At 43.4% G+C, this 108,821-nt stretch overlaps 3 protein-coding genes across 6 annotated transcripts; 1 reads left to right on the top strand and 2 right to left on the bottom strand.

The window, feature by feature from the left end:
* Positions 1 to 19,381: 19,381 nt before the first annotated feature.
* RIBC2 (RIB43A domain with coiled-coils 2) lies at positions 19,382 to 35,674 on the bottom strand. Of its 3 annotated transcripts, none has more exons than XM_088669960.1 (8): positions 35,495 to 35,674; positions 35,081 to 35,248; positions 32,506 to 32,587; positions 29,163 to 29,507; positions 28,499 to 28,617; positions 24,140 to 24,367; positions 22,088 to 22,254; positions 19,382 to 21,150 (listed from the first exon to the last, which is right to left on the bottom strand). In XM_088669960.1, exons 2-8 carry the CDS (start codon positions 35,195 to 35,197, stop codon positions 21,069 to 21,071), a joined length of 1,140 nt encoding a protein of 379 aa, XP_088526086.1. In that variant the 5' UTR covers positions 35,198 to 35,248; positions 35,495 to 35,674; the 3' UTR covers positions 19,382 to 21,068. The 3 variants fall into 3 exon arrangements, with proteins under 3 accessions (XP_088526086.1, XP_088526087.1, XP_060131146.1); XM_088669961.1 differs by adding an exon at positions 33,653 to 33,742 and having other exon boundaries at positions 35,081 to 35,536; XM_060275163.2 differs by having other exon boundaries at positions 35,081 to 35,540.
* SMC1B (structural maintenance of chromosomes 1B) lies at positions 35,667 to 84,023 on the top strand. Of its 2 annotated transcripts, XM_088669958.1 has the most exons (27): positions 35,667 to 35,824; positions 36,410 to 36,766; positions 37,861 to 37,969; positions 41,062 to 41,250; positions 49,972 to 50,084; positions 51,425 to 51,628; positions 53,114 to 53,352; positions 55,226 to 55,484; positions 55,926 to 56,066; positions 57,314 to 57,396; positions 61,106 to 61,313; positions 65,865 to 66,050; positions 66,490 to 66,669; positions 68,032 to 68,178; positions 68,682 to 68,819; positions 69,737 to 69,853; positions 71,175 to 71,281; positions 72,135 to 72,276; positions 73,145 to 73,290; positions 74,025 to 74,178; positions 74,718 to 74,816; positions 76,323 to 76,479; positions 78,734 to 78,888; positions 79,730 to 79,881; positions 81,282 to 81,351; positions 82,737 to 82,847; positions 83,067 to 84,023. In XM_088669958.1, the coding sequence occupies exons 1-27, from the start codon at positions 35,810 to 35,812 to the stop codon at positions 83,190 to 83,192; spliced, it is 4,104 nt and encodes a 1,367-aa protein (XP_088526084.1). In that variant the 5' UTR covers positions 35,667 to 35,809; the 3' UTR covers positions 83,193 to 84,023. The 2 variants fall into 2 exon arrangements, with proteins under 2 accessions (XP_088526084.1, XP_088526085.1); XM_088669959.1 differs by lacking the exon at positions 55,926 to 56,066.
* A 1,491-nt stretch (positions 84,024 to 85,514) lies between these two features.
* SIRAL2 (SIR2 antiphage like 2) lies at positions 85,515 to 104,597 on the bottom strand. Its single transcript, XM_035138385.3, has 9 exons — positions 104,485 to 104,597; positions 99,456 to 99,513; positions 96,521 to 96,773; positions 94,952 to 95,173; positions 91,652 to 91,780; positions 90,334 to 90,619; positions 89,083 to 89,115; positions 87,011 to 87,094; positions 85,515 to 86,131 (listed from the first exon to the last, which is right to left on the bottom strand). The coding sequence occupies exons 2-9, from the start codon at positions 99,500 to 99,502 to the stop codon at positions 86,085 to 86,087; spliced, it is 1,101 nt and encodes a 366-aa protein (XP_034994276.1). The 5' UTR covers positions 99,503 to 99,513; positions 104,485 to 104,597; the 3' UTR covers positions 85,515 to 86,084.
* Positions 104,598 to 108,821: the final 4,224 nt, after the last annotated feature.

Genomic DNA, 108,821 nt, shown 5'->3' with positions numbered 1-108,821 from the left:
CATTGGAAGCGGAACTCTCTCTGCTTTCCCCTGTGCTCGGGGATGGGCTTGAACTCAGGAGGGGAGGGACTTCGCGATATCCCCTGTCCCTCACATCCACCCCCCTCCCAAGCTCTCCTTCACCCCTCCCCAGGTCCCCCCCAGGTGTCGGTGACGACTGGAAGCCTAAGAACTCAGTGCTTTCCGAGCCCGTTGGTGTGAACACCTCCCCCCAGTCCTGCGAGCCCCCCCCCTTCCGCCTGGGAGGACGGGAATCCCAAAAAGTCCGTGGCGTCAGAGCTGGTAGGGGTAAAAATGTTCTGCCAATCTGCTCCTTCCTCTGACTGGGTGGATCTCGGTGACACCCATACCTCATCCTCTGGTTCCTCAAACTCCGCTTCCCAGCGCCATGGTGAACTGCTCTCCCGTGCTTCCTCCCCCTCCCCCTCCCTTTCCATGTGCCAGGGCTTGGGTCTATGGGGAAAGAGGGCGTGAAATTCTTCTACCAGGAATTCCTCTTGTATCTGAGTGGCTGGGACCCATTCATTCTGGGACGGTGGAGCATCCTCCCATGCCATGAGGTACTCCAGGCCCCCCACCCCCCTCCTTGAGTCCAGGATGGTCGTGGCCTCATTGAGTTGCTCCCTGCCTTCTCTCTCCCCCCCTCCCTCAGGGGTTTGTTCGCTGCCTCGGAGCCTGCTGCTTTCCCTGTACGGCGACAGCAGCGATCTATGAAACACTGGGTGCACCCTCATGTCCTCTGGCAGTGCCAGCCTGTATGCCACCGGGTTGACCTGTTGCGTGACCGTGAAGGGGCCCAACCTTCTGGGCGCCAGCTTTTTGCACCTCCCTCTGATGGGAAGGCCCTCCGAGGACAACCAAACTTTGTCCCCCACCCTAATGACCTCCCCCGGTCGCCTGTGGCGATCTGCCCCCTTCTTGTACGCTTCCTTGGCTCTCTCCAAGTGTTCTCTGAGCTGCTGGTGCACCGTCTCCAGTTCCTCTGCCCAATCCTCAGCCTGTGGGCCCTCCTCCTCCTCCTCCCCCTCCCTCTCTGGGAAAGATCTGAGGTCGCGCCCGTAATTGGCCTTAAAGGGCGACACCCCTGTGGAGACGTGCACCGCATTGTTGTAGGCAAATTCTGCCAGTGGCAGGCGATCCACCCAGTCCGTTTGCCGCTGGCTGACGTAGCATCTCAGGTACTGCTGCAGAATGGCGTTGACCCTCTCCGCCTGTCCATTGGTCTGCGGGTGTCTAGCCGTCGACAAGCTGACCTCCACCTGCAGGAGGTTCATGAGCCGCCGCCAGAACCTGGAAACAAATTGGCGGCCACGATCCGAAATAACCCTTAAAGGTAATCCATGCAGTCTGAATACGTGATCCACAAACAGTTTGGCTGTCTCTTCTGCAGAGACCGCCCTGGCACACGGTATAAAGTGGCACATTTTGGACATGAGGTCCACCACCACCAACACTGCGGTCTTGCCCCTGGAAGAAGGCAGATCTGTGATGAAGTCCATGGACACCACTTCCCACGGCCTGTGTGGCGTGGCTAAGGGCTCCAGCAATCCCGGTGGCGCTGCTCTGACCACCTTTGCCCGCTGGCAGGTGTCACAGCCCCGTACATAGTCTCGAACATCTTCCCGCACCCCTGGCCACCAGAAGTGTCTCATGACTAGGTGAGCGGTTTTGTCCCTCCCAAAATGACCCGCCGTTGGGTTGTCGTGCAGCTGCTTGAGGACCGTACGTCTAAGCTGGGTGGTGGGCAGGTACAGTGCACCCTTGTAGAAAAGCAGCCCCCTGCGTTCTGCAAAGTCTTTTGCCTGCTCCCCCCCCTCTCAGTTCTCTGAAGATGCGGTTGGCAAAATCATCCGCTGCCGTCAGTGCTGTGAGTTCTGCCTCGCTCACCACTGCTGCTCCGCAGGACCATGCTGACGGGGGGAAAATGTGCCTGGGTGCCGGTGGCGCCTCCTCCTCCATGTACTCTGGCTTGCGGGAGAGGGCATCCGCCCTGACATTCTGCTCTCCCGGGATGTAGTGCATGGAGAAGTTGAAGTTCGAGAAGAACTCTGCCCACCGTATCTGCCGCTGGTTGAGCACCCTGGCAGTTCTCCAGAACTCCAGGTTCTTGTGGTCTGTGCACACCTGGATGGGGTGCTTGGCGCCCACCAGGAAGTGTCTCCAGTGCTGGAACGCAGCGTGGATCGCAAGAAGTTCCCGATCAAACACCGTGTAGTTTCGCTCTGGCTGGGTCAACTTCCTGGAGAAGAAGGCACAGGGTCTCCACTCTCTGTTGGCGTCCAGTTGCAACAAAATGGCGCCCACAACTTTATCAGAAGCATCTGTCTCCACGCGTAGGGGCGCGTCCTGAACCACGTGGAACAGGTTCTGGTCTGAGGCGAACACCCTCTTGAGGCTTTCGAACGCTGCTTGCGCCTCTGGTGTCCACCTGAACTTCTGCTTGCCTCTCAGGCAGTCAGTGATGGGAGCCGTAACGCGAGAGAAGTTCTTGATGAACTTCCTGTAGAAGTTGGCGAAGCCTAGTAGGCGTTGGGCATCTTTGCGCGTCCTGGGGCTGTGCCAGTCCAGGATGGCCTGCACCTTGTCCTTGTCCATCGCCAGCCCCTTGTCTGACAGCTTGTAGCCCAGGAAGTCCACCTCCTTGGTGTGAAACTTGCACTTCTCCAGCTTCACATACAGGTGGTTCTCCTTCAGGCGCTGCAACACCTCCCTGACATCTTTCACATGCTGCACTGGGTCATCGGAATAGATAAGGATGTCATCCAGGAAGACCAAGCATTTCCTGAAGAGGAGGGACCCCAGGACGTGGTGCATGAAGGCCTGGAAGCATGCTGAGCCCCCTTGCAACCCGAAGGGCATCACCAGATATTCAAAAGAGCCCAGAGGCATGAACATCGTGGTTTTCCATTCATCGCCTTCCCGGATCCTGATCAAGTTGTACGCCCCCCTCAGGTCTAGCTTGGTGAAAATCTTGCCCCTGCGTGCCGCTGTCAGGAGATCATCCACTCTGGGCATGGGGAAAGCCACTGGCTCTGTCACTGAATTCAGCCGTCTAAAATCCACCACAAGACGGCGCTGTTGCGTGTCTTTCTTGTCCACCCAGAAGACCGGGCTGCCCCCTGCTGCCTTGCTTTCTCTGATGAACCCCCGCTTGAGGTTCTTGTCGATGAAAGCGCGCAGATCCTCCAGTTCCTGGTCTGACATGGCGTACAGCTTGGCTGGGGGTATAGTTGCCCCTGGCACCAGGTTGATCTGGCAGTCAAAAGGCCTGTGTGGGGGTAGGTGGTCGGACTCCGCTTCGCTGAAGACCTCCTGCAGGTCCCAGTACGGCTTGGGTATCGCCTCACCCCCTTTGACGTGCATGGTGGCCACCGTGGCTATGGGAGGCCCCTCCCCTGGTTGGTGCTGCATGCAATGTTCCAGGCAAAAGTCCGATCCAAAAGTGATGCATCTCTGGTGCCAACTGATGGAGGGGTCGTGGCGCGCCAGCCAGCTCATGCCCAAGACGATGGGGGGGTCTGAGATGGTGGTGACGTTGAATGCCAGTGTCTCTGAGTGCCTTCCCACCGTCATTTTCATGGGGGGGGGTTTGATGAGTGATGGCCCCTCCCAGCAGCTCTCTGCCGTCAATGGTCGCCACGTGCAGAGGAAAATCCAGCTGCAGAAGCTGGATCTGGTGCTCTTCTGCAAAGTTTCTCGAGAAGAAGTTCGCTGACGCCCCACTGTCAATTAGGGCGAGGACCGTCAGGGGATAGCCATTTGGGAGCGTGAGCGTCACTTCTAGAACCACTCCTGCTCTGGGAGGGGTGGGCTGGCTCTGCTCCTCTCTGTGCGGGTGGGTGGGCTGGGGCTGTTGTCTGCTGACTGTGCCTGGCTGCTGCCCCTTGTCTCCTGCAGCCAGGCTTTCCCGTTTCCCTGCTGTGGTGCTGCGTCAGTGGGGGAGGGCACAACCGTTCCCGCCTTTCCTTGCCACTCCCTGCGATGTGGGCAGTCTCTGACGAGATGCTGGGGGGAGTTGCAGAGAAAGCAATTCCCACCCCTTCCCTCCTTGCGTCTTGGCGCCGCTGGGGTTTGAAAAGCCCCCGCGCGCGCGCTATCAATCTGCATGGGTTCCTGGTCCTGGCTGGCCCCAGGCGTGGCTTGAAAGGGTTGTTGGGGGAGTGGCTTCTCCTGCGACCGTGGGAACCAAGCCCGCTTTGCGCGCGTTGCTTGCTTGTCGCTCCACCGGGATTCCTGTCTCACCCCCACCGCCAGAGCCGCTTTGCTCAGCTGATCCATATTACTGGGCTTTGGACCTCTCGAGAGCTCATCCTTCACCTCCTCATGCAACCCCAAGTAGAACGCCGCTTGCATTGGGGGTGACTCTAGTTCCCACCCCAATCTGTGCACCAGCATGGTGAATTTCGCCCAATACGCGCGAACTGTCATATTTCCTTGGCGTAAATTATGAAGTTCCTCCTTAGTCTGGTCCATATGACTATCGGACGAATACATCGTTTTCAAACCTTCTAGAAATAGTTTGACATTCTTCATGCAAGGATTCTTTGTTGCGATTAACGGTCTTAGCCACTCCCTGGCTGCCCCGGTAAGGTGCTCCACAATAAACGCTACCCTGTGCTCATCATCAGGGAACTCATCGTGGTGCAGCTCAAGAGCATACACAATCTCAGTCTCAAAGCCCTGATATTCCCTCGGGTCTCCATTGAACTTGCTTACTAGGGTCCCGGCTCTCCTTCCTGGCAGCACTTGGACTTGGGGTGCCCCTCCCGCCTTGTTTTTCTCTGCATCCAGCTTGTTTTGGAGGTCTACCGCCACCGCCCTTAATTCCTGCTCTCTTTCCTGTAGCGCTCTCACCTGTTCCGCAAGTTGTAGCCGGTCGTCCTGGACCTTCTTAGTCTCTTCTTTAGCTGCCTTCAATTCCCCCTGCGCCTGCAGCGACAGCTGCTGCAGTTCTTGCTGGGCTGTCTCCGCGATCTGCCGCCATCTCTCCGCCTCTGACACGCTCATCCCGGCAACTCCAAAGTAGCCCAAAAAAGGATTCGGAGGTTGCTGTCACAGTGGCCGGAGTGGGCTACTTCAGAGTAACGACTCTACGCAGCTCTGCATTTTATTCTTTTATTGGTGCTGCGTATTTACAGTGCTGAAGTCATTGCTATTTACACGGAATGATGTGGTCAGTCGGTTCCAGAACCTCCGAATGGCTTTTGGCGCGTCTTTCTCCAACACAAAAGCTTTGGCAGACCCATCCTCTTTCCCCTCCTCTTTCTGCGTAATTCCGGAGTTGGGGGGATGGGTCTCCCCCCCTTATTCGCCCCTTCCTGTCCCACCTGGGACCCTGGCTCCTCTACCTTGCCTGAGCCTCGGACACGACTTCCTGCTTCCCCATTGGAATCGGAACTCTCTCTGCTTTCCCCTGTGCTCGAGGATGGGCTTGAACTCAGGAGGGGAGGGACTTCGCGATATCCCCTGTCCCTCACAAGAACTAATGCTTGATTTGTATGCAAATTTATGTAGAATTGCAGGGCACTTCAAAGAGGTGGAACTACCAAATCCAAGGTTATGCCAAGCTGGGTAGAAGGCTGGGAAGGGCAGGATCTCCTTAGGCTCATCCTCCTGTTTCTGGGTGCAAGGAAATCTGAGCGTTCATTCTGAGAGTGTGCCAAGGCAATGGGGTAGCTCCCCAATCTCCCTCTATTTAAAGGACATATGATCCTTGAAATAAGAATATTGATGTCATTTTGTATACACCCACAATTTAATAATTTGCTTTGAAAACTGAATTTTTAAAAATAGGCTTGAGTTCAATCACCCTATAAATAGGCTTTTAAAATACTTCACATTGAGAAAAGAGCTGCTTTTCAGCTCTTACACTATGAATTATTGACACCAGCATAAAACCTAATATAGCAGTTGGATTTATTCTGTTAATACATTTCCCATAAGGTTTTTTTTTGGGGGGGGAGACTTAATAAATGCTGCTGTAAATATATGAAAAGCAGAACAGCCTATAATGGCGAACACATGAGGAGAGAGGCTTAAAAGAAGAAGTCTGATGTTAAAATATGTACCGTAATTTAGGATATGATAAGCTGAGCAGGTCGTGGGCTGAGGCGCTCAGCCCAAAGTGGACCGAGGTTGACTACTAGTGCTCTCTGGCCCTCCATTTGAGCCAGTCAAGTTGGCTGTTTCCGGGGAAATTGTATCACAACTTCGGCAGGAAGTCTCCTGATAAATTGTGCTTGTGTTGCAGACCCACACATGCATCTTTCCTCTTCTTCGTCGTTTTCTTCTTTGCTTCCCCTGAAGTCCCTCAGCTCCTCTTCCTGAAACCTGGAATTTCTGGCCCACCACTCACGCCTCCCTCTCCACACACATCACTTTTCCTCAAGCTGGAAACCATTTCCTTTCCACATAAGCGTAACATCAACAAGGAAATTCTTAATAATCACATTAAACATGTTGCATGTGAGCCTGTATCGGTCTGAAAGCTGGGGTACAAATGTAGTAAAAAAACAATTACACAAATGAACATAGTCTCTCAGACAGGCCATTTAGCCTTGAACCTCCTTTCCCCGCAGACCAAGACATAGGGAACCAGTAATTATTCAAATCATTGTTTGGGGTTGCCTCTCCAGCACTGTCTGCAGAGATTAAAGAGGCAAGTACATGCAAGGGCTGCTACATTTTGAAACAATTTAAATTATGCCTTGTACATTTGCTTTTCAAAGGAGTGGGTGGATGATTGTCATTTCCAGTCACTTCCACAGACAACATTTGGTTCTTATTATCAAAAGATAACCACATAAGCTGGGGGCAAAAAACAAAAAAGGCTATCCAGAGGGCCATAAGAATTCCTCAGACATGCACCATTCTGAAAGCATTTGTTCCTGAGGCTTTCGGAAACGTCTGTTATTTTTTATTTTGCATGTCCAAGTAAATTTTATGTCTTGTTTCCTTTGTATTATCAGGATTGACAAAACATCAATGTTTGATTTAGCTGAAAAGAATATATATAAAGAACACCTTGTGTACTTTGGATCAAGAAGTGAATTAAATACATACAAATGACATTAAGGAAGGATAACCTAACCAAGGAAAAATAACAAAGAATACCAAATTCCTGTGCACTTTTTCTGTAGTCTCTCAGAACCACACCATTCATCCAACCCTGGCAATAAGATTAGGCCATTCTGTATGTTGGCTTGCAAGCCATTTTGAAGTACTCTACATAAGTGAATAAATAAATATATGGAAATTAATTTTAGCCTTTTAAATTAATGCATTTATAGCACTTGAGAGTATGGAAGCACTTTTACAGTCAATATCGCATTAATTTACACAACACAACTTTACCATAGATACATAAATATCAAATGGAAGACTGCATTCTGTCAAAGGTCCTTGCTTGTTACACATATACAATGATGGTTAGGTAATTTTAGACTCTGAACTTAATGGTCTTATGGTATTATCCATCATCCAACTTCAAAATGTGTTAATTCAGTGCTGCTGTGCTATGGGACCTTCCTGCTCATTCTGTCTTGTCTCCCTGCCCCTTGGGCTCAGGCAGGGAGAACCCAATGTATTTATGTAATCATGACTAGTGCAAATATAGGATAGAGAGACATGAGCATGACCAGGGCGGGGGGACGGCTTAACACAGTAGGCTGTCTTTATGAGTGGGCTTGCATGTTCCTATGACCCTTGTGAGCGAAGCTGTCGGGAATCTCGTACTCCCAGCAGGGTCACCCAAGGCGGTAAGGTCAAAGGGAAGGAGCTAGACAAAGAATGATCCAAGAAGTCCTCAACGGCAGAACAGGCGGGTGATAACAAGCGGTATGTTACAACGGCTGTGAAGGTGGATGAAGGCTGGAGCAGACAGGAATCTACCAGTTTGTAGTGACTACTTCATGCCATCAGAAGAGAGCCCTACTGTGAAGACTGTGTGTTGGTCAACGTGCACTGATCTATACACATAAAGCAAATTCACGCACAGAAGTCTTCCAAAAACTATTATAAGCACTTATGCACCAACACTGGATGCTGATGAAGACATTAAAGAAAAAATTTACTCTCAGCTGGATACCGTCCTATCAGAGACGCCTAAAGGAAGATAAAATTATCCTCCTGGGTGATTTTAATGCAAGAGTTGGGCGAGATTTCTGTGGCCTGGGACTATTGGGAAAGAAGGAGTTGGCAACAGCAACCACAATGGAATCTTACTTTTGACGATATGTGCAGCGCACAACCTTGTTATTACCAACACACTCTTTCGACAGAAAAATAAATTTAAAGCTTCATGGAGGCATCCTCGATCAAACCACTGGCATCTGTTAGACTATGTTATTGTCCGTGCTAAAGATCACCCTGATGTGCTCCTTACCAGAGCTATGACGAGCACCGACGACTGCTGGACAGATCACCAACTAATACGCTCCACGGTGGCTACCAAGATTATACCTCAACGCAGGCTTCAAGGAAGGAAACCAAGGCGCAAAATGAACACTCAAGCCTTTCAAGATCCCATTAAGCGGGATTGCTTCCAAACGACTCTTAAGGACCATCTGCTTTCAGAATTCCCTGATAACATTGAGGAACACTGGACCAAGCTAAAAGCATCCATTATTGCAGCCTGTGAACAAACTATTGGATACCAAATCAAGAAACACCAGGATTGGTCTGATGAGAATGACAGTGAGATTGAACGCATGATTGACAAGAAAAGGAAGGCCTTTCAGATCTGGCAAAGAGATAGAAACTGTGCCACTAAGAAAAAAAACCTATGCCAACGCTAAGGCTGAGGTTCAAAGAAGAACCAGAGAACAAAAAAACACCTGGTGGATAAAAAAAGCTCAAGAGATCCAGCACTTAGCCGACACTCATGATGCACAGTGTTTCTTTAAAGCCACATTGACCATCTATGGACCAATAAATCATGGCATATGCCCCCTACGCTCAGCAGATAGTATCACACTTCTAAAAGATAAAGAAGCTATTACACTACAAAACCAACCCCTGTATATGGCGTTTACTGACCTGACTAAGGCTTTCGACACTGTAAATCGTAATGCCCTGTGGACTATCCTTCTGAAAATTGGCTGCCTAGATAAATTTGTAAACATCATTCGGCTCCTCCATGACAATATGACAGCAACAATGGCTCTCAAAGTGAACCATTCACAGTGGGATCAGATGTTAAACAGGGTTGCGTTATTGTCCCAACTCTATTCATTATTTTCATTGCCATGATCCTACACTTTGTCGAAGGGAAACTCCGCACCGGAGTAGAAATCATATATTGAACAGATGGAAAGCTCTTCAATCTGAGCAGGCTGAAAGCAAAAAGTAAGGTTACCGTAACTTCCATCATAGAGCTTCAGTATGCTGATGACAATGTAGTGTGCGCACGCTCAGAGGATGACCTCCAAATCATCCTAAATATCTTTGCAGAAGCTTACGAAAAGCTTGGCCTATTACTCAACATCCAAAAAACCAAAGTTTCCGAACTTAAAAATGGAAAGCGTAATGCTGGTGGCCAACAAAAGAGGTTTAAGGACTGTCTCAAGGCAAATCTTTAAAAATGTAGTATAAACACTGACAACTGGGAAACCCTGGCCTGTGAGCGCTCCAGCTGGAGAACAGTTTTTACAAAAGGTGCCATGGGCTTTGAAGACACTCAATCTCAGGACGCAAGGGGAAAATGTGCTAAGAGGAAGACACGTTTGGCAAATCCACACCGTGATCAACTCCCGCCCAGAAACCAATGTCCCCACTGTGGAAGGATGTGCGGATCCAGAATTGGCCTTCACAGTCACTTAAAGACTCATTATTAAAACCGTGTTTATGGAAGACAATCTTACTCGGCTACGAGTGATCGCCAAAGAAGACATATAAAGGTAAAGGGACCCCTAACCATTAGGTCCAGTTGTGACCGACTCTGGAGTTGCGGCGCTCATCTCGCGTTTTTGGCCAAGGGAGCCGGCATACAGCTTTCAGGTCATGTGGCCAGTATGACTAAGCTGCTTCTGGCGAACCAGAGCAGCGCGCAGAAACGCTGTTTACCTTCCCGCTGTAGTGGTACCTATTTATCTACTTGCACCTTGAGGTGCTTTCGAACTGCTAGGTTGGCAGGAGCTGGGACCGAGCAATGGGAGCTCACCCCGTCACAGGGATTCAAACCGCCAACCTTCTGATCGGCAAGCCCTAGGCGCCACCCGCGTCCCAATACATATACCCAGCTATAAATGAAAGACTTCTAATCCCGCTCCCTTCAGCCTTAGGACTGCATTTCATATCTGCATTTGGAAATGGCAACTAAGGAAGTCAGACCGTTTTTAAACTCCATGGCCTGAACAAGGAGATATGCCCAAGAGTTTTAGGAGTATTCACATGCCCCCCCCCGATGCACTTATAAGTGACCAGAAGATGACGAAGGTAGAGTACCCAGCAGAATGGAGTCCAGGAGGGAAAGTTGCTAAATGTGCAGCCATCTCTGAAAAAGATCCAAATAATGCAATCCAGCTGAGAGTTTCTTTATGTCTATTAAAAAGAATAAGGAGTCTTGCAACACCTTAAAAACTAACCATTTTATTACGGCATAAGCCTTCATGGACGAACTCCACTTCATCAGAGGCATGAATACTAGGTATACATTAGTTGGCAGGTCTGTTGTAAAAGAGCCAGATTTCAGGCAGCGTGGAAGTGTGGAAAACCATATGGTATCCTTCACAAAGGCTTTTGAAACACTGCTGCAAAAATTACTCCAGGCAATGAGGGAGCATGTGTTGCAATCACAGCATCCTCACCATATGTTTTGTTAGTCAGGATATGGGTTGAAAAGCATGGCAATAAGAAGCTACAATAATGTGCTGGGGAGGTGCACGCTGCTTTGGAGGACTAGTTTAAGATTATTCAGGGAGAACTTAAAGTCCTCTTCCCTTTAAATAATATGCCAAAATGATATAAATCCAGATACACGTTATAAACTAAACACAATGGCATAACTCAGCTAAAGGTGAGATTATAGAAAAACAGCCCTGACCTGCTTCAAGGATGCTGGCTCACTTGGGCCTACTTCTTACTGAGGAACAGGGCCGGTGTGTCCATTTAGGCAAGCTAGGCAGTTGCCTAGGGCGCCAAAATGGAGGGGGCGCTGACCAGCCTGCCCCCCCAAACCCCCGTGCCATGCCATCGCCTGGCGCCGCCCTCCCGCCTTTTTTATTTTTTTCTTCTCCCGACATTGCCGGGCGAGGGGCGGGCTAGCGAGGCACCACGCTAGTGGCTGACTGGCGTGACGCCCCTCCTTGCTGGCCCTCCCCTCACACGGCAACGTCGGGAGAAGAAAAATTTAAAAAGCAAGCACCGGCCGAGCGAGGAGCCCCGCCCAGCAGCCCTCCGGGCACAGAGCCTATGCATGAGCCAGTGGGCACCGAGTGGCAGCCTTGCCTGCCAGGGCGTGCTGCCAAGTGCCAGGTCCAGGGACGGCTGGGCAAGCCAGCAAGCCTTGGGTGCCTGGTTCCTCAGCGGAGTCTCCTGGGTGCGTCGCCGCTGGGACAGGGAGAACTTAGCTGAGGAAAGAGAAGGTGTGTGTGTGTGAGTGAGTGAGTGAGAGAGAGAGTGAGAGAGTGAGTGAGAGAGAGAGAGACAAACTGTGAGGGAGAGGGGGGAGCCTTGCCCCCTTCTCTGTTTCTTCCCCTCCCTGTGTTAAATTCCTGTGACTGTCATTCATTTTAACTGTTTTAAATACAGAGTTTTAAATTACTCTCACCTGCCCTGGGGCCTTGGGATGAAAGATGGGTAAAATTTTAAATAAATAAATACTACCTCTTGCTGAAAGAGAAAGAACTACCGTAAGTTGTACTGATGTAGAATTCTATATGTGCTGCATCCCTATCCCAGATGATCATCTTCATTTTTAACCAGTGTTTTACATCTCTTAATCCCTTTCTACTAGTGATGCCATTTCCTTAATAAGCATTGGTTCTTGCATCTACGCTTTGTGTGTGTTTTCCTCCTCATTAAGTTCTAGGAAGCTTAAACAGGGAACATCTACAGTTCACTACACCACACAATAGGATAGCATTATTTTCAACACAAGGCAGCACAGAGCAAGGTACAGTTCTAGAAACATAAAAACATAGGTTTGGAAAATATGTGAAACTGTTGGAGTGGAAACATTTCGTTCAGCAAAACCACAGACACCCTCTTTATATACACTTAACAGTTAGTTTTAGCATCAACTGCAGAAATAAAAAATGGCTGAATCGAGATATGCTGGTCCCAATCCAGAAAATTAGATCCATCCACTTAACTGATGCAATGCACTGCAATTATATCTGGTTCTCACTGAATTCTGAGGCCACTAATTGCTTAATGCAGCAAAGTTTAACTAGAATGGAGCCACTGCTTTAGTTCCTTGGACTTCTCAGGCAAAAAAACCCCAACAGCATGGTTCTCCCATCAGTGGGGATAATCAGGATTTAATCTGATGGGATACCTGACAGCAGAGCATATTCAAATCATTAGAGTGGCTCCATTTCAGGGATAAATAGCACCTCCTAGACACAACATCGTAATCCTGTTTTTCTAAGCCCCAATTCGTCTGAATCCAAGCAGTTTATGGAAACCAAACAGTATTTCATTAAACTTGCCAAGAATGAGAGCACCGTTTGGGATTGCAAACTATGTTGCGTCAGTGCAAATGCATTAAATGATTTTACCATTTACTTTAAAAATGTGAATGCTATATGATGACTAGGTTTCACTGACTGGAAGCTGGGGGCAGACAATACAGTTGTCTGCTTTTAGGCAGGCATTGAATAAAGTTTTAGTTTGCCTCTCTTTATATTATATTGTCTCTATTAATTTTGCTTTCATCCTCCTGCTGCTGCTTTGTATTCTTTATCTAATTTGTGTCCTCTCTACTGAAATGGTAAGCCATTTGGTAAAAAGAAGAAGAAGAAGGAATTTGATTGCAGAAATAAATAAGCAAAGGACTGAAGGTAGCATGATGGAAGCATCATTGTGGATTTCTTTTCCTATATTCCACTACCACCATTTCCGGCCACAGAGTTGACAGGTTGTTATAGTGCTATGGAAACTCTGCAAGAGCAAGACTATGATGCTCATTTTAGCTCCTCCGAGAGCACTTTGTCCTATAAAGTGATCCTAAAATGCTACAGAGAAATCTAACTCCTGATCTGCTCTCCCACAGTGGGTTAGAATGAGGCAGAAGTGACCCTCTCTCAGCTCTGCTGGTGGTGATGGAGAGGGGCTCCAGCACTCTGGGCTTCCCCATTGCATCCATTGCAATTGGCAATGCTAGCCAATGATCCAATGATATAGATAGATCACTCATGTGAGGTAATCAATCAATTACTTAATTGGCAGGATCCCTAGATCCAAAACATGGGGATAAACATACACTCTAGCAAGAGAGAGACCATATCAGTTAAAAATCACAGACTCATGCAGCACAGTGAAGCACAAGAGTAACGGGCTGTTAAAAAGGTAAAGGTAAAGGGACCCCTGACCATTAGGTCCAGTCGTGACAGACTCTGGGGTTGCGCACTCATCTCGCATTATTGGCCGAGGGAGCCGGCGTATAGCTTCCAGGTCATGTGGCCAGCATGACAAAGTCGCTTCTGGCAAACCAGAGCAGCGCATGGAAACGCCGTTTACTTTCCCGCTGTAGCGGTTCCTATTTATCTACTTGCATTTTGATGTGCTTTCGAACTGCTAGGTTGGCAGGAGCTGGGACCAAGCAACGGGAGCTCACCCCGTCACAGGGATTCGAACCGCCGACCTTCTGATCAACAAGCCCTAGGCTGTTAACGGGCTGTTAGACCTTTTAAATATCATGTTCTAGCCACTTTCATTGCTTCCCGTCTCTTCCCCTCTTGCAATGAACAGACCACACCATTTAATAAGCTCATCTCAAAACTTCTCTTTTGGCCCTATGTTCATGCATAAAGCAAGGGTGGGGATGGAACCTCTAGCCCCCAGGCCAAATGTGGCCCTCCAGGTCTTTTTGGCCCTTGGCACACTTCCCAGGCCACACTACCTGCTCCGCAGGTCACATCCTTCACCAGGCCAGACTCCCGGCTCTTCTCAAGTACCTCTTTCTGGCTGGATGGCGGAGAAAGGTGTGTTGAAACTTCTGGCTTTTATGTTTCTGGAATGTGGCCTACAATGGAAAAGTAAGCCGCATCTGCTTTTGGCTGTAACCCTGTTCTCTCAAAGTTGCCTATTAGGAAATGCGGCCAAACTGAAAAAGGTCCCCCCCCCAGCTGATTAAAACATGTTTAATCCTCTTTTGCATTTTCATATCCCTGAAGAAAGGGGTAATCAAATTAGACCTTGCTTTGTTACTGCAACAGAGCTACTTGTAATCATTCTTTTCCTGTTTGAGCGCAGATAAAACTAGGAAAAAAGGGCAGTGAATCAGCCCAGAATTTTGTGATATGCCATTTTTTAAAGGGTTACAAACTTACAATGTAAGACAATGCTTATTTTCTTGTGGTTTTTTATATGGAAGGATTTTTGCGGTGCCTTCTGTGAAAAGGCTAGATTACTAATAAGGCACAGGAAATAGATTTCTCAAGCCTATTATTCACTTGCATTATTTCATGCTAGTGTTGTCTAGATCACAATGTGCAGATTCCTACACTTAAGAGTGGTTGACTTTTTTTTCTTTAACAGAGTTTCAAGCCATGATGTTTCAAACCTCTGGATTTTTTGTGGTTACTTGTTAGATACTGTATATGTGTCTCTGGGGTCTATGGGGGTGTTAAGGGAGGGGTAGCATTCCTGGTGGGGGACACGTGGTGTTTCTTCTGGGGTAGTTTGTCCACCTTTGGTCCCCACCCTGCAGTTGGCTCTCACCCACCTGTGGCTCCTAGAAGGTGTCAGCGTGTGATGTGACAGTGGTCACAGCCCACAAATGGCTTTGGCTGGCCAACTAAACCAGGTGAGGGTAGCCGATGGGTCTCAAACCCTCGGTGAGTTAGGGACTTCCCCTGCATGTGAAGACAGCTCCAGTGGATTGAGCAGATGAGACCAAGAGTGGGTCCAAGAGTCAAGAAGGCAGTTTCTGCATGTGCTGTGGAGGGAAGTGAGAGGCAGATGGCACTCACCCACCTTTCTAGAAAGAAAACTATCACCCTAAATCTCTGCTGCCTTGAGGGATATCTTCAGAAGAAAAGGCTAAGGATTAAACTTTACACAAATCTGGAGTCGAGTCCTCAAGATGGTTGGATGGTGCCTTGTACGCCTCCTTCCGGCAGCCCAGCTGGTGCCAAACATATTGCTCTGTTTTCCTTTTAACCACATCAGCAAGGCGCTGTGTGCGTGTGTGTGTTGTCGTTTGGGCAGCCCAGGACCTCCATACACACTGCCCAGACTTGCGGCCCAGGGAGGGCACTTCAGTGTTGCTAACACAACAGCTTGACTTCACCCCCCGAGGCACACCCCATTGTCTCTCGTGACTGACAGATGCCAACAATGTGTGCCACTCCATTAGGAAAGCATGGATTTCAGCTTCTGACATTTTTCAGTGCTTCCAAAGTTGGAGTAGAGAACCTGTGGCTCTCCTGTTGTTGTTGTTGTTGTTGTTGTTGTTGTTGTTGTTGTTTGTGTCCACCTCCCAGAAGTCCCAGCCAGCCCAATGGTCAGGGATAGAATCATAGAGTTGGAAGAGACCACAAGGGCCATCCAGTCCAACCCCCTGCCAAGCAGGAAACACCATCAAAACATTCTTGACATATGCCTGTCAAGCCTCTGCTTAAAGACCTCCAAAGAAGGAGACTCCACCACACTCCTTGGCAGCAAATTCCACTGTTGAATAGCTCTTACTGTCAGGAAGTTCTTCCTAATGTTCAGGTGGAATCTTCTTTCTTGAAGTTTGAATCTATTGCTCCGTGTCCGCTTCTCTGGAGCAGCAGAAAACAACCTTTCTCCCTCCTCTATATGACATCCTTTTATATATTTGAACATGGCTATCATATCACCCCTTAACCTTCTCTTCTCCAGGCTAAACATACCCAGCTCCCTAAGCCGTTCCTCATAAGGCATCGTTTCCAGGCCTTTGACCATTTTGTTTGCCCTCCTCTGGAAACATTCCAACTTGTCAGTATCCTTCTTGAACTGTGGTGCCCAGAACTGGACACAGTACTCCAGGTGAGGTCTGACCAGAGCAGAATACAGTGGTACTATTACTTCCCTAGATCTAGATGCTATCCTATTGATGCAGCCCAGAATTGCATTGGCTTTTTTAGCTGCTGCATCACACTGCTGGAGTTGTAGCCCAATGACAATCTGGAGAGGCGCAGGTTACACACCCCTGTTCCAAACAACTGTACAGTGGTACCTCAGGTTACAGTCCCTTCAGGTTACAGTCGCTTCAGGTAACAGACTCCGCTAACCCAGAAATACCGGTAGTACCTCAGGATGCTTCAGGATGAGAACAGAAATCGTGTGGCGGCAGCGGGAGGCCCCATTATGCATGGAGGAGACATCAATGAATGAAAGAATAATGGACGTCTGTAAAAATTAACGGCAAGCGGTTCATCTGGTTTGCCTCCTTTTCAAAGTTAGGAAGAACTTCCTGACAGTAAGAGCTGTTCGGCAGTGGAATTTGCTGCCAAGGAGTGTGGTGGAGTCTCCTTCTTTGGAGGTCTTTAAGCAGAGGCTTGACAGCCATCTGTCAGGAATGCTTTGATGGTGTTTCCTGCTTGGCAGGGGGTTGGACTGGATGGCCCTTGTGGTCTCTTCCAACTCTATGATTCTATGATTCTAAAGTGTTAATACAAAAGGAGGATTCTGAACCGAGTCACTAATCTTATTTTCTCTTGATAAATGAGGCTCCTAAGCATGAAAGGGATGTGAAATAGTGAGGCTTATACATCTGTCACTGATTCCAGCTTCATCTGTTTGTTTAGCTATAGAAGAAAAAGAGATTGTAGGGTCTACCAGCTACAGGCTGATCTGAAAGAAAATCATAGGTGATTACGGATTTTTTCCAGTGAACAGCATAAGGTAAGTCACAATGCTGAGGCACTGATAAAATGGCCAATTACTATAACAAACCTCACATGCAAAATATGTCAGATTTGATTCCAAGCATCTCCTGTTCAAAAGATTATTTCGGGTAGCAGAGCTAGGAAAGACCTTGGGAGAACTGCAGCCAAATGGCTTCACCCATTATAAGGCAGATTCAGAAGTTCTATATTTCAGGTGATTCCACATTTTAATTTATCACTTGTAGTTCAGGAGTAGAGAGTATTTTCTATTACTCCTGTGAAAATATGCTCAAATAGGTGTTCTAGCTTTTAAAAGAAGCCAAATATGCATACAATTGTGCCACAAATTATAGAATAAGTGTACGTTTTATTTCTGGAACCAGTTTTTTTAATTGAAAGGAAATCTACTAACATACATGAAGAAATACCAACTATTTACTAAAAAGTAGAGCATGAAACTCTTAATCTAAGGGTTGTGAGATCGAGCTCCACATTGGGCAAGATTCCTGCATTGCAGGGGGTTGGACTAGATGACCCTCATGATCCTGTCCAGCTCTACCATTCTATGATTCTATGTATAACAGGAAAACTATCATTTGTTAGGGAATGAGGAAAAGGATGAAAATGTTTTTGCTTTTGAATAAATGAATTTGGTAAGCGTAATACCATATATTTAAATGAAAAACTTTTGTGATGTGAGGTTATTGTACATTTGCTCTGACTTCTGTTGTGAGTGAGAAGTTCAGGATTGCCACACTTGCCTGTGCTTGATTTTGTTGAGAAAATCACTCCTGGTATTTTGTAATCTGAATTTATTTACAAATATACAGGTTGAGTTTTGATAGAGGCACTCAGTTTAGAAACTGCAACAGAAAGCTCTACTACTTCATATTTGATCCCCAGAGAGAGGCAGACACCCCCACAAAATTGCTGCTAGCTTAGACTACAAAACTCAACTTTCCATTTTTGTCCTCCGAACTCAAACTTCTCTTTGTTCCTTTTCCACAAGATTAATAAATGCATTTGTTTTGTTTTGTTTTGTAGAGTGAAGACACCAGTAACATTATCTAAGTATTGTGCCCTACAAAGTGTACGATGCCACCACGGGACATTGTCATTGTAAATTGCTTATATATTCTGCTGATAACATACCTGCTCCTTTTTGCTATATTTGTTTGCCTCTTTGTTCTTATCTATGCATCCAACCTTCTCTTTGTCAGCAAGAACACTGACTGAAGAACCCCAAAATACAAATGCAAACCAAAATTTGATGAGTCATATTTGCCGACTTCCTTCCCACAGCATTGAAATGTATCTCTGAATCTTGTGCAACGCCATCATATAGCTTTGAGAGACTGTGACTTGGTGTATACATGGAGCAGAATGGGGTAATAAAGATGAAAATACTGATGCATACTGAAGGTAAAGGTAAAGGTAAAGGGACCCCTGACCATTAGGTCCAGTCATGACCGACTCTGGGGTTGCGCGCTCATCTCGCATTATTGGCCGAGGGAGCCGGTGTACAGCTTCCGGGTCATGTGGCCAGCATGACAAAGCTGCTTCTGGCAAACCAGAGCATCACACAGAAACGCCGTTTACCTTCCCACTGTTTACCTTCCCATTTATCTACCTGCACTTTGACGTGCTTTCGAACTGCTAGGTTGGCAGGAGCTGGGACCGAGCAACGGGAGCTCACCCCGTCGCAGGGATTCGAACCGCCGACCTTCTGATCAGCAAGCCCTAGGCTCAGTGGTTTAACCCACAGCGCCACCTGCATACTGAAGGTAGGAAATGTCATTTCTGAATGCTTCCCCACATAAAAAGCTCCCTGCAAACAAAACTTTTCACATCTCAAGAGACAAGTTCTAAGCAAGCCACCCCCCGCCCTGTCAGTTTCTTGGTTTCAGGGAGATGTTTGAGTTCTTTGGTTGTTTTCCGTGTAGAGGAGCAGCATTCAGAACTGTGATTCCCACTTCACCTGCCATCTGAAGTGGTGCAGGACACTCCAAGAAAAATGCCCCCCCCCGTTCCTCTGTATTTGTAGACCAGGCATGTCCACTTACTGCTCTGTTGGTGCAGATGAGGGAGACGCTCTCTACTAGCTACCTTGTCTCATTCCCCCAAATGGTATTCAAGCTGGGGGTAAGCTTATCGAGCATTTTTTTGCTTTAGTAGAGGAACTGTTGATAGAAAAAAAGAAAATAATAACTCAAGTACCGTATGTCTTTTGGCTGTGGGTAAATTCTCCCCAAATTTAAGGGACAGAGACATATATAAAAGATGCAAGACTAGTGAAGACTGAATTGGGTTGGATTTCTGAGTAACTGCCAAAGTTCTCCCGCTGATGGTTAAATTCTCAGTGCTTCTCAGAACTCATTCATTTATTTTTAAATTCTACAAAATGACTCAAAAGTAAAAATGGTTCAAGAAGACACAAACACACAAAAACACATTCAACCCAAATAAGCAATAGGGCACAGTACTTCCCCAAGACATATATAAAATAGTATCTAAGTCAAACTGAGCATGACAGAGTTCGGTAAGTTTCCAGAAAGCTTATGGATGTTTATGCAGAAAATTCCATGTGAAAGTCTGAAAAGAGATCATGAAGACAAATTTTGGACAAACGTTTCCTAGTTGAGATGGATATTCTGGATAACATCTAATGTCAAGTGAGCTGACTTCTTCCTCTTCCTCTCCAACCCTGATGGACCCCTCTGTCCACATCTGCTCCAGAAGATCACCAAATCTCCAGAGCAGATTTTTGGGTTATTGGGGATGGAGGCAATAGGGAGAGGGAAAATCTGTTACACCCACTATGTGTTTCCTTCTAGTGGAGTTTTCTGGTCATTCAATGAATCTTTATGCACAGGGTTGGATGTCACAAATGAGATGGGAATGCCTATGTTCACGTTTTCCTCCATAACATATTGCTTATCCACTCCTGCCAGTGGAAACCAGTGGTTTGGAATGGAGGTGGAGAAATGCACAAGTGATGGTGTCATTATATGGGGTAAGTGATACCATATGATACAGTGCAGAATGCAACATAGGAATATCTAGAAACATTCTTATACGGATATGTTTGTGCACAGAACAATTGTTATGCAATTCATTTTATTTACTGTTTCCAAAATTTTTGCTCAATTTGTATTTGATTTTATGAATTGTGCAGCATTAGATTGAATGAAACTGACATTGGAATCATTCGATGAAAGGTGGGGCTACAAAATTCTCCTATAAATTCTTCTAGTAGATAGATAGATAGATACAGTGGAACCTCGGTTTATGAACACCTCGGTTTATGAATTTTCGGTTTATGAACGCCGCGGACCCATCTGGAACGGATTAATTCACTTTCCATTACTTTTAATGGGAAAGTTCGCTTCAGTTTATGAACGCTTCAGTTTATGAACAGACTTCCAGAACTAATTACACCCATGTTTCAGTTTATGAACGCTTCAGTTTAAGTACTCCGCGGACCCGTCTGGAACGGATTAATCCACTTTCCATTACTTTCAATGGGAAAGTTCGCTTCAGGTTATGAACGGTTACTCCGCAGACCGTCTGGAACGGATTAATCCACTTTCCATTACTTTCAATGGGAAAGTTCGCTTCAGTTTATGAACGCTTCAGTTTATGAACAGACTTCTGGAACCAATTGTGTTCATAAACCGAGGTACCACTGTAGATAGATAGATAGATAGATAGACAGATACTTTATTGTCATTGTACATAGTACAATGAAATTGAATGTCATTTCATAAAAACAAAACAAAAGCATTATAGCAGTATCAACAACTTTTACTAAGAACTTCAAATGTTCTATTATAATGTCTATTACTTCACTGTACATTTTTTATTTCTGCATTAATATTTCCTTTTAGAATCCACCATCCTCTTGCTCATTATAAAGGTTTGGTTTCATAATATCCGTATGTCAGGTAAAAAACATATGAATGTTGTTTTCTTTATTACAGTTTTGAAGTTGAAACAAATACTTCTGCAAACATTTTGGATATATCCGACTTGATAATATTGATCCAAACATCACCGGCTAGTGGTGTTAAATTGTGTGTAATACTGGCCAGAAGGAAAATTTGAACACACCTCTTCATCAATATATGCTTGCCTGGAAATAAATATATTCAATTAATAAAAGTTCTCATAAAAATGTAAAGTTCATTCTTAATGTGTGCTGATTACACTTCAGATAACTGCTATGCAAAGTAAGAAGGTAAAGGGACCCCTGACCATTAGGTCCAGTCATGACCAATGCTGTAGCAGTACCTATTTATCTACTTGCACTTTGAGGTGCTTTCGAACTGCTAGGTTGGCAGGAGCTGGGACCGAGCAACGGGAGCTCTCACCCCGTCACGGGGATTCAAACTGCCGACCTCCAGATCAGCAAGCCCTAGGCTCAGTGGTTTAACCCACAGCGCCACCCGCAAAGTAAAGTAGTCACCAAAAGCATCAATAGTATCATAGAATGATAACAGGTATTTAAGTCTGACATTTAAAAAAAACTTAGGATGCTTATTTTTAAAGATTATGACAGATCAGTGAATGTAGAAAATAGCAAGTTCTCTGCAGAATTTCAGTAGGATGAGCATTTTGGACCAAGTGAGTGCAACCAGTTTGATCAAAACAGAATAACTCTGCCAAACTCTTGAAGATGCCTTGCACACTGTCAGATCATAACTCCACCGACCTCAGTGGTGTCTAGAACGACTGGCAGTCACTCTCCAGGAGACATACCCAACCCTACCTGAAGATGTTTGGGATTGAACCTAGGACCTTCTACAGGTGGACCTTTCCCCAGAAGGGCCTGTCTCCAGATCAGGGTTTTAAACTGGAAAGACTAGAAACCTGAGCTTAAAGAACAATGAGCAGAAGACACTACTCTATTGATCAGATAAAAACAAAAACCAGACTACTAGCCTTTATACCAGGCCTGATCAATGCCTGCTATTTTCTGGTGAGACTGAAGACGGTCATATATGTATGCATGATAGCTCACCAGACTAGGCTCCAGGCACATGAGCTATGGTGGTATAGACACTTCTTACCTTGTCTTCTGTTCCTGGGAGAGCTGTGCATTAAGATTATCTAATGTTCTCCGAAGCTCTCGATTCTGACGCTGTTGATGCCGTTCGAAAAGCACTTCAGCCCTAGCTTCCTGAATGCGCTTTCTGTCCCACTCCGCATTTCTTTGACGTTCTTCTTCATCCAACCTCTATATCAAAAAGGAAATGCTCGTTATTTCTTCATAGCCAGCAACAATTCACAAACACCCAAATCCTAACTAGGGCAATCCTCATACAACCGAACTGATGTACGTACAGTATGCATGTATGTACATGTGCAAATGGTGCTGTGCATGCCTTCTACCTGTGTGTTTAAACAAACCACGTGCCGGTGGCAGAGTTGGCATACCTAAGGCGGCGGCACAGGAGATTTCAAGCCCACAGCTCAGAACTTTGATCAAACTGCTTCCTCAGTCCTCATTGTAGGCAGGAAGTCTACCCACCCACCGAATGTGCTGGTCCCTCAGTCTTACTTATGCTGGATCTGATGTAGGTACGGGGCACGGCTGGTGAGTTTGCTTTCAACTATATGAAATCTACATATAGTTATGCTGAGAGTTGCAAGCTGCCTGCCTCTGGCATAAAGGCACAATTATACAGAGCCCAGAATGTGGAAATCCACGCAACTGACATTATCATATTTACATAAAACATTTGCCAAGTAGCATATGCCCCCATATAAACATATATACCCTAATATACTTCTTAATTATTTCTTCCTTCTGTAATTATCAAGGATTAGACATACTGCATGTTTGGTGGGAATGTGCAATGAAATAGGAGGCTTAGTTACAGTTAAGGACAAGTGTTAAAAAGACAGCTCTATTAGTTCCCGTAATTATTATCTTAGGATATTTGGAAGAGGTAGGATCAGTACAGTAACAGGAAAGAGAACTATGTTATTTATAAAACAGCTGTACATATTTTAATAGCACAATATAGGGGGAAAGGAAAGACACATTTATGGAATAGGAAATTAAGAGTTGGTCAAATTAAATGCATTAGCTTTCTGTCCATCTGGGCACAGTTTGGGCCTTCCCACCATCTTTGGTGACCGAGGCTAAGAGAATGCACTTTAATACAGAAAACCTATGGAGGTACAGGAGTTTGGGAATCTGTTTTCTGTGCCTTGCTGGATCAATGCAGCCAGGATGAGAGGTGTGGGCAGCCCTTTCCCTTCTCCTCCTTGGAACAATATACAGTGGTACCTCTACTTACGAATTTAATGCGTTCCGAACGGACATTTGGAAGTCGAAAAAAATTGTAAGTCGAATCCCATAGGAATGCATTGGGAGAAAAAATTCGTAAGTCGAAGCAATCCTATCTAAAAATTCGTAAGTAGAAAAAATCCTATCTAAACCGCATCCAAGATGGCGGACGGAGCTCCGTTCTTAAGTAGAAACATTCGTAAGTAGAGTTATTCGTAAGTAGAGGTACCACTGTATACAATTTCAAGTTTCCCACCCATTCACATCAATCATCTTCTCCAGTTTCAGGGCTTATAGAGTTCTTGGTGCTTTGGGGGAACATGTCAGAGGAACAAGGGGATTCAACGCCAAAGCTGTCTGTGGCACACCCAGTCTTCACATGCATTGACACAGACACAGACACACACATGTGTATCAGGGGCTCGCACAGTGATGTATATGAATCACTCTGCAGTACAAATTGCACACATTCCAAAGGCCTTTCAGCCAGACTCTGGCCAGCTACAGGACTGCAGCCTGAATTGGGCTGAGCTGATGAAGCATAATTTCATTTTTAAGGTTGTTAAGAAAATAATGCAGTCATCGGGTTGATGTGGATAGATTACCTGTATGTAATTGTTTTGTAGTTTTAATCATTATGGAGTAGTGTTCCCAAAATAATTGTGTGGTCAGGGTGGCAATTATGTTAAGTGTGAATTAGTTCTTACAATGAGTTCTGGAAGACTGGTGAAAAATAATTAAGTATTTGTGTTTTTTTAAACATCCTATTTCAAAAGAGGATTCATCAGTTTCTACTGCAGCACAACAGCAATATGAAAGTGAATACCAGCTTCTCCAGAACTTGTTGCAGCTGAACATCACGTATTTCTTTCAGCTGATCTTGGTTCATTCCTTTCCATCGGTTAGGAATCACTCGACCTTTACCAAAGGAACTGGCAGCTTGCTGTGGGTTTTCAGAGAGCAGGTCTCCTCTAAGCAGATTTGAAATCTCAGCCATGTTATCTTTGTCTTCTTGCTCCTTTTCAAGTTGTTTTCTTGATGCAACGTCAGCAGCCTTAAAAAAGACATTGTTGTAGGAAAAACTCAGAAAAACAGCAAACCCTTATTGGTTCTTCCAAAAGATTTACCTTGTTAAACCGGGCACAATTCTTAATGAGTACACAGTGGCATAGTAATGGGGGGGGCGTGCCGCCCCGGACGGCAGGCTGGGCGGGGGGCAGCAGGCTGGACAGGGGTGACCACCTCCGATGGCTGCCGCTGCAAGCGCCCCTCGCCGCCCATGTGGAGGCGAGGCCGGGGTGCGTTGCGGAAAGAGCTCCGGCGGCTTCCAAGCCTGGCTCCTCCACGGCATCTCCTCCCTGCCGGAGGAGCTGCCCTCCGCCAGCAGCACAGCCCTCGCCCGCCTCCATGATGGCCCTGAAGAAAGCCAGGCGGCGGGTGAGCAGGACCAGCCCCTGCAGAGCCTGCGCAAACTGGCTGTGAGGAGAACCATCTCGAGCACAGTAAGGATGGGCGGAGGGAGGGCCAAAGGGAAAGGGGGAGGCCTGCCGGACGCCGCCCGCCACTGCCTGCTGTGTCGCCGCGTCATATCCCTCCTGTGTGCACATGCGTTGTGCGTCATGACACATGTGTCACGACACGCGGCGCATGCGTGCGACGGACCGGCGGGGTGCCTTCGGGTTTGCCGTCCCGGGCGGCCAGGTGGCTAGCTACACTGCTGTGAGTACAGCATGATATTGTTATGTTATCTAATACACTTTACTACAATCCCTTCTCTTCAGCTCACAGGAGAATCAAGATAGAAAGATAAATAAGGAAGACCTAAGAATGGAAACATCAGCAACTGAATTAGACTAAATCAGGCACCCCCAAACTGCGGCCCTCCAGATGTTTTGGCCTACAACTCCCATGATCCCTAGCTAAGAGGACCAGTGGTCAGGGATGATGGGAATTGTAGTCCAAAACATCTGGAGGGCTGCAGTTTGGGGGGTGCCTGGACTAAATGAACTGAAGAAAAGGGAGCCAACATAGAACAGAGAGACACAAGAGGATGAGAATCAGAGGAAAGCATCCTGCAGCTGACTGGTCTTACTCAACTGGAAAAATGAATCTTGCTGTTTTATTGATTTCAATTATTGTGTTTCTGAAGTGCACTGTCAACTGCTTTCTAAAGTTGTGAAAAGTGGTATGCAAATACTATCCTATATAATAATGTCCATGTTGTCCCTGCGTCCAGATGTCCCGTGTGTCCCTGGGTCACTGCGCATGTGCCCCAGGGATACAGGGATTGGACAGCAGAGACTGCGCGCGCGCACTCTCCCCCCACTCTGCCTCCTCCAACCGCCGCTCCCGCCGGGGTGGAGGCCGGCGAAGGCCTCCTCACAACCCTCCCTGGCCGTGAGGAGCGGCGGTTGGAGGAGGCGGGGGGGGGGAGAGTGCGCGCGTCCTTCCTGTCGGCGGCTGGGGGAGAGGAAGGAAGGAGGAGAAAGCGCCGCTTTCTCCTCCTCCGTTCCTGTCCCCCTGCCGCCGACAGTAAGGACGGGTCCCAGGGTTCGGAGAAGCGCTGCGCAAGCGCTTCTCCGAACCCCGGGATGTCTGCTTCCTGTCGGCGGCTGGGAGAGAGGAACGGAGGAGGAGAAAGCAGCGCTTTCTCCTCCTCCGTTCCTGTCCCCCTGCCGCCGACAGTAAGGACGGGTCCCAGGGTTCGGAGAAGCGCTGCGCAAGCGCTTCTCCGAACCCCGGGATGTCTGCTTCCTGTCGGCGGCTGGGAGAGAGGAACGGAGGAGGAGAAAGCAGCGCTTTCTCCTCCTCCGTTCCTGTCCCCCTGCCGCCGACAGTAAGGACAGGTCCCAGGGTTCGGAGAAGCGCTGCGCAAGCGCTTCTCCAAACCCCAGGATGTCTCCTTGCTGTCGGCGGCTGGGAGAGAGGAACGGAGGAGGAGAAAGCAGCGCTTTCTCCTCCTCCGTTCCTGTCCCCCTGCCGCCGACAGCAAGGACAGGTCCCAGGGTTCGGAGAAGCGCTGCACAAGCGCTTCTCCAAACCCCAGGATGTCTCCTTGCTGTCGGCGGCTGGGAGAGAGGAACGGAGGAGGAGAAAGCAGCGCTTTCTCCTCCTCCGTTCCTGTCCCCCTGCCGCCGACAGTAAGGACAGGTCCCAGGGTTCGGAGAAGCGCTGCGCAAGCGCTTCTCCAAACCCCAGGATGTCTCCTTGCTGTCGGCGGCTGGGAGAGAGGAACGGAGGAGGAGAAAGCAGCGCTTTCTCCTCCTCCGTTCCTGTCCCCCTGCCGCCGACAGCAAGGACAGGTCCCAGGGTTCGGAGAAGCGCTGCGCAAGCGCTTCTCCGAACCCCGGGATGTCTGCTTCCTGTCGGCGGCTGGGAGAGAGGAACGGAGGAGGAGAAAGCAGCGCTTTCTCCTCCTCCGTTCCTGTCCCCCTGCCGCCGACAGTAAGGACAGGTCCCAGGGTTCGGAGAAGCGCTGCGCAAGCGCTTCTCCAAACCCCAGGATGTCTCCTTGCTGTCGGCGGCTGGGAGAGAGGAACGGAGGAGGAGAAAGCAGCGCTTTCTCCTCCTCCGTTCCTGTCCCCCTGCCGCCGACAGCAAGGACAGGTCCCAGGGTTCGGAGAAGCGCTGCACAAGCGCTTCTCCAAACCCCAGGATGTCTCCTTGCTGTCGGCGGCTGGGAGAGAGGAACGGAGGAGGAGAAAGCAGCGCTTTCTCCTCCTCCGTTCCTGTCCCCCTGCCGCCGACAGTAAGGACAGGTCCCAGGGTTCGGAGAAGCGCTGCGCAAGCGCTTCTCCAAACCCCAGGATGTCTCCTTGCTGTCGGCGGCTGGGAGAGAGGAACGGAGGAGGAGAAAGCAGCGCTTTCTCCTCCTCCGTTCCTGTCCCCCTGCCGCCGACAGCAAGGACAGGTCCCAGGGTTCGGAGAAGCGCTGCACAAGCGCTTCTCCAAACCCCAGGATGTCTCCTTGCTGTCGGCGGCTGGGAGAGAGGAACGGAGGAGGAGAAAGCAGCGCTTTCTCCTCCTCCGTTCCTGTCCCCCTGCCGCCGACAGTAAGGACAGGTCCCAGGGTTCGGAGAAGCGCTGCGCAAGCGCTTCTCCAAACCCCAGGATGTTCTAGCGCCCGTTATTGAACGGGCTGAAATACACTAGTAAAGAAATAAGAAGAAAGAGGAACAAGATGGGAAAGCGGCTAATCAATAAGTAGGAATAAAGGAAGAGCACAAAGTAAAACTCTCAAAGATTAGAATGAGCCAAAACAGACAAGATTCACTAACTGATAAGTGACAAGAGTTAGCAGTAGTCTAACAAGTGGAATAACAGAAAGAGAAGAATCAAAACTCACCCACAGCTTAAAAACAAGATAGGAAAGAACCAGATGAAATAAATAAATAAGATGCAGGAGGGCCAACTAAAAGTTCAAGAGACTAAAGTTAAAAAAAAATTAAAATCTGCTCATAATTCACTAAACCCCACTTTATTTTGGAGGGAACATCCTAAGCTGAGCCAGAATAAACCAATGATTTAAACGTCAAAAGGTCAAGCAAACCAAATGTCAGATATCACTGTTGTTGGTTCCTTCTCTTACTGGAATCATTCATCATAAAATACGAGCCAATTCTTAAGTCATGCAGGATTCACTTGGAATGGGAGTTTTCCCACAGGCCTGCGGAGGACTTGTCCCTACCCCTTAGAAGTCCTGAGTTTTATTCCAGGAACAAAAGGATGACCACTTCCAAGGGTGGGGGGGGGAGGAAAAAAGACAGTGAGTTGTACATTTGAAGGAAATCTTTTTGCGGAAACTGAACAACTAGTTATAATGGGGTTGTTTGGTCCTGAAATGGCCCTAAAAACATTCCATAAGAATAGACTATTCCATCGGAAATGTTGGATGGCCATTTGTCTTGGATGCTTTAGTTGAGATTCCTGCATTGCACAGGGTTGGACGATGACCGTTGGGTCTCTTCCAACTATACAATTCTATGAAACTGTTTTTATATATGTTTTATTGTTAAATTGCTTTGAGATGTTTTATGGGAACAGATTCATAAATAAAATAAAGTATGTCTCTAGAGGATGTCTAAATATTCTGAAATGTTTTTTCAGTGTCTTACTTGTTACACTATATTACACTGAACTTGGAAAATAATAGTTGATCTTGTTTTTCCTTTTAATACTGATTTACCAGAGCTTTATTAAATTCTGTAGTAGTGATGCAAATGGCCCGTCTTGTTTCTTCATCTATTCTTTGAAGGTTCAGAGCCTTTTGATCAAGTTCCATTCTGTGTTGGTCATGGAGATCATCTAAATTAGTGAAACAGAATTGGACACATGTACCGTAAATCAGTATAACTGGGGTGGGGTGGGGAGGAACCTATTGCCGCATTCTGTTGCTTCTGCCTGTTCCTTGGACTCAAGTTTCCATGTCCACCTTACACAACCCAATTCATTTGCCCTGCTCTCCTGACAAACCAGTAACTTCTCTAATCCCTAGATCCGGCTTTCTCCCTCCAATTAATACGCATCACATGCATATGACTGTGCAATCCAATGAATGTCTACTCTTAGGTAAATCCCACTCATTTCAATGGGACTTATACCCAGTAATTAGGTACTGAACTGCTTCACTGCTCCAGACTGTGGATTAGGGCTGACAAAACTGAAATGTATTCCAAGCCCAAAAACAAACAAAAAGGCAACAACACTAGTATGTCAGGGAGAAGTGTTCTAATAAAAATATGTAGGAATTCTTTTGTCTGGCGTGCAGCTGAATAACTTGACAACTGTTTGGCCAACTACCTGAGATATAACTTTCAAAACAAATTCAAAAATCTAGGTTAATTTATTACCTGCATATTTTTTAGCTGCCAGTGCGTTCTCCCAATCTTTTTGTTGTTGCAAAAGCCATTCCCTTGTTTGTTCCTTCTGGAATTTCCACCTATTCTCACTGTTCAAATCTTCTCCCATAAACTTCTGCAGGCCAGATATGGTACATCGAGGGTCACTGTCTGCGAGACGGGCTGGAGTATCTTTCTTTAGGGCTTGCGGGTCCGACAAATCAAATTCACGCCGTGTTTCTGGCCGCTGATAATTTTGGCGAAATTCATTGACGGCTTTGTTTAGAATTTGAGAGTCTCTTTTCTGTCGTTCGTCTAAGATGCAGAGGATTTTGTCATTTTGTTTCATTTCAGCAGCTGGATTAAAAAAGAAAAAGAAAAAAGTCTCATTCACAACCCAGATGAAACATATACTCTTTTTAACTATTTATCAATAAAAGAATTACAAATTTATTGACCAGCATCCAAAGACTTGCATGGGCACATTTCTGATGGTTCCATGGTTCCTAACACCAGCTGTTAGGAAGGTGAGACAGCCTGCTTCAGACAGTCAATTTCAGACTGCAAATGCTCTTAACATTTTTACCACCATGCAGATAAGTGAGAAATGCCTTTTGGCACCAAATGTCTTTGAGCTGCCCCCAATTTTTTTCTTTGTTAAATATATGTCTCACCCTCCTCCCAAAGGAGCCAGGGTGCCTGTTGTATGCATGCAGCATGGCTTCCAGCTACCATTCTTCACACTTCTGTACCATAGGCTGCTGCTCTGAAGCACACACACACACACACACACACCAGTTGTGGGAGCTTCTTTTTCAGTGACACTAAAGAAGCCTCAGAATCCTCAGTATTTTTGAGTTCCCCATGTGGTCATTTGGACCATTCCTTATTTTAAAAAATGCTAAAGAGCCATTCTTTTTATTGAACCAACTTGTTTTGGTATAGAAATATGCAAATGTTTGAGCAACAGAGAAAAGTGGCAGCATGAAAAGAGTAAGGATGCAATTCTAATCATGTCTACTCAGGTAAGTGGAGTTATCAGGTAATCTGCCATCTTTCTACTCCCAAATGCCTTGCTGCCTTGGCTGATTTTCAACTTGTGAGGTTCCAAATGCACACATGGATATGTAAATACCGGTACCTGGTCCACAAGAGGGGGGTGGGGGTGGGGCCCAGGTAGGATTGGGGAAACAGCAGACTAAGTATCCCTTCTGAGGCTCCTCTCCTTTTCTTTTTCAAATGGTCACTAGAGTTCTATTACACATATTTGTAGTATTTTGAGTTAGAATCATAGAGTTGGAAGAGACCACAAGGGCCATCCAGTCCAACCCCCTGCCAAGCAGGAAACACCATCAAAGCATTCTTGACATATGTCTGTCAAGCCTCTGCTTAAAGACCTCCAAAGAAGGAGACTCCACCACACTCCTTGGTAGCAAATTCCACTGCCGAACAGCTCTTACTGTCAGGAAGTTCTTCCTGATGTTTAGGTGGAATCTTCTTTCTTGTAGTTTGAATCCATTGCTCCGTGTCTGCTTCTCTGGAGCAGCAGAAAACAATCTTTCTCCCTCCTCCATATGACATCCTTTCATATATTTGAACATGGCTATCATATCACCCCTTAACCTTCTCTTCTCCGGGCTAAACATACCCAGCTCCCTAAGCCGTTCCCCCGAGTTGGGGGGAATCTTCTAATCCCTGGACCCAGCAAATGTTTAAATATAACAATTTATAGGCACTGTAACAGAAATATAGTGTCCAGATCAAGGAAAGTCATAATACAGCCCTATTCTGCCTTGGTCAGACCACACCTGGAATATTGTGTCCAGTTCTGGGAACCACAATTTAAGAAGGATGTTGACAAGCTGGAACGTGTGCAGAGGAGGGTGACCAAGTTGATCAAGGAACTGGAAACCAAGTCTTATGAAGAATAGTTGAATGTATGTTTAGCCTGGAAAAGAGGAGATATGCTAGCCATCCTCAAATATCTCAAGGGCTTTCACATGGAAGAGGGAACAAGCTTGTTTTCTCCTGCTCCGGAGGGTAGGACTCAAACCAATGGCTTCAAGTTACAAGAAAGGAGATTGTGACTAAACATCAGGAAGAAAACCTTTCTGACAGTAAGAGCTGTTCAACAGTGGAACGGACTCCCTCAGAAGGTGGTGGACTCTCCTTCATTGGTGGTTTTGAAGCAGAGGTTGGGTGGCCATCTGTTGCAGATACTTTAGCTGAGATTCCTGCATTGCAGGGGGTTGGACTAGATGACCTTAGGGTAACTTTCAACTTTACAATTCTATTATTCTATGATAAGCAATGATTCAAATTCCTGGTGAAGTGATAGCCTAGGCCATAAGGTGAACAAACAAAGTGGATCTGTGCCAGATAACAAATGGGTGGGCCACCATCCCTAAACTGGCTGTTAGTTAGAAAGACTAATGGCCAGATGGAAGTGATCTGAGCCAGAAGCTGGAAGTGGGAAGCAACAGGCTCGGAAACCAGAGAGTCAGAGTGGTGTTTCTGTTTGAATCCAAGGCTGCAGCTACGAGGTGTCAATGCTGTGAGGCCCTCAATCGTAGGCTCAGGTTGTATATATGTGGAAAGAAACCATATATCGTAAAGACACCTCAGCCTTGTCCAAAGGAAACACCGCCCCTGCACCACTCGGATATTGCGGTGGCATGCAACAGTAAGCAGGATCTAGTTTGCATTGGTGCTATATTGAGTATATCTCTACTACAAATTTATAACAGATTTACGCCACTGTAATTTCGATGGTTTCCCAAAGAATCATGGAATGGGAGTTTGGTGAGTATTGTCAATAAGAACTCACACAACTACAGTTCCCATAATTCCCTGGGGAAAGAAATAACAATTAGACTTGTTTAAGTTTGCGGTGAACATATGTCTTTCTGTTGCAACTCCTACTGGCTGGAAACTAGGTGTGTTTGAATCCGAAGAGGAGTACCTCCAGATTCCAGCACACCTAGTTTCCAGCCAGTAGGAGTTGCAACAGAAAGACTTATGCACCTCTTCCGTGTACCTGGGGTTAAGTCCCACTTAATGGCACTTGCTTCCAAGTAGACATAGAACCATAGAATTGTAGAGTTGGAAGGGACACCAAGGGTCATCATCTAGTGCAACCCCATCCAATGCATGAATCCTGCCCACAGCTAGCCCTGGGGGGAGGTGTATAGGATTTTGCTGTTAATCTTATATAATGTTGGCAATTCATGAATTCCATCTTCACAGCAGAAGATTCATAGAAAATGTAAGGTGTTATTTAAGAAGAAAATAGTAAGAGAACAAATTTTGATAGTTGTTTGATAAATTACTGTTTTAAAACTATTAACAAATATACCAATGGTGTCCTCATATGCCCTCTGAGTTGCTTCTCGGATCTTTCTGTCCTTGATTTGAGCGTCCAAAGCTTCTGTGTCAACCTGTAGTTAAAAAACCCCACCACAAAACTGTTTGAAATGTATAAATTATAAAGAAATTACTGTATTACCAAAACTATGCAGGGCTAACTTCAACATAGAAACTGCTATTCAAGATGCAGCATTTAGAAATGAACCAGTGATCAGATTATCCATGAACTGCTCCAAGTCTAATCCTTTCCTAGTATAGGATGTCATTATAAGTTCTCTATACAGGAGTAAAAAGGGTATTAACATATTTTGCAAACTCAAGACACTAGCTGGAAAATGAAGACTTGTGTTCATCTATTATGTGTCCAACATATTTGCTTTAAGCACACATTCTGGAAAACAAGGGGCAGATTCAGGTACATTTCCAGTGAGAACCAGTGTGTCACAGAATGCTGGAATGGGATGAGGGAGACCTGTGCTCAAATCCCCTACTGAGTGGCTTGGGTTCATACAGAGAGTACAACTGTCTTCACTGTGAGCACCCTACATCAGCGTTTCTCAACCGCTGTTCCGCGGCACACTAGTGTGCCGCGAGACGCTGGCTGGTGTGCCACGACGTGCGGCGACGAGAAGGGCGATTTGCATTGTCACGTGCCTGGCGGCCGCCAATACACAACTCTGACCTACCGGAAAGGAAGCCGGCCGGGTCACGACGCGGGGCGAGCGCAGCTCTCAACAGCCACCACCACGGGAGAGTGGTTTTAGACAAACTTAAAGAAGCTGGCTGGATGAGCTCAACCTGAAACTTGCTGAGCAAGGGATTGTGCTGGCAGAGAAATCAGCGGCTTGTGAAACCTTATTACAGGAGATTGCAACCAACACAGCAATTGGCAAGTGTTTCATAATTATATAGTCAATATAGGGCGGCACAGAGTTAAATTTTTAAACTTTTTTAATGGTGGTGTGCCTCGTGATTTTTTTCATGGAACAAGTGTGCCTTGGCCCAAAAAAGGTTGAGAAACACTGCCCTACATAACAAACAAACAATACAATATAGTGGTGCCTCGGATTACAGACGCTTCAGGTTACAAACGCTTCAGGTTTAGGTTACAAACTCTGCTAACCCAAAAATAGTACCTCAGGTTAAGAACTTTGCTTCAGTATGAGAACAGAAATCGTGCTCCGGCGGTGTGGCGGCAGCAGGAGGCCCCATTAGCTAAAGTGGTGCTTCAAGTTAAGAACAGTTTCAGGTTAAGAACGGACCTCCGGAATGAATTAAGTTTTTAACCAGAGATACCACTGTATATTAGTAAGAGATTCCTGTCCTTAAACACATTATTTACTTGCCTTTAGGAGCGTCTATCAAAGAATTGCTCTCAAATGTCTAAACATGACTCTACTAACACTTGGCATACTTGCTGTGGGAACTACAGTATTACTCCGTTATCAGAATAATTACAGCTAGTGATAAAGCATGGCATTTTTTTAAATCATGAAGTTCACTGAGAGGACTTTTGTCTAATCACCATCGCTCAGGTAGTGACCAAGCTTTTGTAAATTCAATGTCTTCAATGCATTTGTAGATATCATAAATGAGCAGTAATTAACAAAAGATTACATAAATAAAGGTAAATATAAATAAAACTGGGAGAGATAAATAGCAGTCTTAGTAGTAGTTGGTACTATGAGTTATACAATTTCAGAAAGAAAATAGCCTAATAATTCAAGGAATGGCTATGTTTATAAATTATTTTCCAAAGTGTTTTCCAAATATTTCTGTGGTTTATTCATAATATTTGCAATAGGGAGTTTGCAAGAAAAGTTGCAAGTCATCTGAAAAAGTTTTATGCTGCTCATTGGGACATTGCGGTACCGTTTATTTGATGATTGTATTGATCAGGCTACAAGAACCAACATGCTCAGTAAAATCAATTTTGACATTCCAATTTCAGAAATTTAAATCAACACTTTGGTCTACCGTAAAGCAGGGGTAGGCAAACTAAGGCCCAATCGCCTTCTGTGGACGGTCCAGGAATCAGCGTGTTTTTACATGAGTAGAATGTGTCCTTTTGTTTAAATTGCAACTCTGGGTTATTTGTGGGGCCTGCCTGGTGTTTTTACATGAGTAGAATGTGTGTTTTTATTTAAAATGCATCTCCGGGTTATTTGTGGGGCATAGAAATTTGTTCTTTCTCCCCCTTCAAAATATAGTCGACTCAGCCCACCATATGGTCTGAGGGAAGGTAGACCGGCCCATGGCTGAAAAAGGTTGCTGACCCCTGCTCTAAAGGTCCTAAAAGGAAGCATTGCCCCTTTCCAGGATACAGGTAGGTAGCCGTGTTGGTCTGGATCAAAGTAAAATAAAAAAATTTCCTTCAGTAGCACCTTAAAGACCAACTAAGTTTTTATTTTGGTATGAGCTTTCGTGTGCATGCACACTTCTTCAGATACCCTTTCCAGGAGTCACTCTGCCCATTGTTAGAGGCACTCTACCTACAGTACCAGAATTATTATTATTATTATTTATTCCCCCACAAACTCCACATCCCTCTCCTGCACGCTTACCCCGATGGTCCTGACCCTGGCGTCGAACACCCGGCTTTGCCTCTGCAGCTCCCTGTAGCGCCTTCGCTGGAGGGCAGCATCCTCGGCGAGGTCTCCGCGTTGGTCCAGTTTATGCATGGCGGATGGCTGGGAGCAAGTTGCTCTCTCGGGGGGGGGGCGTCTAAAAACCTGCAAATGGCAAAGCAACTATTTCCACTTACAGTATATGTTTGTGCGCGTGAATGTTTGTGCGTGTGTATAATAAATAATATATATACAAAAAATAAATAATTGTTATATATTTATTTATAATCCTTCTTTCCTCCTGACAGATAAAATAGCAAAAGTTAAAAACATAGGGGGTGGGAAACACTCGTTAAAAAGTATTAAACATTAATCGAATTAAAGCTATCTATATCTATAGCTTCCCCCCACCTAGCCTTCTCTCCTCCTCTTCCTCCTCGGGATGCTAAGGAGGATGTCAACAACGCGCGGTTGCCAAGGGAAACAGGCCGCGCCCCCCAGCCTGGTTCTCTTCCGCTCCAAGGACCGCCTTGCCCCATAAGCCACGCCTTCCTCCTGGCTCCGCCCACCCAGTCTCACCATCGCGCTTCCTCTTGCGCCTTCACCCTGTGAAGAACACACCGCCCTTTTCCTTACTGGTACTTCCGGTGAATGCCCCCCAACAAAGCACGGGGCGGGATTTCACCATCGACGCGAGAAGGCTAGAGCTACGCTGTGCTGCTCCAGATGTCGGAGTCGAAGGTGCTTCTAGTTTCTTCCGTGACTTCTTAAATCTTTGCTTTACTCCCGAGAAACTGGGTGCAGGGTCAGTTATCAAGCGGCGCTCCTCCTGCCCACGGGGGCCGCTCAGGGCATGGGGCCCAAGGCCTCGCCTTCTCCTCCCTGGAGGGGCCAGAGAGGCTGGACTGCTGCGGCCAAAGCCGGAAAAGTGAACGTGAAAGTAATGAAATACTGTTTCAACGCACTAGAAGTGTGTTTAAAAAAAAAAACAAAAAACCCTGCACCTCCGTACTTTATACCACAGTAGACAAGGTATTTTTTTTTTAAAAAAAGTAAAATTAAAGGTTACTCTAGATACAACCTAATTTTTAGTCAGGGATAGAATTCCAGGGTTCACTTAATATATTTAGTACATGTATTATAGTGCATAACTGATTTATATTTCTAGCATATATTGATATACTGCTTGTAATAACAAGAAGATTGTTCGTAACTGATTTATGTACTTTATTATTTGCGCCATCAATAAAAGCTAAATAATTTCGCAACTAAATCGAAAATTTCTTTGCGGCTGTGGCGGTAAAGTGATTCCCTCGTTTTGCCCAGGAAAATCCTCCCGCTTCCGGGATTCCCACAAGAGCGGGCGTCTCGCCAGCCGCTCTCCGGAGTCCAGCATCGGCTGCACCCAGCGCGGCTCTCTCGACGTCCCTCGGGCAGCGCAACTTCAGCGCACGCGCTACTCGGAAGCGGAAACACTGCCCCCGGCGTCTCCTCGCGTTCGCCGGAGCCTTTAAAATTGGGGCGGGGCTTGCATTCCGATTCCGGCGAAGCTCCTCGAACTGCCCCGCCCCTCTCTTCGGACTCTCGCGAGATCTTGTTCCCTTACGGGGGGGGGGGAGAGAGAGAGACGCTCGAGGAAGAGACGATAGAGACGCGTCTGTGAGGCCGAATCCGGGCGAGAAGGTGGTCGTCTTCTCCCCGCTCCTCCCGTTCAAAAACCTTTGGGCGAGGTGACCCTCGGGGCTCCCCTCAGCTCTGTGCTTGTTTGCCTTGTATGACTTTTATCGTGGTTTTTCTTTTAAAAAATAAGGAGACTAATTTTCTTTTTGAAATCCTCGTTTGAATGTGTTTAGCGCCACCTGGATTTTATATTAAATTATTACACCTATATTTTGAATATGAGGGTGTGGAGAAAGCAGGTTACGTTATATCCACCTGTATTAAAAAAGCACACACGCATCACGAAACATATGTGTGTGTGTGCGTGTTCCTATCTATACACACACACACACACAGTCTTGAGATTCCTGCAGTGCAGTGGTTGGGCCAAAAGACCCTCAGGGTCCTGTCCAACTCTACAATTTTACTTACTTTTACTTATATATAGTAGTGTTATATGGCACCTATTTTATTAACTGTTGATAATTTAAATACTGGGTGCTGAATACTGTATTGTCACTGACTTGTTAAAAATATTACTTAGGCTCACCTGGGTTCAAAGGATTTAACTTCTGGGTAGGCATGGTTAGGATGGTGCTGCAAGAAACGTTTTAAAGCGGGAATTAGACAAATTAATGGAGGATACATATCAATGGCAGCTACAGTGGGATTTGTGGAGGGCTGTGTTGAGTGCCAGTTTAGTAGGGTCAGATGGGTTGGAGAGGGCAGTTCCCTTCATTATTATTATCTATTAAATTCATGCCTAGCTACTGGCCTGCCTGTTCCAGCAATGTTCTTATATGTTACGACTATTATGTGTTATGCAGTGGAAGGTCTCCATTTAATGGGATTAATGATTTATGGTATGATCCTAACTATGTCTCTTCAGAAATTTATCCTGTTGAATTCAGTGGTGTGTACAGTACTCCCAAGTGAGCAGTGTTAGTTTGCAGCCCTGGTAGTTATCCATATCATTTCTACTGAGCAACTCTCATATTCCAAGGGTTGCAGTGTTTGATTGTTACTTAAAGTGTTTATTAACTACTGAGGGGGAATTGTCTATATATTCTTCTTTCAAAAATGATTTTCTCTTTCTCTCCTCTCCCTGTAATCCATAGATGGGATACTTGCAGCTTTTGATAGTGGAAAATTTCAAATCATGGCAAGGGAAACAATGCATAGGACCATTCAAGAAATTCACATGTGTTGTCGGTCCCAATGGTTCAGGTAACATGTGAACAATTCAGACAGGCTTCTGCCTGTTATCTCCACACGGTTGCTAGAGTTTTTCTTTATCCTGTGTATTATTTGTTGTCTTTGATGTACCAAGCAAGATTTATTGTGTGCTACTTTGAATGCTAAAAGGTGGCTCACAAATGGTTATAATGAAATACATTTTTTAAAAATCGATTGGGTGGAATGTAGTTCTACCTACCCAAATTGATTAATCTGTATTAAAATAACACATTGTAAACTAAACTGAATAAACTAGCCCTCTGGGGAAAGTTTGCTGAAGATTTCTCAGTTTGTGAGACAATGGCCATTACTCAAATATCAAGCTTTTAAAAGCCTTTAGCCCCACCAATGATGCCTTTGAGGATCTTTTCATTCTTATCCCAATATAGAATTGTTCATATAGGATGATATACCTGCTAAGTCTGTAGGTGGCATATGCATTGCTGAGGTTGCAATGTTTAATCTTCTGAGTTCTTCCAAGGTACCCTGTGTGCTTTTCTCCCTTATTTCACTGGAACTACCATGTGGCCCTTACTTTCCTCCTCATATGCTATGCTTAAATTCTGTTTTAAGCATAAACAAGCTGTCTTAAATTCATATTAAAACTAGAAAGTAAAATACAAGCTTATTCAACCTTAATTGCTGAGGTAATACTTCATTTTCGGTTGGAAGCCGCCCAGAGTGGCTGGGGAAATCCAGCCAGATGGGCGGGGTATAAATAATAAATTATTATTATTATTGTTTTATTTTATATTGTAGAGGGGGAAAGTAGGGCGCAATAAGAGGAATTAACTTACAGCTGAGTAAGGTTATAGGTGGCTTTCATTTCAAAATATTTTAGAAGAGATAGTTCCTGTCTCTTCTAAGATGGTACCTGGTATGGCAGGTTTGTATATGTTACAGAAAAATAATACATTTTCCCCTTAAGAATTATTATTAAAATCAATTTATGATTAATTTTTATAATAGTTCTGAAGGAAAAAAACTATTATATAATATAATTACCCTATAAATTACCAAACCAAGACTTGGGGGTATAGGGTAATGATTTCAATGTTTTCTACAGTGACGTCTTTGCTGTTTGTGCTTAGGGTTATCGGAAACTATTAAAATCCTTTGTTGTATTCTTAATCTTCAAGACTAACTTAGGGGACAGAAAAGAGTCTATAATTTAATATTAAAATATGGCAGCACCTCTTAAGTGAAGCGAGGCATCTATCAGTGTCATATCAGTGAAGCAGTTTTGGGGCATACTTTTTTTTGTGTCAGTAGCATAGCTGCCAAGTTTTCCCTTTTCTCGCGAGGAAGCCTATTCAGCATAAGGGAATTTCCCTTAAAAAAAGGGAGAACTTGGCAGCTATGAGTCAGTAAGCACATTTGGAATTTAAGAGGGCTCCAATCACAAAATGGCTGCTGTGGGGTATGCTGTGTGGCATAACATAAAATGGCTGCCACATCTAAAAGAGCAGAAAGAGTACAGCAAAATGGTACAAGCATGCCCCTGCTACCCCTATCAGTGGGGGAAAAGTAACTCTAGCAGCCACAACTGTGCTTGCTCACAAAAAAGGCGCTTTTTGCCTACGTCGTCCATTCAGAACGGAAGGAAAGTGTGTCTCCAGCTCTGAAATTTAATGAAATGTGAGTGTTATTAAGAGAGCAAGCTCAGCACAGGAGAGGTTAGAGATGTTGAAGGAAAACAAATAGCAAAATGGTCAGGGGGGGCCCTCCATTTTTTCTGAAAAAAATGGGGGACGCCACATTTTCCATTTTTTTAATGGACCGTCACATCTTTACAGTACAGGAACTGGACAGAAAGACCCCCACACACACATTAAACATTGCCACACCCACACCCCACACTCTTCCCTTATCTACCGCTCTCCCCCTTTTCCTCCCCAATGTCTCAACAATTGAAACTGATCTGTAAAAATGTTATGAGAGACATTGTACACGTCTCTGTAAACTGAGAAAACCGTTAATAAAAATATTTATTAAAAAAAAAAAAGAGTGAGCAGACTCGTATGCATTGTGGGATTTTGAAGGGATGTTTAATGAGAACTTTTGTGGGTGGTTTACTGTAGGAGGTACTGGCACACAGATTCCAGCAGGTGTCATGTTGGTGATCTCAGGCATACTTTGTGCTCTTGATGCACCTGTATGGTGCCCCACACTCTGTGGGAATTGCTGTGTGAGGCACTATTTCAGAAATTGCCTCCTTATTTGTGTATCTAGAGGTATAAAAATTATTATAAAGAAGAAAGCTCAGTTATATAGTCTCCTATTACCTGTGCTAGTGGTTTTTAGTCATAAAAGTACAGTGCAAAACTGTTTCAACCTGTATCTATGACTGATAGCGAATCTTATTAAAGTTCAATATGGCGTAGTCAGTAAAATGTGCATAGAAGTGTGTTCTAAATTGTGGAATTACACTGGCCCTGTTTATAATCTAACATAAAAATAATGTCTCTGAGTTCATAGCTGTGGTGATACACGAGTCATGATTCTTTGCTGGTATGAATCAAACATGAGTCAGTGAGAAGTTTATCACACCACACCATATTTTAAGCTTTTTTTCTTATGATGGTTCATGTAGTATTGTTAATGGTTTTGACATGCCCTCAAGCTTTCATATCATCATGTATACAGCAAGCCTTTGTTGTTATTTTTGAACTTTGGCTAGGCAAATGAAATACAAGTCATCAAATCAGCCTTTCAGCTCTTCAAAAAGTTGGGTTACCCACTATGGAGTGTGTGATGAAAATTAACTTTCAAGCTTGGCTAACGTCATTAAAATATGCCCTTTAAAAAGAGGATAGAAAGGAATCTGAGAATAACTTCATTTCCCCCTAAATTATGAGGCTTGGGTAGTTGATACCCAACCCATAGAATCAGGAAAATCTGTTGGATATGATTAGACGTACATACAGTCAAGGCCGTGCCAATGGATAAAAATATCTTAGTTTAAAGGGAAGTTTCTGAATTAAGAGTCTCTTACATCTGATCTGAAATGAAAATAAAGAGTCTTGTGATTATCTAAATTATATTTGAAAAGGGTAATATTTTTATGTTTTATACAACTGAAGGGAAATCAAATGTAATGGATGCACTTAGCTTTGTAATGGGTGAGAAGGCATCTAATTTGAGAGTGAGGCACATCCAAGAACTGATATATGGAGCACATATCGGGAAGCCGGTTTCATCTACTGGAAGTGTAAAAATGGTGTACATGGAGGAAAATGGGGAAGAGAAAACATTTGCAAGAATTATTCGAGGTGAGTGGGGTTTTTCTAAATAGTGGGTATGAGGTTTATATGGAAAAAATACATAGAAGCTTTTCAATATATACGTTTTTATTTTAAGTAATAAGTATAGAAAAAATTAATACATTAGCATAATCAGCAACATACATAGAAGCTTTTATGATCATTTGTATAATTACTTTAAATTTTAAAATAGCCTGCTTTATAACTGCTGTTGATTTTGCTTGTTCTTATTTTTAGGTTGCATTTTGCATTTTTAGGGTGCATGTTTATCTTATGTTGTACTGTGTCAGTTGTGTGTAAGCCACCTTGTGTACTTCTGTAGAAAGGTGGGCTATAAATTCATATTAGTACAGTGGTACCTCGCAAGACGAAGCCGCCCAACAGCTGATACAGAAGGCAAAGGAAGATCAGCAAAGGAAGATGCCGCTGCGCTTCGGCTCCGGCAGAGACGAGCAGAACACAAAGGGGAACCAGCTGTAGCGTGGGAAGAAGGCAAAGGAAGATCAGCTGTCAGCTTCCCACGCTGACAGCTGATCTTCCTTTGCCTTCTTCCCGAGCAAGCGCTGCTGCCGCTGCCGCCGCCAGTCCTCCGAGCCAAGCGCTGCGCTTCAGCTTGGGGCACTGGCGGCGGCAGCAGCGCTTGCTCAGGGAAGGCAAGCGCCGCCACCAGTCCCCCAAACCAAAGTGCAGTAGGGGGCTTGGCTTGGGGGACTGGCAGCGGCAGCGGCGCTTGCTCTCTTGGCTCGGGGAAGGCAGGCAGGCAAGAGAGCAAGCGTCTCTCTTTGCCTGCTTGTCCTCCCTTTGATAAAAAGGGAGATTGGTGTGATGGGGGCTTGGGGGTGGGCTTGTGTGTCATAATAGGGGGGAATAGAGAGGGGAAGAGTTAACACTGACTGCCTTATGCTGAAATGAGAGATTATGGTAGGTAGTTGAGTCATCAAAATTTCCAAGGTGTTAATCACTGTGATACGTCTGCTTTCTACTGTCAAATTCCTTTGGCTCCAGAAGTCATTAACAGCTAATCACTGAGATATTCACACTTAGGCATACCAGACAGAAGTATAGTACAGTGGTACCTCGCAAGACGAATTTAATTCGTTCCACGAGTAAATTCGTCCTACGAAAAATTTGTCTTGCGAGTCACGGTTTCCCATAGGAATGCATTGAAACTTAATCAATGCGTCCCTATGGGCTTCGGGGGACTGCCCAGCCTCAGATGGGCATTAAAGGCACACGTAGAAGGGGAGAAAAGAGGAAGAGTCTTAACAGGACAATTTTGTGCTATCAAAATTCTCGCCGCTGTAGTAGCATACATGAATAGGGTCCTCCTCTTCTTCGGTAGATCTTGGCCTAAAATACCTAGCAAGAAAGCTTCTGGTTGTTTAGCAAATGTTATTTTCAACATTTTCTTCAATTCATTTTATATCATTTCCCAGTACATTTTTACCTTTTTGCAATCCCACCACATATGATAAAACGTACCTTCTGCCTCATATATCCAACACTCTTTTCATTTTTATACATTTTTGCCAATTTAACCGGTGATATATACCATCTATACATCATTTTCATATAATTCTCAATAATATACAATCCATTATTTTCAAATTTACTTTCCACAGTTTTATCCAATCTTCAAATTGTATATTGTGACCTATGTCTTGCGCCCATTTAATCATTACCGATTTTACTTCTTCGTCTTTAGTTTCCCATTCCAAAAGGATATTATATGCCTTTTTTCCTTTTGGAATTTGGAAACCAAATATAAAAAGCCTTTCTTATTGTCCTCTTTGAAAATATCCTTTACCTGTCTATGGTGCAACCAAACATTGGAGATGTTCTTTTATTTCTTCATATTCTTTCAGTTTTAGTTTCCCCTCTTGTTCAACCAGAAATTCTCTATATGTTGGTGTGACGACCCAGGTCCCACTCTACCTTACTATCACTGCGACACAGGAATCCAGAGGGGAAAACACCCACCCTCTTCTCCTGACGCCTCAAAAATATAAACCCCTTTTACTACTGGGTTTCTTAGTAAGGAGAGCCTTCCAGCTTGCGTGGCCTGGTACCTTAAGAAACTCTAGGCTGTCCCCCAGGAATAACCTCTTGCCTCCAGTAAAGGGTCTCCCTCAGTTGGATTCCCCCACTGTAGAAGTTTGCCCTATGCACTCTGGCAACTTCTTGGCACCTCAGGTTACCCTTCTAAGCCTCCTCCGTGTAACTTCAGGACACAAATCACCACTTCCCTGCCTGAGGTGAGTTTTGCCCTCTCTTGAGTCACCACGGCTGTGAGTCCTGGTACCTTGCTGGAAAAAATACAGACGGACCTCTTGTTGGCAAAAACAGAGATGAAGTTTTATTGTGTTAAAAACATAAGTGATTCTTTAACGTGTCATTTATTAATTAGCTTTGTTCCAGTTGTACAAAATAAACTCAGTCAAACATTTAACTTTAAGTTTTCCTAGCCTCTTAACTGTCTTCATACAAGCCACCACATAACATCACACCACACCTTCCTCCCTCTCCCTCCTAACTGACCAAACCGACACTCCCTCCTTTCAAACCGGGCACAGTCCCGCCCCCATCAGAGTTCTATGTCAGTCAGGCTAAAGGTGGGTTAACTCTTTGCCAGCCGGACAGAAATAAACATTTCAAAAGTGCTTCAATTTGTCACATATCTCCCCCACCACAAAGACATTGCGTCGGCTTGCTCTTAACTAACTAGAGCAATGCCAAAGCAATGGGCTTGGGGTTATAAATCCTTCAATGCATTCTATAACACTCATATTACAAAGTCAACTAAATTAACATCTCATAAACTTGTACACAAATAAACCATGTTTGACATGTGTTAAATTATAACGCCTAAGCACAAATGTTTTGCTAGGGTTACCACCGTTTCATATAATACTTTGCACCATTCTATACCTCTCAAAAATATACCTAGACAAAGCGTCCGCTATGATGTTTTCCTTCCCACTTATGTGCTTACCCTGTGTCTATTTTATAAGTTGCTAGGCTGGTCCTCCCTGGGATGTTTGAGAAGATCTGAGCAAACTGAGCAAGGACTAATTTTAACTGCTCCTTTTGCTCTGGGGTCAGACTTTCATCGAATGACACCTCTGCTAGAGTTGTGCCCTTACTTAGCTCTCCCCACCCAGTTAAATGAATCCCTTGGGTCACCTTCCCCTTTACTTGTAACACCAACTTATTTCTGTCAAAATAAGGCTTAAGTAAATTTACATGAAAGTTTTTACATCGGTTCCCTTCCCCATCTAACTCTACCAAATAGTTCACCGCAGATATCCTCTCGACCACTTTGAAGGGACCGTCCCACGACATCTCCAACTTCTTTCGACGTCTTGTTCTTAACACGAGCACACTGTCACCAGGCTGGAAAGTTCTGTCTCTTGCGTGTGCATCATACCACTGCTTCTGTCGACGCTGTGCCTGCTGCAAGTTGTGAGCAGCTTGCTCCCGTAGCTCTTGAAGGTCGCTCTGCAGCTCCTGTAGATACGTCACAACATCAGGGCTGTCGATCTGCTCCTCCCCTGACCACGCTGCTTTCATCAAGTCTAGGGGTCCTCGTGGCTGTCGACCAAATAGGAGTTCAAAAGGACTGAACCCTGTGCTCTCCTGCGGCACTTCGCGATAACCAAATAGGAAGTGTTGCAGCCTCTCATCCCAGTCGTTAGGATGATTGATGGAATAGGTTTTTAGCATCCGGCTCAGGGTCGAATTAAATTTCTCCGTCAAGCCATTCGACTGTGGATGATAAGCCGTAGTTTTAACATGCTTAATTCCACAAAGAGTTAAAAGCTCTTCCATGGTCTTGGACGTGAAGGATGTCCCTAAATCTGTTATAATTTCCTTGGGGAATCCCAGCCTTAAGAACACCGACATGAGGGCTTTTGCTACAGTCTTTGAGTCAATGTCCTTTAGAGGTATTGCTTCTGGATAGCGCGTAGCATAATCCACTAGGCATAAAATAAACTTATTCCCCCTTTTTGTAACTCTGGAGATAGGCCCGAGGATGTCCACTCCTACTCTGGAAAAGGGCTCAGTAATTACAGGAATAGACTGTAACAAGCCTCGCGTTTTGTCCACTCTTTTGCCTGCTTTTTGGCAGATCACACAGGACTTGCAATACTCTTTGATGTCCTTGCCCATCCCAGGCCAGTAAAATCTTGCTTGGATTCTATCACTAGTCTTTCTAATGCCTAGATGCGCTGCTGAGGGTGCGTCGTGTGCCATTTGTAGCACTTGCAACCGGTAAGCTCTTGGCAACACTAACTGTTTCTTCCTTTCCCAAACAGCAGCAGTTTTCCTCCTCCTAGAAATTCTATACAGTCTTCCCTCAATGGTGGTAAATAAGCAGGGGTTCTCCACAGTTACTTCGGCATTAGGACTTTGTGCTTTACCCCACAGCTCTTTTATAGTTTCATCCTCTTTTTGATCACTCAAGAATTGGGCACCGTGCTCCTGGACCACTGGCACGCTAATCAGCCCTTCATCCTCACCAGGCTCTATGGGTGACTCTATAACTGCAGGAGGATTACTCTCAGTGACTTGAGACTGTGACCTAGTTATCACTTGAATACGGTGTTTCTGACTAGCTAGGTCAGGGGTGTCAAACTCAAATTCATCGGGGGCCGCATCAGCAGTTTGGTCACCCTCAAAGGGCCGGTTGTATCTGTAGGACTATGTGTCCACTCTTTATTATCATAAATTATTGTCACTGCATTCAATTATTACTGTTTTTTTGTAATAATGTAAGTAATAACTAGCTCTGAAAGCAGAAACATAGTCAGAATAATGGCAAGTAGATATTCAAATGTACAATTATTGTACAATTTATTGAAAAATGATTTTTGGTAACTGCACTGGGTGGTGGAGGCTCGCTAGGGTTTCATGCAGGACCTTTGCAGAGCTACTAGTACCTGGAGGTGCTGGGGTCCTTCTGCATGCAGGACAGATGTTCTGCCAGTGAGCCACCACCCTTCACCAAAGGGACTGGCTGAGGTTGACTCACTGGAGCTGCTCTCCTGGTTCCAGGGTTTAAGGGCCAGAAGTATAAAGCAGCATCCTATGTTTCTGAGGAGAGGGAGAGGGAGAGGGAGGGAGTGAGGAAGGAAGGAAGGAAGGAAGGAAAGAGGGGAGAGAAAGAAGAGTAGGAAATAAGGAAGAGAATAAAGAAGGAAAGAAAAAGAAAGAGGGAGAGAAGACGGAAAGGGAGAAAGAAGGAAGGAAGTAGAGGGAAAGAAAGAATAAGAATGAGGGAGAGGAAGAAAGTTGGGAAGGACGGAAGGAAGGAAGGAAGGAAGGAAGGAAGGAAGGAAGGAAGGAAGGAAGAAAAGAGGGAGCAGGAGGGAGAGAGGAAGGAAAGAGGTGAGAGAAAGAAGAGTAGGAAAGAAGGAATAAAGAAGGAAAGAAAAAGAAAGAGGGAGAGAAGACAGAGATAAAGAAGGAAGGAAGGAGAGGGAAAGAAAGAATAAGAACGAGAGAGAGGAAGGAAGAAAGGGAAGGGGGGGTCGCCGCCTTGATTCAGCGCCAGAAAAGAGCGCGAAGGGACCCAGGGGCAAAAAGCATTTCCCCGGCCCCAGCTGTTCGTCGGCGCTTTGTTGGCGCGGCGCTTAAGCAGCAAGGTCCCACTGCTGGGTCCCGCTCGGCGGGCCACATGACGAGGTCTGGCGGGCCGGATTTGGCCCCCGGGCCTTGTGTTTGACACCCGTGAGCTAGGTCATTCCCTATTAAAAAGGGCACCTCCAATTCATTTAGGATTCCTACTCTCCATTTGCCACAAAATCCTTTGTAGGTAATATCAACTTCAGCTAATGGTACTTCAAAATGTGGGCCCCATATGCCTTTTAAACTATAGGACTGACCCTTGAGGTACTGCTCCTTTGGAACAAATTGTGATTTGACAAGTGAGACTTCTGCTCCTGTGTCCCTCAAACCTAAACAAGACTGACCATTTAATTCAATTGGCTCCATGTAATCTTGGTTGCACTCCTGCTCAGCCCTCCAGACCTGTAAGACCTTAGAAGTAGTCTCAGCTGGACTGTCCGCTTTCTCTGAGCCTTCTGTCTGAGGCGAGCTATTTTCCTGAGACTGCATTACCAGTTTTACTTGTTTAGCTGCAGAAGGTGTAGTTTGCGACTTAACCAGCAGGGGGCACCTGGCACGTACATGGCCCTCACGATTACAGAAAAAACAAGTGATTTTCTTAGAACCTGTCTTGTCAGAAACTGATTCCCTGACAGGAAAATTTTCTTGCCTGTCTTTATTTTCTCTGTTTCTCCATGGATTACCCTTCTGTGAGTGTTTTGGGAATGCTATTTCATTGAAATCTCCTTGTAGTTCGTCTAAGACCTCAGCAACCTGTGCCACAGTTTTCAGTTTTTTATCCCTCAAGAACCAACGTAAATTGCTAGGGATTTGCTTAAAAAATTGTTCTAAACAAATTAATTGTTTTAACTCATCAAAGTCCTTCACTCCACTCCCTTGAATCCATCTGTCAAGTAATTTATCTAAGCGGCTAGCTAGTTGGGCATAAGTCTCTTTATGTTCCTTTTTTGCCTCACGAAAAGCCTTTCTGCTTTGTTCAGCCGTGAGTCCACATCGAACCCTGACCCTTTGCTTAAATACTTGGTAACTTGACAGCTCTTCTTCCCTCAGGTCAGCATAAATTTCACTTAGTATCCCACAAATTTGAGGTCTTAAATAAAGCATCCAGTTCTCCTCAGGTATTTGAAATTCCACACAAACACGTTCGAAGGTAAATAGAAACGATTCGACATTATCGTCTTTTCCAAATTTGGGGAACCTTTTTAAATTAATTGCGATACTATCATTATTAACTGGGCTACTAGTTAATTCTGATCGCAAACGTATCTCTTCAAGCTTCATTCTGTCCTGTTCTAATTGAACCCTTAACCTCTCGGACTGCATTCTCTCCTCAGCTTCAATTCTAGCTTTTTCCCTCTCACTTTCAGATGCTATCTTTTCCCTCTCAGCTTCAATTCTGGCTTTTTCTCTCTCACTTTCAATTCTGGCTTTTTCCCTCTCACTTTCAGCTGCTATCTTTTCCCTCTCAGCTTCAATTCGGGCCATCTCAATTCGTAGTTTCATCAGTTCTACCTCAGAACCTGGGCTTCCCTCAGCCCCTTCCGTTCTTTCATCTCCTTTTGCCTCTCTGGGTTTTCTTACGTGAGTCATTTTCCTCACAGGAAAATCCTGACAGACTCAAACCAAACTAGGCGCGTGAGCTTTTAATTTCGATCACGACGCTGCCACCAAAAATGTGACGACCCAGGTCCCACTCTACCTTACTATCACTGCGACACAGGAATCCAGAGGGGAAAACACCCACCCTCTTCTCCTGACGCCTCAAAAATATAAACCCCTTTTACTACTGGGTTTCTTAGTAAGGAGAGCCTTCCAGCTTGCGTGGCCTGGTACCTTAAGAAACTCTAGGCTGTCCCCCAGGAATAACCTCTTGCCTCCAGTAAAGGGTCTCCCTCAGTTGGATTCCCCCACTGTAGAAGTTTGCCCTATGCACTCTGGCAACTTCTTGGCACCTCAGGTTACCCTTCTAAGCCTCCTCCGTGTAACTTCAGGACACAAATCACCACCTCCCTGCCTGAGGTGAGTTTTGCCCTCTCTTGAGTCACCACGGCTGTGAGTCCTGGTACCTTGCTGGAAAAAATACAGACGGACCTCTTGTTGGCAAAAACAGAGATGAAGTTTTATTGTGTTAAAAACATAAGTGATTCTTTAACGTGTCATTTATTAATTAGCTTTGTTCCAGTTGTACAAAATAAACTCAGTCAAACATTTAACTTTAAGTTTTCCTAGCCTCTTAACTGTCTTCATACAAGCCACCACATAACATCACACCACACCTTCCTCCCTCTCCCTCCTAACTGACCAAACCGACACTCCCTCCTTTCAAACCGGGCACAGTCCCGCCCCCATCAGAGTTCTATGTCAGTCAGGCTAAAGGTGGGTTAACTCTTTGCCAGCCGGACAGAAATAAACATTTCAAAAGTGCTTCAATTTGTCACAGTTGGCCATTCTCCCCTTTCCCCAATGTTTTAAGTGTCAGTGCTTCAATAGGTGATAACCACCAGGGTGTCTTGGGTTCTAGTAAGTCTTTATATTTTTCCCACAATTTGAACAATGATCTCCTTATTATGTGATTGTGGAATACTTTGTGTATTTTTGCTTTTCCATACCATAGGTAAACATGCCATCCAAACCTGTTATCATGTCCTTCCTGTTCTGTTATTTCCTCCCTTTCTAACTTGATCCAATCATGGATCCATATTAGGGATGCAGCTTCATAGTACAATTTTAAGTCTGGGAGTGAGAAACCGCCTCTTTCTTTCACATCTGTTAGTATCTTATTTTTTATCCTTGGCTTTTCCCCATTCCAGACAAATCTTGAGATCTCTCTCTGCCATTCTTTGAAGCATGCATTCCCCGTTATTACTAGAATAGATTGGAAGAGAAATAACATCCTTGGAAGTAAATTCCTTTTTATAGTTGCAATTCTTCTAAGTTTTTTGCCATCTGTGTGTAACACAGCACTAGTGCAAGAGCAGATCTGGTAACAGTTCAGAACTAAAAACCACGTCAGAAAGTGATGAACGGTTTTCTTGGCTTGAGTAGTCATTATCCCTTTCAAAATGGATGGATTGTATAATCTGCTCTTTCTTCCAAAACTAGGCAGCGGATCTGAATTCCTTGTTAATGACAAGATTGTCAGCAGATCTGTTTATACAAAGGAACTTGAAGAAATTGGTATAATTGCTAGAGCAAGGAATTGTCTAGTTTTTCAGGTAAATATTTGTGTTGTAATCTAATGTATCAGGAAACTAGAGCATAACTGTGACAGGTGTTTCTGCAGCTTCAGAGGCATGGAAGAATCTGGGGAGTAGAATGTGTGACATCCTGTGACCTGCAGCCCTCACACCCATTGATAGATTGAAGCAGGTACTGTATTAGCCTTGTATTTTAGCACCAGCTTAGCAGCCATGCAACAAATTGTGTGCAGAGGAAGGAGAGAGTGTTCTGCCTTTGCCTGTGCCTGGCATAGAAACCAAGCAGGGCTGCCAGAGGACGGAAGCCGTCTCCTCGTTCAGCATAGAAATCTGGTAAGCTGTTTTCAGCTCCCAGCAGGCTAGTAAACATTTTTTTTTGCAGGCTAGTAATTTAGGCTTATTTACAGAATAAGATCAGAAGCTTTTGTTTCTTCTTAACAGTTTCTGCTTAACTGCACTAGAATTGTGGTTAACATTGACTGTGGTTAGTTGCATCACAAGCCATAGTTTGAATGGATAATAATAGCACGTAAAATGACAATGTGAAGAAACTCAGTGTGGGAAAAGCAGAAACAAAAGCTTCTGAATTTACCCTGGTCATGGAGGAGGAAATGGGGGATGCAGAAGACCAAAGCTAGTTGTGGTTTGTTTTTCCTTGTGCATGTTATGCTAAACCATAGTTCTACTTACAGGCAGGTAGCTGTGTTGGTCTGACGTAGTCGAAAAAAAATTAAAAATTTCCTTCCAGTAGCACCTTAGAGACCAACTAAGTTTGTCATTGGTATGAGCTTTCGTGTGCATGCACACTTACAGAAGTCACTGGACCCTTGTATATAGTGGGAGGGTGGTGAGGGGTATTACTCAGAAGGGTGGTGGGAATGGGTGTTTGTTTGACTGACTGATAGCTGTTAATGGCTGCAATTGGTTTTACAGGAAAAAGCAAGGGGTCAGATGGCTAACGATAGTGTTATGTATAATGAGATAAGAAACCAATGTCTTTATTCAGACCATAGTTTAATGTAGGAGTGAGAAACTTCCACCTCACTAAGTCCACCAGGCTTCACAGATTGGACAGGCTATTTCGGACAAACTAGCTACCTTTCCTGTGTCTGATGTTAAAAACTACAGTTCCCAGGATTCTTTGTGTGGTCGGCAAAAGTGCTTTGAATGTACTTTACATGTACTGTGTGTATGTGACCGAAGTTTGCTCCCAATTCTTTAAATCAGATGGTGGATTCATATGACATGCAAACATGGCCTTTGTTTTTAATCCCTTTCTCATTTTTGTTGCTGGTGACAAGGTTTTGCTTTAGTTTTAACGCATTGTAATTCTGTAGTTTGGTCCTACTTCATTTTAGGGTGAAGTTGAAACAATTGCTATGAAGAAACCCAAGGAAAGAACTATACTTTTTGAACAAATTAGTCATTCAGGAGAACTTGCTGCTGAATACGCAGAAAAGAAGAAGAATATGCAACAGTCGGAGGAAGAGGCACAGTTTAGTTATAACAAGAAGAAAAACGTTGCAGCTGAGCGCAAACGTGCCAAGTTGGAGAAAGAAGAGGTAATTCAAAGAACAGCACAAAACATTTGACTCTTAAAGTTTTTGTGCGAAGTTCAGCAATACTGTTTTTGGTTCTTAGGTGGTGTTTTTCTTGTTTTCAAGACACTTGTGATTTAAACCAGTGTTTTCTAAGTAATTTCCCATTATAGAGATTTTGCTCATAAGCACCAGCATTATTATGCCAAAATATGCTTCCTCTGAATTTACTTTTAACTATTTGTGCAGAAATCTTACGAATCGGGTTTCATTTGACATCTTTCTCTGCTTCCCCTGGTTCAGAGCTGAGAATGATGTGTCTGGTTCTTGTTCAACAGTAGAAATAATAATCAACTAAAATAATAAATGGCTCTGCAATGTAAGCAGTGGTGTAGCATCTAAGGCAAATGGAAAAGAACTACCTGCTGCTTCCCTCCCTCTTCCCCCATGGATCCAGCTTCTCCTTTTTTCAGTCCTTCCCTGGCAGCTGCTTTTCTTACTTCCCAGGCCCACCTTTTCTTTTTCAGCCAGCATACTTACTCTGTCTCCACTTCTTCTTCTGACCCTACCAACCAAATACCTGGTAATAGAATCTGTCCAATCAGAAGGGAAATAAGTGCAAAGAGTGAAAGCTAAGTAAAGAAGAGCTGGACCTTGAGCATGCAGCAGGACATGAACAGGTCAGCTGAGGAGTGTGCATGACAGGGTGTGGATTGGCCATACCCACAGCAGGCATACAGTTTCCAGATGTTTGGCCAAAACCTGGCCCTTGGACCAAAAAAGGTTAGCCATACCCGTTTTAAGGAGCAAAAGAGACTTTCTGGCCCACCATGGTGCAGATTGAAACCGTGGCACTTGTGGCCTGGACCTGGCCAGTGTGCTATGGATCTGGCCCTATTCCTCCAACACCTACGGTATAACCTGTTGTGACAAACTACAGAATCATATAATTAAACAATTATCAAATCACGTTGCTATGGGGAAGGCAAAACCTATGAATGGAGTACGTTTCCTTTCCAGCTCTGTTAACCAGTGGCTCACATTTTGTCCATAGCAAGGTGGTGAGTGTCGTAAGACAAGAGAGGCTGGGAGAAAGAGTTGACAACAGTGCCTAGGCCATGCCCCTGATAGATAGCCGAGGCAGAGATCAGGGTAGGAGATCTTCTTTCTCTGATTCACACAGAGACCCAGCCTGCAGGAAACCAGCACATGGGCACATGGTGGTACTCATCTGCTCTTCATCCACCCCTCCCCCCATAAAAACCACTGAAACCCTTGGCATAGCGATGTATATTAAGAAATTTCTAATATTTACAAATACTGTTTTAGATATTTAAATGTATAGGCTGCATCTATAAATCACAAATTATTACTCATATACTGTATATTGCATGTATATATTATATAACTGAAATAAATGCTTGTTTGGTGCTTTGCTTTCAACTTTTAACTACCAATATCCATTGCTGTTGAATATCAGTTAGCTGTTAATAATTTGGTTGTTTACAGGCAGAGCATTACCAGATGATGTTTGACAAGTTAAGGGAATGTAGAGAGAGGCTGCAAATGTTCAAGCTGTATCACAATGAACAAAAAATTAACTTTCTGAACAATAGATTGGCTGCAAAAAACAAGGATATTGATTCTAACAAAATGGCTGTTTCGGATGCTGAAGATGCAGTGGGAGCCAAGAAAAAAGTGCTTGGAGCATTAAATAGAAAACAGCAGCAGATCGAAAAAGAAATAAAGTAAGTGCACAAGTTAACACTGTTGGGAAATGTTTGTTTCTACCCATCTCTGTCAGAATGCTGTGCTACACCTAGAAGAAGAAGAAGAGTTTGGATTTGATATCCTGCTTTATCACTACCCGAAGGAGTCTCAAAGCAGCTATCATTCTCCTTTCCCCTCCTCCCCCACAACAGACACCCTGTGAGGTGGGTGGGGCTGAGAGACTTCAGAGAAGTGTGACTAGCCCAAGGTCACCCAGCAGCTGCATGTGGAGGAGCGGGGATGCAAACCCGGTTCCCCAGATTACGAGTCTACCGCTCTTAACCACTACACCACACTGGCTCCTAGTGGGTGTTGCTGGTATGTGAGGATTCTGTTTCCCAATTTTCAGGAGGCAATATAATGTTGTGAAATGCTTTGAGTGGGAATGCTTCCGTTTATTCTCTTTCAGCTCTCCAGAGCCAGCCTGCCGAATCTGGAGATTATGCAAAGCCTCAGTTTCTATTTACTGACCAATATTGCCAAGAAGCTAAAATCCCACAGGAGTTCAAAATATTTTTTTTAAATCTGATTTCACCCCTTCCCTTGCCAATCCCAGCTTCTTAGCATAACAGAAGAGTGAACAAAGCCTCCAAACCCAACCTTAAAGGTAAATAAAATAAAAAAATTCCTTCAGTAGCACCTTAAAGACCAACTAAGTTTTTATTTTGGTATGAGCTTTCGTGTGCATGCACACTTCTTCAGATACACTTGCTATATACACTTGCATGCACACGAAAGCTCATACCAAAATAAAAACTTAGTTGGTCTTTATGGTGCTACTGAAGGAATTTTTTTATTTTGCTTCGACTCAGACCAACACGGCTACCTACCTGTAACTTAAAGGTAAAGGTAAAGGACCCCTGACAGTTAAGTCCAGTCGCGAATGACTCTGGGGTTGTGGCGCTCATCTCGCTCTATAGGCCGAGGGAGCCAGCGTTTGTCCGCAGACAGCTTCCAGGTCATGTGGAAAGCATGACTAAGCCGCTTCTGGCGAAACCAGAGCAGCACACGGAAACGCCGTTTACCTTCCCGCCAGAGGGGGACCTATTTGTCTACTTGCACTTTGACGTGGTTTTGAACTGCTAGGTTGGCAGGAGCTGGGATCGAACAACGGGAGCTCACCCTGTCATGGGGATTCAAACCTTATGCCATCACAAAACAGGACTGTCCAGCGCCACTTTACTGACGTTTCAGAATATGAATTCCCATATTCCCCTCACTCTAGTTAAGGGCAAACCTATCAGCTCTCTACCTAGGGACCTGGGTAGAAGTGAAACATTTCTTCCTGAGACTCAAGAGCCTCTCAGGAGACACCTCGTGACTTGGATAAGGAGAGAGGCTAGGGGAATGATTTGTCCAATGAAGTTAAGGGAGCCAAATTATTTAAAGCCTTGGATTATTGTCCAAGCCATTTCCAATGTGGTTATGTGCTCTGCTTAACCAGTTCCAGCAAAGGCACTATCCAGGGCAGCTTCAGTCTCTGCATCTGTCAGAGTATCTCGGAAGGCAGCCTCTTTCCCTGCAGTATTAAAAGATGTAGCAGAATCAGAGTGAGCCTCCCCCTTGAGTACTATATTGAGCCCCCCCCCCCAATATATTAGATTAACCAGACATGGGCTTTTTTATATTGGCATTGGGCAGAATTTCCTGGTAGATCTCTGGGTGATTTGAATAAAGTAACCCACTAAATGGATGTCTCCTTATGCCAACCTTAAAGTCACATTCAAAGTAAGTGGACCATTGGTCATGCTGTGGGAAAAGGTTGATTACTTTAATGGAGCCTTTCAAAATTCTTTCTTGAATTCCTTTGAAAAGTACTTTGTTCAAAGATCAAAATATATCCATTTTTAGGTCTCTGGAAATTTTGCTGAATCAAAAACGACCTCAGTATATTAAAGCAAAAGAAAGAACCTCTTACCAAATAAAAAAAGTAGATACAGCTAAGAAAGATTTAAGAGATCATATGAAAGAACAGGCTAAGATAGAAGAAAACAAAAAAGAGCTAGAGACAGAACTGATGGATATTGATAAAGCTTGGAAAGCATATGAAAAAAAGGTTGAAGAGGAGGCACTGCACCAAGGGAGAGATGTTTTGCTGGAAGAAAGTCAGGTAAATTTCAAAACAAGCATAAAAATGCTCAAGCTTTAACTTTAGGTAGCTTTAGACATATACTTAACACATCAAGAGCTCATTGTTTTCACCATTTCATTTTATTTTATTTTTTCATTTTTGGAGTGATTATTATTTATTAGCAACATAAATTAGGAAGTTGTTGCAGTAGATATTCATTATCTTTTGTTTGTATAATATTAAATGTTGTTTTTTGTTTCTAGTGTCCCATATAGTCCTACATGTTATTTTTTAAAGTTAATTAAAACCAGAAACAAAATAAGTTTTTTAATACCTTAAATGGACAATGATTTGGAAAATTCAAGCTATAAAATTAATACATGGTGGATGTTTTTTAAAAGAATAATATTTTACTGATTGCTTGGTAAATGACTTTTATGTCATTACAACTTGGTAATGTATGTCCGATCTCGTGTCCAGATATGTAAATATAAGGAGCTGAAAGAACTAGTTAGGAAAAAAGTAGCTGTATTGACTCAGCAACTGAAAAAACTGCACTTGGAGCAAAAGGCAGATGAAGACAAGATGGCATTTGAGCAGCGGAAACAGAGAGAGATCGAGGTACTAGTAAATACAGTGGTACCTCGGTTTAAGTACACAATTGGTTCCAGAAGTCCGTACTTAACCTGAAGCGTACTTAACCTGAAGTGAACTTTCCCATTGAAAGTAATGGAAAGTGGATTAATCCGTTCCAGACGGTCCATGGAGTACTTAAACTGAAGCGTGCTTAACCTGAAGGTATGAGTGTAATTGGTTCCGGAAGTCCGTACTTAACCTGAAGCGTACTTAACCTGAAGTGAACTTTCCCATTGAAAGTAATGGGAAGTGGATTAATCCATTCCAGACAGGTCCGCGGAGTACTTAACCTGAAGCTTACTTAACCTGAAGCGAACTTTCCCATTGAAAGTAATGGAAAGTGGATTAATCCGTTCCAGAGGCAGTGTATGACAGTGGTTCTACTTGTATCTTGTCCAGTAGTGTGTTAATAATTAGATAGATAGATAGATAGATAGATAGATAGATAGATAGATAGATAGATAAGTGGGAGAGAAACAGAGATCCTTGCAAGCCTTTAGACACAGCTCTGGAACAGGAAAGTTGGCAGGGAAAGGAGGAAGCTGCTTTGTGAACCTCACAGGGGGAGAAACTTGCCTGTTGTGAAAGATGCTAACCTGAAGAGCCTTTGGGTACCAGGGACCCATCAGGCAGACTCTCAGGTAAATGAATGCTTTGGGGCTCTGAGAGCTCCCTCTAGCAAACTCACAATGTTTCCTCTAATAGACTTTTCAAAGTGAGATCCTTCATTCTAAAGCCACTAGCATTTTAGAGGTAGAAGAGAGACAGTTTGCTACTGTTCATGGCATTGATTCTCTCAAGTCCAGAAGACCTGAGGATGTGTTTCTAGTACAAATGGGCAGTGTTATGTAGATTGTCCTCTGCATCATTGGCTCTATTTGGGGGAAGGGTTAATACGGCCATCTGTCAGGGATGCTTTAGCTGAGATTCCTGCATTGCAGGGGGGGTTGGACTAGATGACCCTTGGGGTCTCTTCCAACTCTAAAATTCCATGTTAATGGTTGATTGGATGCCAAATTATGCCCAAAATGGTTTATTCAGCAGCATTGCATCCTGAAGTTCTTCCAATTGGTGGGAGGGTTAAATACAGAGTGCTTTGTTTTGCTCTGTCTCTGAAGTAAGTCAGAGGAGCAGTCCACCCCTGTAGAACCTCCATCCACTAGGGAGAGAACAAGGGTGAGCCCCACATTCCTTTTTGATAAAGTATCTTTTGACATTCTGTTTTTGTTCAGGCAAGTATGAAGCAAGTTATGGAACAGATAGAAGATCATGAAAAGCGGATAGAGAAGTTGACAGAGTATAGCAGCACATGTGTGTATGTATTTATAAAATCTGATTAAATCTAAATTCATCACTTTTTGCACAAACATGAGCTATGATATTAAAATCATTTTATAATTCTTTGGTTTCCCCCACAAACCTGCTATCAAAATAGTATATTAAAGGGAGAGCATTGCATGCAATTCTACAGGTGTATTCTGTATATACCCAGGCAAACCCACAGAGCTCTGGAGTGGGCTGAGTTTCATAAGTTGACTGGGGATATTATTTTTAATATATATTAAATTTATATCCTACGTTTTCTCCCAGATGAATCCAGGGTGACTGTCAGGACGCTGTCAGAGGCTCCCAGCTGGTTGTCCTCTTTCAGCAGGTCTGGGAAGGCTCCCTCACAGAGGGCAGCACTCATCACCCTGCGGAGCCCATTGCCCAGCCCTTCCTGGCTCACTTTTATGAGCCAGAATGGGCAAGGATCAAGGAGACAGGTGGTCGGTTTCACTCGTCCAAGCAGCCTGTCCACACCTATACTGTCTTCCATCTTCCTCCTCCCTGAAGGGTCAGGATGGGGAGGTAGTCTCCACCATTCCTCCTCTGCCCAGTTCCTGACAGTGACAGACAATGCAGTAGTAAGAACAATACTCTCTCCCAGTAAATCACTATGAGCAAGGTTGTTTTGGTGCTAATACCACTTGAGGTGAAAAGGATAATGAAGAATCATCTCCACCCCTATTGTTCAGCCCGGATACTGAGATCCAGCTCCGAGGGCCTTCTGGCAGTTCCCTCACTGTGAGAAGTGAGGTTACAGGGAACCAGACAGAGGGCCTTCTCGGTAGTGGCACCTGCTCTGTGGAATGCCCTCCCATCAGATGTCAAGGAAATAAACAACTATCTGACTTGTAGAAGACATCTGAAGGCAGCCCTGTTTAGGGAAGTTTTCTAATGTTTGATGTTTTATCGTGTTTTTAATATTCTGTTGGGAGTCACCCAGAGTGGCTGGGGAAACCCAGCCAGATGGGCAGGGTATAAATTAATAATAATAATAATAATAACAATAATAGTAATAATAATAATAATAATAATTGTTATTATTACTGATCTTACGTGTGTACATTTTTGTAATGGATAGAAAGTGTCCTACCCAGCCAGGAAGGTTACTGTGCAAGGGGTGGGGGTGGGATGGGGAGATTCTTGTCTTAAGAATTTAGTTTAATGAGTTTTGCATTTGGGGATGCATACTGTTTTTCATTGTGGACACTTTGGATGATCAGGAATTTTCTCCTATGGTAGCTTTTTCCAGAGAGTTGTACTTTTATTTGCAGATCAAGATCCTATAACTAGGTGTCCCCACCTAAGATCATTTACCTAGGGGTCAGGTAAAAACACTGTTGTTTAAGAACAACCAAGAGCCTTAAAGTGCAATCCTGGTTGTTCCTTGGCAAGCAGGGTTTCTATTTGACACTAAATGCAAGGCCTGCTAGGACTGGCTTTTCTCAGCAGCTCCCAAATAGAGCCCATCCCTGCTGAAAGTGATGACAATCTGTTGATTGGCAGGTACTTCAAGCCCTCCTTGAGTTAACCAGGGCTATTGACTGTCTGGCTCCGAAGTGCCCTCTCCGATTGCATGGAGCCCGGACAGCCCCATGGTTTCCCCCGGAGCTGAGGGCGATGAAACAGTCGCTGAGACGGCTAGAGCGCCGGTGGCGGAAAACTCATTCTGAATCAGACCGAACATGGGCTAGAGCTCAACTTTGAGCCTACCAAGTGGCAATGGCAACGGCGAAGAGGACCTTCTTCACCGCTTCTATCGCATCTGCAGAAAACAGCAGCAGGAGACTCTTCCAGGTGGTTCGCAATCTATCTGAACCACCTTCGTCATTGGGGCCTGGTAGGGACCCCAATATCTGCTGCAATGCTTTTGCAAAGTTTTTTTTGCAGATAAAGTCACTCAGATTTGGAAGTAGGTAGACTCCACCGTGGGAGCAGGGCCGGGGCGGGAGAGGGCTGGAGCCCTGTCTAGTCATGTTTCATGGGATCAATTTCAATCTGTTACCTCCGAGGATGTGGACAGGCTGCTTGGACGAGTGAAACCGACCACCTGTCTCCTTGACCCTTGCCCATCCTGGCTAATAAAAGTGAGCTGGGAAGGGCTGGGCGATGGGCTCCGCGGGGTGGTAAATGCTTCCCTCTATGAGGCAGTATTCCCAGACCCGCTGAAAGAGGCGGTCATTAAACCACTTCTTAAAAAAACATCTTTAGACCCGGCAAATATGGCCAATTATCGCCCAGTCTCAAATCTACCATTCTTCGGCAAGGTGATTGAGTGAGTGGTTGCTGAACAACTCCAAGCACGCCTGGAGGATGCGGACCATTTGGATCCCTTCCAATCGGGATTCAGGCCTCATCATGGGACTGAAATTGCCTTGGTCGTGCTGGTTGATGATCTCCAGCGGGCTAGGGACAAAGGTGAGAGCTGTTTCCTAGTTCTGCTGGATCTCTCAGTGGCCTTCGATACAATAGACCATAACATCCTTCTGGATGGGAGCTGGAGGGGTTGGGAGCTGGGGGGGGCTGTCATATGGTGGTTCTGCTCCTTCCTCCTGGGCCGTGTTCAGAAAGTGGTGGTGGGGGATGAGTGTTCAGACCTCTGGGCTCTCACTTGTGGGGTGCCTCAGGGTTCTGTCCTCTCCCCCATGCTTTTACCATCTATATGAAGCCGCTGGGAGAGATCATCAGGGGGTTTGGGCTGGGTGTTCATCAGTATGCGGATGACACCCAACTCTATCTCTCTTCTAAATCAGAACCAGTGAAGGCAGTGAAGGTCCTGTGTGAGTGTCTGGAGGTGGTTGGAGGATGGATGGTGGCTAACAGATTGAGGTTGAATCCTGACAAGACAGAAGTACTGTTTTGGGGGGACAGGGGGCGGGCGGGTGGGGGGGACTCCCTGGTCCTGAATGGGGTCACTGTGCCCCTGAAGGACCAGGTGCGCAGCCTGGGAGTCATTTTGGACTCACAGCTGTCCATGGAGCCGCAGGTTAATTCTGTGTCCAGGGCAGCTGTCTATCAGCTCCATCTGGTACGCAGGCTGAGACCCTACCTGCCCACAGACTGTCTCACCAGACTGGTGCATGCTCTAGTTATCTCCCGCTTGGACTACTGCAATGCGCTCTACGTGGGGCTACCTTTGACCTGCAATTAATCCAGAATGCAGCAGCTAGACTGGTGACTGGGAGTGGCCGCCGAGACCACATAACACCGGTCCTAAGAGACCTACATTGGCTCCCAGTACGTTTCCGAGCACAGTTTAAAGTGTTGGTGCTGACCTTTAAAGCCCTAAATGGCCTCGGTCCTGTATACCTGAAGGAGCGTCTCCACCCCCATCGTTCAGCCCGGAAACTGAGATCCAGCACCGAGGGCCTTCTGGCAATTCCCTCACTGCGAGAAGCAAAGCTACAGGGAACCAGGCAGAGGGCCTTTTCGGTAGTGGCGCCCGCCCTGTGGAACGCCCTCCCATCGGAGGTCAAGGAGATAAATAACTACCTGACATTTAGAAAACACCTAAAGGCAGCCCTGTTTGGGGAAGTTTTTAATCTGTGATATTTTAATGTATTTTGGTATTTGTTGGAAGCCGCCCAGAGTGGCGGGGGAGTTACTGGGATCCTCCCTTGACGGATTCATGGCAAAATTGCTTAGTTGACATTAAACTAATTGGGCTGTGTTTTTTACCATTTTGCTTTGGTTTGAAGTGAATCTTTAGCAGAGAAAAAACAGGAAGAAGTAACACTCACAAATGAAATTGAAAGGTCAAAGATACGAATGACTGAGTTAAATGAAGAACTGAATAAAATTGTCAGCGACCTGCATAATGCAAAAATCGATGTCCATGAGGGGAAACGCCAGAAGATGAGGGCTGAAACCTTGGAGAGCCTCAAAAGACTATATCCTGGTCACGTGGTAACTAGATGGACTCGTTGTTATATTTTTAAGTGTCCAGTAGACTTCAGAATTTTGCCTTGTGAATAGCTGGTTGTCTTTATCACGTTTCCTGCTTGATAAATGCTGAGAAGTGTTGAACATAAGTGCAACTGAGAACTAGCAAACCATTTTTGAGTATCAGTATTTTTCTAACTGGGTAAAGAAAGTAGCACTATGACGTGGCTACATAACTTTTATGCTCACTAAAAGTGAAAAACTAGTAGCTAGCTAGCTATTTATTTATTTCATAAAATATATACCCCACCTGATTAAAAAGAAATAAATCTCAACATGGTTTACAAAAAGAAACTATGAAACCACAAGAATACGTTTCACCAACTCTGGCTGTGCGGGACAAGAGGAGCAGGAAGTCGGAAGCTCCCTGCTGAACCACTTTGAGATGGGTGGACAACACTAGGAGCCAATCATAGCTTTTCCATTGTAATCGACTGTCCACACTGTTGGGAGGAATATTGTGCGTTTCCTGCGCCTGTGTTGCATCAGCACAGGTGAACATGATAGAGAGGCTGTGGGGAAGGTGCAGTTCACCTGAGCAATAATTTAATTCTTGGCACTCATTCACTTTAATCTTTGCAGCTTAAAAAAAAGTTTGTTTTTTTAACAAATGATCACTAAAACATTCCATACACCTTCTTTTTCTTAAAAAAAATAGTATTTGAATTATTAGAATATCACTGGCGTACCCATTGCAGACACTGTCTTTTTAGCAATGTGTTCAGTGGCTGTGCCCAAAATGATTTTTAATAATAAAACAATCCGTTTTATGGTTATCATTTTTTTAAATATTTATTTCAAAACCAGAAAAAAGAAAGAACATAATACAAACTTCAAATTCAAAAATACAGACATCGAGTTCATTTTCTAACATTGATCTATTACATAAATTGCCTACCTTAAAATAAAAATATACATCATTACTCTAAACTTCCCTTTGCTATATATAAATACAACACAGTTAGAAAATTTATATTCTAGATAATATTATAAATTCTCACAAACCCCCCACTCCCCCTCACCCGTGTGATCTCAGAATTTTACTTCTTCCATCTTGTGTTATTTCTATTTGGTAATTGTCCAGTTAATTCTGTTATTCTTTTCTTATTTACCCCTGTGCGTTTTACACATTATCTATTATTATTTCAATTCCGGAACAATATTTTTTCATGTATTCCTTCACTCCATCCCATTATTTGATTATTTTCTGATTTGTATGGCCTCTAATAATTGCCATCAATTTTACCATTTCTACAAACTCTCTAATTGGTTTTTAACTTCTTTCCAGCCCTTATAATAATTACCTTCGAATAAATTTATAGTCTTTATTGTCAAATTTATCCCTAAATATTTTACTTTTTGTACAATTTGTAATTCCGTTTCTTGCTCCAATTTCTTTTTATTCTGTTCATCCATATTTTTTATCATTATCTTAGTTTATCTTTATTTTAAATCTCACCACCTTGCCATATTTCTCCATATTTCTCAGCAACTTGCTTATACTTCCTCTTGGTTCTTCTACCATTACAATTATATCATCAGCAAATGCCCTTACCTTATATTCAGCTCTTCCTAGTGTTACGCTTCTAATCTCCTCCTCTTTCCTTATATCTTGATTTAGTACTTCTTATGTTAATGAAGGGAGAGGTTTGCCAATTGTGTTATTGAGCTAGATCTGATCCTATAGTTTGCATTTCCCCCCCCCCCCGCAATATTCCTCCTAAAATGCTTCTTAAAGAAGCTTTCCTCTTTGCCTCTATGCCTCTGTGTGTTAAAGTGCAATGTAACAGTGAGACTTGCTATCAAGGCTAAGAGCTGACCTTGTCTGGAACACAGAGTAAGAGGCAGAGAGGTTTATCAGCGGTACTGCCAGGCTGACGCTGGAATCCTGGAATCCATTATTAAGTAAAGATATTGGTCTGTAATTGTTTATATTATCCTTGTTTTTATCTTGTTTAGGAATTACTGTTATATGTGCTAATTGCCACGACTCCGGGATTCTTCCTTCATTATGTTATTTATGAGTTCTTTCAGTGGAGTAGCCACTACTTCTTCCATTTTTTTTTATAATGCAAGGCGGTAAGACCATCCGGGCCTGTTGACTTCCCCTGCTTCGCTTTGGCGATAGCCTCATGTATTTCCATCATAGAAAGCGGGGCATTTAGATATGCTATTTTTTCCTTTCCCACTCTAGGTGAGTCTTTCCCCTGCATATAATTATTTATCTTAAATAAAATTTTAAAGTGGTTAATAAAACACTTGCTTATTCTGGTTTGTCTATTATTTTCTCGCCCTCTTTGATTTTATCTATTAACCTCTATGTCTTTTCTTCAGTTGCCATGCCAACATTATGCTAGGCTTATTCACAAACTCAAAGGATCTCTGTTTCATCCATCTTTTATTATTTTGGATTTCAGTATTTAACATCGATGAGTTGTATTTGTAATAGCTTAATTTTTTTGTGCTGCTGTTTTATTTTTTGGTTCTTTCGCTAATATTTTTTCATTTCTCGCTATTTCCTCTCTTAATTGCTTTAAATTCCTTTTATGAGCTCCCCTTTTCCTTGCGTTTTGTTGTATATAGAATCCTCTAACAAATGCTTTGCTAGCATCCCAAATTATTCTTACACCAGTGTCTTGTGATTTATTAATCCCAAAGAATTCTTTCATCAATTCCTGTGCTTTGTTCACCAGCTTTTCATCATTTAATAATTTTTCATTTAATCGCCATCTTCTATTACCCTTTTGTTTGTTTTCTAATTCTAGTATTACTGGATTGTGATCTGTTATTGTTTTGGGGTGAATCTCTTTTTTATTTTCATTATTAAATTGTTTGAGATCGAGATTGCATCAGTTCTCCCTGATGATTGCTTGGCTTCTGAGAAATTCATGAACTGTTTCTCAAATGGGTTTTTGTATCTCTAGGCCAGCGTTTCTCAACGCTGGCTGGTGTGCCGCAGCGTGCGGCGACGAGAAGGGCGATTTGCAGAACTACCGTATGGAGCGGAGAACCTTCTCAGCATGGCTGCATTTGAGCGCGCCCTTCACAAGATGGCGGCGATTCCTGTCATAACCCGCCTGCCTGCCCCGCCCGCACCACCACCACTCTCCGCTCTCTCTTTTATCTCTATGGTTCCTCCTCGAGCGTCCCTTTGACTGAGTTGTCTATGGTCTTCCGCACCCAATCGAAAGCCGCCGAGCGCTCATATAGGGCGGCACAGAGTTAAATTTTTTAACTTTTTTAATGGTGGTGTGCCGCGTGATTTTTTTCACGGAACAAGTGTGCCGTGGTCCAAAAAAGGTTGAGAAACACTGCTCTAGGCATCCCTTAAGTTTAAACTGTCCATCATTTGGAAAAAAGTATGTGGTAGTTTTCCTTTTTTTGTTTTCCTTTCCCTTTCTGTCCTATCCAGTTCTAATGAGGGAACTCCATTAAAGTCCCCCATTATTATAATCTCATCATCAATGTATTCTAGTAATCTTTCCTTCACTTCTTTAAAATAATTTGTTTCATTACCATTTGGCGCATATATTCCCACTACATGTATTACTATTTGCTGGGTCCACCTTAAAATCTTAATACCTAGAATCCTTCCTTCCTCATCCTTAAATATTTGGTTTGCTTGTAATTTCGAATTCACATATATTACTATTTCTCTTTTTTCTTTTGATCTGATGCAATAAATTCTTGCCCTAGTCTTTTATTAACCAATATCCTTCTATGCCTTCTTGCTACATGAGTTTCTTGTAGGCAAATTACATCCCATTTCTTTTTTCTCAAAAGATGTTCAATCTTATTCCTTTTAGTTTTATAATTTAGCCCGTTCACATTCCAAGATATAAGTTGCAACTCCATTATAGTTTTTACTTTTTAAAAAAGTTTTATTTAATTATTTAATACAAGTGCAAGTGTAATAATGATTAGTGAGAGTTCCTTTTTCTGTGAATTGGTTAAAATTATGTATTCTAATTGTTCCGCGTTCTTTCCCTTATTTCATTAATTATGGTAGGTCTTTCTCTTCCTCTTTTTATGATTATCATTATGGTAGTGATGCCCTCCAGATGATGTTGGACTGCAGCTCCCAACATCCTTGACCATTGTTCTTGCTGGCTAATAGCTTGAGTCCCGCAGTGTTTGGAAGCCTCACATTGGCTAGCCATATAGTATGATATTAAACTCTAATTCAAGTGGTTTTTCACTAAGCTAAAGCTGGAAAAGGGTTTTAGCAGTAACCACAAGTTTATTTTAAAATGGTGTGATAAAACAATGCCATAGTAATACATGAACATTGATACCCAGAGGTTTCTAATATGCTCTACATAGTCGGTTCTCATATGGGCTCAAATAAGGTTGCTTCTAGAATGAGGATTGTAAGCTTCAGTTTTTCTGATGCCTCCTGAAAATTGATGCTTCCATCAAGAAAAAATTGGGAAAAAATGTGAAATTAGCTAAAGTGAAATGTGTGCTGTACAAACTCAAAGTTAAGTTTGCTCATTATTCCTGTTCTGTTTTTAGTTTGGAAGACTGCTTGACTTATGTCACCCTATCCATAAAAAATATCAGCTTGCTGTCACCAAAGTTTTTGGCATGTATATGGTTGCGATTGTTGTGGCTTCAGAAAAAGTAGCTAGAGACTGTATTCATTTCCTCAAGGAACAAAGAGCTGAGGCTGAAACTTTCCTTCCTTTAGATTATCTTGAGGTACACTTTTATTAAAAGTATATTAGTTTTTTATTCACAAAGCTGATTGGGGATTACTTTGACATCTAAGAAATTTTGTTAGTTTAAATTTGCTTTAAAAATATTTTGTAATATGTGACTGTAGTCTTAGAAGATTTTGTACAACTATTAAAGTGTATAGGTTTGTATACCTGGTCTCTCTGTGGCTCCTTTTGGGCATAGCTGCCAAGTTTTCCCTTTTCTCGCAAGGAAGCCTATTCAGCATAAGGGAAAATCCCTTAAAAAATGGGATAACTTGGCAGCTATGCTTTTGGGCCCAATCAATATTGTTTTATTAATTTATGAGTGTCTGAAAGCATGTTTGGTATGTTAGAAACAGATTCTGATAGGATACTTGTAATCTTTGTTACAAGCTCTTTCATTGTATTTAAGTAACCTTTTCTAAACATTTTTTATTTAGGTAGAACCAATCAAGGAACAGTTGAGAGAGATAAAAGGAACTAAAATGATGATTGATGTTATACAGCCATCATTTACTGCACTGAAGAAAGTAATTCAGTTTGTTTGTGGAAACGGTTTAGTATGTGAAACAGTAAAGGAAGCAAGACAAATAGCATTTGAAGGACCATACCGGCTTAAAGTAAGCACAAAGAACCTCACTTTTAAAATAAGATTTTCTGCTGGCTTTGAAACACGCAAGCTACATGTTCAGAAGAATCATGTAGCACATCTTTTCCAGAACTGTATCACTTGAAATTCTAGCCAGTGCCAGAAACCTTTTATACAGCTAAAATAGGCTAGACTAAAACACTTCCCCTGACATGACATAAGACTGGTGGTGCTCTGAACATTTGCTTTTGAAAATGTGTTAGTTTTATCTATTTTGATTATTTTATTATATCTACTGGGTTTTTTTTGCTGTTTTAAATTAAAATAAAGCATTATATAAAATATAATGCTGGCAGGAGCTGGGACAGAGCCACCTAGTTTATAATCTAATGACACATTAGCTACTGAAGTTAAATCATTGTCCCACTGAATGGGTAAAATAGGAACCTTCAGAGCTTTATATGTCACCATACACACCAGGCTCATAAGACAATTGACATCCAGTGCAGGTCTTTTAAAACTGCTGTGTTCAGTAATTTATAGTTTTATGGTCAACTTTGAGTTCTGAGGTAGTGAAACCTCTATAACGTGACCGGGAGACTAATTAGGCAATAATGGCCGCCCAGCACACTTCTGAAGCGTCCTGCTTTTCGTCTTCCTTTAGCAGAGAGCACAACAAGTAGCACAGCAGCTGATCTCAAGTATAAAATAAAACAGGACTGCATCAGGCTCCTTATCTTTTAGATATACAGTCATACCTCGGTTTGAGTACTTTCAGTTTAAGTACTCTGCGGACCTATCTGGAACGGATTAATCCTCTTTCTATTACTTTCAATGGGAAAGTTCGCTTCAGGTTAAGTACGCTTCAGTTTAAGTACTCCACGGACCGCCTGGAACGGATTAATCCGCTTTCCATTACTTTCAATGGGAAAGCACGCTTCAGGTTAAGTACAGACTTCCGGAACCAATTGTGTACTTAAACCGGGGTACCACTGTATTTATTTACATTCCTGGGGATTGAGCTGACATGCTCTCTCCAGCCGGGAAAACGAAACAAACTAACAGAACACAAAGCAATTCATACCAACACAGAGGTTCTGGTTAGGTATAAGCGAGCCAGAGGTTATCACATATACTGCCTTTCATCCAAGATACAGGGTAGTCAAATACACACTGTAATATATCATTGTCTTAATCCTGAACTATTTCACTGATTTTAAGTCTTGTTTTATTGGAAGGCAAAATTGATTTTAATATAGCTAGTTTGGAATTCCTCACCACCACCACCCAATATACTTGCCCTCACCTCAGTCCAGGAATTGTTAGTATACATATGCCTAATTGCCCTCTAGTGATATTGATCAATTCAGAAAAAAAAATGTTTAATTTTCAGACAGTGGCTCTGGATGGAACTTTATTTTTGAAATCTGGTGTAATCTCTGGTGGCTCAAGTGATTTGAAAAAGAAAGCTAGATACTGGGATGAAAAAGAGGTGAATGAACTTAAAGAGCAAAGAGAGAAGCTGATGAATGAACTAAAGGTAAAGCTATGGAAATTATGTCCAACAGTATCAGCGTCGAAACTCCCATTGTTCTAGATGCGTTTTGTGACAAACTAGAGAATGGAAGGAAAGGGGGACCTTTTTCTGCCTCCCCACATCCAGCCACTCTCCGAAGACTGGAGAAAAAGGCGTGCCTGTTATAAAAAGGCGTGCCTAGACATTCCATTGTTGGGCCCCATAACCTAAGTTAAAGGTGCCAGGGTATTGTAATATCATTACTGTAATACTGTAAAAGGAACAATTCAACTTTTGATGAATTGATTCAGTTTTTTCCCCTAATGAACACATTTTTAAAATGCAATTTCCCATAATATTATGCATTTTTTTTTGTTACTTTCACTAATATATGCTTTCCCTAAGAAACACATTCTTGTGCATATTACTCGGCTGGAGAACTGCACCGCAAATTTCTTACAGAAAGTGTGATTTAGGTAGGTTTCCCTTTAAATGCAAACTAAATCAGATTTCTCTCCTATCCCTAGGACTTGATGAAAATCAAACGCAAAGAGACCGATTTAAAGCAGTTGCAAGCTCAATGCCAAGGAATTCAAACACGACATAAATATTCGCAAAATGAGCTAGAAGTTCTTAAAAGAAAACATATTGCTAATTTCTATAAGGTAATATTAAACTCTCACATGGCTGTTTTCCTTGTCTCACTTTGGGCAAAATGACCTGCTTTTTGGTTTTAACTAAGACATCTTAAATGGTAACATAATTGAGGTTTTTTTCTTTACCTGTTGAAGAAATAAATGTAATATTTTTTTAAAAAACCCATAATTTATGAGGGAATGTTTCTTTTGGGAGACTTTCATTTTTATAATTTTATACTCTAAACATGTCTACATTTAGATGAACAGGAAACTAAGCATTGCCCTTTTTGTGTTTGGGTGTTGGAGTGGTGTGGGGGGGGGGGGCTTCTTCTAATCCCCAGACTGGCTTACTTTTTTTTTGTGCCAAGGACTGCATTGCCCTTGATCCAGGGGCGTGAGTGCAACCAGATTTTTGTCAATTTTGTTTATAAAAGACAAATCTTGGGAGGGTGGGGAGGACACAAAAAACTTATGTCATCACAGTAGCATAGTGAAGTTTACCTTTGGAAGGAGCCCATAAAACAATTTCTTTAAATTAAATTTTAAATTATTTTGTAAATTGAGAAATTTAGGTTGTCGGGCCTCAAACATATTGCTGTCACCAGTTACAGCAGGAACCAGTTACAGCAGCAACAAATTATTTCTAAGAATCAATATCATTAAAATCATTAAATGTTTTAAAAAAGAAAAAATGGAAGGCCCCACAAAAAGCCTTTTTTGGCATCATGGTCTCATAAGTGGGGAACCAATAGAGCAGTTTTAGCAGAGGCCTCACAAAAAATGGTTTTGAGTGCAAAATGCAGGTTAGCTACCTATGTTCTAATAGTTACATTTGCAGTACAACTGTGTGGTTCCAGAATAAAATATCCTTACAACAAAGAATTAAAACAGTGAGACTAGTTCTCCATTGTTTTTAAAGACTATTCATATTTATTTGTATTTAGGAAAAATCTATGCTGGAAAGTGCACTCTTAAATAGCCAGTCAGAACATGAGATGTTGAATGAAGGAGTTTTACAAAGAGCTGTAAAAATGGATGGACTCCAAAAGAAAATTAATGAGGTATAAGTTTTTCATTCATGGCAGCATATAGAATCATAGAATGGCTATCTTATGGCAATTTGTTGTAGATGCGTGTTTCTTGCGTGGCACAAGGACATAAACAGCACATAAAACTTTGTTAAAATAAATTTTAACGATGTTAATAACAAAAGCATAGAAAAGTGTTCAAATAATTTTCTGGCATCTGTGGAAAAAAGGCACCCCCATGTATGTAATATAAAACTAGCTACTTAATACTAACTCTCCTCATGACATCTTTTGAGGTGCTTTATTCATTTAGTGTAAAATAATGTTTGATGAAAAAATTACATTGGGTTAGCATATGGTGGGCAAAATAATTACATAGTGAGTTTCAATTACACCCAAAGGGACATTTTTGATCCTGTTGCAGGATGCCTTTATCTCCCTTTGAGATAGATGACTGGTATTGCTCAGAACTCAAGTTCTATAAAGCCCTTTATAACTGCAGAAAGGTCGCTGTTTCCCCTGGCATGATCTATCTGAATTGCAGCATCCACTGGGAGAAACATGTATGATTAATGACTGCACAATTTTAATGTCCATCATAGCCAGATACCTTATCAGGGTACAATGATGGTCCAATGTCAAAGACCCATCATTCAGAGGTTAAGATACAACTTCCCAATTTATTTGGATAATTCTTTGACAACTTACAACCCTTTGTGGGAACGCTGCTCAGTTTAGTAAGACCCATATCTTATGTTTCATTTAAATTGAACCAATATTGTACGTAAAGCAGGTCGGCTTTAGCTGCCATAGATGCTAATCAAAGTTCAGCTCTCTAAGAAGAACTGATGGTGTTCTTGAAGAATTCTATCTAAAAAATTGTAAGTAGAAAAAATCCTATCTAAACCGCATCCAAGATGGCGGACGGAGCTCCGTTCGTAAATAGTTATTTGTAAGTAGAGGTACCACTGTGAAATTCTTCTGGCCCTATCAAGCTTTTCAGTGTTCTTGTGTTCCAATTAACAGGTCAATACCTCACAGTGAATAATATAATACATTATTAAAGAAGAAAATGTGCAAGTGAGGTTTCTTTCCAGTGAATTTGTGAAAGGTCATTAAGAAAATTCTTGTCTTGACAATGTTCCTAAATGGCACATTCACACAGACACAAACATATAGAAGTGTTGTTGTAGATTTGTGTATAGATTATATACTTGTTGAATGTAATATGTGAACATCCCTACAATAACAATTGATACGTCTTACATTTCTAAAACCTTCATAAACTCTGTGAAAGAACTTCTTTTAAGGAATTATATTTAATTGCCTTCTTGGTGGGGGGTTGTTGCAATAGGTGGAAGACAATGTTTTCCGTGAATTCTGTGCAGAGATTGGCGTAAACAATATTCGTGTATATGAAAAAGAACATTTGCAAGAGCAGCAAGAAATTGACAATAAGAGGTAACTATTCAGAAGTGAATAGTAGTGATGTTTCGTAGCATCATTCTGTAATCAGAATTCCTCCTTATTCTGTATAAATACGGTACATACTTAATGTCTCTGTCCTAGGATATTGTTCAACTATCATCATATGATGATTATTTTATTGTTAAATTCAGGTCAGAACTATGCTTGCATAGAATGCCTTTGCCAGTATGCATTTGCTACTCCTTGGGGATGCAAGTACATTGGGGGAGAGGAATTTATTCTTTTCCAAAGCTGTTTTTCCTACCCTATCCGCACCAACAGGGATGTTTGTGTCTAATGTTTTTATATGTTGCTTCCTTATTTACCCCTGATTCCAATACCCTTTGCTTCCTTGGTTGTTTTTCTTGGATTGAAGATTAGATTGTAAGTTTTGGGGGATCTACACTGCAAAGTGCCATGCATTCTGATGCCACTATATTATTATTATTATTATTATTATTATTATTATTATTATTATTATTAAAGAATAGCTTGGTTTTTTACCTTGCATTTAGAGAAGGACAGGCAGCCTAAAGCCACATGCACACCTGCCCAATTTCTAGTTCAGCTGATCAGTTCAGCATTTTAGCAAGTGTTATCTGTCCCTCCTCTGGTAATCTGCTGTGTAGAGTGGAAGAGGGGGCAAGAGAAAAATAGGTGTGCCAGAAATAAAGAGAGAAAGGGGGATGCCCCACACAATTCTGACTCTGTCCCTGCCCACTGTTGACTTTGGCCCTACCACAGTCAATACACATCCCTTGACATTACTTCTGAGAGATGTAATCGCCTTTGACAGGAAAACATTGCCCTCTCCATCTTAACATATTGCTGTATTGTGTCTGTTCAGGTTTCAGTTTGAAAACCAGAAGACACGACTGAGTGCTCAGCTTGAGTATATTTGCAGCCTGGTAGACAAGGCGGTGAAGAAGAATAACATGTTAAAGGAGAATATTTGCAAAGATGAAGCTTATATTATTAGCCTGAAAAAGGTAACCAATGCTTTGTACAATAATTTATATCCAGCTTTTCAAGTTTTCACTACAATTAAGCAGTGAATAAAATTTCTTAAAGTAATAAAATAATCAGATTTGGTTACAGTCATTTACTTCACAAAAGAAATTGGTTTAATTATTTTCCAAGCACAATTCAAAGTATTGGTGCTGACCTTTAAAGCCCTAAATGGCCTCGGTCCAGTATACCTGAAGGAGCGTCTCCACCCCCATCGTTCTGCCTGGACACTGAGGTCCAGGGCCGAGGGCCTTCTGGCGGTTCCCTCACTGCGAGAAGCAAAGCTACAGGGAACCAGGCAGAGGGCCTTCTCAGTAGTGGCACCCGCCCTGTAGAACGCCCTCCCATCAGATGTCAAAGAGAAAAACAACTGCCAGACTTTTAGAAGACATCTGAAGGCAGCCCTGTTTAGGGAAGCTTTTGCTGTTTAATAGATTATTGTATTTTAATCTGTTGAAAGCCACCCAGAGTTGCTGGGGATGCCCAGCCAGATGGGCGGGGTATAAATAAATTATTATTATTATTATTATTATTATTTTATAAGACCTCCTTTTCTAGGCACTATGCAGACATATCTTGCGAATCGCGGTTTCCCATAGGAATGCATTGAAATTTCTTTTTTTGCCCACAGGAACGCATTAATTAAATTTCAATGCATTCCAATGGGAAACTGCGATTCGCAAGATGAATTTTTCGCAAGACGAATTCGTCTTGCGAGTCACCATCAGATCGCAAGACGCATTTGTCTTGTGTGAAATTCATCTTGCAGGGCATTCGTCTTGCGAGGTACCACTGTACCTTGTCTGGATAATATTTATAAATACTTTTATAAATACTTTTCGTACATAGGATGAGGCAAACTTTTTACAAATGGTAGAGGAAGTTATGGTGGAACTGCAACAGCTTAAGGAAAGGTGGAATGTTAATAAGGCTGATATTGCAGAAGCACAGAATCAAGTAGAGGAATCAAGGATAGCATTGCTAACTCTAATAAGGTAAGTAATGTTGTGTTTAGAATAGTTAAGTGATTTGTGGGCGAGGAACTCCAGATATCCGAAACTTCTCACACAAATTTGTGTGAACAGGAACATTTGAGTTGAGCATTGTATATTTTCTAATCAGATAGTACAATACTGTACAACTGCTATGACCTAGATCCGAAGGGTTGTGATGGAGAGGTTCTTCGTGTACAACAGGGTCTCTCCAATACCATCTTCACTGCAGCCTGACAAGCCACTCATGAATTGGTGGAAACTTAGATGCAATCTCTGGTGCAGAGCAGGTTAAGAGATCCAGAAGCCGATGTGCACATGTTCGGCTACGGTGCTCGTTGGATCAACACCGCAGGGTGGCTTTGGATGGTAAAAGAAAGTGGCAAGAGCAGATCTGTAAATGACTCAATTACAAAACTGTTTCTATCTTTGAAAGAGGGCATGCAAAACTTTCCCAGTTACTTGTGTCTGCTTACACACGTCACTGAAAGAAAGAAAGAAAGCTGAATTTGATGGGGAAGTAATGGATTTTTAGAATGGATTGAGCTAACTTTGTATTTGGGTTACAAACTTAAGCTTGAAGTGTGGTTCAAAAGTACTATCTCGTGTGTTTCTCAACCCAGGTATTAAGTCTAAATTAATAATATAATACACAAACTATTCTTATATAAATTTTAAACCTTCAGCAGGTGAAATAGTAGTGTTATGTTTTCTATGTTCTTGCTTTTTGGTGGCAGAGAGTTGGCAAAGTTGCAAAAGGAAGGTATTGCCATCGAGACCTCTCTGGAGCAGAAAAAGTTAGAAAGGCACAATACCTTTCTTGATTGCAAACTCCAGGACTTAAAGATAGGACTTCTGTTGGGATCTTTGGATGACATTAGTGAAATAGAGGTAGGTTTTGTGGCATATTAAATAATTTAATACAGTTGTGGAGTTCGTACATAAATAAGGTCTGCCAGACCTTGATCTAACTAGAGTAGTGTTTTCCAAACTTGGGTCTCCAGCCGTCAGAGATGATGGGAACTGTAGTCCAAAAACAGCTACAGTTTGGAAAACACTGAACTAGAGTTTTACCTGGTGGTAAGTACCAAATTTTTAGAAGAGAGGGCACAGAGAGAACCAGAACTGCAAGGATGTCATCCCGATGGGTGTTTCCCCCTGAATCCAATACTATTTTATTCAAATGCTAGGGTGTATATTTAACAATCGATGCTCCTGCCCCTCAAAAAGGGCAAACGTGTAATAAGATATGATATTTGGGGGGGGGGGATAAAATTGAGGCACCACTGGTTTTCATGAAGAAGTAAACAGTACCTTAACCATAAGTAGAAGGATGGGAGAGAAGAGAGAAGCAAATGCTGCGGTTGTTTGGGGTTTTTCAGTTTTAAGTATGATGTATCTCCATTAATTTTGCTGGCTGTTTGTTACAGCTGGGATCTGATACTGAAACTACAGAAATGACGGCTGATATCTATGAAAGAGAACAGGCAATTCATGTAGACTATAGCAATCTTGCAAAAGAGCTAATGGTAAGAGAAGATCTCCATTTTAATATTGTGTATGAAAGCATGTTTTCATGAGCTTGGTTCCACAGTTTATTCTCCGTTTGGCTGAATAATGTGGTTAAAAGGAACATCTGGCTACCATGATTCCTGAGATATTCTCTGCCGCATGCAACTTGCTCAGTAAGCAGGGCTACAATCAGTCGCCCCAGAGACTGTCCATCCCGTGGTTTGCAGGACCACTGAACCGCTTCCTGCTGCTATTAACCATGGAGGGAAGCTTTCATGGATGCCCATTGGAGCTTCCCTCCCACAGACGGAAGCAGCTTCAGGGAGAAGGGTGGTTTTCATCAGCATGTGGGGGACATTCTCCCACAACTTGTGCAGTCCGCACTTCATAGCACAACTACCTGTTGTGATAAGTGCTTTTGCATTTCATAAGTTTGTGGTGAGGAAAAAATGGGGAGCATTATGTATGCTACCTTGAGCTCCTTGGAGAAAAGGTGGGATATAAATAAGAAAAGAGAAGAAATTAGTTCTGCATTCATTCTGCATTACTGACACTGCACACTGTGTTGAGACTATTGTTGTATGTAGGTATTCACAGCTATATCAGGTTTGTCACCTGAACCAAATTCTCCCTGGGGCCTGGAGGATAGTCCCTCAGATGGGTAAATATTGCCATCTGCCATCCACTGGCAGGAATTGCAGAGTTGGGGAACTAGATTTCTCCCGGTGTAGAGACCCTGGTCAGTTTCCTGCATCCTCTCCAGATGGTTTTGCCTTTCATAGCTCATGACTAGCCTCACATCTTGGACTATTGGGTGATTTATCTTCCCTTCCCTCTGCTTGCTTGCTTGCTTGCTGTTCATTATGGTGAGTTTTTTTAGTGGTTTGGGTTATGTTTTTTCCTGACAGTATTTTAATTTTTTCTTCACACGTCTCCCCACATCCACTTGGCTTCTTGGCCCAGTGGTTTGGTGTTTTGTTTGTTTCCTGGCCCCTCAGCTTCCCCATCTGGAGTGAATCCCTGAGTTTAATTTTATTCAATGGTAGTTGTGGTATGTGAGCAATTGTCTTCAGTCTCTTGCCCACACCTGCTCTCCTAAGCCACAGCAGTTCATCATCTTCTCTTAGTAGCTTTTGCACCCAGATCTTTCCTGAAAGCCTTTTTAAAACATGTTTCTTAGTCCTAGTGTGTTTTCCTTATTGTGTCAGTATCAGTACCTTAAAAATCATACTTCCTAAACTCTGCCTTTCCTGCTTGTGGGTGATAGATGGCAGTATCCAACCCTCTGATGTATGCTCTAAGAAGGTCAATAGCACTATCTGAGTCCATAAGGCCAGGAGGAATAAGCATTGCACTTGCAGCCCCACAGGGACAATCAAAATGTTGCAACTGCAGCAGGTCACTCTGGTGTGGACATTACCTTCCCCCCCCTCTCTTTTATTTTAAGACTTTGGGGCGATTTTTAATAACCCAATACCAATTATCCATTGTTTTTATACTTCCTTATTTCATTTTACATCTAGGACTTGCGCTCCGACAAAGATATTGAAACTCGCCTAACACAACTTCAGCAGGAAATAGCATCTAGAGAAAATGTTTTATCAAAAACAGCAGCACCGAATATGAGAGCTCTTGAGAGATTACATGTTGTTATGGGCAGATTTCAAGAATCGGTTGATGGTAATATTGAACTTTTGTAATTAGTAAAATTTTAATTAATAAAATTAAGAATAAAATTAACATTTTTAATTAGTAAATTTAATAATAAAACGATTCTGCGATTCTGATAGTAGTAGTAGTGAGAAAGGTGTTTTTGTAAACCCAGATTGCTTGGCACTCCACAATGCACTTATATCCCAATTTATTACATTATTGCAAATCTTTCAAAATGTCCTAGCAGTTGACAGGAAAGAGGTGAACACATGTCTTAGATTAGAAAGCCATAACTTTCATTCATTGTTTGCCTTCAATAAGTAATTGAGATAAAATATTTGAAAGGTGGGCAGGAGGCCTCCTCTCCACCCCCCCCCCCAAGAAGTAACTTGGCTGTTTGTCCTGCTGGACTATCTATTAGGGCCTTTTTCCTCTGATGAAGCCCTATACTTGAACATATGGTTCGGCTATGAGCAGGCCCCTTCAGCACTTGCTCCCAAACCTGCTGGGCAGTCCCCATCCCATCCCATCCCATAACGGCTTTACTGTTCTGCCTGACAAGTTGTCACCATTATTTGCATCAAGCAAGGACTCCACTTTCTTTACATTAGTAAAGAAGCAACAATTTGCATGCACTATAAACAGGCAACACCAGATGGAGCCAGAGAGCAGGGAATCTTTATATGCGTTTTTCCAAAGGGTTTTTTATTTTGTTTTGTTTAACGATCTAATTTCTGACTGACTTACAGCATTTTTTTCTGTGTGTGGATTCACCACAAGATCCCTTAGGCAATATTCCAAGAAAGTAATCATCGTTGGCCTTTCCCCCCTCCCTTTCTTGAGATAATAACACCTTAGGGACCTGAAAACATCTCTTGGTTACAACATTTAAAAAACTTCCAAAAAAACTTGTAAGATACTCTTCTTTGTCCCTCCTGTGATGACTCAAAGCTTCCATTCATCCCAAGAGTTACCTATCAGGCCCGCAATGCTTGACAAACATCCTGGGCACCACACATCCTGGTTGCCCCAAAGGGCATGCAGGGCTGGGAAGACAGTGCTGCCCTTCTCAGACCCCACAACTCTCTCCTATGTCAGGGGCCCTATGTCAGAATCTATACTTCAATGGCAATTTTTGCAAGGATGTTCATTTTTCTTTGTCCCTTTAGGGCAATAGATGTAGAGGTACTGAAGAAAGAGTAAATCCTGGTAAATCCAGTGTTCCTTCAAAAAAATAGACATTTGCAAGGATTTTTCTTTCTCTTCATGAAAGTGTGAAGCAATTCAATTTTCCACCATACACAGATAGATAAATGGGCCACATAAGCTACAATAAAGTTTGAATTTAAATAGCAATGCAAACACGTAATGTTCACTGAGAACATTTTTTTTTAATTGCAAGAACCTGGCCTTGTACAGCACAAACTTGTATGTTGAGAAAAGTGTCTTTCTGTTGCAAAAGAATATCTGCATAAATACTGTTTTCTTGTGTTTGTTTACTGTAGTTGGTAGGAAATTATGGGTAGAATCCAGCTTTGCTCTCATGGAGGGACTTTTGATTCAGTGGAAAAGGAGAAGGGTTGATTTTTGCTAATTCATTCTTTCACCTGCACTCTCCACACCACCTTCAACCCTCTGCTGGAGGGTGACAGCTATCTGAAACTAATTTGAGTATGGAGTAAATTACTTACCTATGTTCTTAAATTAGCAGAAGCATACACCACAAAAAGCTCTTCCTTGAATGCAAGGACATTAATTGGATTCTACCCTATATTATATAAGGGTTTATAATATATACCCTATATATATATATATATATATATATATATATATATATATATACCCTATATATTAGAGATGCGGGTGGCGCTGTGGGTTAAACCACTAAGCCTGGGGCTTGCTGATCAGAAGGTCGGTGGTTCGAATCCCCGCAACAGGGTGAGCTCCCGTTGCTTGGTCCCAGCTCCTGCCAACCTACGCTAGCAGTTCAAAAGCACGTCAAAGTGCAAGTAGATAAATAGGTTCCGCTCCGGCGGGAAGGCAAATGGCGTTTCCGTGTGCTGCTCTGGTTTGCCAGAAGTGGCTTAGTCATGCTGGCCACATGACCCGGAAGCTGTACGCCGGCTCCCTCGGCCAATAAAGCGAGATGGGCGCCGCAACCCCAGAGTCGTCCGCAACTGGGCCTAATGTTCAAGGGTCCCTTTACCTTTAACCTTATAAAAATAATTCCAATATTTTAGTGATGTGTTATGTTAAAGCTAGTTCAATTATCCTTTTACAGTGTTTGAGACTTGTAGGACAGAAGCCAGATTATGTAGGCAAGAATTTGAGAAGGTGAAGAAAAGGAGATATGAGCTGTTCAGCCAGTGTTTTGAACATGTGTCAGTAGCTATAGATCAGATCTACAAAAAACTCTGCCGAAACAATAGCGCTCAGGTTTGTAATTTTTCAGATATTTCATTTAATACTCTTTAACAACAACAGTGAGTGTACTGGTTCTAAATTAAGGCTAGATTACTGGTCTATCAGAAAACGAATCATTCAAGGAATTATTATTCTTAGTTTTTAAAACAAATATAGGCAACCAGATTCAGGATTCAAAATAAAGTGATCCAAGACAAACAGCAAAGGGTCCAATCCCTCTGCTTCCATGACTTGGAAATACAGAGTTAGCTGGGCATGGGGAAATGACAGAGCTGGTGAAAGATGACTTACCTGTGAAGCTGCATCAAGGCTCCGCAGTAGAAGAGTTTGTTTCGGGGGTGGGAAGTTTGTTCTTTGCAAAGCTGACATGCAGTTATCATGAAGGTTAGGTTACCTTGACATGTACAGAACTAGTGTGTTCTCAAGCTTTGTGCTCATGGACACAGAAAGGAGCTCTGGCTTGTATCCAAAGCAGCTCGTGAATGATTTTTTGTTCTTTTCCATCCAGTACAAATACTGCTTTGGACTTTCATATCTAGATGCTCCCTGTTCTCCAAATTTACTTTGAAGAATGTTGTATTGTTTGCATCCATAACTTAAATAGGATTACATTTTTGTCCAAAAGAATAATTTAAATTGTATTTCTGGAAACCAGTATTTTTTTAGCATTCATGAAAGCTGAGGAAGCCAGTATGGTGTCCTCCTGATGTTGCGGACAAGAACTCCTGTCCCTGTTTGTTGGCTGTTCTTGCTGTGGCTAATAGTTGTTCACAGCAACTGGAGGTCACCATGTTGACAAAAGCTAATGCCCATGTTTTGTTATTAACTGAGCAAGGAAGCTGGTATCTTTCAGGCGTTTCTTAGTCCCGAAAATCCCGAAGAGCCTTACTTGGAAGGTATTGGCTATAACTGTGTAGCTCCTGGAAAAAGATTTATGCCAATGGACAACCTGTCAGGTGGTGAAAAATCTGTTGCAGCTTTGGCTCTTGTGTTTGCAATACACAGGTAATAAATACACTTCAAAAAAGAATGAAATATGATATAACACATATATCACAGTTTATACAACCGTGGTATCGTTTTGAAGTCACTCCGCTCTTCATATAATGTTGAGATTCTACCTCTGGGCATATATGGTGGACAAGATGAGAAGGGAGAGCAACATATATAAGCTTTCAGTTTGTTCTGGGAGTGTGGAAAGGCAAGAGAGGATTTGGTCTGTTGTCGGTCCTGTGCTTAAGCTTAGAAGTTCTGGAAGTAAATGTGGAAAACTGTTGATACCCGGTTTCCAGGGGATGTTCTTTCTATATTCAGTTCTACCTCAGGCTCCAACCCTGAAAACCTGGTTCTCCAATTTATTTAACTAGATCAACAAGAGATTGGCAACATGGTGAGAAATACACAAATAGATTTTAGCCTAGAATGTCCCACTTTTTCCCAAGGTCCAGCTATTCCAACGGAAGTCTGTCAGGGATGCAACCAGTGAGGGGGCTTCTTCCAGGTGCAGAATTTGAGAGTGGTGCAGTATTAATACTCCTAAGGAACTGCAGCTTTTGCTACAAAGATACAGTGATGCCTCGCTATACGAATGCCCTGCTATACGAACTTTTCGCTAGATGAATGGGTTTTGCGATCGGAGGTTGCCTCGCAAGACGACGAGGTTTTCTATGGCCGCCGCTTTGTCTTGCTGTTGCCGCCTGTCCTGTCTGCCTGCCTTCCCCGAGCCAAGGGAGCAAGCGCCGCCGCCGCCAGTCCCCCAGAGCCCATAGGAACGCATTAATTAACTTTTAATGCATTCCTATGGGAAACGGTGCCTCACTAGACGAATTTTTCGTAGGACGAATTGACCCTCGGAACGAATTAAATTCGTCTAGCGAGGTATGTACCACTAACCATCTAAGTTATCCATTAAGGACTTCCATGCAAATCAGTATCCAAATAAATAAAAATTATACAAAGTATAATTCCTTGGGGCAGAATTACTCTATTTAAAATTCAACATGGGTTAGTTTTCAGATTAGCACCATTATTTAAAGGATATAAAATATCAGTGAGAAAGTTTACACAAATCATTTACTTAGTGGCCTTTTTTCTTGCTGATTGAAACAAATGATTTAAAGTGCCTTTATTGGTAATTCTGTCCCACTGGCATACGAATTATAAGGTGGGGGAGGCAGTATACTATATGGGGTGCTTGTTTTAAATTCTGTATTTGTGGGGGATTTTAGCTATATATTAAGAAAAAGTAAAAAGAAGTCTTGAAATCCAGAATATGCAGTCATTAAAGTAGAAATCAGGTGGTGGCAGGTGCACCCTCAATGGGTGAAATTGTTTCTGTTACTCTTATAGGTACAATTGGACTAATTTACTTTCCATTAATATTTGTGCTTACTTTGTTGTTTCAGCTTTAGGCCTGCCCCCTTTTTTGTTTTGGATGAAGTAGATGCAGCACTAGATAACACAAACATTGGCAAGGTAAGCTATCTGTCTTTCTTCCTAAAAGAAAAACAACATTCCATCTCAGAAACGTGCTTTTTCTTTTTATATATGAAAACAATATATTTTTTTAAGCAGGGGCAAAGAGTAAATAGCAAACAAACCCTTTATTAAAGAGACTACACTGGTTATGCTACATTTATCAGACACTATTTGAAATGGAAGGAAGCGAATTGCATCTCATGCTAATTGCCTGTTAAAAGCAGTTTTGATTGTTCACTTAAGAATCTTTCCATGCCTGCCCAACGCATCTTAGGATTTACTAGTAGTTTCCAGCCACAAACACTGTTGAGTTCTTGAAAGCCACAGTTCATTGGGATCTCAGGACTCCAGAAATTGTCAGTGAGTAGACATGCATTTGCCTAGGGACCAAGGCAGGTGTGAAAAACCTCCAGTCCACAGACCTAACCCAGCCCACCGGGCCATTTTGCCAAGCCCTGCCCATGTAAAGTGAGGTAAAGACGGCTTGGCAAAGGGGCGTTGTAGGACTTCTTATTCAGCTGGTTGTCGAGCACTTGAGATGTACTGTGCAGGGGTTTTGCAGGCTCCTTTGGAAAGGAACCTGCAACCTTCCACAATTTTTTGACAGTATTAATCAAACCTCTGCTGTAGCTCTATTAGCACGTGAGGGTTTTAATTAAGACCCAAATAGATAATAAAATTATCTATTATAGTGAGGACCCTCCCATGATTGCTTCTGGCCTTATTTGTTAAGCAACTTCTTACAATTTCTCCAAGCCATAATGGTGTGGGTTTTTAAAAATAAAATAAAATACTGTCTTAGTGAGAAGAGATATATTGCATGAGGAATTTTTATTCCAAACAGATTCTCTAAATTAACGTATTTTATAGCATATTTTATGAACTGTGGCTTTCAAGAACTCACCTGGGGACCCAGGTGGCGCTGTGGGTTAAACTACTGAGCCTAGGTCTTGCTGGTCAGAAGGTCAGCGGTTCAAATCCCTGTGACGGGGTGAGCTCCTGTTGCTCGGTCCCAGCTCCTGCCAACCTAGCAGTTCGGAAGCATGTCAAAATGCAAGTAGATAAATAGGAACTGCTACAGTGGGAAGGTAAATGGCGTTTCCGTGTGCCGCTCTGGTTTGCCAGAAGTGGCTTTGTCATGCTGGCCACATGTGCTGGAAGCTGTACGCCAGCTCCCTCGGCCAATAATGCGAGATGAGCGCGCAACCCCAGAGTCGGTCACGACTGGACCTAATGGTCAGGGGTCCCTTTACCTTTTTATAGCATAGTCTTGTATTTGAGATGTCTTGCCAACAGTATGCTTACCCACTCTATAAAGCAAGTTTCTTTTCTAATCATTGTATTTCTGCATGTATCTAACCCCCTTTTTTCTTCTCAAAAAGATATCCAGCTTCATTAAAGAGCAGGCCCACGAAAAGTTTCAGGTTATCGTTATTTCTCTAAAGGAAGAGTTTTATTCTGAAGCAGATGCTTTACTTGGAGTCTGCCCTGAGGTATATATATGCACACAAAACACACTCTTGGGTGATAGTTTCCGCACCTTAAGTGTTTCATAGAGAAAACAGAAACAGAATATGGCTACACTTCTATAGAATCGAATCCCTGGTGATTTTAAAGGGTTGGGTGGCAGAAATGCAAAGAAGCCAAACACCTACAGCTGCATCATTCTGGCCTGGTGTGCTATGGTAACTCTTGATCATTTCTCTCCTTAGCAAGAAGATACTGTGTACAGTCAAGTACTGAGCCTGGATCTTACTCTGTATCGAGAGTCTGATGATGAAAATGAAAGGCAACCAAAAGGCAGAAAGAGATCTGCATTGAAATATGATATAAAGTGAATTTGTGGCTGTGGGCTTTTGTTTAACCACGGTTTGAATGTTACTGATTAGAATTCAGTATAAAACTAAATTCACATATATTTAATGTGAGAACTGCTTGTTTAGCATTATATTAATATGCTTATTCTCTGTGGAAGTTTAACGGCTAAAATTTGTAATAGCTGTGGCCCTACGTAGACATTAGATAGTTTCCTGATGTCTCTATCAAAAAGAAAAGCTGCTGGAGGGCCAGATGGGATTGAATGTGGAAATATTATTTCCCCACCATTCTGCCCCCCACCACTTTAACTTTGCCATTACCTTGAGAGGTTTCAAATAGGTACTTGCAAGAGCAAACATGTGAAAGGTCATGGGGGTGCAATATGGAATGGAAGAATGAGTATTAGCCACTCCCCAAAGCTTGATTTTTCCTCTAGCAGTGTTTTCCTGTTTAAAACAGGGTCATGACACACAGCCACATGTAACATCTGCATTGGCCTGAGTTATTATAGTTAAAGTCGCACACTTTTTTGGTGTTTTTGAGCCGATCGTTATCCTTGGTCAGACAAAGACTGGGGACCAATGACATTTACTAATAAAAAGCATATATAGACAACTAGAACCACTGGCACTGGTCACTGAAGATTATTATGCAACAGTTTCTTACACAAAATATTTCTTAGTGTTTCCATTAAATTTGTTTTGCTTGCATTCATATTTGAAAGTTGCTAAATAAACTATTCAATGTTTAGTTTCCAATTAAACTAAGTTGTCGTCACTTCTAAGCATAGATGCTAATATAAGTGGTAAACAGAGCTTTTTTCAGCTGGAAATCGTCAGAACTCAGTTCCAGCACCTCTCCGGTGGGCACCATTGCCATTCTAAGAGAACAATTGTTCATGGCGAGTTCTGACACCTCGTTTTCTAGGAAAATAGTTGTGGTGATTACATTTTAGGCTGCAATTCACTCCTGGTATCTCTTGCCCCTGCCAGATGACACAGATCAATTCTTAGAGATGCTGCATGTTATACACCTGCTTGTGTTCTTGAACTGTATCACTTTGAAATGCAAGATTGTATGAAAAATCATCCTGATACAGAAAACAAGCAGAGTGGGGAAAGAAAATTAGAAACTTTTCATGGATGCTTAGGTTCAGTAACCGTCCTGTAGCAGTCTACATTGGGTGCAGTTTCCAGATCAAGAAATTTATGAACTACTGTGGTCAAGCTGTCTTACTCGGTTATCTGGGCCTCCAGAAACACCCCACAGGCTGCATTACCTGCCGTTTCAGTAGGAGTGGAACAAGAACCACTCGCCCACAGTGCCTCCATCATGCCAGGATTCAAGCTTCGCTTATTTCCCCTCATCTGTGCCAACACTGCATCTCAGCAGCAATTCAGGTCCTACACACCCTGTCCTGATTCAGATGTCTCCAGGATAGTGATACCACCTTGCCCCAAAACTCCTAATGACTGTTGCCAGTGGCTTCATATAATCATTAAATAGCATCAGGCAGTCAAAAATCATCTCCCAGTGCTACTTTCTGGACTTGGTCCCAAAGGTAGGACCAGAACCACAGGTCCCCCAATTCCCATTGCATGGAGCCGGTCCAGGATGATACAGTGGTCAATTGTATCAAAAGCTGCAGCGATCAAGAAGCAAGTGCAAAGTCAGAATTGCAGGGTTGGAAGGGAGCCCGAGGGTCATGTCAAGCTCTGCAATGCAGGAATCTCAATTAAAAGCTTCCATGACAGATTGTTGCATTCTTCTTGTCATGCTCATATCAGGACAACTCAGTCCTAGCCCTGAATCCAGATTGGAACAGATCTCTTCCCCAAGAAGCGGGTAATTGTTGGTCAGTAGCTATTGTAATAAAAGGTTAAGGGATGATATGATAGCCATGTTCAAATATATAAAAGGATGTCATATAGAAGAGGGTGAAAGGTTGTTTTCTGCTGCTCCAGAGAAGCGGACACGGAGAAATGGATTCAAGCTACAAGGAAGAAGATTCCACCTAAACATTAGGAAGAACTTCCTGACAGTAAGATGTGTTCAACAGTGGAATTTGCTGCCAAGGAGTGTGGTGGAGTCTCCTTCTTTGGAGGTCTTTAAGCAGAGGCTTGACAGTCATATGTCAGGAATACTTTGGTGTTTCCTGCTTTACGGGGTTGGACTGGATGGCCCTTGTGGTCTCTTCCAACTATGATTCTATGAAAACAATGCTGTTCTAACAAAGCTCTTCTACTAGTCTCATAGCTTTTACCTTCTATTTATGTCCTTTATTTTATGACATTTTCCTAGGTTTAAAAAAATATATACAGAAAACAACAAATATTTGCTCCTGGGTTTCAAATCTCTTTATTAAAATGTACATAAATTAAAAGCCCACTGCACCCCACTGCAACCAAGTTTTTTTTTAAACTTACAAAATGTGCAAAACCTGTTTTCATTTCCAATGGGTAGGAGTAAGCAAAATAAAAATTACCATAACTGCTGTTCCACAGATGTTTGCACAAGAGTTCACTCTGATGGGTAGGTTCTGTAGCAGTTCTCATGCACTTTTCTCACAACTGCCCTTGTGAGAAGATGATTTCTAATACTCACCTTTGGATTCAGACGAATGGAAACAAAATTAGTCCAATTAAAAGAAGGTAAAACGCTGTTTCACAGATTTATGTCAGAAGCTATATATCCTTTTGCAGTATTCCTTCACTGAGGTAGTTGCAAATTGGTTAACGGAGACCCTTAAAATGTACATATCCTGAATAGGTGTACAAGTCTGTAATAGAAAATCCATTCCTAAACAATTCTTACTAAACAATGCATATAAATTTAAAGGATCTTCTTGGCCACTCTTGGAATCCTTATCCATGATATAATCAGATGAGACTCTCATTGTAGACCACTGTTGTTCAAGTTACATTCTTGTATTCAGAGAGGGCAACATCTTCAACACTACCTGTTTTTGAAAAAAAGTCTTTTCAAATTGAAAAAAATACTATTTTCTTTTATCTAGACAAATTATAGAAGCAATGGGTATGCACAGGTGCCAGGAAATTCTGCCTCTAGTTCTAAAAGCAGCTGTTTTAAAGCTTTGAAAACTTTGGCAGAAAGGAAACTGCCTTGTAGTATTGCAGGTAGATGCTTATGCTCTCGGCTAAGGAGCAGTTTAGTATCTCTCCATGGATGATAAAGGCACACACTATGCCGAGATACAAACTTAATTCATAATTTATCCCTTTACATGCAGAGAAATGTGTTTCCATCAAGATAGTCAGTTCCAACTGCCGTTGATGACGTGAGCAAAGATCTCTCTAAACACCTCCAGATTAGGAAATAACTGCAGAGTTTGGAGATGCACGAGTTCTCCCAATTGGTTCTAGATTGCTGGCACGCCACCCCACTGTTTATATGGCAAAAATAAGATTCCCCACTTCTACCACAGAAATAAACAAAGTAAGCAGGATAGTGTTTATGAAATCTCTGCACAAGGATTTTTTTCCTGTAACTCTTGGCATTTCAAGCCACACTTTTATTCTCAAAATGACCATTTGGGGGGTCTTATAGTAATAAACAAATATTTATTTAACCCAAATTAGGACTTAGTGATAACTAAGATGCAGTGCAACTTCCCCCATGGTGTGGCATGACACTAGGCACATTCTTGAAAATATCAGCTGCATCCCCCATGAGACTATTTTTACACATCCTGCATTCATTTAATTCTGTTTACTTTTACACTGCAGGCTCATAAATATGTGCTATGCACTGTTTGTAGGCTTGGAAACAATGTCCCCTTGAAAATAAAAATAAAAGTCAAATAACGGGTTAGAATTACCATTATCTGGAAGCCTTGGTCTCTTAAGTTGGTCATTACTGCTCTCCCCTAGCCGTCTCTTGGCACAATCCACGCAAGATGTTCCTGTAAGAACAAACAGGATTCCAAAATCGTACACATGTATTGAACATAAGGATTTTCATGAAAAGACTGGCTCCAACTAGGCACATATTGACCTCCATTAGAATTCACATCATAATCCTGTGCCGTATGCCAGATGTAGGTAACCATTGTGGATGGAGGCCCGCGTTCACCGTTGGATAACCCTTCGGGGGTCATACCAGCAGAGGTAGAATTTGCACCTGTATCAGGGTCCTGCCCATTCAGCTGTGTATCTACTTTAACTTTTTTTCCCTTTGCTGCTGCTGCCCAAACTGGTGGGGTTGGAGGCTTTTTCAGGTCCCTGAACCCACGGTTAACCAGTTATAAAAGGTATGCCAGGGTGGAGATTTCCCTGCTGAAATGAATGCATCCACAACCTGGGCCCCAGAGGCCTGATCTGGCCTCCTAAGTCCCCACTGATTTTACTGGCAAAATCAGTGGGGAGATAAAGTAGGCAGGAAGCAGGAGTGGGCAGAGAAGGTTAACGTCCAGATTGCCCCCCCCCAAAAAAAAAACTTGATCTGCACAGGTTAGCTTGATCATTGACAGGCATTCCCCAGAGGATTTTCCCGCTTGAATAGAAAAATGAGATGTTTGTTTCAAGTAGTTTGTTTGACCAGATAACTTGAGTTTTATACAGTTGTAACTGTTTGAAGTGGTACCTCAAAATCCAAACATTGAGTTTAAGGCAACTTAAGTCCATAGATCAACAGGTAAATGTGTTTAAATTGTGGCTGTGCACAAAAGAAACACACAAATCGCCCTTCAGTGGTATTACTATAGGGTTCTCCTAAAATAAGCCATACCAGAAAAATATGCCATAATAATTATTATTATTATTTATACCCCACCCATCTGGCTGGGTTTCCCCAGCCACTCTGGGCGGCTTCCAACAGAAACATTAAATTTGCACCATTAAACACTAATACTCCGAAAATAAGCCATACCCCGAAAATAAGCCACAGTGATAGGCAGTTTAACCTTGTTAAACTGTACCATACTTAATAAAAATAATAATAAGACATCCCCTGAAAATAAGCCACCGTGTTATTTTTTTGAGGAAAAATAAATATAAGACGGTGTCTTATTTTTGGAGAAACACGGCACATATAGGGTTCTCCTGACAGGCACAACTTTGAGGTAGCCTTCCAATGCTCCTGCCTTAAGCACTACGATGCTGAAACAAAATCCCTGAGGAACACCTATACATTTACAGTACTGCTTGCAAAATTAAGGGATTACTGCACGAAACAAATACGCCATAAACCAAAATAAATAAACCATAATAAAAGTTTACAAAACATAAACCCTACCTATTATACCAAGGCAAAGTAGATAATGTATTCAAGCACCCCCTGTCACTAAATCAGCTATATTTGTTCATAGGCTGAGCTCAGTCCTTGGCCATTTTCTTCCTTGCTTTCAAATGAAATGAAAGTGAGACCAAACAGGTACAAAATCATCCTCTCTTTTTTGGCCCCCAAGGACTTAGTTTTTCTAGCACAGCAATATTCCACACGTTAGTGTACCAAGTAGTAAGAATGGCTCAATTTCCCCCAAACTGCAGTGGTTGTTCTAGCTGCTATAATAAGGTGCTATATCAACTCTTTATTATGCAAATGTTTGTTAAATTTGTCAATTATAAACCAAACCACTAACTGAGAAGTTGGGAAAATGTGAATTTAAGATCTTATCAATTTCTCTGAATACTATTGCCAGAGAGAGTTCATTATTATTATTATTATTATTATTATTATTATTATTATTATTATTATTATTATTATTATTTTACTGTTCTTGTTGTTGTTGTTGTTGTTGTTGTTGTTGTAAAACAGAATATAATTACTCGATAATTCAAACTAGCACATAATTTTTCATGAGTGTAAAATCATACTATCCCAGGTCTTCCCAAGACCCACCCCAACTGAATATTACAAGGCCTACATTCAAATTTAAAAAATGTACTTAACCCAAAAGTGTTGTACTGTCCACCCGATCTGCATCTGGAGAAAGAATGAAAACTATGTCATGAACGAGATAGGATAGACTTAACTACATTCACTTTTCAGAGTTGCTAATAAACAAGGTTGCATGTTAGGCTAAATGCACACAGGCATCTTATCTAGGACATTATTAACATGTGACTCTGCACACACGCGCACAATATTTTATATTACAATATTTCTGTATTATATAAAGTGGTATGTTTCTCCATGGAGGTGAACCGCAAATAATTATTTATATTTAACTTGTGCTTTTACTAGTCCAAGAGTCTACATCCTCATTTCTGCAGTACTGTATCATGATAATATTTCCATGATGGAGTAGACTCTTGGGATAAGAGAAAACAGCTCTTCTTCCTAGAACTACTGGGCCAAAGATGGGATAGGGCAGCATGTGGGCAACCTTCTTGAAAATGGGATATTTGCCCTTTGGCAATACTTATTAACATGTATATTTTGCTGTATCCCAAGCCTTCCAAAATAAAAAGAGCAAAATATTGTAGTACATGTGAAAAGGATCTTGGGGTCTTAGTAGACCACAGGCTTAACATGAGTCAACAGTGTGATGCAGCAGCAAAAAAAGCTAATGCTATTCTAGGCTGCATCAACAGAAGTCTAGTGTCCAGATCAAGGGAAGTCATAGTCCCACTCTATTCTCCCTTGGTCAGACCACACCTGGAGTTGTGTGTCCAGTTCTGGGCCCCACAATTTAAGAAGGATATTGCAAAGTTGGAATGTGTGCAATGGAGAGCAACCAAGATGATCAAGGTTCTGGAAACCAAGCCTTATGAACAATGGTTGAGGGAATTGGGTATGTTTAGCCTGAATAAAAGAACTCATAGATCTATAATTCGATGATTTGGCTATCATTTCCATGATTGTCATAGGTCAGGCATCCCCAAACTGCGGCCCTCCAGATGTTTTGGCCTACAACTCCCATGATCCCTAGCTAACAGGACCAGTAGTCAGGGAAGATGGGAATTGTAGTCCAAAATATCTGGAGGGCCGAAGTTTGGAGATGCCTGTCATAGGTAGTACAGAAACAAGGGATGGTGGTTGTTACAGACCATTTTACAAATGAATGTGGCATCCGAAGGATGAAGTTTCACACACAAAGCAATACCCTTTATTCCAGAAATATAAGAAACTAAAAACAACTGGTATATGGAGAAGAGAAAAAAATGTTTTGACACAACATTTGACACACACATACAGCACCTGGACTTCTCTGTTTGCAGATCTGAGTGGAGAGATCTTGAACATACTCTGGGAAACTTTCAAAGCAATTTCCATAGGATACTACTTTTATTCCGTGTAGGAGCATATCTGCCTGGAGTTTAAAAAACTGGTCTTCATTTTCTTTAAGCACCAGCATATAATGTTCTAGATCCACTTTGTTTTTGACAGTGTACAGAAAGAGGGCCTGAAATATCTGATCACGCAGGGTTTCTCCGCAGCCCACAAACAAAAACGATTTTGTCCGGTACAGGTTCTGCAGAGCCTCCTGTGAAGAACAAGTCACATATAAGATAAATGTTTAATTGTAAGGCAGCCTAGGCTCGTAAACGGCCATTTTCCTGATTGCCTATAGTGGACCAAAATTGCTTCCAGGCAAGGGAGTTTTCAAACAGTTTTCCTTTAGGTTGTCACTATGCCACAAATGACTTATAATTGTACATTTGGGCTAGTAAAATTTTTGCAAGTTAGTATTTTGATGGCTTCATTACATATGTACTTACAACACAACATAACCATTTGCACTTTTGTGCCCAATGAATTTGGTAGTATAACGTTACTTTTCAAAATATACACATATATTAGAAATATTTTTGTTAAGATGTCTTAACAAAAGATATTTTTGTTAAGTTGCTGAGCCACTGTCTGCATCCACTTAATTAGCATTTCATTAGAATATTTTATAGTGGAAAGAACTGATTCAAACCCTTCCTCAGAAAAAGAGTAGCCTATAGCAAATCACTACTTTTCAGCGTGACCAAACTCACATGGCTCTTGTTAAAACTACATAGATAACAAATATGGTTGCTGAACGCAGGCCTGAGTTCGACCCTCTCACACTGTGCACATCTACACTTCATCAAGGAGTGATGCATACACTGGAAAAAGTATCAGAAAAAGGCCTGCAACTTACATTGGGGTAATGCTCTGGGGATCACGCCTAAAGCCAAAATCACATATAGTCAAAACCCATCGGGTTCAATGGCAGATGGAACTGCTAAAGTCATTTCCCCCCCAGACCCCGCCACCTTTTTAATTTGTTGCTGCATGTGTAAAGCTGAATGTGCACAAGTTAAATGTGGGCAAGTTGTGGGCTTGTTGCACAAAATTCCTCCTCACCCACAAAAGCCATATATGTTAAATGATACAACATGGGCAACAGGGATTAATATAAGGAGCTGGAGGCCACGGAAGGCAAGCTCCTGGCCCCAACAACAGAAATATGCTTTTGAAGCAGTTCCTGATTTATAGGCGACATAACTTGAAAGAGAAGAATTTCCTGGTTTCAAGGTGCACATACCATCACCTCAGGGTCTTGAGTAACATCCTTATATCCTGAGGGATCCAACACCATTCCGCAGGGATCAGCGTACAGACCGTGAATGTGAAGAACTCCATATTTGACGTGTCCTTTTGCCCACTGGAGAACCTGGAGAAAGTCAAACAGTTTATTAATTCTGTCAAGCATGAGGCAGAAAGGGGTCGTGTCTCAAAAGGGACATGTGATTTATTCATTTTGGTGACAGTACTATCACTTCCCTCATTTACTTTAAAAAACAACTACCAGTAAATCAATCAATATACTTTATTCGACCGATAGTCAGAAACAAAAAACATTTCTCAGTACAAAGATAAACATATAAAACTGAAGGCATCAGAGGGATACATAAAAATATAAAAATATAAAACTGAAGGCATCAGAGGGATACATAAATGGGGTATGACCGCACTACTAAACCTCCTACAGATAACCCACATCAAGACATTCGATTATACGTTTCCGACACTTGAGCGCCAGGAGGAGGAATTTAGCCATTGAGAAGGTTATTTTCCCAGTGGGCTTGTTTAGCAAATATGCTGCCTGCCGTTCTCTTGGTCGGGAACTAAACTAAGATAAATACGGGTCTATAAGATATTGCCTTAAATCATTATAAAAGGGATAACTCAGTAGAATGTGTTCTGTGGATTCTACCTCACCCAAGGCACAATGGCACATTCTCTGACCGTATGGGACTCCAAATCTTCCCCTCAAAACCGCAGATTCAAGGACATTCAGTCTAGCCTCAGTAAGTAGTCTGCGGTATTCCACGTAGTGGATATCCACCAGGTAACGGGCTGGTGCACATACACCTGCTCCCCTAAAAACATCCCAGATTTCACGTGGGCTATGTCCTCCTGTCTCTACCAGTAAATCTGAAAAAGGAACCCACCCAAACTGCAGGCTACAGCATTTGCACAAATTTCATTTGCTACCTGTTGAAGGCTTGCCATTGTTTACAGAATTGTCTAGGCTGCAACATGGCATTCGAGAGCTAAGTTACAAATTATTAAATGCAGAACAATATTCTGCAATAATGCAAATTCTACAATGGTATCATTTCAAACAAAATGGGGGAGGGGATAATCTGCAAATCAAAATATATGTGTTTATTTTCCTTTTCTATTTTTTAAATGGAAAAATACAGCAATGTTCTAGAAAACAATACGGTGAAAATGTATCTATCAATCCAGCTACCTTCTACAGAAAAATGTCAATACAAGTAATCCAGCTATAGCCATTCAAATGGGCAACAGAATGTTGTCAAACATGCCTCTTTCTTAACCAGCTGTTTCAGTTTACCTGGGGCTTTCAAAACACCCTGTGATTTCACAGCTGACCTTTATTTCTACTGCAAAACATGCTATTGGTTTAGTTGCTATGATGTTATAGCAAGCCTTGGGCACCTGACTGCTTTGGGGTAATATAACAACACTAGATCCCACATTCACAAGTCCATAGGCTCCTACTGGCTTACTTAAAGAGTACGGAAATGCACTAATATAATAAGCTTTCCTAATTTGCTGCTAAACGTTGAATCCTCTTTGAGCTTTGTTATTGCAAAGGGACATATTTCTTGTAACTGCTTGTGAAATAGGTTTTCTAAAAAACAAACCTGACAGTGGTTATGCTACACATAGCTGAAAAGGGAACACTCCAGTACAACTAGACTAAACATTTTTGTTTTTAGAGAAACACTGTATATCTAGGTAACATTTTAAAGAGGAAGAATTTTCTGCCCACTGTTAACAGAACGCAGTATTCAAAATAAAAGAACAATGACGAAGAACAACCTTGGGCTACTTCCTGCCCCCTGCAAATGCAAGTTCCACGGAAAGAAATTTCTCAGCCTGCTCTCATTCATTTCAATAAAAGTTGTGGGAATTGCTAAAGTGTTTGCAATTGCATTCTGTAAACAGAGTGGAGGGTGGGCAGCTGGTCTTAACTAGGGTTGGAGTGAAACAGTGATAGGATCAAATATCATGAAATTAGCTTAGTTCCAGGAAAAATCATTTTGCCAATTCAACACATTTACTTGCTCAGTCCCAGCTCCTGCCAACCTAGCAGTTCGAAAGCACGTCAAAGTGCAAGTAGATAAATAGGAACCGCTACAGCGGGAAGGTAAACGGCGTTTCCATGTGCTGCTATGGTTCGCCAGAAGCAGCTTTGTCATGCTGGCCACATGCCCTGGAAGCTATACGCCGGCTCCCTCGGCCAATAATGCAAGATGAGCGCGCAACCCCAGAGTCGGTCACGACTGGACCTAATGGTCAGGGGTCCCTTTACCTTTAAGTTACATGCTGAACTCAATAGGGCTTACTTCTGATTCAACATGCATATCTCTCCCAGCCCTGGCACACACAAATACAGCATGGGACACTTTTTGTACCTTTAGATGTCTGCAAGGCATTCAATGTTTTTATTTTTAAAATCCAGAGCACTTCGGCCTGCTCAGACCACCTTCTTCTTGCTCTCAGACTACCTTCCAGATCACCTCCCCTCACTATCAGACCACCTTCCCTTGCTTAGCCAATCTTCCCTTTGCTCTCAGATCACCTCTGCCCACTCTCAGACCAGCTTCCCTTTGCCCTCTGTGCTCTTGCTAGGCCTTCTCTCACCCTCCGACCCGGACGCCGCCAAAACACTCTCCCAGAATGAGTGCAATGGCTGATTGACACGCTTCTACTATGTATTTGATTTTTCCCAATTTTTCCAACATATTCATTTATATAAGATCGCATTTAAGATTGAGGTCATGAAAGTAAAGTGAGCTAAGTTGTAGGCTTACTGTATATTCAGCTGCTTTCAATAGCAAAAGAGGCAGACAGTTATTATGTCAACAGTAATTCCTAGTTCGCCAATATTCAAAATCTGATTACAGTGGTACCTCGGTTTAAGTACACAATTGGTTCCGGAAGTCTGTACTTAACCTGAAGCGAACTTTCCCATTGAAAGTAATGGAAAGTGGATTAATCCGTTCCAGACGGGTCCGCGGAGTACTTAAACTGAAAGTACTCAAACCGAAGCGTACTTAAACCGAGATATGACTGTACAGCAGGACTTTCAGGTGAAAAATTTTTGCAGCTGCTCTGATTCTGTCCCCCCAAATAAAGCCATTTTACCTCTGAAAATACATCTCAAACCGAAACAGCTGACTTTGAGGTGGATGAACCACCCTGAAATAATTGGATGAAGGGCGGTATATGAATTTAATAAATAACCACCACCGAACACCTGATTAATTGCCCTTGTTAATTTGGTACAGCGGTAGTCTTAGCATACCTTGTCCTTATCTTTTAAGTCAAGAGATTCCATTGGTTTACCCTGTTGCTGACCAAAGATTTCAAGTAAGTTGTCATAGTTTGTGGTCAGCACCATAGTGCCTCTCTCCATTAGCCGAAGAATTGACTGCAGAACAACAGGATTCTGAATGTGTTGCTCCAAGTTATCAAAAACCTCCATTAGGCAGTCCTGAAAGAAGTTGGGCTTGGCATCTCCGGTGCGCTGGGGGAGGAAAGAGAAGCACAGAAGGAAGACATCTGTGTAGAGGCCTTTGAGAGTAAGACAAAAACTGTGAAGCCATCAAAATTCACGGGGGATGAAGCTATCAACACCTAGTGGCCCTGATGGCTCTATTTTACCTTCACCGTCAGAGGCGCATAGCCTCTGAGTTTCAGCTGCAGGAAATCACAAGTGGGGAGAGTGCTGTGTTCAGGTTCTGCCGGCGAGCTTGTCATGGACATCTGGTTGGTTGCTGTGAGAAGAGGGTGCTGGATGAGTCTCATACAGCAGGCTCTTCTTATTTTCTAACAGGGCTCATGGCATTACCACAAAGTCTGCACAATCTGCAGACTACAAGGCCATGTCTTCTGGTCCGCCAAGGTCTCAATAACTCTGCTGAAGTTGAGGTTTGTGAGTGCACAACTTGCCGTAGGTGAGGATGAGGGGATATCAGAAAGCTGTGCATTATGCTACTCTACAAAAAGTGTTTCGTTTTTTCCCTGGGGACAGTAAATAGTAACCACATGCCAGGATAACTTTTGCATCCTGGTGGAACTGTAACCACTCTCATCCACAGACAAAACAAGAAGGAAATAGAGCGCTACGGCTCACCACATTAATATACCTAAGGTAAGTCCTGGCATAACCTTGTCCTCCTGAACCATTTCAAATAGCCCCCCTGCCTCGCTCCAAAAAGGGACAACATGCCTTCCCCCAATTTGCCCTGTGCGAACAGGACGGTGTTAGCCTAAAAATGCAAACATGGAGAAACTGCCAAATACCTGGAAGCAGGGCGTGGAAAAGACCCACTTAAGCCCAAATAGTGACTTAAAGAGGCTAGTGCCTGGGAAATCCAAATCTAAGATTTCTTGGTTGCCTTGAACCTGAGCAGGAACCAAACCCCTAATCACAAAAACTGGTTCAAATGCAATAGTTCAACAAACAGGTCAGGACAGGAGGGGCCTTAGAAGGGTCTCTCTCTTTCTCCGTCTTCCTCTCCCCCCCCCCCCAATGCCAACAGAAAGGCAGGCAAAGTATACAAGGTCAGCTACCTTATATCCAGTGCTATTTTTCTAGAAAAAGAGGTGTGGGAACTAACCCTCGTTCTCTTATAATGGCAATGGCGCTCACCTGAGAGTTGCTGGAACTAAGTTCTGGTGTTTCCTCAAACTTGGGTCTCCAACTGTTGGACTACAACTCCCATCACCCCTAGCTCGCAGGACCAGTGGTCAGGGATGATGGGAGTTGTACTTCAACAACAACTGGTGGCCCAAGTTTGAGGAAAGACTATTGTATGGTAATTACGTGTGTCAAGTATTGTTTGATCCAAAGCTATAGATATGTGCTTACCGGCGACATCTTTCTGATGAGGTCATGTGCAACCACAAGCAAGTCTCGCTCTTTGACCACTTTTTTGCGGAATTCAGCCACATCCCCCGGGTGTAGCACCTCCAGCTGATCCGCGGCTTCAATGACGGCTTCAATGCAGCTTCGCCAGGAGCACAAGGCTGGAATTCCTGGCGCTACAGCAGCACTCACGCCCGTTCCAATCACTAACAGGAGGTCTTGGGGCTGCTTCCGCACAAGGCTTTTTAAAAATTTCCTGGAGAGTAGAAGTCAAGCAGAAATTCTATTTATGGCCGCAGATGACATAGCTACATTTTGTTAATCAACTGCATAACACATTAATTAATCCAACTTTTCTTTTGGAACTCAGCAGAAGTTCTCAATATGGTGTCCATGGTTCCCTCTGCCCCCTATTTAATCCTCACAACAACCTTGTGAGGTAGGTTAGGCTAAGAGATAGTGACTTGAAGAAAGACTTTAAGAAAGCCGACTAGACTTTAAGAAAGCCGACTTCAGAAAACTTAGAGAAACGCTGGGTGAGATGCCATGGAGAGTAATACTAAAAAGGAAATAAAATATTTAAAAAATCCTTCAGCAGCACCTTAAAGACCAACTAAGTTTTTATTTTGGTATGAGCTTTCGTGTGCATGCACACTTCATCAGATACACTGAAACAGAAGCCACCAGACCCTTATGTATATTCAGAGGGTGGGGGGTGGGGGTGATGGGCTAAACCTGTTGATGACTGTTAACGACTGTTAATGACTGCAATTGGTCTTGCGGGGGGGGGGGGGAGCAAGGGCTGAGGTGCTAAGGAAAGCTTGATCATGTATAATGAGATAAGAATCCTATGTCTTTATTCATTCCAGGTGGCCCCATGGTTTTAAGCTTGCTAATGAGTTGCAATTCAGCAACTTCTCCTTCCAGTCTGTTTCTGAAATTTTTCTGTAATAAAACAGCTGCTTTGAGATCTTGTATAGAATGTCCTGGGAGATTGAAGTGTTCTCCTACTGGTTTCTCTGTCTTGTGGTTCCTGATGTCAGATTTGTGTCCATTTATCCTTTAGCGTAGGGTTTGGCCTGTTTGTCCAATATAGAGAGCTGAAGGGCACTGTTGGCATTTGATGGCATACACAATGTTAGAAGATGAGCAATTAAATAGTCCTGAGATGGTATGTTGGATGTTGTTGGGGCCAGTAATGGTGTTGTCCGGGTGTATGTGGCAGCAAAGTTGGCATCTGGGTTTATTGCAGGCTCTGGTACCAGTGTCCATGTTAAGTCTGGTGGTTGTATTATTGTGGGTGAGGAGTTGTTTAAAACCTTTCATTGCCTACAGACAGCCATCCAAACCGCCGACCTTTTGATCAGCAAGCCCTAGGCTCTGTGGTTTAACCCACAGCGCCACACGCGTCCCTGTAACTTCCCTTACTTTCCCCTAAACTTTAGTTCCTATTTCCACAATGAAGGGACCTTTAATTTCTGGTTTTCTGGTGGGTCTGTTATATAAAATGGCAGCAAATCAGTAATTGTAGCTGAACCAGAACAGGACCTGACATCAGAAAGCTGGTTTTCTCCTGCTCTGGAGGGTAGGACTGAAACCAATGGCTTCACGTTACAAGAAAGGAGATTCCAACTAAACACATGGAAAAAGTTTCTGGTAGTAAGAGCTGTTCAACAGTGGAGCAGTCTCCCTCGGGAGGTTGTGGACTCTCCTTCCTTGAAGGCTTTTAAGCAGAGCTCGGGTGGCCATATGTCCTGGATGCTTTAGCAGAGATTCCTGCATTGCAGGGGGTTGGACTGGATGACCCTTAGGGTCCCTTCCAACTCTATGATTCTATGATCACAGATGCCAGGTATCAACTGGGTTCCTTTAAAATCAGGAACCTTTTAATTAACTGTGGAAGGGAACTTAGCTGAACAGGACTGAAAGGGTGGAAGCAGCTTTAGTGTGGAAGAAGTCACAGTTCCTCATCCTATCCAATCAGTACTGTACAATCTCCCAGAGTCTGCACTGCCTCAAGCTCACAGGAGAAAAGGCACAATATATAATAAATAATAAAGGCACAAACTATAATAAATAAGAAAATAAGAATAAGATATTGGTAGTACAGTTGTACCTCGGGTTGCGAACACCTCGGGTTGCGAACAACCCGGGTTACGAACTGCGCAAACCCAGAAGTGTTTTTGCCGCATGCGCAAAACGGCGGTTCGGGCCTTTTTCGGGTTACGAACTTTTCGGGTTACGAACTGCGACCCGGAACGGATCGCGTTCGTAACCCGAGGTACCACTGTAGTATGTATGCTTTCATATTTCTAGGAAAATACTTTTTATGGGGAGGATTTAGATTTGGTTCACATTTAAAGCCCCATTTATCAAATTCACATTCTCTGAAACAGTACGACAATCAAACAGAGCCAACCGTCAAAGCACACGCGCGCGCACACACACACACCATGATTCGTGATATATTGCCAGGTCAAAATTATGAAACCGCTATCACGATCTGGACTTCAAACTGGTTTTGGATGATATATCGATATATTTTCCAGCCCTAAAAATAACATGCATAAATGCATCACATTCGGGGGAAATGCTTGTAAAATGTATACATTAGTCAAAACTGCACACAAAAATGTGTTTATTAGAAGAAATGCGCACACAAAAATCTGACCAATTTTCATGAGCATTTAAAAAAAATGCAAACTGCTACAGAAATATGGACAACAGAATTTAAGATTGGTAAAATGAGAAACTGAGGGAACCAACTCTGAGAGATGTTTCCATCCCTACTTTTGGCATTTATAAAATGTAAAAGAGTGCTCCACACAGAATTGTTGTGGATATAAAATGGAGAGGCTGCTATAAACATTAAAAGTATCAGCAATAATCCTCATGTACCTAAAAGTTTTTTTAAAAGTGTTTAAAGAGTTGTTTTCACCTTGATTTTTGTTCACTTCCATTTGTAGCTCTTTCGGCTGAATCCATTTCTCCAGCTCCTGTGAAATTATAATACAAGGATTCAATAGACTAATTACAGCTGACACATTAATCAACTTTATCAATATACTAACACATTTTGGACCAATAATTTAAAAAGTTGGCTCCAATTAATCGGGTCAACTTCTCGCCCCCTATACTTGCACCCTCTGTTAGGTCACAGCTCTCTCTCCAATAGGTATCACAGCAGACTCGCCAGAAATGATGGGATGGACATGAAAGGAACCCTGGAATATTTTACAGAAACCACAGCAACAAGAAAACTAGGTTCCACTTGCAACCCTTTATTGTTTGTTGTTGTCGTTTAGTCGTGTCCGACTCTTCGTGACCCCATGGACCAGAGCACGCCAGGCACTCCTGTCTTGCACTGCCTCCCGCAGTTTGGTCAAACTCATGTTCGTAGCTTCGAGAACACTGTCCAACCATCTCGTCCTCTGTCGTCCCCTTCTCCTTGTGCCCTCAATCTTTCCCAACATCAGGGTCTTTTCCACTGGAGTCTTCTCTTCTCATGAGGTGGCCAAAGTATTGGAGCCTCAGCTTCAGGATCTGTCCAGCCCTAACTGGCCTACTCTTGAGGAGCCATGGCAACCTAGTTAGTCTTCCAGAGAATCCCTTTCTGCTGCCGTGGCTTTTGGAACATGGGGGCGCCCCCTTGGTTCACGGGGTTCTTCCGAGACTTAGCGGGGGTCTGTCAGTGCACCAGGCACACTGAATGTGCACCCCAGGAGCATTTCCAACCCTTTCCGGCAGGCTGCACATTGCAAGGAATAGGTCAGCAAACGGGGAGGGAGAAACTAGCCATGTTCACTTTCAGAGACATTTGCCTGCCCCTGCTGAACTTCTCAGATCCCTGGGTCAGCCTACCCATGAGGCAAGGTGAGGCGACCGACTGCCTTCAGTGGCAGGATCCCTCAGGGCAGCAGATCCGGCCTCCAAGGGCTGCCTCACCTGCTGTTGCTGCAGTGGCGGCAATGGTTGTGGCCCGCTCCTTGGAGGCCGGGTCTGCAGTCTCCGCAGAGTGCCCCCACCACCACCACCAATGCTGCCCCTACAGTGGTCTCCCTGTGAATAGGAAGTGCCGCTGGTCTCCTCAACCCCCAGGAAGAAATGGCAGGGGCTGCCCCCTGGAGTCTTTACAGTCCCCTCGTCCCCAATGTTGGTCTTTACACCTCACTTGCTCCTGGTGTAGATTGTCACTCTCCCTTCAGGGGGGCACCATTTTGGGAGTTTGCCTCAGGGGCCAAAATGTCCTGGGCTGGCCCTGACCCCACGGCCCCACAAAATGCCCTTTGAAAGCCACTGTTTCTCTCAGAGAGAGCCTGGTCCGGACCCACCAGTGATCCTCAGGGCCACATCCTGCTCCCGTGCCTCTCCTCCCCAACCGTGCCATGGCCTTTTGGTTGGAGTAAAAGTGGCCAGGAGATAATAGTACAGGGGGGGGGGGCGAGGAAGGACAGGCGGACTTCTTCCTTTGAGGGGAAAGGGCCAGATGAGCTATTGAATGGAACTATCAAGTGAAATAATTATACCAGAAAGATATGGAGGTCTCGTACACCCCAGGTAGTGTGGTTGCTGACCTTGAGCCAGACATCTTGGAGAGTGAAGTCAAATGGGCCTTAGAAAGCACTGCTAATAACAAGGCCAGTGGAAGTGATGATATTCCAGCTGAACTATTTAAAATTTTAAAAGATGATGCTGTTAAGGTGCTACACCCAATATGCCAGCAAGTTTGGAAAACTCAGCAATGGCCAGAGGATTGGAGAAGATCAGTCTACATCCCAATTCCAAAGAAGGGCAGTGCCAAAGAATGCTCCAACTACCGCACAATTGCGCTCATTTCACACGCTAGCAAGGTTATGCTTAAAATTCTACAAGGCAGGCTTAGGCAGTATGTGGACCGAGAACTCCCAGAAGTGCAAGCTGGATTTCGAAAGGGCAGAGGAACCAGAGACCAAATAGCAAACATGCGCTGGATTATGGAGAAAGGTAGAGAGTTCCAGAAAAACGTCTACTTCTGCTTCATTGACTATGCAAAAGCCTTTGACTGCGTCGACCACAGCAAACTATGGCAAGTTCTTAAAGAAATGGGAGTGCCTGATCACCTCATCTGTCTCCTGAGAAATCTCTATGTGGGACAAGAAGCTACAGTTAGAACTGGATATGGAACAACTGATTGGTTCAAAATTGGGAAAGGAGTACGACAAGGTTGTATATTGTCTCCCTGCTTATTTAACTTATATGCAGAATTCATCATGCGAAAGGCTGGACTAGATGAATCCCAAGCCGGAATTAAGATTGCCGGAAGAAATATCAACAACCTCAGATATGCAGATGACACAACCTTGATGGCAGAAAGCGAGGAGGAATTAAAGAACCTTTTAATGAGGGTGAAAGAGGAGAGCGCAAAATATGGTCTGAAGCTCAACCTCAAAAAAACCAAGATCATGGCCACTGGTCCCATCACCTCCTGGCAAATAGAAGGGGAAGAAATGGAGGCAGTGAGAGATTTTACTTTCTTGGGCTCCTTGATCACTGCAGATGGTGACAGCAGTCACGAAATTAAAAGACGCCTGCTTCTTGGGAGAAAAGCAATGACAAACCTAGACAGCATCTTAAAAAGCAGAGACATCACCTTGCCGACAAAGGTCCGTATAGTTAAAGCTATGGTTTTCCCAGTAGTGATGTATGGAAGTGAGAGCTGGACCATAAAGAAGGCTGATCGCCGAAGAATTGATGCTTTTGAATTATGGTGCTGGAGGAGACTCTTGAGAGTCCCATGGACTGCTAGAAGATCAAACCTATCCATTCTTAAGGAAATCAGCCCTGAGTGCTCCCTGGAAGGACAGATCGTGAAGCTGAGGCTCCAATACTTTGGCCACCTCATGAGAAGAGAAGAATCCTTGGAAAAGACCCTGATGTTGGGAAAGATTGAGGGCACTAGGAGAAGGGGACGACAGAGGACGAGATGGTTGTACAGTGTTCTCGAAGCTATGAACATGAGTCTGACCAAACTGCGGGAGGCAGTGCAAGACAGGAGTGCCTGGCATGCTATGGTCCATGGGGTCACGAAGAGTCGGACACGACTAAACGACTAAACAACAACAACAAAATCAAGTGAAATAAAAGGTTAATGTTTAATCAAGAAAATGGAGTAAGAGAGGGAAGATCATTTAAAGAGAATTAAGTGAAGATAAAAGTACCAAGGAAGGATTAAAGAAGCTGGTGGGATGGGGTGGAGATTAGGTGAGTGGGGTAAAGAGAAGTAACAGTGGGTGAGTAAAAAACTTCGGGTGCAAACCAGTGTTTCATTCTATCCAAAACAACCCCAAAGAAAATCTCTACATTAAACTTTCATTTCCATTAAATTAGTTAACAGGTTTCTAACAATACTAGAAGCCAGACTGAACAGTGTATTCACACACACAAAAACCCTGCAGACATTCCTTCATCCTGTTACCTATCTGGCACAGAAACTGCTGTTTCACTCGGAGAGTAAAAATAGCAGACATTAGAGGTGCTATTTTGACCAATGACCGCCTGTTATTTGACCTCAAGCAAGGCTCTCTGGTGTCTCACCCCTAAGCTCTGATGTCACACCTACCAGGATAAAGATGTCAAGGCAAAGGGGGGGGGGAATCAGAAATTGAACCTTAAGGAAGCAGAAACAAATAAGCAGCAGCACTTCAAGAATCCAGCAAAGCAGCTGGAATGGAATGTGTGTCCTCAAGGGATAAAGACACAACAAGGTGCAAACGAGAAATAGAGACAGTTGACACACTGCGCTCACTAGAGAAGCTAAGGCAAATAAGGCCACCCAAAGAGAAGAACAGGCTGATGGTGTTTCAGGTGACATTTTCTTATTGGAGAAGATCTAAGGGGAAAGTGCCACTCAATGGGTGCAGTGAAAGTGAATTAAAGGATTCTGTCTCTTTAGCACAACAAATCCACTTTTTTGTAAAGAAAAGAAAAAAAGAATCTGGACTTTTTGCAGTTTGGAAAGTGGCAGGGAAATGCATTGACAAGTGTGGGATGAGCAAATGACTAACAGCTCAGCAATGGCCAGATATAATCTAACATCCACGTAAGCTTTGTGTAAGCAAATCAGAATGAATGCTCAATTGAGAGGTCATTCGGAGGGGCCAAATAACAGTGAGAGTTTGAGGCTGAAAAGCAGGGTTCAAATTGAAGAAGAGAGAATTACAGCAGGAATAATAGAGTGGAGCCGGGACAAAAAGGGAGCACCCCCCACAATAAGCAAAAAACAACAGACAGAAGGTTCTTTTCCTTATATATTTCAAGTACACGTCAAAACCTTCTTCCCATCTCACTCAAGAGTTATATAAACACAGTCCTTTCCTGTTCCTTATGGCTGAGCGATATGCTTTGAAGAGCATCGTAGCAAGCAGAAACCCAACAGGTTCTGTTGCCGGAGGAAAGGCTTCACCTGTTGAATGCCTGCCTGCCTAACCACTCTTGTCGGGTGGGTGGAGCGAGGAAGAACAGTCAGGTTACAAATGTTACCGAGACAGAATGACTTTGATTGTTCCCTGTGCTGATAGATAAGAGGAGCCTTGGCTGCAGAGGGTGCCTTTTGGGGGTGGGGAGGCGTCTTCCAAACGAGCGATGCTCCCCAAAGCAACGAGGAGGAGCAGGGCTCCCCAAGGCGCGGAGCGTCAAGGCGCAGAACCGCCTCCCGAAAGCGGGTGGGTAGAAGAAATCCGCCCCCGCGCCGGGCTGCTCGCCAAGGAAGAGGACGAGGCTCCTTCCAAGGCAAGGCGTGCACATTATGGGATGGAGAAATCCTCGCCATTTCCTCTTTTCCGCGCGCGCGCGCCCGCCCGGGTCGCACGGGGAGGGCACCCCAAGGCCACCAGCGCTCTGGTGGGCCCCGACCCACAACCCTCCCGCTCGTGCCAGGCGGAGGAAGGCCGACCCCCCCCCCCCCGCGCCGTGACTCGGGCGCCCCTGACCTGGCGCTGCCGCCGCCGCCGCCGCTGCTGCCGCTTCCTCGGTGACCGGTCTCCCGTCCGGCGCAACGCGACGCACAACCCCTTCTCCCGCCGCCACCGGCGCAGCCGAAGCCCAGAAGGAGCGAAAGAGGCGTCGGCTCCTCCTCCGGCGGCTCCGCCTCCTTCCTGCGAGCTCTTCCGATGGCTCCAGGCTGCAGAAACGGCGCTGCTTTGCGCCTGCGATCCTCAAACTTCGTTCTCCGGTCCACCCTTTCGGAAGGAAAACTTGCTCGCGCCGCACCGATTTTTTTTTTATTATTGGTAAGAACTGCAATTGGGTTTGTTTAGCCTGGAGAAGAGAACATGATAGCCATGTTCAAATATATGAAAGGATGTCATATGGAGGAGGGAGAAAGATTGTTTTCTGCTGCTCCAGAGAAGCGGACACGTAGCAATGGATTCAAACTTCAAGAAAGAAGATTCCACCTAAACATTAGGAAGAACTTCCTGACAGTAAGAGCTGTTCGGCAGTGGAATTTGCTACCAAGGAGTGTGGTGGAGTCTCCTTCTTTGGAGGTCTTTAAGCAGAGGCTTGACAGACATATGTCAAGAATGCTTTGATGGTGTTTCCTGCTTGGCAGGGGGTTGGACTGGATGGCCCTTGTGGTCTCTTCCAACTCTATGATTCTATGATTCTAGGAAACAGAAAGAAGCAACTCCTAGCAGTGCTTGATTTATAACATAGAACGCATACCTTTATAATATATACAGTATGATCATGGGGCATACAGAAAGCTATACAGTATACGGTAAGAACATGAGTCCTTCCCAAAGGAAGTCTCTCCTCCGAGAAATCCAGCGGCCTGAGACACCGAAACATGTGAGAGTCAGGGAGAGCCGGCACACCACCCTTTGAGAACGACTCTTCTCAAAGAAGTCCAAAAAGCATATCTGAGAATACACAACCTTGTAAACATGGGGCAGTTGTTTATGACTTGAGCGTGGGGCTCAAGTAACCCAGAACTAATAAGCCCCCCTGAGTTCAATGGGGCCAACACTCAGGTATAGCATGCATTAAAAGCTAGCCCAGTCTCCTCCTTGACATGCTAGTTTTCTCTATTTCCTTTTTCAAAAATGGATCATCGAAAAATGAGATCCCTTCTCCTTGGAAGCCTGCATTGGTAGAAATGAGAAAGAATACTACATGCTATTTCCATACCCTCCTCCTGTTCCGGCACCAGGATCTGTTCGTTAGCAGGACCACACCAGAGGTGGCACGACCCTGATGACTTGCACCAGAGTGAGCATCTTTTGGTCCAGCACTCTGGACTTGCAGCAGATGAAAAAACAGGACCTTCCGGGATCCAAACAGAAGCTGGGATTGGCTTCTGTGATCTGGTATGTGCCGCTTAAAATGGGACACTTGAGGGACAGGCACTAGCAATCATGAGCTCCAAATTCTTGTCATCCAAAGTAGTGTCAGGTAAAGACATTTCAAGGATTATAGAAAGCCAAGAAAGTAGAGAGAAGACTAGACTCATGATTCTGCTAAATTCTTTGCTTAATTGGGGGGGAGGGTTAATTGTGTGCACTTCTCTGTGTCCCTCTATATCTGTAAATTCAAGCAAACAGAACAACATGGCCCAAGAGCTTAAGGGGACTAAAACATGATCCAGAACCTATTCATTTTCCTGAATACATGACCACCTTTCTTTGTATTACAGGCCAACCGTCAAACCCAGTCGTATTTATTGTACTCCCCACCCTCCCACTTTGTACTGATATGCTGGTGCCTTTGGGTCAAAATACTGTACATAAATAAGCCACAGCGTAACATAACATCCTTGGGGAGCCCTATCCAGTAGCAAAGAGCCCATCATTCCCCCAGTTTCCATTGCTCAAGTATACGGCTTGGCTAAATGACAGGATCACGTTCTCATTTACAGTTTTAATATTGTGAGATCGACAGATAAGGAAGCATAACATATTTTGCTGTTCAGAACATAAAAAAAACTGAGAACTCAAAATACATTATAAAATGCATTATAGACAACAATAGTTAGGCTACCCCTGTCCAGATAGGGGCGTAGTTGGGCCACCAGCTGAAGCTGATGGAAGGCACTCTGGGCCACTGAGGCCACCTGAGCCTCTAGTGACAGCAAAGGATCCAGGAGGACCCCCAAGCTGTGAACCTGCTCCAATTGGAGAACAGCCTTTACCAAAGGTGTCATGGGCTTTGAAGAAACTCGATCTCAGGACGCAAGGGAGAAACATACTAAGAGGAAGTTACAGATAGGTAGCCGTGTTGGTCTGAGTCGAAGCAAAATAGAAAAAAATGAAGAAGGTATCTGAAGAAGTGTGCATGCACACGAAAGCTCATACCAAAATAAAAACTTAGTTGGTCTTTAAGGTGCTACTGAAGGAATTTTTATACTAAGAAGAAGGCACGCTTGGGAAATCCACACCGTGATCAACTCCCGCCGGGAAACCAATGTCCCCACTGTGGAAGGACGTGTGGATCCAGAATTGGCCTCCACTGTCACATACGGACTCACTGTTAAAACTGTGTTTATGGAAGACAATCTTACTCGGCTACGAGGGATCGCCAAAGAAAGAAGAAAGAACCCCATCAAGAGTGATCAAGGGAACCACCTACTAACAGTGCCTCAGTCTGGATTGAGCTTCAGTTCATTGGCTCTCATCCAGTCTATAAGTGAGGCAAGATATTGTTGTGGATTTGGGGGGGACCCCCCCCTAAACCTAGACATTAACAAATTGTAGGATTTTGATTATTTGGGATATGAAGGGAGAAAACAAACTGCAGAGGAATTCCTGGGCAAGCCTATGCAAAACAACCTGGCCAAGCTAGGGCCATTGAGAAACAACATTACAGTACAGGGCCATTGAAAAAACCTTCCTCCTTCCTTGCCCTGGAGATTTGGAAGGTTGCCAGGGTCACTGGGTGTGAGGTGGCAGGAGGAGAGGCTTAGAATCTCATAATTGTGGAGTTTGAAAGGGACCCTAAGGGTCATTTAGTCCAACCCCCTGCAATGCAGAAATCTCAGCTAAGCATCCATGACAGATGGCCATCCAACCTCTGCTTCAAAACCTCCAAGGAAGGAGAGTCCACAACCTCCCGAGGGAGACCGTTCCACTGTCAAACAGTGCAAACACTGTGTGCATGCGTATGGGCTTCCCCCCGACCCGGAAGTGCACCGGAAATGACCTCTTATGGGTCGGGAGAGGCCCATACGCATGCGCACAATTGGTTTTTGGCACTTTTCCCGATCTCGAAGTGCGCCACCGCGCTGTGCGTAGTAAGAGCGGGCGGCGGCAGCGGGCGGTGGGGGTCGTCGCGGGCCCAATTGGGAGGCCAATTGGGCCGCATCTGGCCCGTGGGCCGTAGTTTGGGGACACCAAGCCAAAGGTGTTTAAACTGCAGTGCAGCTGGGGGAGAGCAACCTCCATTCTCTGCCTTGTCAGATCTCCCAGCCCACCCACCCTCTTTTTTATGCATTGCTTGACTATGGCCTTGCTATAACTAATGCCGGTTGCCTGGTTTTAAGGGCCAGGTAGGAATTTTCCCACTTGGCAAATCGGCACCAGCCATTTGGTTTTCCCTGCCTTGTAGCAATCCTCACAACTTTGTAAGGTTAGGCATTGCCCTGGTTTGCCAGAAGCAGCTTAGTCATGCTGGCCACATGACCTGGAAGCTGTATGCTGGATCCCTTGGCCAGTAAAGCAAAATGAGCGCCGCAACCCCAGAGTCATCTGCGACTGGACCTAATGATCCCTTTATCCTTTACGCCTTGTCATAGGAGGGGCAATTGTTGCCTCTGGCCTGCCCCTCCACATTAAGGGTATCCCGTTAAAGGGATCCGGGGGTGCCACGACCCCATCGGTGACTCTGGGGGTGCTCTTAATTGATGTATATCATAGGACTCCCCCTATCTGTGGTTGACCCTTCAGAGTCTTCCTGTAGATGGGCAAGAGTCAGGATATAGTCTGGCTTCATCCAAATGCCTAAGCCAAACTGCTCACAGCTGTAACCAATAAAGTTGTAGTCTAATTTATCCCAATTAACCCAATATATTTGTGTCTGTGTGTTTATTTCGGAGGGAACTGTAGGGCCTAGGCCCTAGGGCAGGCATGCCCAACTTGCGGCCCTCCAGATGTTTTGGCCTACAACTCCCATGATCCCTAGCTAACAGGACAAGTGGTCAGGGATGGTGGGAATTGTAGTCCAAAACATCTGGAGGGCCGCAAGTTGGGCATGCCTGCCCTAGGGCCTTGCTACACAACCAAACAACAAAGAAAGGGAAAGAAGAAAACAAACAAAGAAAAGGTGAGTCGGTAGG

Source organism: Zootoca vivipara, chromosome 5 (assembly GCF_965207765.1).
Source record: "Zootoca vivipara chromosome 5, rZooViv2.hap1.1, whole genome shotgun sequence".
NCBI classification, from domain to species: Eukaryota; Metazoa; Chordata; class Lepidosauria; order Squamata; family Lacertidae; genus Zootoca; species Zootoca vivipara.
This window is presented reverse-complemented; position numbering and strand designations above follow the sequence as displayed.

Coding starts and splice junctions, on each gene's coding strand:
- SMC1B (XM_088669958.1), top strand. Junction 73,291..74,024: donor GCATTGCTAACTCTAATAAG/GTAAGTAATGTT, acceptor TTTTGGTGGCAG/AGAGTTGGCAAAGTTGCAAA. Junction 76,480..78,733: donor ATTTCAAGAATCGGTTGATG/GTAATATTGAAC, acceptor ATCCTTTTACAG/TGTTTGAGACTTGTAGGACA.
- RIBC2 (XM_088669960.1), bottom strand. CDS start 35,197: ATGCATAAACTGGACCAACGCGGAGACCTCGCCGAGGATGCTGCCCTC. Junction 24,368..28,498: donor CAGAATTTAATAAAGCTCTG/GTAAATCAGTAT, acceptor GTCTTTTTTAAG/GCTGCTGACGTTGCATCAAG. Junction 22,255..24,139: donor AACAAGTTCTGGAGAAGCTG/GTATTCACTTTC, acceptor TTTTTGATATAG/AGGTTGGATGAAGAAGAACG.
- SIRAL2 (XM_035138385.3), bottom strand. CDS start 99,502: ATGGATTCAGCCGAAAGAGCTACAAATGGAAGTGAACAAAAATCAAG. Junction 90,620..91,651: donor CTCAAGACCCTGAGGTGATG/GTATGTGCACCT, acceptor TGTTCTTCACAG/GAGGCTCTGCAGAACCTGTA. Junction 86,132..87,010: donor ACCAAGGCTTCCAGATAATG/GTAATTCTAACC, acceptor TTTCAAAAACAG/GTAGTGTTGAAGATGTTGCC.